The sequence below is a fragment of the Harpia harpyja genome, chromosome 6 (genome assembly GCF_026419915.1).
Source record: "Harpia harpyja isolate bHarHar1 chromosome 6, bHarHar1 primary haplotype, whole genome shotgun sequence".
NCBI classification, from domain to species: Eukaryota; Metazoa; Chordata; class Aves; order Accipitriformes; family Accipitridae; genus Harpia; species Harpia harpyja.
The window spans coordinates 34,493,228-34,637,406 of NC_068945.1; the positions used below are offsets into that span (position 1 = coordinate 34,493,228).

The window sequence follows — 144,179 nt, forward strand, 5'->3', positions numbered from 1 at the left end:
TTGTTGTTGTTCAGGTGTAATTTGTTTAAAAGAAGATCCATGTCTAGCAGCTAAAATGCATTACTGTACTTGATGGATATTTTTTCAGCATGGTCAGTATGAGTGAAAAAGGTAGGATGAGAAGAGCACAGGAAAGAGGGGAAGTAATTTAATTAGCTTCCAGGCCTATTTACTCTAAATTTTGACAAAATTCTAAGAAGAAAATCATTTAAGATGAATATTAGCTTTGACAACCTACTTTTCTTTGAGATATGCTAATTTGAAATATTGATTTGAGGTAATTTGCAAATAATACTTGGAATCTGCAACTCCAAAATTTTAAACTGAAATGAAGAAAGTACAGTTCCAGGTGTTATAAGATCCATATGTGCTAATGGACAAAAAGTGTGTTAAGTGTCCTTAAAATATCATTCTGCTTGAGTGTTTCTGGATTTTCTCCAGGTAAATCATCTTTTTTTTATATCTCGTGAGAAAAAACAGTGTAACTGTGGATTAGGTCAAGAGTTCCTTTGCACAGAAAAGACTACAAGACTGAGGTCTCATGCTAGTCAAAGAAACAACAGAATCATGTCTTTACATCTCCATTTTGAGGTGAAAACATCATTATATTATACAATAGGATCCTGCAGGACTTTTCTATGAGAAAAACAGTTGTTCAAAGGGGTGGATATATTCTAACCAAATATTTGCTACCTCATGGAATATACTTACAGTTTGGTGTCATCAGGCACTGGAAATTAGAAGTCACTTAATGAAAATTGAACTACTTATTCAACCAGTGAATGTCAATCACCAGTTATGTCTCTTGTTAATGTACTATATATATATCACTTATTTTTCTTTGGCTTACGATTCTGATTTTATATGTAAACAATAAACTTTGTATCTCTGATCTCTAGAGGATTGTCTTATCTCAATTTAAGAAGATGAACTGAAGCATAACGTGCTATGGCAAATGCATGCATACCAGGGTCTATAAAGAGGAGGCATGAGGAAAAATGAATGTTCACATACATACTATTAGGGATATAATTATATTGTATGTATTAAAGTATATGCATCTTATGGATTAGGAACTTTACTGAATGGCAATCAGTAAAGGATCAGTGGAATAAAACTGTGGAAGTGATTACTGCTGAGCTGCAGTGGTAAATGTAACCTATTAACTCAGTTTGGGATAATCAGTGGAGCTAAGAAGCCTCATTACTAGAATAAAATACCATTTGTGGGAAAAGAGTAACAGCTGACCTTAGAGACAAAATACAGATTGAGGTCTCCATCTATCTTGCCACTGAACTATCAAAATACAAAACCTCAGGAATAGGTATGATTTTTCTGAATTCAGCGGTTATTACTCAGCAATGTATTTTAGTCATGCAATCAGTTCTGTGAGGCAAAATATCTTTGGGCATGCAAGTGATATCAACAATGTCTTTGAGCAGGGTTAAATATCATACCTGGTTCATCGTGCCAAAGGTACAGCTTTACCACTACGTATTTTTAACTTTATTTTTATTTTTTGTTTGGTCGATGCCTGAAAATGGATTATTTATGAATATTACAAATACTCAAATATGGAAATATTACAAAGGGCGAGAATCTAAAGAAAATCTAAACATACTCTGGTAGGTGAATCAACACGTCCATATCAAGAAGATTATAGATAACATATAGATAACATTCTTTGAAAATAGATTTTACAGGTATTAGAAAGAGAAAAATAGAGACTATTTGCTTTCATAGACAATTTCTTTCTTATTCAATAGTTCATCTTTTACACCTTTGTTTCCTAGTAGCTTATTGTGCTTCTGTGTAAAAGGTGTGTAGACAGCATGCAAAGGACGTTAGTATCTCTAATATTAATATTATCTCTAATATCTCCTTAATATCTCTAATTTTAATTATCCAATCACGTTCTATAAATAAACACCAATTTAACCAGGGCAAGCAATCATAACCTTAAGTCAACTGACAAATACATAGGATCTGGGAATGCTTAGAAAGATGAGATGAAATAGAGTTACCTCCATCCACTATTTCAAGCCATATGGATAAATTCCTCTTCTGTATGAAAACAACTATTAGTGACAAATGAATGATATAGCATGTACATGGAATATAGATAAACATCCCAATCAGAGTAATGGGGAAAAATCCTGGGTGTCCAGATGGTATTTGAGTAACATATGAGATTAAATCATAATTATGGTAGAATTAGGAATTGCAAGGGACTGGTAGCCCGTTCTGCTGCTAGTAGTATCTTTCCTACACAGGAAATCTTCCAGTTCTGTTTCTGTATGCATGGAGAAGTGATTTTGAGATCTTACCTACATTTGAATAGTGAATCAATTAATATATCTATTAATATTTGCACACTTCAAAAGTGTAAATAGGTTATTATTAAAGAGTCTAAAAAAACCACCATTTACATCCTTTCAGAAACTTTACATGGAAATTTTATTTTCATTTTTCTTTTTTTTTTTTCAATTGCTTATCATACACATTTTTCATTGTAATTTTCCATAAATATATATGGACAAACTTGACATATTAGACACTAGTACAAGCCTGGAATAGAAGTTAATGAGCAAAATTGCATTTAAATACAATGTAATGCAGTGCATAAGCATTTTACAGGGTTAATATACATTATGAACAATGAAATTTGTCAGGCCAAAAAAAGGATTTGGCATCTAGAAAGAGAATGTTATCATTCACCCAGATCTCTTTGGAACATAAATAGCACCTCTAGCTAATAAATGATTGTCAAAAAAAAAAAAAAAATCTAGCCAATATATTCAAGTAAAAACCGTACAGTATTGCAAAATACAAAAAGGAAAAAAAAAATTGTTAGTCAACAATAATGGCTACTGCATGTTTAATTATTGCATAGCAATACCAAGTTCTGTCGGTAGACTGCAGATACGGTGAACTTTCCAGGTAGGCTATAACTGGAAAATGCACCTATGTCACACTTCAGGAAGGGTATTTATACATGTGCTTTATGTACCACTCTGAAAAATCTCTCAATAACTTTAAGGTAGAACTTTTAAAGAGTCAGAGGCAAATGTAGACTTTTCATGGGGTTGCCTACCCAAAATAAAAAAAACAAACAAACCTGGAAAAGGTATGAAAAATTGTCAGCATTTTTAGTGTCTCATGTTCTGGAGAGTTGCCCATAATAATTTAACGGGAATATTGTTTTCAGGGCCTTGAGTATTCTCATTTTCCATACTTTTTACAAGAATATCATGTCCATCAATACTTCGTATGATCTTGTCATACATACTGCAATAGATGAAAACTCAGTCTGTGTGTTGCAGTCTGTTCAGAGATCATCTAGTTAGTATTTCTCCAGCAAAAACACCCAACCAACCCCCTCAGCAACAACGTAGGTTTTACAGTCTAACAACAAGGAGAATTCTCAGTGATCTTAGGCCAATTTGAACTGAGTCATGGTTGAAATACCAGTGTTATGTAATATTGCGGTTTTCTGAATGAATTTCAGACTATAAATAAAACCAGCAGAAACTGAAAAATAATAAAATACACTCTTACAGAAAACCTTTAAATTTTTCTGTCATTTGCTGAAGTCTTTTATTTGCTTACAAATATGTTTCATTTATCAGGTACAGTATGCAACTTACTCTAAAACATTATATATATTTTATATATACATAAATATATATAATATATATAAATTAGAGCTTTTTATATAGGGGAATACATATATACACACATACACACATATGAATATATATTCCCTCATATATATATGTTTATATATACATTCCCAAAAGACATAAACCATTTTCTCTGGAAATAAGAAAAATGAAGAATATAAACTGCTGAAGGAAGGCTTGAAAGGAAATAGATAATTTCCTTTGGGGTTAAACAGATTTGTTCAGATATTTTTTTAAATATATCCTCTATATTTTATAATCTACTTTCAGAGTTTATGGTGTTTGGTTTTTTTATTTACATAGACTATAAAAATAATACATATTGTGCGTTAATTAGGAATATTATGCAGGTGTAGCTAAATTTGCCAGTTGCAACAAATCCTGCATTTGCTGTGTTATATCTGATACTCCTGAGATCTGATATGGAGAAAATAAGGCTGAAGCCTCCACTGAAGGCACATCACCTCCAATGTCTGATAAAGCTCTTTGACTCTGATAGTTTTTTTATGTTGGCTTTGGTAGACTTTGTACTAGGTCCTAGAAGGCAGGAATGGTTTGCAGACTAAAAAGAATATCTTTGAATAAACAATCATCATCTCTGGTTTTGTAAAGAGCATATGAAGAACAATCATTATACCTTGTCCCTGATCCAACATTTTGTGACCATCTCCCTCAATTGCCCCACAAAAGGGAAAGCAAGCTAGAACTCTGTGTTATTTCTAAACCAAAGAAACATTTTTTTCAGGGATGCAAATTGCAAAGTGTTCTGTAATACTTTTTAAAACTGCTTTGATATATCAACTAAGTAGTGTTTCCATTTAATTCCACTAACTCAGAAATGGAAAGAAAACAAACAAACAAACAAAAAAACCAAAAAAGGAAGGCCAGTATCTCACAGAAAGGGCAGTAGACTTTGGATATCTAAATGACACGTTGAGTTTTTATAGCAGTTCAGTGATGTAAAAACTACACCAGTATGGATTAAGTCTTTAGACTTAATAAAGCTATGGCAATTGATACAAAGAATTTGGTCATAAATATGCACTGCCTTAGAAATAGAACTGTAGGTAGCTTCAAATATTTGGGAGACTTTCTAATAGTCTGTACAGGTTTTATCATTATACTTTTTGTTAACTGTATTCTTCCAGGGTCGTGCAAGTCTCCAAACTTCAACTGAGAGGTAGATGACGAGAAAAATTTGAACTGCAAAACAACAACATGCAAATTATGTTGAAATTACATAGCAATGCTTATGCAAATTGTGATCAAAAATGTGATAATACATGCAAACACTTTCAATATATATATGCACAAATATCAGAAAAGCACCCTCCCCCCAAAAAATCCAGAGAGCCTTGTTAAAATTGATATGCCATCTCTGAAAATAATTATTTAAAAATTTCCTTTATATTCCTCTCTGTGAGTAGAAAAATAGTCATCTATAGAGAAACTAACAAAAGTCGCCTTGATTCAATTTTGTTATAGGCAAAATTGTCACTATCAGTTACAGCATGTTCACCTATAAAACTGGTCACTGGCTTTGTTTAGTGAAATCCTGATGGCTGCCCCAAATCTGGCTGTATGTGGTATCTGTAGCTTATCATCCATCTGAATAATATCTCCCCACTAACAGTCACAACCATCCAGACCTGAAAATAGCGTGTGAAAAATGTTGCTTAGGCATTTGAGGAAAGAGAATGACAAGAAAGCATTTAAGAAAAAAGTCACTACATTCCAGGTCCAAATTCTTTGTGGTACATCAAAATGGAGAATGGGGTTGGGGGTGGGGGTGGGGAACCTTCAAGAGGAACGAGAGTTCTCTGGGAGTAACAATTAGGTACACACTGCCAAATGTTTTCTAAGCACACTGGATGCTGATTTGCGAGAAGACCATTAAAATTCATGTGAATTTTGAATCATGATGTCAGTGAAACTGCTGCCATTCACTTCAGCAATAAGTTGAACTTCCTCTTATAAGGACAGCACAATTTAAAAAAAAAAAAAATCTCTTTGAAGATAAAATAAGACTTTTCCTAACTCTGTCAAAACAGTTCACAAATCACACTCCTGAAATAAAAGGATTGTAGTCTGACTACTTATGCTATAGGATTTCATATAAAAAGATGCTTTTGTGAACTTAATGGAAATACAGAACTGGCAACAGTTGCAACCACAGTTCAATAGGGAGAGGTGGGAGGGGTGGAATTTTGATATGTTCTTGAAAAAGTACTGAGAATTATCAGTGAGAAGTCTTTCACAGAATCATAGAATCATAGAATCATTTCGGTTGGAAAAGAGCTTTGAGATCATCGAGTCCAACCATTAACCATGCCCCCTAAACCATGCCCTAGAGTACCCTGTCCACTTGCTTTTTGAATACCTCCAGGGATGGTGACCCAACCACTTCCCTGGGCAGCCCATTTCAATGTTTGACAACCCTCTCAGTAAAAAAATTTTTCCTAATATCTAACCTAAATCTCCCTTGCCTCAACTTGAGGCCATTTCCTGGAGTTGGAAAGGGCAATACAGAAGAACTCTCCAGCTACTAGAGAGTATGATGTCAAAAACCCCTAAAGAGGTAAAAGTATCTGGATGTGTACTCTGAAACTACTTGAAATTTAACCTTGATGTTAAATAGGAAAAATATTATTGATGTTATCCCCTTTCCTACTAATTTTAAAATTTTGGCATTATTTTTCTTGATTGCTCAAATAAGAGCAAGATGGTAATTAGGCTCAGTGATATTGTGGCAGAGAAATGAAAAGGATGAAGTATACACGAGTATGAGATTAAGACCAATTAAGGATTTCCTTGTGCTGACTGATGGAGACTACAGACTCCATAGCGTGTAACAGATGCATGTGGCAAGTCTTGAAGTTTGAGAGTACAGTTCTTCATCATAGGGCTGGGGCATCTCCTAGTTCTGACCGTGCAGTGGTCCGGACTGGGGGTGAGGTAATTAAAAGAAACCAGGGGAATTTAGAGGGATGGTATATACCTGGGTCTTATCCTGAAAGCAGAAACGAAATGATGAAATGATTTGCAGTATAAATTACAGCTCAGTAAGAGTGATATTCAGGGGTTTGAAGGCAAGTTATATTCATTTTGCTACTTTACTGCTCAGTATAGAGGTGATTCAATGCAATTTTTTATTATTACTACTTTTAGAAATAAGAGCTACCTATACAAGGCAATTGCCCCTTTAGGACCTGTTATTTGGAAGACACAGTTTTTTAATTCCAGGCAGTTTTTGCATAGATATGGTTCCAATTTTCTTCATTCATCTCTGGATTTTAACTTCTTTAATATTCAGTAATATCAAGAGTATTCTGATGGTTTTTATTTTGCTGCTAGTAATAAGAGGAAAAGTAATGAAGGAGGTGTAAGGAAATGTTTCACTTGACTCAGTTCCTACTTTATATTGCTCCAGTTCCCTGCTACATCATTTTACCTTCTGGGATTAAAAATTGCACTTTGTGAGTGGTGATAAAGCAGCTCTTTTATTCCCATTATTTTTTAACATAATTGACCAGAGATGAAAGAGTAGTATCTCTGCAGAGGTTTGTGTTTATTCAAATTTTTATTTCTGCTGAGATAGCAACATAATTTTTGTTCCTGGTGGTCAGGTGTGTCTATGGCTCGAGGAACCTTGTTTTTCCCTTATTTCCTATGCCATGTTGCATCGTATTCTCCAATTCTGCATAAAACTGGTAAGTTGCTTTCATTTTTCCTGAAAGCCCTTTTTTATCATCTTTTTCCTGAGTCCTTTATTTACTCAACAGCAACTTTCAGCAGACTTAAGTCAAAAGTTGACACTTGTTGTCTTCTACCCTGTATTCTTAATGACGCTGTTTTTTGCAAAGAGATAATAAGCACCTAGAATTTTGCCTCAGCCTCTATATTAATCTCTTTTCAAATAACCTCTGCCTTTCTATCGCTTGCTGTCAAGAGCAGAGTGATGTTCCTGATGACTATTCTTTAGCTAAAATTTCAGTTCATCTTTTACAATCCAGTATTTATAACTGCTATTCCTCACTGTATGAAAGCTTAGTGTCTATGAAACTCCTAATCACTTTCTGGCTCTGGGCATGTAGGGCCTTCACAGATCCTGGAATTCACCCTGTATGTTTGTATAGCCAGAAACAAAGCAATGCTTTTACCTCGTGGGCTGCTGGCAGGGCTACATTTGGAAGGAGGAGCAGTGTATTTATTTCTTCTCTGAAGCTGGGGGCTAGGAGAGGAACTCTAATTTTACTGGGACAAAATCACTCTCCTTTACACAGTTCACCACTCAAATCTGAGCATTTAACCCATATTTTCTCCCAAAACTCTGAAATGCACGTATTTTGTTGCTGATGTGCCTATAAAATTACAGGACTTGTAGAAGATGTTTGATTTTCCTGCATATAATTACGTAAAAAGTAGGTATTCGTTTCTGTACCATGCTGTGAGCAGATTTGTGATGCTTCTCCCCCAAAACAGTGCTGAGATAATGAAAAAGTTCAGCATTACTGTGGAACTTCATAGTATATAAGACGATAACCCAGCAAAATAGAAGCAAGCACTACCAAAATTTTTAGAAGATTGAAAATAATAATATTGAACACTACTCTTAAGAAATGGCTTTCTTAAAATCTGCTAGATTTTATTATTTTTTTTTCTTTTGTTATTGGTGCTTCAAAGTGTATATAGCACAGCTAGCTGTCTGTCCAATATATTTGCAACTTTTTGAGATTTAAAAGAGGGCTAAAATGAATGATATTCTTTTCCTGGAACTGAGTGTATGTGTATCCTGCATAAACAGTGCATAAATGTTTTATGAATCAGACCCTTAATTTTCACAACTTCTGAGGCATTTATATGCATCTCTCCAAAACGAATAGCACCTTTCCTCACCTACAAATAGAACAGAAATATTTTCACTGAATACCTTCAGAAGCTTGCACTTTTACCTTTCAAGTGCAATGCTAAATCATTTCTGTAAAGTAAAATTGTAGATTTATGCTTTCTTTTGCCTAAAGGAAGAGGAACAATTATGTACATTTTGATTTATATGAGTGTCTGTGTGAAATTGTAGACGTAAGACCAAATATCCTGCACAAAAATGATACGTCAGTACAAAGGTTCCAGACTGGCACTGTCAATGTGCCTTGCAGCATTTTTGCTTGAACTGGCATTACAAAAAAGAAGTAGCTTTTCACTAAATACTTTGGAAAGGGAGGTGAGAACTGGTATGAAGTTACCTGTCTGCAAAGACCTGAAGTTAGACCTTAAACCTCCTCTCAGCGGACCAACTAATGACTTGCCAATAAACCCAAGCATCTACTTTGAAGTCATTGCCACGAAAATGATTCAGGCCACAAAAGCCAAGGGTAAGTATCCTTTTGACTTCGTAACAGGTTCTGAATCTAGTCCCTTTAGGAAGAAGGCTTCACAGCCCAGATCCTTCAGCCATACAGGATTACATAATCAAACAAACTACTTGCCACTCTTGTTAGCGATGTAAATCTTGGTTTAAAATCTTCTTATGTACAGGCAGATTTTAGTGTAGTTTGAATTAGTGAGGTCTGAATGTACTTTGTGTTCAAATGTATATGTTGAAGTACAATGTAGTCAGCTATCACAGGAGGAAACAACTTCTGGAATATATTGTAATTCAGCTGTTTATTGTATTTTAGAGATGGTGCCCACCAATTGTTCATCTTCTAGCCTTAACTTTTACGTCCATATTATAATTGTTTATACAGACATAATGTATCTTTTTGATCTAGTGGGCATACAAAAGAAAAAATGTTTCAGTGTGCTTCACTCAGGTACTCTGTCTCTTTTGAAACAAATGTTTGAGCTTATATTCCTTTTAATATTAGTGGTAAGTACAGTTTGGGCAGATTATTTCAACAGACTTTAACAATTTTCTAAAGATGAACACAAAGTATCTTCCCAAATAAGACTAGGAGATACTTTTGCATTAGATATACTTTTGACGCAAAACTGGTTTTCATTGGAAGGCTTTATAGTCTGGTTTACCTGACTCTTGATTGTCCAGAGTCATACTTTGATGGACTCATTTGCATGGAGTCACTACCTCTGTAATCTCAATTTTGTATCACTGAAATAAATAAACGGTAGATAGTAATTTAACTTAGAGTCTTGCCACGGGGCAAAAATCTGTTCCCATCCAATATTGTGACTGATCATTATTACCACAAAACCTGGCCTCTGTCTTGAAGACATATTTCTAATGGAAGTCATAAATGTTGCCTTCTGAGCTATATTGCAGATTAAATATTGGTTTCTCTTTCTGAAGGATCTTCAAGACCTTTATCAGCTCTGCTGGCAGCATCTTCATTCTCATTGTTTGTTAATGGTTCCGCTTCCTTTGAGTCAGCATTCTTCTGTGCTTTCTGCTTCTCATCTTCTAACTTCTTTTCTTTTGCCAAAAGCCTATAGTTAATGGCATTGCCAATGAACAGCCAGATACTGGCCACAATCACAATCACTCCGCAGACAAAATACATGTACTGGTATTCACCGGTAACATCCACTAACCAGCCTGAAATACAAAGACGAGAACAGAGAAACTGAATCTTTAGAATAGGATACCCAATACAATCTAGATCTTTCCCTCGGAGAAATAGCTATATATTGCCTGGTTTTGAAGTTGGAGCAGAAAAGCATTTTCAACGTGTTCAAATTGTCTAACACATATAAAGGAACTCTAACGAAATCTGGATTAGTCAAGGTAGCAATTGTTATTGGAATCACCGACAATGATAAAATATTGAAGAACAAAGTAAGTAAAGCTTAATGAATAATGACAGACAGTTTTTTAGTTCTTTCATTTTCATTCTTACGTAGTCTTATTATTTTATTCACCTCCTAATTTTGTTTCCTATTGTTTTGGAGTGACTGTCTGACACTCACGGAGGCTGCATACAGATAATAGGATGAAGAGGTATGTGCCTTTTTAGGCTGCTGTCACTGTGCATCAACTGCTTGCTTTTCACTTTTACTTTCCTGTGACTGGTGAAAGCGATAGAAAGGCTTGTCCCTTCAGCTCTCACGCTCAACTGCTGAGTTTTAAACTATGAAGCCTGCCCCTAAAAATTTCATCCGCACCTCTGAGATTAATTTGGTCATGACAAGGAAAATAAAATATAACTGTCCTTCCACTTTATGAGCCATTCTTTCTAAATTTTCCCAACTCCCAAATCAACATTTGTACGTATCCAAGTATTTAGCTCTGAACTCTGCTACACTGTCATTGAATTTCACAGGATAACCTGCGTGCTTCAATTTAGTATGTATTTAGATGCTTTTACTGGGTTGAAGCCATAATGCCAGCCTATTCACCTAATACACATTTACAAGCCATTAAATTGTTTTAGTCTTTTTTCTTTATTTCTCCAGCCTAGTATTAGGAAAAACTCAAATAGCACTTCAAGCGCATAATTCACCTATTAGTGTAAACAGTACAATTTACTGTTTTTTATCAGTGAGCAGTCTCATAAAACTGATGATTAAAAATGAAATTCCGCATTAGCATTACTTCAGAATAATATTTTAAAGGATATGAACTAGTCAAAACTGGAATTCAGCTTTTCCACGTGTTCATCCCCTTTGCTGTCTCTATTTAACAAGATAAATCAATTATTCATACTTTTATAGCACAAACACATGCTTTTCAAAACTTCTGCAAAGCAAATATACTGAAAAATAGAGTTGCATTTGCTATTGCTCCGTAAATATTAGATTTACTATCTTTAGAGTTAATATTAATACTCATTTCAGAACCTAACAGAACAGGCTGGACTCTGGTGGTCCCAGGCTCCCTCCCCCCACTAGATGGCATAGGAAGAGTCTGTGTGAGAAGAATAGATGCTGTTCTGCCATTACCAAATTCAATTTGTATGTTACAAGTTGAGGGAAATATGGAATATCTTGAGGACTTTTAAACATGCACTTGGACAAATATTATTGCACTGAAGTGAGTGGATTTGTTTTTGCATATTTAAAATTTCACTCGACATTGCTATTTTCATAGAAATACTGACTAGCCCTCAAAATACTTTGATATGTATAAATGGTTTTGGACACACGTAATCTTGCTGTCTTTTGTGGCACTGTTTATGTGGGTATAGTGTATGTTCACAAGGCCAGTAATCTCACTATCTTTATTTTCATACTGTTGGGCTTACACTGCAATAGACACATACACAAGTAACCAATACTTTTCAATAAGATTTGAGCATCTATTTCTTTAGTCTCTTATATCATCAGAAACCTTAAGATTATAAAACTTACTAACAGCATTACTAAGTACTGACTAAAAATCAAGCAAACAAAAAAACTTTAGACAAGAGGATTCATTGTTTTGGGTGCTGGAGGCCCAAAAGTTATGAATATAGTCCAAGCTATACCCCCAGGCTCCCTTTAAGCTCCTGTTACACTCAAAAGAGTGAAGCTGGCAACATTGCCATCTTTCAGTCAGTTCACACTCTGAATTGCCTTACATGTATGTGTTGGCTCTAGAAAGAGGCTACAGGACCGGCTGCGGTGGTGTGAACTCACACCAGGGCGCAACGCTCCACGGCACCGCGTTGGAATCCCACCGTGCGTGCGCCCTGCTGAGGCTGCTGAGTGTGCCCCTGTCCTGTCTGGCACCTCCCTGCCACTTTCTTCTCTCTAGAAATGCCAGTCCTCTCCATTTAGACAAACTAAAGTTGCTATTTTAATTTTAAGAGAGAGTGCTCCTCCTGCTGCCACTAGGTTAGAGAAACTATAAGCCGCTCCGTGAGATCTTCACAACAACTGACCGGTGGATTTGACCCATTCAAGAGAGTAAGAACGGTGTTGGCAAAGAGCAAATTGGAGCTGAATACACGTAAATCAAGGTTGCAAAGTTAGCACTACGTGCTATCAGGAAAACACACATTTATCACCTGGATTGATGGGCCAGTAGAGAATGCTCTTAATCTATCTATTGCACAAGCACACAATGTATGCCTTTAGATTCTCGTGTGGATCTGCAGATGTAAAGCCCAAAGATAACTGATGCAGAGCACTGCTGCTACAGTCACAGCGAAAACATTAAACATTAAGAACAGTGTTTATATTCATTCAATGCTAAATCGCATGATTATGCTGTAATGTCTGAAAAAATAGAATAAAAGAGATTCTTACCTCCTAGAGGAGGGCCTATGAGCACAGGGCAACATTCCACGATGGTGACAAGTCCAACCGCACTGGAAAATCTGGCAGCCCCAACGAGGTCCATCAATGTCTCAAAAAGAACGCTGCTAACCATTCCAAATGCAAACCCAAAAAATACAGCATATATCACCAAGCCAGTGTAATTTGTTGCCAGAGGGCACAAGATATGACAGACGCCATTGTACAAGACAGCAAAACTAAAAAAGTACTGAATCTTTGGCCGGATAAACTTGGAGTTTGCTACAAGTCCCATTGAAGGCCTAGCAAACATGTCTACAAAAGCTAAGATAGATAGCAAAAAAGCAGCAGAATATTCATCAATTCCCTTGTGCTTGGCATAAGGAGCCAAGAATACTATTGGAGCGAAGAAACCGATAAACATAATGACATTTCCTGACAAATAGATCAGAAACCCTCTGTGTTTGAAGAGGGACAGATCTAGATATTTATTCATAGTTTGCCAAAAAGACTTCTTGTTGTTTTTGTGCAAGGTAGAATCTCCTGTGCCTTTTTCAACATCTTTTTTCACAGGAGGGACTGTTTTCGGTCCAACAGGTCTCATAAGTGACCCAGCCACACAGCAGTTCAAAAGAAGTCCTCCCAGAATGAGAAAGCTTCCTTTCCAGCCAAACGCATTAAAGAGGAATTGATTGAGAGGTGCCAATGTGCTCAGAAACACTGGACTTCCAGCCATGGCCAATCCATTGGCAATGGGACGCTTCTTATAGAAATACTTGCCAATCATGGTCAAGGCAGGCTGTAAGTTGAAAGCTAAACCCAGACCTAAACAACACATAAAAGACAGTATTATTGCAGGTCATGCACTGAAAAACATATCACACCTCTTTCAAGTTATTTTTAAAATGACCAAGATCTAATCCAGCGGTTTCCAACGAAGACAGAAGCCAACTAGCATCAGGGAATGAAATACAGCTTCATTGCTGGCTACGTGTGTTAACACAAGACTGTGTCGTGGTGGCATTCTGCCATTTCCCCCCATAACACTGCAATAAAACCCCAAACTCCTTGTATTTCAGCAATGATAGAGACAGGGGAATCCACAGAGGAATGACAGTATCAGGGCCTTGACTCACCATTTTTATATTTACTAAGCTATAATGCAATTCTCTCTTGGCTCATTTCACAAGAGTTATTAAATGTCACCTCAGCTACAATGAATGCAGGGTGTATTTAAATGCATAAATCTCCTCATTTCTTATTTCCAGCTCTATTTAAGATCAAACTTGTATACAAAAGTGGAGCTTAAGATGGCTAATTATTTTGGAGCACATTCAGCTCCACTTCCCCAGGTATGGAAGTCATAACTAAAGGTGGAAGTGTTGTAGAGGACATGCATCGGAGCAGACCACCCACCCTTTCAGTGGGCCCCAAGTTTAGGGTGTAAAAAATAAGAGCTTTAAGAAATAATCACTGAACAAAGAAGGATTCCTTTAGTCCCAACATAAAACAAGACGAGCTTGAATGTAGGAACAAGTATTACCCCATTCATTTATTACCTACAAATATTTCATCTCACTTGCCTTCCTTATTCTGAGGAGGTAGTTTAAAAAAAACCTCACAACTTTTGATAAGCAGGTTATTTAATTTACTGGCTTTATGATCATTGTTGTTCATTGCCTTAGGATATATCCCTGCCTTTGATGATATATGAATAATTTTATTTGGGGATTGACCCTGGGGAATTTTAAACAGAAAGCTATTGAGCTGGAAGTTGTTATACTTTTCTGTGAGAGTATATGTATCTACAAACCTACAGAAAGCTGGTACTAGCTTTCGCATTTTTACTAGAGTTCTGCTAGCCTCTGCCACCCCGTTTGAAGTGCAACATGATTGAAAGCTAAAAGAATGAATATGAAATTCTACACAAATGACTGTAATAAGTGCTGTCACAAGCCAATCAATTTTTATACCATAATTACGGTGCAGTGTGGAACACAACATACATACAGCATCTATTGAATAAAATCATCAGTTGTTCCTGAATTATCCTAAGAAATAATTTAACATCATACCAGCTAATTTAAAGGATTAGATAGTTCGGGTAGCTGAAATGAACTGATCTTGCTACCTTCTTGGTTTACATTTGTACAATGCCTTGCACAGTGGGTTCTTGATCAGTAAGGCTCATTGGTAGAACAGTATTAGAAATAAGATAATATAGAATAATATAGAATAATATCATATCATATCATATCATATCATATCATATAATAATACCTTTTAAACAGGACTCTTACCTCCAACAACACCAATACATAGATAAAGTTCCAGGACACTATTGCAGAAAGAAGAAGCAATCATTCCAAATGAACACAGGATACCTCCTGCTATCATCACAGGCCGGCTACCATACTTATTCACCAAAATGCTGCTTATGGGACCTGTTGGTAGAAAGAAAACGCATTAACAGGTAACAGGTAACTCCATCACGCATGTCTTTGTATTTAGGATATGTTGGAACGCTTTCCTCTTCCATCCCAGAAATCGTTTAGCTGTTTCTATACCAATTTGTCTTACAAACACACTCTGTGAGTTTGCAGACACATGAGCCTGGATGTGGATATATTGCCTCCATGACAATATAAATATTGATTAGTCATGGAGACGGATAAAAAGATTAAAGACATCAGACAAGCAAGAGGGATTGTTACAGTTCACAAGCAATCAATACTGAGATCAGTCAATGGAAGTTTCGAAAGTGCAAGGACCGAAGAATTTCAAGTATGAGACAGATATCAAAACTCCACAGAGCAGGAGGAATCTCCAGACAAGCAAACTAATAACTGACCTTAGTACCGTAGCATGTCCTGGACTCCTACTTAAAACTACACATAGACTTAAAAATATTGTCAAATCAGAATGTAAATCGCTGGCCCCTGAGGCTCGTTTTCCCTTACCTCATGCAGAAAGGAGCGTTAATGGGCAGTAAGATGACTATAGGTTGTCTGGGAAAATCTAAGATGCGGTTTAGCAAAAAGACCTATTAAACTTTGAAAATATTGTTACAGGTCTGTTTTTCAGTTCCAACCGCAATTCAATTTATGGTGTAATTACGTCCATACTAAACAAACAGCTAGTGTGCAATTTAGCATGACATGCATTATATGGTTTTTAAACGACCGTGACTAGAATAGATGGTGTGCTACATATCAAGATTAAGAGGTTGTCAAATCTCTTTAGGTAAACCTGCATGCCATCTGACTGCACTATATTTGGCCCAAACCATTACGAATAGTCTTGTTTTTGCAATAACTAAACTTATCCAATTAAAAAATAAAATAATAAAAAAACCATAATAAAAAGCAATACATTTCAAACTCAAGATAAAGCCGGCACATGGCATAAAGTGGGATGCCAAGCTCTGCATCTGATTTCACTGCAAATCATTCACTGTACTGGTGACAGTTTTACGTCTCTTTTTATAAATATCTAAAGGAAGAAATGCCAGAAACTCCATGAAAAAGCCAAATATAACCCAATTTAAAAGTGTATTTTCATAGGTACAGTGTTATTTTAGACTCCACTGTTTGAATTACCTTGAATGTTTAAAGTATTATTAGGGATCTATTGTAAATGTTAATTACTACTTGCATATCAACAACAAAAGCCTTAAGCATATGCCAAACGATCAATTTTGAGCTTAGTTCCTTACGGAAATAAGCTTTTACAACAGTGTTGCCCTGTGCCTGCTCGTCTTTTCTAATAGCTTGTGAATGCAGAGGTCAGTTTGAAAATAACTTGACTGAAGGACAAAGATTTGAGTGATGTTTAGATCTTACGGCTTGTGCATTCATTAAACAGCTTGGGTCCCAAGGAGCCCGGGGAAGCTCCTAGAAGGCTCCTTGTCCGGGCAGCACAGACACTGACCATTACACTCAGCTTTTCACCAGTAAAAGCAATCTATCTTCTTGCGCAGGCAGCTGTACCGTTTCACGTAGGTGGGGGCACAGAGGAGAAACAGGGTGGCAATTTTACTGCGAAGGTAAAGGATGCTCAGAGTGAAGGCATTAGGGCTCGTCTTACACACACATAAGCACAGGAGGTCAGGCTCTGCTGCTCACTGAGCTGCAGCTTGAGCATAACTGGATATTGAAACCAACATCCCCAGCACGGAATGGCCCACCAAATATACAATAGCCCAGAGATTCATTAAAAGACTTTAAATCACCTATGAAGCACTAAGACATTTCACCGACAGCTTGTATTATGAGATATCTAATGCTTCTTTATTTCCATTTGGGGGGGACCACTGAGCAGAACAGTGGCGTGGTGGGCTTTGTCCTTTGAGGCCATATGGAGCAAGCAGTGAAACATGAAGGATGGACAAATTACACTCCAAGCACTTTCCAAATATATCATGCTTATTTCTCCTGTCTTAATAAACTTGTGTTCTCATAACTCTGCTGAAGCATAACTTCAATCACGATTTTTTTATTTATAGAGCTATGTTTGGACAATCAGTAGTTTGACTCATGTTTGAATTAGAAAGAAAGCCCTTTTGAAATACGTGAACAATACAAATATTTTCTCTGGGTCAAAAAGTTCCTTTTAACTGGAACTCTTTGTTTAACTCAAAGCAAAAAGTTTCATCTCAATATCAAGTAATATTTATACTTTTGAAAATAAATTAAATCTAAGGCAATTTTCTGGAAAAAAAAAAAATTGTTACCATTGCTAAACGCAATACCAGTATTTCACTTCAGAGATATCAAAATAATGATATTTAAAATTATTTTCAAGTTCTTTTTCCTGTGATGAAATGGAAGTATTTACAAAACTGTAAATGAAAAATTTGGTTAGTATTTGTCAACATTCTGACCTACCCCCAAATTACTGCTGTAATAAACGTTGCCTTGCCATAGCCTTACTGAAAATATTCCTTTGCTGATCCTTAGAAAAAAAAGTAGGAAAGAGGCATCATAGCAGGGAAATATTTGACCACACTCTTTACAGATTTATTCACTACAGGCAGCACCTTGAATTTTACCCTTAGATAAATACTTCAGTTATGATGGAGATAGACCTGTTAGCAATGTTTCTTTTCTCATTAAACAAAGACAGTGTGAAAAGCCAGAAGGATAGGTGTGAGACCAAATGAAAAAGATGAGGTAAATCCACACATAGCAGACTATCAAGTGCTGAAAAGGGAGGAATGGCATTAAAAAAGATTTTTGTGCAATATTGCTATATTGTTAGCATTTTTAATAAAATTATAGATCAAAAAGACTGCATTGCACAGCACTGACAAGGTTTTCCAACCATAATCAAGGACAAAGATGAGCTCTGCTGTAATATTCACTCCCAAAGAGTACTGACTACAATATTCTTTAATACTGTTCCATCAATCCTTCCTTCCTTCTCCTGTAGGACAGGAAAACGAGCCAGATTCTTCCTCGTTTAGGGGTGTGGGGAAGAGGTTTCTTTTTAGTGGGTGGTTGGTCACGTTTTCTGGGGGTTGTCCAGAAATGGCAAGTTTCCCTCTCCTTTGAGGGAACTCATTTTGCAGACAGTTCCTTACCAGGACCAAGAAAACTGCATCTCTGCAGGTCTTAACGGTAGCACTTAAGCCAAGTTACAGCTTTGCAGATCAAAGCATGCAGTGTTAGCCTCCCCTAAGAGACCTGTTAGCTGAGGTCAAATATGGATGTATTAATTTAGGTAGGCAGTGGATGAAGACACCAGAGGAAAGACAAAGCTGTCTCACGGGTCTGAGCTCTGTACTTTTGAATGACCTCAATCTGGAATGTATTATGAATTTAAAATTCCTTTAAACATAATTTTCTCTTTGAGATGTTTTGCTTAAGTTAATGATGTGTATTTACCACCACAGCTCCATTTAATTTGGGGTTTTCTTTTAGTATATTCCAGTATTTTGATTTAAAATTTGTGCATGTGGGAAATATTAATTGTACTATAAGCCATAAAGTTAGTTTAAGCTTACTCCCTAAGTTACCTAGGAACCCTTCCAATCTGATCAGCCGGTTAAACATTTTCTTGTGACATCTGCGTATATACTTGGTTTTGGAGTCTCATAAAATAATGCATATTCATACCTTAACATATAAGAATCTACATAAATTCCAGCTGCTTGCCTGCCATCATACATTTTTTAGCCATGCACAAATGTCTTTTCACATCTAACAGCTTCTATAATTATTTAAGTAATGCTTACATGCCAGCAGGTACCTATATTCCTTGCATATTTTTTCTTTTTAGCAGAAGGAAGATTAAGCTGTTTAAGTACTGTAACCCGGCCAAAATCATGCTATACATTAATGCACGTTAATGCACTGAAGGACTGCTGGATCCCTGAGTCTACTTTCCTGAAGTAACTATGTAACAGATGTTAAGTCAGGAAGCCCACAAGAATATTTACTCCGATCTCTCCCTTAGCACCTACAAACCATCAGCCACAAAAGACTATACATTCCCTAAACCAAATTTAAGACCACTATCATAATATGCTAACAATCTCCTGGCTGTATTTTTGGATTATATCCTTCTGTTTGAGGCAAATGACCAGAGTGTGAGCAGGAATAAGAGAGCGACTGTAACCGGTGCCACTGAAGAACCCTTTCAGGAAGGGCTGTGCAGCAGGACACAAATGCTTTAGAAGACAAGAAAAAACAGCAGCTTTTCACATTCTTTGTCATATGTCAAGGGCAAGATGGCAAAAGCCATTTCAGCTATGTGAGCAGAGACTGGTTCATGCATTTGGGAGCTGTTTATGATATTTGATACAAAGCCTATAATAATGTGACACCCACGCTCTGTTTTGAGGGCTCAGCAGAACGTTCACTTGCACATCTGTATTGTGCAAAATGTGAGGACAAAGCTGGTCTTCAGTGAATACCAAGACCTCTCGGAAGAAATATATTGCTTACAAAGGAGATTAATTATTTCGCATAATAACAAAGGTATCAATTATCCATATTTGCCTCTCACTTCCAAGTTTAACTTTTCAATCACCATTTAAATCTTCCTTCTTCTGCTAAGCCAAGCTGTTGTAAATGAAAAGCAATAAAAAAGATTACATAACTGAATAATAAGTAGATTTAAAAAGCAGATGTTTGAAGAAATAATCACTTTTTTTCCCCTTAAAAGATGCTTATTGTGCTAATACAGTTTAAACATAACTCGAACATTAAAGTTTCTTTTTAAAGAAATGTACTGCTTGGTATTTTTGTAGAAATGAATAGAGGGCTCAGACTATGCACTATACATTTAATATTCTTTCTCACATAGTTACACTTTCAGAGATACACACACTTATGTACACACATCTATCCATTTATTCGCTTTTTTCAGCTGTAAGAAAATATACACTTCAAAAAATGATCTGACTCTGGAGACAGTGCAACAACTTTATATCTAGTGTCTCTAAAAGCTTAAAGGATGCAAACCAGATGATAACAATATTTCCATTTCATAATACGTTGAGGTAATAATAGTAGAGGCAGATCAGTTTTAAGGCCATGAAATAGAATAAAGGAAGATTTATTTGACATAAAATCTGTATCTTGCTCAGCTTTCAGGTCGAATAACATTTATAAGTCCAAACGTATTAGGTACACTCCATTAATTTATAAAAGGAAGAGAATCTAGGACACTAGAATTCTTGCTGCCTTTTCTCTTTTCCATCAGTTTTTCTCTTACCAAAATGAAAAAGAATATATTTACTCTAGACAGTTCTCCCGTAAATAGACACCACTTTCTGTGAGGGATGACAAAATGTTCTGCAACTTAAATGTGTAATAACTAGCCAGAATGGTTGCAATAGTAGGGATTGGTTTGTAGCAGTATCAAGCTGCCATAATTGTCTTTTATGTCCATAAAGACATCATCTTTGGGTCTATTCCATATTTATATTCACTGTAGGAACGAAAGTTTCTTTAAAAAGTATATAATCTAGGTTTTAGTATTTAATTTATTTGTCCTGGTTTGATTTTTCACTGCTATAGTACAATGATGTAATTAAAGATCATCCACATCTGTAATTTGTTTCACATACAGCCAGTGCATTTATGCTTTTTATTTTGCTACCTGCACTATTTTTAGCATGGAACTAGAGGTGAACCTTCCTGATATAGAGGTAATTTTTTAAACATTCATTGACAATGTCACACAGTGTTCATAGTGTCATTGATACAAAGCAACCTGAAATGACTCAGTCTAAACAATATGACATTTATTTAAATAAAGGGAATTGCTGAAAAAAGTTGAAAATAAATGCAATAATAATATTTCAAGTTGCACTAATGCAATATTGTAGATTGCATCCTGTCAAGTCAAGTGATCTAAACACAAGTACATTTTTAGCCATCTGCTCTGCAGAGACAATGCAGCTATCTTTTTCCAGTCTGGCTTTATTTTTTATTTCTGTTTCCTACAAGGCTGGAAAAGCCCGAGGAGCTCCAAGAATTAACATTAGGATAAACTATTTGTTAATATCAGTCCGACTTCTTTTTTTCTTTCTTCTTTTTTTTCTTTCTTCTGTTTTTCCTTTCTTCTTTTTTCTTCTTTTTTCTTTTTCTTCTTCTTTTCTTTTTTCTTCTTTTCTTCTCTTTTTTCTTTTTTCTTTCTTTTTCTTTTTTTCTTTTTCTTTTTGTTTTCCTTTTTTCTTTTCCTTTTCCTTTTTCATTTTTTTTTACAAAATATAAAATCCACTTGCAGCAGCTGATTTGCTTTTTTTGGCAAAGAATCCCCAATATTTTGCTAAAGTAGAGCCTTATCTTTCACTTTAAAACAGCTCCTTCAACCACAAACACTTTAAGCAAGTACTTAGTACTGCTGTTGGAATGTCATCTCTGGCACCCAGAGGAAAAGCAACTCAAAATTGATTCTGATCATGTTTAAAACCTGTTCATTAAGTTGAAAAATGCTTTAAAAATATGCTGCTTTTCTCAAGCAGGTCTAAGTCAAAATACTGAGCATTCTATGACAGTCTTATCTCTAGTTCAAAAACCTTCAGCTAAATAATTTTAGTACTCTTGGATAGGCATCTAGAGAAGGCAGACAGAAAAAAATCCCAAAAAGTATCGATGAATTTGAAAGTATTAAAATGTCATGCAACTATTTTTGTGTTAGATTCTTTATCCCATTTCTGGGAATGGTAACCTGCGTTTTGGCCATATCCTATGTGTTTGTGTAACAGCGATGAAGGTAATGTAGTTCAACAGTCGTTGGAAAGCTTCCTCTGTGCATTTGGCAGTATTTTTTTTCTATTATTTCATGTAACATTTACAACTGGCTGCACTGATTCCATAAACCTAGATAATATAGTAACCTTGACAGAAAGCAAAGAAAAAAAGAAAATGCTTTTGCAATAAATATCACCAAAAAGAAACGGCTAACACTGAGTTAGGGTTGCTAAACTATGAGTTAAGATAGCTCGGCAGCTGAAAGCCCAGCATGCCGGGCAAGAAGCAGTCAGTCGTCCGACCATCCATCACACTTTGCTCACCACTTCCCCTCCTCTAACTATATTTCCTCAGTGTCATGCACACATTCTCACTTGTGTCCTGAAGGATCCTTGAATCCTATTAAGTTTCTATCTTTTGATTACTAATGAGGATTAATTTGACCTTCAGCTATTCCTTAGGACTTTTATAAGAAATACAGCCTGGCTGGTGGTAGAGTGCCTCAACACACGGGCTGCTGCTTCATGGTTTCTCCTCCCAAAAGGTTACATCTGCTAATTTTGAACTGATGTGCTCAACTCAGGAACATGTACGTCTGGCTGCAAATATGAGCTGCCTTTGTCCTGAAATGTTCAGAAGAAACAAAATAAGTGATCAGTTGTGCTGGCGCTTGCTCTAAATATATTGCTTTTCTGTAGAAATTACAGATCCTTGATCTGTTTTGGTATTTTGGTTTTTTTTCCCAGTGATACATCAGAGACAGGAACTGAGGGCATTATGTATTTTGATTAAAGCTGTTGACTGGCTTACTGGTTCTTTTCTTGTTTTCTAGGGTGCCAATGTGTATGGAGTTATGGACCATGTAATTTAGAAAACATCTTCAATTTAGAAAATTACTCTATATCTATGAATTTAAAAAAGTTGGAAAACTGCCCAGTTTTTAATCAAGGAGGAGCCATGCTCATTACTATTTACATTGATACATACCGATGCTTTATATTAATTATCTTTTGCATGCTCTGCTACAGAATTTTTTTTCATGAAAGGCTAAAACACTTGATCACAAAGCAGAAGACTTTAAGATGATTTATGACATTTCTTTTGAAATTAGCAATATGAAACTTCAGAATATTTAATAGGAAATGAATGTAATTCTATGAGCAGCTGAACACTCAGCAGTTTTCAGAAGCATTTATGGTCACTGACTACAAAAAAAATTTCTTTCCCAAAATTGCTTGCCCAGATTTTACATTGACACATTTATTGTGAAATGAAGTCAGATGCAGCAAAATATTTCAGCGTTTTTTTAAACTTTCCTTATATTTGTATTCCTGTTACCTTCAGTATCACTAAATAAAGTGAAGCCCATGCATAGACATTTGCAAAAACTAGTCTGCCAACTTGGAAAAAGGCAAGAAACAAGAAGAAAGGGGGGAACAAGCTAATGAGGAGATGGAACCAAAGCACCTATAAGAGAGATGTATATAAATAGAGACATTGTAACACCAGGCACCTATTTTTCACAAAGTAAGTGGCCTGCATGCCTCTGTAATGGGGATGGCTGGAAATAGCATCAGCACAATATGTGCATCACAAATGGTCTTCTCAGATAAATGGTCTTTACTTCTCAGAAAACCGATGCAACCATCTTGTAACTTAAGCAGTAAATGTCACATAGTGTATCAACATGAACATTAGAAAATTCAGTGGCAAATATGAGGTACCGGGAAGAATTAATGAAAGTTTCCTGCAGAAGAAAAGACAATGAATTTTTAAAGCTTAGTATTCATAGGCTTCACAGGCTTGCATGTATCTAAATTTAAAACAGCTTTTCAGACCCCAAAAATGTGTTGAGGATTTCACGTAAATAATAATACTGTTGACAAGCAGAATGAACCTGTGCCATTAAAGGTTACTTCTTCAAATGAAAAACCAAACAAGGACTTACTCATTTTTCCTCTCCAGAAACACAGGAAAGATAATAATACTGATATATATATACACACACGTAAATGTAATCCTTTATAGCAGTACTTAATATGAAGGAATTAATAATAAACTTCACTAAATTTACATGCTATTCAGGGTTTCACCAGGAACTTCAGGAGGCATAACTCTAACTATGCTCCAATGAAAATATTTAGTGATTTTCTTCCAGAGGTCTCATCCTTGAAGTATTATCCATTCATCTCAGTGGCTGTTCCTTCTTTCTCTGTGGATGGTTGCAAGTGAAAGACTGTTCCATTTGGCAATATCTGTGTTTGAGTCCTTGTACTGAAAGAAGCATCACATTTCTGAAACGATTAAAATAAATCCTATCCAATATGTCTTTTCAGGGAATGAAGGAAAATTAATACTAAACCGAAACTAGAGGTTCACTTATAGCTATACAGTATTTCCACTAGTTTTTCTATCTATATCTCAAAAGTAATCTTACTAAAAAAACTGCTATGCCCAGACACAGAGACTACATATTCACACAAACAGACACACACAAAAAGCCCCCAAACCCTACCACTTTTCCTCATCTGATTTCTGGACTCCTAATGATATAAATGAGTTGTTTGTTCCTAGGATAATAGAAAGTAGTCATCCCATTTGTAAGTATTTTTCACCTGGAAATTTCTGAACTCATTCTTCCAAGTTCAAAGAACTTGAAAATTTGTAACGGAAGAAGACTTCGTGTTTAGTACTTTGTGTCTTGCCAAAGCAGATTACAGTTTTAGCTATAAAAATTGTCTTTACAGCTTGCTAACTGTGTGCACCAGATTGCCAAACAAGTTCTGCATATTCTGCTGTTACAAAGGGAGGACGATTTTCTGTATTGTTGCAGATCATAAAACTGAAGAGAAAGACAAGAGGTTATAGCATACCATTGTCGCAACTACAATTATAGCAACTTGAAAATAAGAGATATGTTGTTAATCTCAGAGCTAATTGTTGAGAAGAAAAAAACGCCACAGAACAAACAGTGCTTGCAAACATTTGTTTTAATTCTTCACAGACATTTTCCTAAACCATGTTATTAGCTAGTTACAAATATTTCCCTTTTTATTTTCTTCCTCTTTGAGTAATAACTGTCTTTTCTACAAATCTGTGTATGCACATGTGAACACAATATTCATAAATATTCATTACTCACCACTTCCTATTTATTATTCCTTATTATCATTCATGATTTTTATACACCTTCATAAAAAACTCTGGCTACTTTTCCTGGAAGCAGAACAATATTTCGTCATTTGGAAGGCTAGCAGACATCACAGAGAGGAAAAAGTCATAGCAAACAATTTCAGAGGACCTTGCACAGGCTATTTAGTAATTCTTATGAATGTAGGGTATATTCTCTGTAACTCAAACCATTACATTTTTCAGATAATGCAATCACTGTGAAAAATTCAGCCAACTCCAGTTAAGATTAATATTGTCATTTGGATTTCTCTGTCTTCTACAAATTGCCCATCATATTAATGTTCACACAATATCCCATTTTTACGCTGCACATCATCCTACAGTTTGTTTTCTTCCAGAATAATATCATAACTAACTCAAGTTGGAAATGATTCCTTATATATTGTTACAGGCAATAATATGTAATTTCAGAAGGCACAAGATACATGCTTCTTCCTAGTTCCTCCTTTATCATACTCCTTTCTGGTCTCAATTTTGCACTGTATAATTAAACTTCAAATTGAAAATACTCAGTCTACTACCTATGATGTTTCTGTGGACCACTTACTGTGAATTATGGATCATGAGTGGATCATTAAATCTCATCTACATACTCAGAATATATGTAACACAAAGTATAAATCTGGATGTATTTATAACTTGGAAGTGTCCTGAGAAATCATCATATTTAGGTCATTGCCAATAACATTGTAAGATTATTTCCAAATCCATTTGCTATTTGACACATGTATCATTAAGCTTAAAATGTACTTTATAGAAAAATCTTTCTAAAACATTATTTTATCATTATTTTCATTATAATTGTATTTTTAATAATATCTAATAAAATGCATATGGTGACTTTAAGTGGTAACAATTAGAAGAAAAGAGTAGGAATTTCCCAAACTCCTTTACAGCCCATAAATTAGGTCCTGTCTGAAGAACTGTGTAAGGTAAATATATGTGAATATTATTTAGTTCACAACATACTGGGGGAACGGGAAGAGGGAGGGAAGGGGGAAGAGGAAATAGGGAAGGGAGGGAAAAGGGAAAAGGAAAGAGGAGGGGGAAGGAACTTATTTGTGTTTCAAAGTTATCATACAAACTGGGAACTGAGCATTGTCATTAGGTTTTGGCACCTGAAGTATTCAGAGTGTAAGTGCAGACAATGACAGTATATTAACGGGATCATACCAGGTACAGAATTGGCATTTTTCCCAGTATTTTGCAAAAGGGGGGACTGAGAAACTGGGGTGGGGGTGAGGGGAGACACAACTACATTCAGTTGTCAATTAAAAGGAGAATCTTTGGGTGGATTCATTTGTAGGGGTTTTTTTCCTGTTTTCAGACAAGCGAAAAAAAACCATGTTTGTATATTGAGAAAATCTGTTTAATTATAGAATGATATATAAATGTAACACCGAATATTTTGTCTTCCAGGTCAAAAAGACTAAAAGCAATATGAAGTGTTAAACGGCTAGAAACATGAAGAAAAAAATCCAAACTAGAATAATGAAAAGCCAAAAGTTACCAACAGATTATCCTCCTGATCAACAATAGGTACAAGATTTATGTCATGTTTTCCATCTTTCAATGCATTTCTTTATTTCAGCTGTGCCTGAATCAGTAGCCTTTATTACACCCTAGAGGAAGCAGAACCTTTGGAGACAACTTAGTGAACAGGTCCAGAATTCAGAAAGTATCCCACAGGTTCAGATCAGAACATTTTCCAATTTCCTTACACTTTAGACAACCCACATTTAACTGCTTTTTAAAAATAATAATCTTCAGGAAAATATTTACTGATTAATCAATAATTTAAGAATGAATTCTAATCTCGTCTCTCCTCGTTCTTTTTTCTGTGCTTCTCCCTAGCCTTTTACAGCAAAATATACATGCGTGAGACTAACACTCTATCCAATAAAATTGAAAGAGAAATCAGATACTTTTTTTTAATCTATATATTATCTGAGCAGATGTCAGTTTATCTTTGCATATTACCATACCCACCTCACATACTTTTTGTCATCAGAGTTGAATTTGTCATCAGGTTGACACTTTTAGATTTCCATCTACAATGGAAAGAGCTTTACCTGATTGGTCTTTCAATTTTTTAGATGTTTCCTATGTATAGTCACATGCCATTGCTTTTGTGGACTGGATCGACAAATGCACTTTCCATGGACTGTAATCAACCAAGATGTGATGATTTCTTTTAATGAGGGGGAAAGTACGCCTTCCCCTATGAAAACAGTATTTCATAAAATATGACCAAGTGCAGAGTGAAAGAATCATGAAAAAATAGTAGAGGAAGGCTGGGACTTAAGCTGTGGAAAAGGAATATATTATGAGGGAGGTGGGGAAATCCCTTTATGGCATTTGTGTTTTGCATGGACTAGAGAGGAAACAATATCTACGATGTTCTGTACGCCGTCCTTTCCCTTGTAGCAGCAGAGGATACATCTCCACAGCCAAGGTCTTCTGAAAAGGGGGGGCTGGAGGGGTAGGGGAGGTCTAGATCGGGTCTGCTTGCATGAACAAGGAATATCTGAGCTCTGCTGCACAAAGCAACATGAAGCGGTTTGGTGACCTAGTGCTATCTTATTGCACTTGAAGATAATACTTGTGTGGCTTTTGAACCAGGCGTGTTTTCTTACCCAGTGTGAAGAAATAAAACAACCCACCACTGGCAGAAACCTTGTTCTCCACCAAGTAATGTCAAGCAACTTACTTCTAATGATTGTGATGCATCATAAATTCAAAATAAATTAGTGCCCATTAAAATACAGGCTTCTCATGATTTGTATTACAGATGCTGCCTGAACATCATGCATTCCTGGAGCCGCCTTTCATCTAAGGAGTTATGTTGATATTCTTCAGCCAGAATATATTAAAATAATCCAATAAAATATACCCGCTTCTGCAAGGATTTAACATGTGTGCCTGTGAGGAGAATATTACTTAGGTTTACTAATGAAAGAATTATTTTCTTCCCACAGGAAGAACTGTGTTTCTTGAGTAAGTTTTAATACATCTTACTGAGAAGCAATTGGTTAGAAAGTTGACTGATCTAGACAATATGTATATCTGAACACCTTGTCAAGTAAATTTTTTATAACACTGGGAGAAATGATCCAGAAGAAATTCTATGACACAGATTCGTTCTTGCCTTAATCCCACATGCCACTTCAGCTCTGTTTCTCTGAGCACAGGGTCAAGTGCTTTGCACTCAGGTTACTGTTTACCTTTGAGTAAGTAAATATGAAAAGCTTCTAAATCACAATGGCAATGGTTTATATAACCTTGCATACTCTTCGCACAGGTATAAACTATGGCGCTGAGTGAAAGACAAGCGAATCACTCCCACATGTACCATCTTTGTGACACGGTATTTGATTTTTAAGGAACAATACATAAAATTAGAACTAGCATTGCATGAAACACTCTTATGCTTTAACATCCATTTTATTCCCAAGCTGAAATAAAAATTTCAAGTCTCAGAATTTTCAGTTGAATTAAAACTCTTCAAATAAGTCACTCTGAAATATCTCAAACGTCTTCTGTCATATAAATAAACAAATTTGAAATATAACTAACTATCTGGCATTCTCATGATCTATTTTTTCCACTTAGCTTTTCAAAATAATTGCAGACATTTTGTTTCAGGTCATTCGGTACTATATTGCATTTCATTACCAAACCGTCTTAAAAAGAATTGCAGCTCTACAGTTTGTTAATTTAGTATAAGCCAAATTGCTGGGCTCTGTTGCTCATTATTGTATATGCAGTCCCATAACACACACTGGACCTCACTCTGAGATGAATTGCCCCATCGCATTCTGGGAGGTGTAGTCCTTCGGCAAGTCCAGCCCATAGGAGGGAGGGGGTTGTGGGTTTTTTTGTCAAACTTTTTTTTTTTTATTTTTAGATTTTCTGTAACTTTCTATGACAATAAAAATGTGTTTTAATCAAAAATGATTATTCAGGCCATCAGCCCCTTACAAGCACCTCTAATGTTGACTACATTCTCTCCTCACATGAGGATCATACAATTTCAGGTCACTATTTGAAAGTGTTTTGTTACATAGTTTGTTGCTTCAGTGAGTAATCAGAACAATCCTTACAGTCACTGTGCCTGATTCTCCACTCCTCAGTGCACTTTGCATCACTGGAATGCTGTGGAATCCAATAAATTAAAATTGAAGGTAGGAGACTCATACTTAAGATCAAATTGTACTGTGTCCATAATAAAAAATAAATGTTTTTTTATGAAGCAGAGATAAGCTTACGGACAAACAAGTCAAAAGTTTAATCAAATGATTACTTTAATAAATGAACACTGTCAGTTTTGCTCAAATACTGTAAATCCTCAAAGCTAATCTTCTATATTTTATTTATATTTTATTTGGGGGAAAAGACATGAATCATTTATGCATAATGTATTTTTAAGGTTGACATAAATATAAATGAGATTTTAATGACTGCCTCTGGGAGCACTTAAGTCATTGAAAGTACACTGTCAAGAGATCTTGATGTTACAAACACCTATGGATAAACATATTTGCATAAATATATAAACATGTTTATATGTTGACTTTAAGCAGGTGAAAAATTTATTTTAACTTTGAACTTTATGAGATCACTAAGGTATTTAAAATTAAGCACATGTTGAAGGATTAGCACCATGGTGCCCATACTTGGAATGGAGTCTCAGGCAGTTATTTTACATGTCTCTGATAAGAGCACAACATTGTCAGTGAAAGCTGTCATTCTTTACTATGAATTTCAATGGATCCGTTGATGCACATGGGTGCATATCTCTAACAGGAACGTTCTTAGATTTCAAGGTCTCTAGGGAGCGAAATATGATGTATTAGTATAGGGCAACAATCATGTAGGGTGGCATCACCTCAGACTTGTGCAAAATGGGCATCTGAACCCTTCCTCTAGATTCCTTTAGCACTCAAAAGACAGGGAGGTCTTTCTAAAACATGATTTATTTGATGTGTTTTGGACATGTAATTTAGGAAGGGTTGAATCAGAAACTCCCATTTTTACCAAATGACAACAGAAGATGTCAAGACAACTGGATCAGATGTAGGTGCCTATGCTGAGGAAGACTAAATACATGAATCCTGTCCATATAATCTTGAGTGACTATTGTTAGAAAGTTTCCTAAAAGTCAAAGCATTTAATGATAGGTGTGTCAAAGCACTTAATGGTAAGTGTTCCAAAGCAGTACACATAGAAAACCAAACAGGCACCTGTTCCCATCATCAGTGGGAAAGTGTTGCAAGAAGTGTTTGAACTAGACGAGGAAATCAACGTCTTATTTCACAAGACAGTCTCCTATTTTAATCACATTCTTTCATTTGGTTGTCTAGTCACATTACTTATTCACCCAAACAAAAGTCAGGTAAAACTGTGTGAAAATGCTTAACTGTTTCTTGACAATTGAAAAAAACTTGCCAAAATTTCTGGAAAAGAAAGGTAAGCTTTTCTTTTGCTTGTATGCACCAATGAAACATATATTACTTACTAAAGCTGCAGTTGTTTGTGCTCTTTGACATACGTAATCTTAATAGAATGTCACTGTTGGATGAAAAGGTTCTGACTGATCAAAAACTCTTCGTATGGTATATATGTTTATCTACATGTGTCATACGTGCTCTCTGCAAAAATCTTCAAAACCACTTAATCAATTAAAAGAGTGTTTAAAGTAATCATAAAAGACAATTTAAAACCACCTCATTCTTTGATCTCTGTAGTTCCCCTGGCATCAGCATAAACCTGTCACTAAGTCCCTGGTCCACTTACCTCTGTTGATGACTATAGATCTACATCTCTTTATGAATCACAGTAAAAGTCTCAGCTATTGCTATTTGATGCTGGCTTAGAATATCTTCTAAACATATCAGTACAACTCTGTTTCCCTTCAAAATAAACAAGGGAATAGTTCTTAGACATTCCAAAACAATGGACCAGTAAAATTCTATAATAAGTTCTTTGTAAAGTGCTGCGTTTATTATTTCATTTGAAGTGCTGGTGTGACTACAATGGTATACACAGACTTTTCCTTCCCCACAGTTCTTCTCTGGTATCTGCTTAAATATCTCATGATACCCAGTTGTGCTAGACCATTGTTTCATTACCTTTGAATTACCCGACACACATCACAAATACAACCATTGTATGATCCAGTGATATGAAAAACTATATGGGAACTAATCCAACGTTATTAGTACACACAAAATAAGCATTCTTTTGTCAAAGTTTTACAAGCTCAGTGAACATATCAAAGGCCGAAGTTTGTCCCTTGATATCTTTCTTAAACAAACCCAAAGTTTTAGCCCCTTAGAAAATGTATTTTATGATGCATGTTATTTATTATTGTTTGACTTTGACCCATTACTTGAAACTAAGTGGGAGAGAAAAAAGAATCTTCTTTGCAGATAAAAAAGCTGTCAATATTCATTACTTTACTTATAGAAATCCCTGGCTATTAAACCAAATGGAGATCAAGACAAATACAAAGCCTTAAACAGGAAAAGAGTGCTTAACTAACGTTCATTAGGTAATCCATGTTGCCTACTTGTATGTAAATGAAAACTGTTTTAGTAAAGGGCTTGAGTTAATTAAATTTATTTCTCTATATTTCTATATTGCTTTGATATGCATCAAATCATTACTAATAACCTATGGTTTGGATACAGAAAGAGCTTGGCAGAGGCACAGTGGTAATACTTCATCATGTAATGTCTTTCTGACAATTATTCAAAATTAATGTAAGCGTACAATAACAGACAAAACCCCCTTATTTCTCTCAGTGGCAGCATGTCCTTAAGTTTGAGACTGGCTTCCTGAGGGTGTCTCAGTAAATCCCAGTAAAAACTATGTTTCATGAAAACTTGACAAAATTAGATCCCCAAATGGCACTGAATATTTAACAATTAGATCTTATCTGTTCAGCCAAACATAACAAGTTGCAGAGTCAAAAACCAGCTTGCTCCTGTAGATAGGACAACAAACCTGTTTGAAAACAATGTACAAAACCGTCTACAACAGATCTGCTTTTTTTCATCTCTCTTCCCATGACCACTTTAAAGAGTGTTTTGTAAACATTAGGGAAGGTCTCTGTTTAAAACAGCCATTGCTACTGCAGAACACTGCCCTAGAAAGTACAGTTTAACTAAAACTCAGAGCCTTCCAAGAAACGAAAGAAGTGGCTGTATTATCCTTCAGAGGCTTTACCAGGCTCCCTTAGCATTCAGGTCTTCTTTTTTAAAAACTGAACTACTGTAAATTTATAATATTTTTGTTATTCTTGATACCTCTTTTTTGTGCTTATCTCCACTTGCTAGTAAGAGACAAAATGGTCTGTTCTTGTGTCACGCCATTATGACTTCTTTTCCTTTATCTGCGAGTCTCAAATTAACTTGACATAGATGTTTTACATATATTTTAGGCTAAATGTGAAGTATTCCCTCATGCCCATGAGGCATTTGGAAAGTTGATAAGTTCTGCTTTCAAGGACACTCTAAATGAGGTTATTAAAATTCAACACTTTGCATATTCTGATGGAGAAAAACGCTTGTCCCTGACAACAAAGGACATAGGTCAATTTAAGAAAGCTTTTCCATCTCCTTATACATGGCCACTGAATTCCTTGTGCCAGTATTTGTAAAACCAACATAAGAAAATGTTACCAGGGAGGAAGAGAAGTGTAGGAGCCCAGGTCCTGTCCAAAAGTAAAAATCCATAACCATCTGTTGTTTGTTACATGGATTTTGCAACTGTCATCTCCACTGTGCACGCCATTTCATCTTCACAGCAATATCACCAAAACACCCACTGAGATAAAATCACAAATATTTTGAACATACCATATGATATGTTATTTTCCAAATTAGTATTTGACAAAGTCAAAATGAGGATTTGTCTATAGGTTACCTTTGTGTTGTCACCTGAAAAATCCTTTAAGGCTTTGCTACTGTTTGGAAATATTTAACCTCAAACTTGAATAACTTAAGAAATACAGAAAAAGAGAGAGGAAGCTATTTAATGCTGCATTTTTTAATTACAAGCATGTTCTGAAAAATGGTAATGGCCACTACTTACACTTATATAGCATTTTTCTTCAAAGGGGGTCCAAAGGTGCTTTTTAAATTATTTACTTAGAAATATCGTCTAGAATTTAAATGGACCTTTCTTTTTTGAACTTCAGACCAGCAAAACTACCCCACATTTCACAGCTGAGTATGGCTTGAAGGATTTAGCAGCTCTCAGGCTAATCTCTACAACCCAGTGTCACACCCAAAAAGTTATTTTAAAAAAAAAAACAAACCACAAACAAAACAAAGAAACGAAAACCCCAAACTGAAATTGTCCTTGGAAAAATGACAGAAAACGAGTTAAAGACGAGTAAACCAACTGCTTTTTCCCTAAGGAAATCTAAAACTCAAGGTCAGATGTGTCTGAAATCACTGGACCTGTCACATGGCTTTTTCATAGCTGCCACTAAGGCTCCTATCAAACCTACACTGAAAGCAATGAAAACATTTTTATTGGAAACAGATCGAGCTCCGATAAGAAGCTCTCTAATCACCTTTGGCTGTTACCGCTGCGCAATGTGAGAGGTAAAGTTTTGAAAAAGAGAAGAATGAACTGACAGAACTTGAGGTCAAATGTATTTGATCTTTTTCTTGAATTCCTTAATGCTTGTGGGTGTTAGAGCATAAATACGGCTCTATAAATGTATTAATACATATATAGCTTATGTATATAAGAATACATACATGTACACATATTTTATATACATATGTGTTCATGCACATACAGAAACACAGGTTGCCCTGTCAGGATAACTCAATTAATTCCATTTTATCCCAGCTTCTGTCCTCCAGTAACACAAGTTTGGTGGGCTCAGCCATAGTCCCTTGGGTGTAGCAGCCCATCACAAAACCATCACCCTTAATTTAATACAATTGACAGTCTCTGCTCAGGAGAGGCAGAAGAAGGAGTTGCCATGGAGACTGAACTATTGCTCTTCTCCAGAGGATGCTTTTTTCAAGCACAGGCTGAACAGTAGAGGCTGTGCAATACCTGTAACCTTGATCACATCACAGGATCTTGCTTTTTGGGATGGCTTTTTAGTAAACACTAACAAACATCCAGGAGATTGGGGGGAGGGGGAGATTAAGAAAACAAACCAAACAAAAAAAAAACCCCAAATCCAACAAAAACCGGTATGAAAATGCATATTATGCCAGATTGAGAGGGGAAAAGAGTTTCATATTGATTTATCAGATTTGTCACCTCTGCTTAGTGCTTTCCTAACGGGGTGAATGCTGTGCTTGACCTATTTGCTGGAATTAACCAGGACTGCAGGAGACCATATGGATTGCCAGATGGTCTGCTATAATTTAATGCCATTTATTCTAAGTATGAAGTAAGTGATAAACATAATTAACATTTTTTAGCTCCTTACTGGATGCCTTTTATTAGTTTCCTTTTTTTTTTTTCTCAGGCATTGAAAGGTAAGTTAATACCTTGTTACTGAAACGCAGATGCCAGCTAATTACTGCAAGAGGCTGCAGCCTCCAAAGCAAAGAGTGTCTGCACAGACTCTAACTTACTCACTGACCCCACTGTGATGATTAATAAGTTGAATGCTAAGCTCTAATGAGGATGACAGATCTTAGATGTTTTCAGGTTACCTTAATTAGTAGTATGATGAACAGAGTGTTCATCGCAGACGTACGTATCGCACTTCATAGTAAACAATACACCTTGTACTCATGGTCTGAACGTGTATTTCATATTATAGCACATCAAATGCTGAGGAATCAAACCACCTTCAGACAGTAAAAACAAAGGAGTGATTTCCTTCAGAAACATTTTTCCTGATTGCTATTTCATATTCTGCCAGTGATTGTCTAAATGGCCTATTTTTTAGGAAGTGCTTCTAGAGAAGCTATGGCTTCAAAGAGTGTTTATATCAAGCAGGGTCGTTATTCTCAGCATTTTAAAACCACGAGTCTCTAACAAGATATCCAAACAACTTTGCCTGCTATTCCTGTGCCGATAATCTTCATAGTGACTGGGGTAGGTGTTAGCAGAACGAATAGTAAACAATTTTGTAATTTTTAATGTCAATGTACAGGTGAAGTTAGTATGCTGGGACTCAGAACAGTAAAAGAGGTATTAGAGAAAAGGCAGAAGTACTGAATGCTTTGCATTTTACATGAAAAGTTGTGCACATTAAACCTTGGAGATAAAAATGACCACAGCTAAACATCCTGTGGTTTGCATCTGTACTGTTAATAAAACTTGGGTGAACTTCGAGACGACAAAAATGGCATAAGTTAAACGTTATTCAAAGATTAAAACAGAAGAAGAGCACCTGCACTATAAAGCAAATCCGCCCTTAGAAAATCGAGCTCCCATCAGAAAAAGTGGTGAGAAAGAGTCCAGGTCAAAAGTCACAGCACAGGGAAAGCAGAAACAAACTCCAGCTTTTCAACATCTGTGCTCTTCCCTTTTTCCAGGTGGGTCCAGCACTTGTCCAGGGGCCTCCACAGTTACATGTACACATGTACACATGTACACATGTACACTCCCGAGTGCAAGTGCTGATGCATCCTTAAGAAGCAACTACATTAGAGGGGACCTGAATGTGATGAGACATACCTGCTCTTTTACTCCACTCTGGATTGCATTAGTTCAAGTTACTTCTTCACCTGGTGAATTTTGGTGAATCACTTGGTTATTGCTGCTGGTCCTATAAAATCCTTTATGATTCTCCACTAGTGTATGAATAATTTATGATTCTTTATTAGCATATGAATAAAAATGGGATCAAAATATCTGAACAGCAAGCTTTTGTTGATATTGACCCCACTGGTCAAGATGTCTTTATAAGGTCTCTGTCTCTGCCAGCATTTGAAAAAAGGATCCACTTTTCCACCCCATTAACTGAAAAATATTTACCTGAGGTACTTAAGCTAATGCTATGCTGGCTGCAGGTTCATTTTTATAGTCAGAGGGGAAAAACAGGTACTTAGAGAGAACAACTCAGGTAGCCTGAATTTCTCTCTACAGGCACCTAACTCTTTTCCCTGACTGCTAAAGGAGCTAGGGTCATTCAGGTGTCAAAACTTAGGTAGGTTGAAATCAGAGATAAAAAACTACCATGCTAAAAATGAGACTTTATGCTTCCTTCAATAGGTTGTTTACTGGACCTGATAATACCGTACTTTATTATTACACAGATACCACTTCTGAAAAACATTGGAGTGATGCTCTTCAGTGATTAAAGATATTGAATCTCAATGTGCTATTGGCACAATGTTTTCTGTTTCTATCTATATATGTTTATACATATGTACATACACATACACACACATAAATATAAAGGTATGCATTTAATTGCTCCATCATTGCAAACAGTCTGAGATGTTCCAAGTGGTTACCTCATGACATCCAAAGAAAGGGCAATGCCAGTTCTATTGCCTGAAATAACCTCTTATTCAGACCTCTGTACTGCCTAAAAAAGTGTTTTGCCTAAGTAGCAGCTAGCTCCCACCAATACTTAAAAAAAAATTCTGAAAGAATGAAGAAATCAAGCTGAATTTAACAGTTAGTCTTTGAGGCTGATAGACACAAAACCTGCCAAAGCAGGTTTGACACTTAGTACTTAAACATGGCTTTATATTTTAAAATTCTTTACTTGTTCTTTACTTCCTTGCTCACAAGAAAAAAGATATTAGAGAGTTTATGTTCACTGTTTATTTCAGTCCCAAGAATAAGATTGTCTGTATCTTAGCTGTTATACAGATGGCATGTATGAAATATGGCTCTTGGCCTAAATGGAAAGTAGGATTTTATTTTAGGACAAACAAGGATGAGATATAAACCCCCTGTCTACAGAGGAATACCTGTGCCTGACTAATGAACCCTCGTTGCCACAATAATTTTCTGTGTTTAAGCCCCATCATCTGATCTACTGAGAGATCTCACCAAGGCAGTGGAAACCAGGCAACTGTACTCCCAGTCCCAGAAGTTACTTGGACACTGCTTTGTTGGAAAATGTGGCTTTCAGAAACTGTGAATTTAGGGCAAAATTGCAAAACAGAATTAGGTAAAAGAACAAACAAAAGGCCCTAAGGGGAAAACAAAAAGGAAGAGAATTTAAAATGTTTTAAAAGTGAAAGTAAACAGTACTTTAATGAAGATGAGGCTACCAGGACTCTGATAAAGTATGATACAAAAAGAAGCATGTATTTTGCTAAATTCTTTAGGTAATAATGACAAAATCAGGTAGGAATTGACTTTAAATGCTTTAAGACCATAGGAAAAAAAACAAACCCAAACTATGGTATTTGCAAATTTCACAAGTATCTTACCTCCTGCATACATGACAGCCAACATTATCGACGATATCCAAGCTATCTCACTATATGATGTGTGGAAGATTTCTTGTATTTCTTTGAAGAATACCGTGATGGCTTTGGGGAATGCATAGGAAAATCCAATGGAGATAAAAGCCCCAAAGACCACAACCCATCCCCAACCTCCATCTGGAGGTGGGTACTGTGGCGCTGCTGCTGCTGGTGGCATTTTTGGTCTTTGTCTCTTCTCCAACTAGGCTGAAAAAGAAGAGAAGAAACAAGGTTTCAAACAGTTTTCCTTTTTTCTTTATCAAGCTGCAGTATTCAATCATCATCTGCAGGGATTATAAAGAAACCTCAGAGCAGAGACCAATTTCCAGCTTTCATGGGACCACAGAACGCGAGCACCTGTTTTCAGAAGCAAAATCTGTTCTGCAAAAAAAATTTGTGGCAAGAATATTCGCGATATCCTATTCACTATGTGGCAACTGTTACAAATCACTGATCTCAGTCACTGAACTTGTATTTGCAATTAGTCACTTGTTGGAAAGCGACGTGTTTGTGGGGGTTAATTTACATAGCTCTACTATCTACAGTGTGGATTCAGGACAGGAATGAAACAGAAAAAAAACCTGGAAATTGGATTTACAGGAAACAATGGGAAAAAGTTACAGTAAATTATCACTAAAAGCCATTGTGTTAGCAAGATTTAGCAGTACCTGAGCAAAATCATCAGCAATGACAGCAAGGAATAAATTCATTACACAGTTTTTTACCATATGCTGTCATTATCCAGTTTTTGACGATTGTTGGTATCTCTTGCTTATCTCATGAGAACACCTAAAAAGCGGGTTCTAAGCAGAGATATAAAATTCCCCGTGTATCCATAAAATAAATACAAAATATTACAATTCCATGTTGTACTCTTATTTTTAACATTTTCATCTTCATATTAGTTGATGTCGATATGACTTTGTAGGAACAAAGTAGGTGGAGCTTGATAGTACTATTTTTGCTCTGCTTCCACATGTCAGAAGACATCAGGAAGTCTTTCACTAATAACCTCACAAACTTTCCACAGCTATTCTCTAATTCAGAATTTAACATAAAAGATGCCACCAGAGTGATATCTTACAGAGGTTCTGAGAGGTGCAACCAACACATTCAGGCAGCTCAAGAAATCATAGGTAATCCACTTAAAACTCCTAGGCCTGAAATAAATTTCATACTGTTATTATCATCCTGATACCTAAAAACTTAAGCTTTCTACATTCTGCACAACCCTTTTAGGAAATATGCAATAGTGAGAATCCATTTGGTAATTCTGAGATTTTTGCACTATCAAATCCCTTTATTATTAAACACAGAGCTGGAGTCCTGTGTTTTCTTCTGTGTAATCCAGCCTACACAAACAGCAAGAACTGAAAATTCCTCCTTCCTCTCTGTTTCTTTCTTGGGCATTTAGGCAACTTATTACTCTCGACTGGTCTCCTGCCATACCAGTATCGAAAGCTGTGGATGATAACAGTGTGTAGGTTGCTGTTATGCTTATGATTACCAGCAAGTCTCTATGTGATTTCTTCCATGCCGCTTAACGGCATATTCCAATTTCTGGCAGTAAACTGCATTAACAGTGGGAGTGATATGATTACCTTAACAAAATCTAAAAACCAAACTGTGTCAGCTTATATTAATCTCTCGGGATAGTGCCTGGAGTACTTTCTGGGTAAACGCCATGTAGCACTGCGTGCAATATATGCCACAAAATGAGCAAAAAGTTGCTTTTAAGTTTATCTATCACTAGGCTAGCCCTGGGATAGAAACCCACTGGACTTCTGAATCTCCACTTTCTTGAAGCTGATTGTGGCCATCACCCTGATATTGGCAGACCTCTGGGGGGAAGCTAAATCAACCATTAAAACATCTGACGTATATGCAAGGTTGCAAAAGCCCAGGTAGTTTGGTTTCTGCATCATATCACACAGATTTGCCGCTGGCAGCAATAGATATCTATTGCTCTGTACACAGAGCATATAAACCATTTTATATGCATGTCCAGAAAGAACCTCTGGCACGTACTTTGTTTCTGCTTATCCTAGTCTCAGCTTAACATTAGTCCACTGACGTACATCAGTGAGGAAAACCTGGGCCTGCCACTAGAAGAAGTTGGACGAGCAGAGACAATTCTGGTGGCTGAGACTTAACTTTGGCAAAGCAGTTAAATACCAGTTTGTTTTGCTGCATCAGGACCCATTAGAACAAAGAGTATCTCATAAAGCCCGTTGTAACTTAGAACACACATAGTGATGATCGATTGCCTTCAAAAGCACAAAACCTCAAATCTGTATGAAAGGCAGAACTCTATTTTGGCGAACTGAGTGACACTAAACAACGAAGTTTGCTATCTGTCCCAGAAAGCTGTTGTTCTGCTCATCTGAGAAAACTTTTGGTTATTTCCTAAAAAAAGGTTAACTATTGTTTTCTTACACTTCAAAGGTTTGAGCATATTTGTTTTCCTATTTCATATTCATATGACAACACTTCTAGCTCTATTATAAATTTTAGTAATGCCACACAACATCAAGGCATCTCTCTCCATAAAAATGGAAAGGGATTATCAATTTATTGAGGAAGCACTCCGTTTCCTAAAAATAATACACAACCACTTTGAAAAATCACTGACACCACATTAGTCAGAAGAATGCTGAAGGTTCCCGAATGTCACTAAGGCATCGGCGCTTTGGAAAGATCCCATTATATCCAGCTCAGTGCTTTCCTTCCTTCAAAAGCTTCACAGTAAACTAAGGGGGCATTAAGGAGAGGAGCAAAGGGGCATTGGCTGCTCCTAAGCCTCAGCCTAGAGGCAAACTCCTGCAAAGTCCATTGCATGGCCAGCTTGTAACGCTGCAGCAGTAAAAGGCTGGCTGTTAACCTATACGAGACATTACACTGTCACAAAGAAGAGCCTGGATCATTGTGTCTCACACCTCCTGTTTATTCCACAGACTAGAGTTAATAATAGCTTCCCTGATGTTCCTTTATGATGGTGATACCTAATTTTAGCTCCAGTTAATAAAAGGTGAAAAGGAAAAAAAAAAAAAAAAAACCACATGTTTGCAGCAAGAGGAAAAAAGTATTCATTTTGTCAGGAACATTAAATCCAACATCTCAAACATCCCATACCTGCTCAGGAGCTAAAGCAACTTTCTTCTGTAAAATCTGCACTTAATATCCCTGAAACTGAAATCCTCCTAAACAGTCTAGCACATTAACATACCTAGCTCTAATCTAAGCCTAACTCGTAAGATTTGGGTAGTACAGGTAATATACGGACAAGTGCAAAATCCATTAGCAACCAAAACAAAACAGCATTTTAGATCAGTGGGTATAAATGTTGACATGGGAAGAGGCAGAAGAAGGAGGAATGAAGCAGTGACTAGCAAAATGCCTTTTCAGACCTCTCACAGTTTATTATGAGCTGTGAAAAATCAAAAGAAACACGGTAGAAAGCATAAAAACAGGCATGTGTGATGATGTTCATGTGAAGGACATGGTACCAGGAAAAAAAAAAAAAAAAAAAAAGCAGCACTTGAGTAAATAAAGGTCACCACCAGTGTTTTTAGTCAGTCATATGAATTTCATCATGTGCTTAAAGCCAGCGAGCGAGCACTGCTCATACCTTTGCTTTTATAGGCAAGCAGTGGGTGAGGAACTCTGCCTGCCCTCCGCCCAGGGAAGCAGCAGGCGAACAGCGACTGAAGCGCGTCCTGAGCGAAGCCATCCATCTCCCTCCTCTCTCTCAGACACAGAGAGGCTGCTCAGCCTTTCCGTACCCTGAGTCAGACTGTGCACAAGGATTTTCTCCTAAGCTCCTTCTAGCTCCCCTGTATAAGTCCCATTTATGTAAGCAGTGAACAAGAACATAGCTTACTGTAGTAAGAGCTGCGTGTGTCTACTAACAAATAATAGGAGAGAAACAGGGCGAGAGGACACTTCTAAAACATCTGTTATGCAACATTATTATATAGGTCTCAGCGCATTTGAACTTACTTAGGCAAATGAGAACTAGTGAATGAAAGGGAGAGAAGGAGGAAGGGATGGAGGAAGGAAGGGAAAGGAAATTTTAAAAGGGAAAAAAAGGAAGAGAGAAGGCAGCAAGCAAGCAACAAGGTCAAACTAAGAGCAAATGCTACAGACAAATAATGTATCTTGATACCATGCACCCTAGACTTCAGCCAGTGATGATCAACCCGTTCAGACTGTTCTTGTATCAATGCTTCATTAATATTCTGCAGTTGCCAGCTGCCAGAATCAGCTATCAATACAACAGCTTGTCAAAGACTCTTCTGAGAAGGGGTTATGTTGTTCTCTTGTTTACAGAGACTATGATTTTACTGGGAGTTTTAGTTTTGTTTTCCTGCAACATTAGAGTAACTATTTGCTTTTCTACTTGCATTTTGTCTGTTTTGTCCTCAACGTGCCCCATCACCACTTGACTCAGCAGCCATTTGTCCCAGAGTAAAAGAGCTGGTATGGGAAAAATCTGTCCCCAGTTGCCGTAGGATAGTAGGAATATTTGGCACATGTGTACTGCATTCCAGTTCCACACAGTAAGCCAAGGACCTGAAAACCCTTTGCAAACTTGAGCAAATTCCGTCTTAGAACATCCCTGTGGGGTGACTGAGAAGTATCATCCACTTTCAGGCACGGGAAACAAATACACTAACAGGCTAAATAACCTAAGTCTTGTCCCAAATCAGTGGCAGAGCTGGGATGTGGACTAATGTCCAAATAAGCTGTGAGTTATGACTGAGATTTTTAAGTACATCTGCATTTTAGAAACTCATTAAGTAGCAAATGCAGATTAATTGCACCGCTTAATACTTGAGTTAGGAGCACAGGTGGGGTACAATGTTTGCTTTATAGCTTTGAATAGTCTGCTGCTCTAACTTACCCCTAACAAATGTCAATTACATTGTGGTATTTGAAATAAATGACTTTGTGGTAGCATTAGTAAAATAATGAGCTATAGAGGAGTTATACTCTTACAAAAGATCCTTGCTTAAAAGCTGCAAAACTTTCAATTTTCTTATTTTTATTAACAGCTCTTTCACAAGTTCCAAGCAGGATGGCAGGATAGGTATCATGTCATCAGATGGTATTGCCTCACTAACCTCTACAAGCTATTGTCATTATCTTGTGAGCAATATTCAGTATCGGAAGAAAAAAATATCTTCTTAGTTTTGCGACAAGGTTTTGCTCTGACTTGGGATTTTCTTTTGTGGAGAACAGGAAGATGCGGAAAGGCTCTGACTGAAGGGATCAAGAGAGCTTGTTCTTTGCTTTTAGCTCTAACCACTCAGTTCTGGGGGCAAGGTAGCTCCTAATGAGCTCTGGTACCTAAAAGAACTGGCTAATCATCCTGAAAGAGGAAAACACTCTCCATTTTGCCTGAATGTCTGTATTCAGTGACTGCGGGGTATGCGAGAAGTGAAGCCCAGGTAGATGAAAGATACACTTGGAATCTGACTTTACTGCCTTTTTTCCACTAGGGTCGAACCTGCAGGACAAATACACCCTACGTGAGACCAAAACTGCCAAAATGGGCCCAGGCTATTTAGCGTTTCGGAGAGCTGCTTGTTTTTTTAAAGTTTCTCCAACAGGCTTGAATCAAAGGGCCACGTCTGTGAATGCTTTCCAGACTTCTATGTGACAATAAAATTTATTATATATACAGTTTGTTAGATTAAATTGTATTTATGGGCATATGTTAGGATTTACTAACATTTACTAAGGATTTTTGCTAGAAGTCTAAGCAAATCTTAAAAATAAAAACCCCAAATCACTAGCCTTACTTAATTTTAAAGTCCATTTCACTTCAGTCTTTAATAGCACAATATCCGACAATATTAAAATATATTACTACAGGTATTTTAAGTATAAAGCTATAGCTTATTGAGAAAAAAACAAACTTTTTTTCTTGAAGAGGAGATGAAGGAACTAGTTCTAAATATTCACATCTATGAAACCAACATGGAGGTGTTCAACCCATCCATAATTTACAGTTAAGAAGCAATATTGTAGTATGCTTGTCATCCCACTGAGGCAGTAACAAGATGGTGTGGGAAACTAATAGCCCCTCACACATCCAAAGCGGGTATATTAATATCATTCTTCCAAATACCTAGGAGGCTGGCAGAGGCAGGGTCTGTGGAGGCAAGCAGAAAGGACGCAAAGGCACGTGTTGCAAGACAAAAATAAATTAACAATCCCAATAACTTTCTTTCTTCTTAGGGTCTGGCATTGTAATGGGCTGATCCGTAGTAACAGCATCAGCTGAGCACATAATTGGATGTAAAAGCAAAACCTGTTTGCGGAGTTAAACAAGGATGATTAGAGATGTGAGTTCCTGATGGCTGTGGGAATAATGAAAGTTTTAATTCACTTTTACCAAGAAGACTGGAATAAAGGCACATGTCTTGTAATTCCTTCTTCCTGTTTGAGGACTCAAATAGGATTACTGAGACAGAAGTGAGCCCTGTAAGATATTGCCCTATAAAAAGCAAAAATGTATAAATTATGCTGTGAGAGTGTAATTAAAATCCCATTTGCACTAAGGCCCTATTTCATCACCGTTTAAACAGAGGCTGAGGCCAAAAGCTATTACTAAGCCAGTCACTGAAGTCAGGTTTTTACAGAACTGCAACCCCCATCTGAAAAAATTACATTGAAACTATACTGGAATTGTTACATCATTGAAATCAGATTCTGAGTGCTGCTGAGTCACTAGTGAGATGGCTAACATTATTTGTCAAAACTAATATCAATGCAGCATTTATAATTCACTGGAGGGGTTTTTTTGGGGGGGGGGGGGGTTAACCTCCCATGTTGTGCTGCCACATTCTCCTGGGAAACCATAATGTGTATTCACGACAGTCATGGATTGGACTTCCATTCGTCATGTCTTCTGTTATTACTTTTTTCCATTGATTTTAAGGGAAACCTAAATGACTGGCTTACTCTGGATGACTAAATGCCTAGACGTGAAGTGAAATGAATTCCAACCAAAGTGACTGCAATTCTGTTTTAATTACTTCAAAATAGCAGTCAATAGAAAATCTAGCCTGAAGAGGCTGGCACTCCACCCAAATTGAAGTTCACTGAAATGAAATGTTGATGGCTAAATTGAAAATGCCAGTGATCCAGTCTGAAGAATTAACCAGTTTTAACAATAAGTTGATTGAGGTTGATGAAAAATTCTGCATACCTGGAAAAAAATAAACCATCATACTAATCAACCTTTCAAAAAAACCCAAACCAAAACTTTGTTGTGCCATTAAAGAACTAGTTTTAATAAGCTCAGCTAAACCTGTCCTTTATAACTCAAAGCGTTGGCTCCCCACACTGCAAGAATATTGATCTACTTATTCATTTTTAACCACTCGTACCACCCTTTAAATTCTAGAACTGCTCCCTCGTATTTAACTATGGTAGTTACCAGCTTTACAACCTGTTGTATAAGCTTATTGTTTTAACTCTGTGTAGACCAATTTTGAACCATATTTGTTAATGTAAGCCTTTTCAGTACATTAGCACACTCATCTTTAAAATTCACATTGAGTGAATATTATAGAAAAGAAGAATACCCGGAATAACAAAAGTCATGTAAATTTGGAGCTGTATGCTTGATACATATTTTTAAGAGTTCTGATGTTTGGAAGATGGGGAGTTATATTTTCACTTATTTGTAGTATTTTATAAATGGAAGAACTAAGGTTTCAAGTCAGTGTTAATGGAGTTGTCTGCACAGCTGCTGCACATTGCTTGAAAAATAAATAGCATAATCTTTGCAAAGCAGCAGATTTTCCATTATCAATAATAACAGATATTCATTTTAATATCATTCTCTCAATACTAAGCTGCAGAAAAAAAAATCAATGATGGGAAAAGCTAGTCTATTCTTAGGCTGTGCTATTAGTTAAAGTTCTCAAAATCAAAATTAATGTCTTTTTACATAAACATAATTTGGAAGTGGCAATGTTTAATTCATTTATTGCTGAAGATAATATTCGCATCCATTTACCAGCTTAATATTTGACGTTATGAAGATGCAATAGATTCCAATTCAAATTCTGCTGACATTAATTTCTGTAAACTTTATCAGTTACTCTGTGCTCTTGAGATTAGAATCCAGCCCCTGGCTGTCTTCTCTACTTCACTATTATGGCCCAGTGTACTTTCTGTTTATGTCCCACCACTTGCCTAAATCCTGGCCTGGAAGCACCATCTCACACATACTGGGAAAATATTTTTCTTCTATTTTCGTGAAGCACATGACTCCCATGGGTGGAAATAGTTACGAATGCTTAAGTCTCAGTGACAACTACTTAGATTATGTAATAGGAAGTAAACTGATCTGGATTCTGTTCCTAAGAGCATATGACTGGAAACACATAACAAGCCAAGGCTGGAAAATAACTCCAGACAGCAAAAGCTCATACGGGGTTCACATTTCATCTATTCCTGCCAGTCTGGAAATTGTTCCTAGTTTAAGAAATATTTTCTGTATTGTTAGTAAAATGGAAAAAGTTAGGAACACTTCTGATGACATAGAGACTTTTAGAAGTTTGAACTGGGAAATCTAATGAATTATGAATTATCTATTAGCAAAGCTACAGTTAACTTATGTATTATATAGAAAATTACATAAATAAGGCAAAAAGGAAATGGGCAGAACCACCAAAACTTTCAGTGAGGAAAATAGCTTTTAAAAGAAATTACTTGGGAGCCATTGTATCTTAGAAAAGCCAGAAGAGTTTCTGCAGTTGTAGGTATCCAGTCTAAAAAACTCCCCAGGATTTAGGTCATAAGTAAGAAGCTCTTTGGTTAATGTAGATTTTGAAAGCTGTGTGAGAGTAGAGCAAGTAAGCCATCTACTTGTATGAAATAAAATTAAAAACATACAGATAATTCAAACTGCAAAATCCAGTCAATACAGCTGTGCCTGTAAAGGCTTGATGTGTGAGCTCTTTCTGCCAGTGAAAGTTAAAATGTGAGCCACTGATTCCAAGCACAATATAGCCAAAAGATAATTAATCCAGGGGTCCTTCCATAATTACTAAAACATATTAGGTCAGTAGAAAGAACGAAAGAAGAAAGAATGAACAAATGAACTTCATCTGCCTTAACAGAATTTAGTAGAGGTGAAAGCTTTTTATCCATTTACAAAAAATGTTTTTAGAACTGAATCAGTGTGGCTTCATAAAACAAAGTGGAAGAATTCTAAAAATGTCAACATTTTTCTCGCAGACATAGTCTACCTGAGAGTTTTCTCAAGCCAGAGACATTAATTTTCATTTTATTAATCTTATGACCAGTGATACCCATGGGTCTGAAAAAGCCAAACATGACAGCAAGGTATGTTCCTCACTCCAACCGTCTCCAGTTCCAGGCAGATAGATCGTCACGCAGATATGCTAACACAGTGCTCGTGTTTGGGGCCATGCAGGGGCCATCCTTGAAGATGCACTTGCCATTTCTTAAGTACAGAAATCAGATTTTAATAGCACCTTGAGGACTGTGCAGGGGAAGGTAGCATCTCTAATCACTTAGCATTGAAGTAGACAGTATGTCCAGCACACTCAACTTTCAGCCTTTCTTATGCTGATATTTATGCTGGTAAAAGATTGTAAACAAAGTTCTATTCTTGTTTGATAGCCTGTAAATTTGAGCAGACAGCTAAACAAATGGGGAGGTATATATTTACACAGGACAGTGTCGTACTATGCAGATACTCATGCTATGATGGCTAAACGTGGCTAGTAGGAGCTGAATAGCTGTGTTAGCTCAGTATCCCATCGAGGCAACTTAGATCTACTCAGGTATCATGGCATCGTGCTACATAAAATAAGTACATGTATGATGATTATTTGTCCAGTCTGGAACATGATGATAAAAGATTCATTTGAAGTATGTACCAAAACTAATATAATTTAGGCAATGGCAATGTTTTAGCATAAACAAATACAGGGAAGGAAGAAGTTATGATTGTATTTGATTTCCATGGGAAGGAAGAGGATGTTTAATTACAAACTTACTATGTACTTTGTCCAAGTGTTAATAAGGTGACCTGCCGATATGTATACAAAACAACTTTAAAGACCAAGATGGTTTAATCAAATTCTGATGTGTACTCCTCCACCCATTGTGAGAAATTGGACATGGGGAGATCAAAAAAACCTCTCTTGCCTATTATGCAGGACACTTTTTCCTAACACAGTACATAACACCCAAAGAGTACAACATACTGCTGTACCTCTCAGAGACTAGTTCTACAATGCTACGGCTAAAACAATCTTCAACTAATTTGCAACAGGCTTTAGAATTCATCAAGAGTTTAATATAAATCATATTGTTTATACATGTATCATTTGCAACGTTTTTATTCTGCCTTTTATTAAATCCCCATTGAACGTCTACAATACATGCATGAAGCCTGTGGTTCTGCTCTGGCACAGCGGCACTGAAAAGTTGTTTAGTGCTTGTCAATACACTCAAAGAGATGAAGAGATGACCAACCACTGAAGGATGCAAGAGAAGTGCTACATCATTCTGAAACTCCTCCCCTCTCATGTTGACATCAGGAATTTCTGAAGAATCTAGAAATCCAATTTTTTTTTCCATATTTTTTTCATATTTACCATATTTGAATCTCCCATTATAGACTTTCCATTTAATCCCAGCGCTATGCATTTACCTTATACAACATCCATTTCCCCAATTTACAGTGTGGAACACAAGCCTTCTGGAACACAAGCCTTTTGACCAGAACTTACCAGCTATCTTAGCCTGTTACGAAAGTGCTCCTTTCAAACATTAAGACAAGAGGAATTCCTTTTCTTACTACAAATGGATGATCCAAATAGGCCACTTTCTGCGTTGCAGACCCAAAAAGTAAACCTGAAAACCGAAGTCCTGAACTGCAGCAGCCTGCTAATTATGCAATATGAGCTTGCTATTGCAATAGTTCTGGTTTAGCTGGTAAACTACTCATTTTTGACAGAGAACATGGGGTAGCATTGCTTCATTGCTCAAAAGTAACCTGCTAAATTCACAACAAGTTGCACTTCTGATATATGCTGGACTAACTGTAAAACTTCTCCCATGTACCAAAGTGCTTTGCTCTACATAACCCTTCTTTGCCAAAACTACACCAAAGTAAACAGAATCACAAGCATTAGCTTTTACATTTCTGTATCATCACAAGAAAAGTTTTACACTTCAGATTGTTCTCCTGTGAACTGAGATAACATAACACTCATTATTCTCATTATTGAGAATCTAGATCAAAATATTTCAAATCCTCAAAATTTCACTATAATAGCTGCAATAGAAACTGCAGTACAGTTTACATAAATATATAGCAAATGAGACAAGAAATATAAAGACCTCTGTGGTATTTGCATGCTTCCAATTAGCAAAAGGGCACAGTAAAAATATTCACAGAAGAGACTAGTTAAATCATATTTACCTGGAAGCTTAATAAATCAAGAGCAAGCTATATTGAATGTAGGGCAATGAGCGCATCAATCTAAGCAATGACTCTGTTGTCCCTTTCAGGACAGAAGTTTAATCAGCTCAGAGGCAAAAAATTGAGTTGTATTTTTCCTTGTGAAAAGCAGATACATACATTTGCTTGTTTTCTTATGATTTACACTGAAGGCCCACTTACACATAAAACCAGTTTAGCCAAACTTTCTACATGTAAAATTGTTCATAATGTGTAAAAACATGCACAGCACACTCCACATATCTATTCATTTTGTCTTGGTAACAAGACAAGGAAGCAGCAGCGGAGTTTTGTAAATCTCAAGGTTTTTCCTTGAGAAAGCAATACAATGCTGGGATTCATGGCCTAAGAGCGTTGTAGTCCACTGAAGATTACTCTTTCAGTCTTCAAGACAATAATACTTTTCTTTGTGTAAAAAACACCCAACTCTGGAGTTTATATGTTTTTCTAAAACCTTTAAAGACATGTCTTTTAGTCATTTCTACTGAAGTCTGTTATCCTACCTATGCATAGGTATGCATAGGCCAGGCATAGACTTCCTATACATAGACTTTTACTTTCACACACAGCCCAACTGACTTCAAAGGGGCTCAGACGGATTTGAACTACAAATCCGTATTTCTAATTGTCATTTAGCTAGATCCTTTCTCAGTCAATAGTTGCAGATGAAACAACAACCACCTTCTGGGATGACTGGATTTAAGTAGGCTTTTTTTTCTCTTTACAGTTTCTCCAAACACACTTTTCAATATTCCACGTATGGCTCAAAATATTACTGGATGTACTGCCAGGTGATCCCAATGGGACGTTGTATTTGTTTTAATCTGTTTTATTCAAGCACAAAATCTGTGTTCTGTTCAACCTTAGTATTAATATTCCCTTTTCATGATATTTTTCATCTTGTATATTAAACATGGAATTTGGGGTTTGTTTTGGTTTTTTTCCTCTGTAAGTTATGTAGGGTGAGATTCATCTCTTCAGTCAACAAAATGTTTATACTAAGAAAGAGACAAAAGGTTGAGTAAAATGAACTCTGCCCTAACTCCAAAAAAATCTGTATGGCTTTCATGTATAGAAAAAGCATGGGTTGTTTCTTTCTCTTCTCCCTCATATAATTTACTGATTCAAAAACTATGTCTGTAAAATGCTGCATACATTTATTGCACTGTTTACATGATAAAAGAAGCATATGATGGAAAAACATACCTAAGTTGCATTTTTGTGCCTGTGCATCTCGGATGATGGTACAATGCATGTAGGTGGTCGTACCTATGAAATGAAATTTGAATGCACAGAATTTGTCATTTGCCCTTTGTGGGGAAATGTGTGATTGGCCCCTGCAGAATAAAGCTGACTTTTAAAAGAGCACTGATAAACCTTGAATGTTTAGAAAGTGAAAAAGGACAGTAACAGAATGTACCTGTTCAGGTTTCCTGAGCAGATATCAGTGTGCAAAAGGATGAAGCAAATAGTGTTGTTTTCATCCCTAAAATGTGAATAAAGCTATGACTCATCTTTGCAAAACAAAATAGGACTTTGAGGAGGAGTGCATGAGATGTCATCTAGCTCTGGCTATTTATGAGTTTTTCAATTGGCTCTCGCACCTATCTGTTATGCATCAGACCTAAACCCACCTCGTAGGGTTAGCTGCAATCTATAAAGTCATGCATACATTTGCAGTACATATACATTACAAAATAGCTATTATTATGATAGCTGTGCATATTTCAAATGGCAAATTAACACAAAGTACTGCTTAATTTTCCATCAATCAAAGGAGAATCTTAATCTTTTCTAGCACCTTCCCTAAATAAGACTATTGTAGGATTTTTTCATATGCTAGTTCATAGATTTTTTACAATTATTTAAATGAAAACAACATAGCAATGCAATGATGATGTACAAATTCTGTACATAACTAAATAAAATATTTTCTACTGTACACTCCTTCAGTCATATTTCTGGAAGAGACAGAGTGGGGATTCTGTACATTACAATCTGCCAATTCAGTAAACCAGCAGAAATGCAATAGAACAGAATGCAAAAGTCTGGTTTTGAATGATAGCAAACTTTTATGTACTTCTGACACTTCTCACACCCCACATTTGCACATGCAGGTGGTGGTTTCTAACAAGTGGATTTTTATGAATCTATCTATCTCCCACAAAAAAAGCTCCCTCAAACTTCATTTGGTTTTGACAATTAATTCTGAACTGGAAAGCTGGCACAAAAAATCAGTCCCACAAAAAGGAAAGATTAAACCTCTTTTAAATAGAACAGGTACTGTAATTCTTGAATTGTCCTTAGGTATAAAAGAAACAGATTGAAGCTCTGCACTCAGAATACTTATTTGGTTACACTGAATTTGTACTATTAGAGCAGCCAGAGAGGTACAATATAGTTCTTAATAAGGCAATTTGACCAAAATTGTGACCAGAAGCACTGTAAGAAAAGAAAGCGTAAATAAATAAACAAAACAAACCGGCACTCCTGTCCTATAAAGTTGCATGCCTTCTATGACCCATAAGAAAACATACAAAACAAAGCACTCAACTCCTTTGAGGCACATAGGATAAAATTACATGTAAAACAGACACTAAAGCAATAGTTTGGTAGACTCAAGGGTAAGACTGAGTGATTAGTCATTACTTAATGCATAGCTCATCTATTTCAGACCAGTGGCTGGATCACCTAATATAAATTGTGCTTTTATAAACGCTCCTGTTTATCCTGATTTCTTAAAAGATCAAGAAAAAAACCTCTTGAAGAATATGTTTTATCTATCTGCATATTTCATTGCTATGGGCTGCTCCTAAGTAAGTGTTGTAAAAGGCTACTCTGACCATTACCTGAGCCTTGAATCACCTACGTTCACCCTCTTCAAAGCTTTTATGTCACTCACTGAAATTCACTTATTTTGGCTTCTGCATGAGGAACACCTCCAAGGTTCATTAGACAAATACTTCAATACAACTACTCTAGAATCATTTAGGTTTTTCAAAAAAAATATAATAAAAGCATAATTATTTACAAGTTAACACAGTTTGAAAGATAAACTTTACAAAGAGTATCTTTCTCTAAAGACTTAAGAAAGTAAAATAGGACAATATCCTTTGTGAATAATGATTATATAATGCCAAAAAATCATTCAAAATTGTGAAAATGGCTTAGAAATAGTAATAATGTTCACATGAGCTAGACAATAAGGTTGTACTTCTGCCTCCTCCATAATTACATAAGGAAAAAATAACTTACAGCTACGTATTTCACATACACTATATATCTGCAAGTCTTTATGATGAAGATATGCATAGCTACACCTTACTTGAAGAAAATTATTACTGTTGTCTGTTAACAGAGCAAAGCGCTGGTTTATTTGCTCTAATATATCATACATACATGCTCTGATGTGAAATAATGTAATATTACTCTACCGTTTGCTGCCAAGTAACTACAAAATCATTGTTAATTGCCAAAAAAGCACTTGAAATAAAGTGCGTATTTAAGCAAAGCAAAGATGGCTCTAGGGCATATTTGCACCATGGGACTGGCATAAAATGGCTACTATACAATCCGAAATGGAGTCTTTATCCTTATCAATTACAAAGAAAGATGTATTTTATCAACAAACCGCGATCCAAAATAGTATTATTATGTGCATTCCAGGATATTACAGTTCACAGAAGAATGCAACATACAGATAAATTTGAATATAATAACTGGTTGTAGATTTTTGTTTCTTCTGGATATCAGTGCTGAGTAGATGAATGTGAAAAATACACAGCCTTTCTGAAGTATGATGTTTATTTTACAAATAGGATGATGTACGCAGGACAGGAAACATGAAACAGAGAGATGTATTAAGTCTTTCAAGGTGTACATGAGCTCTTTCACCCTGGAGCATACTTCCACCCCTGTATGGGTTGATTGGTATGTGTCAGGTTGAATGATACATTTAATCCCTCCTTTTTTGCAATTTCTTGTTTTTAGTGGATTGCACGGTATTTATTCTTTCCTCTTAATGATGAATTTTTCATGATGTATATTTATTGTATGAGTGCACCAATAATTTTAAGTATACACCTGACTATTTTTAAGTCCATGCCTGACATGGAATCATAGTCTTCCAGTCAAGGCAATGACTTAGGTTTCAGGTGACATGGACCCATTCTCTCATTCTGCATAAAACTTTTCTTGTAATTTTAGGCAAGCCTTTCATGTCTCAGTTCAACAAAGAGCTTAAGAACACGCATACATCCATTTTTATTTCAAACAAAACATTTAGGCTCAAGAACTTTGCAAACTGGTTGTTGGTTACAGCTGTCTAATGTGTCTGTAGTGGAAAGACAATCAATTCAGGAAAACCTAATGTCTACATATCCACCTCCAAAGCAGCAATTTCTCCTGCTCAGGCTAAATTTTGTTAGCCAAATCTTCAGCAGCCAAGGAATACGAGATTATTGCCTCCCAAATAGAACAGTTTTATCAAGACTGACAATGTCCTCCTGAATAGTCTCACAACTGAAGTACTCCCCTGAAATGGAAAATACGTTGGCTAGAATTTTCTTGGATAGAAAACTAACTTGAACGTTAGGTAATGTTCTGTTTATTGAGCAAGTGCCTGAAAAGGAAGTGCCAGTGTCACCTAACACAACCAACAGCGTGACACCCTATTGACCAGGTAAACCTCTAAAACTGTAGAACAGTCCAGACCTATCAAATGACCTCGTGTTGTTTACTTAACAGACCCTGATGGGAGTAAGGCATCCCGCACAAACAAGCTGAGGCACTTCTGACCATGCCAAGAAACAGAATGTTAACACTCTGATTCAACTAGGAAAAGAAGTTTAAGGGTCTTCACTACCATGCAGCAGCTCTTTGAGGTTTTGATTACTGAAGTTTATATATAAGCTTGTATTTATTATCATGGATATATGAAGCTTCTATATCAAACTTACATATGAAGCTTATACTCCTTTCCGTATCAAACTTTATTGTAGTGAATTGAGGGATGATGAGAACTGGCCAAATACACGTCTCTGATGAAAATAGCAATCAAGACCATTTTCTACAGCCATGAAAAGCTCTCCATTTAAGTGCCTATATACGATCAGTTTTATCACGTTTATTTTGTCCATTAAGGGAATTCAGCAATCAGTGGGACTGTTGTAGAATATATTGTCTATCGGTTTCTTCTTTCCTCTTTCAGTCTTCAGTGTGAGAGAATATATATGCTTCTCAATGGCAAGGTCTTAAACGCTGTATTATTTTTGCCCTTTAGAACTGCCTTTTGCACAAGCCCATGTCAAAACCTATTTAACCTACCTGCATTGTTAAAGCATTTATCGCTGTGGCACTGCCCCCAGAGTGCCGTACAAAGATTAAAAAACAACAGGCAGGCTACCTGCAGGAAGGCAGTGGAATCTATGTGTTCTGAGTGCTGTGATACCATTAAGTTTCTCTGGAACAATCAAGGGAGACAGAAAAAAATTAGGCTCTGCACAAAACTTTCCAAAATGAGAGTGGTAGTGGGGCACCCCAAATTTCAAAACAATTTTTTTACATTTTTATTTATTTATTTATTTTCCCATATTCATGGAAAAGCATCGAAGGTTTATTTATGCAAATAACCTGAATTCAATGGGAAAGGGGTATTTCAGAAACATTCATTCTCACTCTCTCTTTCAAAAAGAAAAAAAAACATACCAAAAAAAGATTTTTAAATGCAACTTTCTTATTTGGTCTAACACACTCATTCAAGATTTATAGATGTATATATTTTGCAGGGCAAACAATAGCAAGTCATTTTTTAGCTGAAAAAGAGACAAAAAGCATTAAAGTCAACATTTCAGATGAGGAGAATTTTTAGTGATATGAGAAACCATAAAAGATTAAAGCTAATGTTTCAGACTTTGCAAAAATATTCCCCTTTGTCTTCACTATAAACTTGGCAATTTCAATGCCAATCACATTTTTAATTGAGAGTGAGTGAAGCCCAGTAACAGTGTTAATTTGCTGATTGTATGATAGAAACAGCCTCTCTACAGTTCATCTCAGATTATTTCTCTCTCGTAGGCAAAGAAATGTATCTTTTTGATTATTCTGAATTCAACAGATTCCAATGTCCAAGTTCTTCTACTGGAAAAATATGACATCTTGATTTTGAAAATCTGAAATCATAATGTAGCAACAACCTCTTCCTTTTATTTGTTGCAAATGAAAGAAGCAATCCATAAGAAACCCAGTAGTCATCCTGAAATGTAAGGATTTAGTGGAAAAATTAAAATCAGTGCTGGCTTTGCTGTTACATGCCACTAAGCTGAAATCATATATGCAAAGTCCACACATTCAGCACTAGCCAACCTATTGTCTGTTTGTATTTTGCAGCATGAGCAAGTGCTTGTTAAAAGACATGGAAAGAGGAGCAGATTAGCATACTTTCTGTGCCAAAGTAGAATTTACTCATAAAAAAGAAAAAGTTGCCATAAACAAACCAGGAAAGCATTCTGGGGGATTAGCATGGCATGCATAGTATTTTTTGAAGCCTCGATTGTATTTGTCATCCATTCTGCCTTCTGTATCATCACATTTATCTTATTTAAACTGTCTTTTATTTCTCCAATATTTTAATATCTGTGCTCACACTGAAGGATATTGCAGGAGGACTCAGCTGAAATTTCAGATGAAATATTTGGCATCACAGCAGAACAAGGTCACCTTTTAGCCTCATGACAGGAGGTTTTGGTTCACCCTCACTGACCCTGCCTGTACTATATTCTGAGTTAAGTCATGCAAGGAGGTGGGAAGGATTACGCAAGAAAATGTGGGCAGGCTCGGTAACGTGTATAACCATATGCACCTCTTAGAAAAGAAGGACTCGGCTCTCCCCTCTCAGTAGGGTTTGCTTCTCTCTGTGGTCTTTCAGTTGCCTCTTTCTTTCTGTTCTTTTCTAGTCAAGCCAGAGAAAAATTCTGTGCTTTCACACAAATAAATAAGGTATCTTTCTTTTGTGCAGTATAGCACAGTCACAGGTATTTTAGAAAACTATTTGTGGCTTGCTATCACCCTGCAGCACTTTTTCCGATAGCTGTTCTCGCCTCAGCTGACCAGCACAGAATGCCACAGCATTTCTGGAGAAAAACTGCCACACCCAACAGCTTTCAACTGTGAAATCATTCAACAGATTTCGGAAAAAATGTAGATCTGGGCCAAACTGCTGGGTTTTATTTGATAGAAAGTATCAACACAGAATTTCATGGAAATTCAACAGTTTATACTTTCTTCATCAAGTGGTCTGATTAAACACTAGATTTAGGAGCAAATATAAAAAAATTTCTATTCTCTGTAACTGTTTTCTTACTCTTTAGCTCGTTCCCTGGCATCCAGCATACCCCCAGTTGTTTCTTTGCAATGATCAGATTCATTATTTCCTGCAAAAAATACAGGTGCATGGGCTTGATCCTCTTTTCCAAAGTACTGCTGGCCGACAGAGTAGTATGAGCACAGCAAAGATCAACTACAATGAAGAAAACATAGCAACAAAATTGTTTTTTATCTTAGAACAATCAGATCCTGAATCAAATCAGAGAGGAAGGACAGAGGAGTTTATAACTAGTCTCAGAGGATAGGAATATCTACCATAAAAGTTTTTTCTTCCCTCAATTTCAGAGGTCTTATACACTAGAGGGGGAAAAAAGGGGGGAGGAGGGGGAAACCAACCCTACCAGTCTTTATTATTGGAACAAAATTATGTAAAACTTTTCACAGATTCCTTTAATAGCAGTTTCTAAGAATTAAATCTGTATGAAACTGGGGCTTTGGATTCGTTTTTCCCCCAACGTTTCTCTGAGACAAAAGTCATACGAAATGTTAATACTGATGCCAAAGTAGTTGAAGAAAAAGATATTGATTTAAATCAGTAAACAAACAAAATCAATATGATTCTAAAACCCTAGGAATAAATTCTCCAGACTCATGCTCTATTTGAAGCATGTCTGTCTCACCCGTGCATGCAAATAAAAAAAAGCTGCTCTAGAAAAAAGAACTGCTCTCAACAGTTAAGCTTTAAATGAGGACTCAGGATGATTTTTAAAATTGACCAGTTATTTAATGAATCTCAATTTCTAAGTAATCAACTCATACCATGACAAAAAAAAGACTCATTATCAGAAACTGCAGAAAACTTACACTGTGCAAAGTAACGCAGTACAGTTAGGGCGTAAGGCAATAGGAACCTGGTTCTGTGTATGCAAAGCACTAACCAAGTTTCTCATACAGAAAGTAATAAAATTCAATGTATTTTGAAAGCAAACACATCTGCATCTGTATAGCTCCCACCATCCTCTGATCTCAAACATTATAGGAGCTTTAGGCTTAAAGAAGACTTTTGACTGTTCATGGGTTGAATATCCAGATTTCAGATTAATGCTGCCTAGGCCTGGCTTATTTCTGCCTGAGATTTTCTGGGCAGAAATACGAGCATCTGCTTTGTATGACAAAGAAGCCGTGAGTCTCAGGTACCGAGCTGCAGGAGACCACTGTGCATCCACAACAGACATATCTGAGATTTCTGCATAATTGCCAAAAGTCCTAAAATTCTGACTTGGAAAGCTTTCCAGATGAGAAACAAGGATCTGCACATCAGGGTACAAATATCTTCTAGATGTACTGAGCTAAGCCATAACCCAATTGCAATGAAATACATAGATGAACACTGCCTCTATCTATTCTAATAGTTTGGATAATATTTATACGCTTCATGTTATCATCTGTGTTTTAATTTGCTTCTGGCAATGTCATTTCCCATCATTCATCCTTTCTTCATCACTTTGTCATATAAGAAATAAATAGCATTTAGAAAGAATTATTTTTGCACTTTTTTCTGTTTAAATTCCTTATGGTTTCCTTTTGTGAAGAGGCAAAAGAATCTTATTTAGAAATTATCTATTAATTCAGAATTCATCAAGCAGCAATGCTGTCCACTTCACTTTCCAATTTCAAAGCTAAAATTTTCTTTCTAAGGAAATATATGAAACGTCACCTTGATAATGCAAATGAACAGGATCAGAGTATTTCATATCCAAGACATCGATTTATATGTAGCAAACCCAATTTAAGCTTGTCGCATATGATAGGTAGTATTTTATGAAACGTGAGCAACAGGGCAACTAAAACACAGTGACAAACATTGGAAATGTTGCCAAAAGGAATAAAACCAAACCAAAACCAGCCTTATTTTAGTTTTATTCCACACACCACACCTCAGAAATAACCCTACATTTTACAAAACTTGTTGCAGGACTTAAACCACAAAACCCTTTGTTACTACCTGACAGGCGTAATTAATGATCCATCAAAAATGACAAGGAAGTACATTTTATACTAACAGAGTAACAAGCTGAACCACCCTCAGCTGGCTGAATCCAGATAAATGAACCAAGTCATGCCATACTATGTCAAGGCTTAAATACAATTTTCCTACTTGCATGGCATGCCTGAGACAAATACAGCCTGAGGTTTCCAACAACAGACATGCTGTTATTATGGCAACTGCACAGGGTAATAAAAGAAACCTTGTGAAAATCACACATGACAAAAGTTGAAAGGAAAGTCACAGTAAATAATTGCTTCCCTGAAGCTGGGCCTACTGCTATTCTTTCAAGTATTTCCAGGACTGTTTGTTAGTCTGCACCTTACATTAATTCCGCAATAAAATAATTTTTATTAGTATTACAGGTATGCACATGACATCAGACGCTGAAATGAGAATTTTGTAAAGCAGGCTTTAGGCTAGAAGAATGTATTGATATTTGATTATTATATCATGATATCATCAATCTATTATCTTTAATGGACTTCATCCTCACTTACAGGGTATAGGAGAGAAAGAAAGTTGGTTCTTTATTCATAAAGATGTTAGGATGATCAAAACCAGGAAAAGGTGGATGCGTCTTTGGGACTTCCATGAAACAAAATTGCATTTTATCCCCATATCTGTTTAAATAGGTAAGGCCCTTCTGGGCCATAGATGTGTGAATTTGATGGAAGAAAGAGAAATCAAGACAAAATTGAAAAAAAAAGAAAAAAAAAAGTACAGGAGTTTAGAAGATGAAATTCAGCATAAAAGATTTAGAGGAAATATGCTGATACAACAACAGGTTACTTTGGGGCAATATTAAAGTAATGCAAAGTAATTTTTGTAACTTGTAATGCTGTCAGATTTTTTCCTGACATCTCCTTCCAGGAATACTGTCTATGAAGATAGGAGAATCTTCTGGCAATCTAGCACTTCTATGTTGGATAAACCTTTTCAGTTCTGAGCAGGCAGAATCATGTTTGTACTGTTCATACTGTTCAACAAAAGAAAAGATTATGAAGTGACTAAATGTCAGTAGCTAGGCACTTCTGACTCATGCTACAGGCTCAGAAAAACCCTCTTTCCAGTGCATTACAGAGTCAACATATTTCAGAAATTGTAATACTCACCATGAATAAATGAACAAGCAATGCTCTGAAAGCAAGTTCAGATGCCGTCCTCATAAGCAATGAGGACACAGTGGAAGTAAGCCTTCGTGTGAAAGTATGCCTCTGTCTTACCTGCCATTTTAAGATACCACGCTGAGATACCTCAGAGGCCAAGATCTAGCTCACCAGTTTAAAATCAGCCCCAGACTCATCAGCAATGTTTTTTTGTCTGATGTTCCGTACACGTGGCCATCAGGATACAGACATCAGGATAGTCTGCACTTTATGTGGACCGTTCATGTCTCATATAAAAAGCCAATAAATACATCCATCTCTTCGTGACACTGGCTTCTATTACCAGGCACCCACACACTGGGCTGTGTGGCATCTGGAAAAACAGCTTTAGGAGTATCTTGGTTGGATGAGTACAAAATGAATGTGTGTATTCAGATGAAGAGAGGGGAGAGAGAAACAGAACGTGCAAGAAGGAGTGAGGGAGAGAAAGAAAGATGGATGAAGTGATAACTGAGAGAGAAGAAAATTAATTGTTCTTCATTGAGTATTGGCAGACAAGGAAAAACAGTTTCAACTTCTTCCTTATTATGGTTAGCAGGGAAGGAGAGATGAGGAATTTGTATTTAGCCAAAGAACTACATTTCCCTAGTGGCATAGGGAAATTAACGCGTACCTACTTTTCTATTAACTTAAGGTTAAATTGCCCTTCAGACACCTTTCTGGTAGAAATGAAATGCTCCTCAAGAATAGATATCAAATGTTACCCCAGTCTTTAGAAGCAACTTGGCGACTCAGCTGATAGGACAGTTGCAGTAACCAACAAAGCTGCGTTTCTGTCATTGATATATATCATTGTGATATGTATAATACTTCTATTTGTGAAGGATTTGCTTCTGTAATTTCTCTTCATGTCTTCTGTTTCCACTCTATAATACTCATCAAATCATCAGCCTTACAGTATGATTTGATTGCACACAGGGCTAGCACTATTTTCCTCAGTTTGTATCTACTGCTTGAATTACAGTAACTTTTATTTTGGAACTAATTACATTTTCCCATATTAACACATCTCAAACTGTCTCTGCTTTGTCGGTCTGTTTAACCAGCATTGCACAAGAATACTGGGCCCTTGAGCCTAAAATTATGTATATTTGCATGTCATTTTCTTCTCTTACTGCTATCGCACGAGTGATTCAGCTGCACTGTGCAGCCAGATGTTAGTACAAACTGTTGATCTATATCATTCTTGCCAAGTCAGAAATTAATATCATGGGATCATTTTGAACAAATAAAGTACTTACTGAGGGACAGAAAACAATGTGTCTTATGTGAATGATGCAATGCATCCCACAAGGCTTTTTTTATAGACTGTAATTAACTCTTTAATATTTTCATACATTATAGAAAGTCTTCCTCATAAGTCAGAGATGAATTACTAAGCAAAAAATGCTGAAGTTTGTTCCAATGGTGTATTTCTTACTGATTGATACAAATTAGTTTCCTAATAATATGTGAATAGAGTTCATTACTAAAGCAAAAATTCCTACTCTACAGAGTTATATTCCTGTTCACCTCTTTTCTTATTTCCAAGTTAAAAATTACTCATTTGGTATTAAAAATTGAGGACATCTCAGTAATTTGATGTATCACAGTGATACTAAAACTCAATTCATACTCTCCGAAAAGTCTCACAAAAAATAATTAATTAATTCAAGGCAGTTAAGATACAGAAAGACACCCAAAAGCACTTAAATGGTTGTTTCATTATACCAGTATTTTAGTACAGTGATGGTCTACTTATGACTAGTGATTTAAAGTGTCTGTAATGCCAGATTTGGTTAAAATACTTTTTAAAGATCCCTGATTTGTCATTAGGTGGGATTTCTTCTCCTTTTTCCATTTTTCTTTATTTCACTATTAAATATCTTTCTTTTAAGTGCCTTTTTTGTGGGGATGAAGGTGCACAAAATGAAAAATCACTTCCTCCTCACACTATGCTTAGTCTTCTGATTTGCAGGTGTAATTTCACCCTCATTCAAACAGACCTTTTCAAACGTTGACTTCTACTCTTAAGACGAGTGGTTGTTATAAAAATATGTGAGGGGAGAAGGGGGATGGCTTTCCCTCTCACAGCTTGAGTAGCTCAGCTCAGATAACCGTGCCCCAAAAGAGCTGATTCTCCTTCTTGTAGCCCCATCTCAATTGTCCTAATCCAGAGAACACCAGAAAGAAGGGGGTTTTGGCCGCCTCTCATGGAGCCTTCTTCATGTTGTATGGTCACGTACATCATACTCTCTTCATCCCACATACCTCCTCAGTCCTTTTGCCTTTCTACTGCATGTTTCAAGGTCTCACCTCACTTCACGCCTGCCATCGTCCCCTTTGTGCAAAGGGACAAAACCTAAGGGGCTTAAAGAGACACACTTTCCCACAGATCAGCTGTTGTAGTTTTGCTTTCCTACCTCCTTCTCTCGACCTAGCGCACTACCAGCGCAGATCGCTGGAGTTGCACACCACCATCAGCCCGTCAGCTGAAGTTATAATGACCTCAGGCTGAAGTTACATCAACCTGCCATTTACAACGTAGATTAAGTTTTTCTTCTCCTGGGGCCCTAATTCCGATGTCTTCAGGCAAGGGCTAGCCAGCAGCGTAGGCGTGTGCGCGAGTTACCTCCTAACTTCTTCTGGGAGCGCTGGCTGCTGCGTACAGCCTGCCAGGGGCTGCCCTTCCGCCAGCAACCTGGGCACCCAGGCTGCACCGGCATGTCTCCATGTCTGCATTCCCAAGGAAGTGCAGGCTGCAAAACAAACACAAAGACCAAGCCAAAAATGTTCACACTATGTCATCTAATGAGTATCCCTTTTTTGCAATAGCCATTTCTATCACACTCTTCTTTCACAAATACCTGGGGTTTATTGTCAACCAGGGCAAGCGCTTAAGCTTTAATGAATCTGATAGCAGGGAGGGAGAATGGAAAAATGAATTAACGCTTCATACAGCCACCACAGATAGCCACCCAGAATAAAGTGAAATAGGCTCTTCCCAGTCAATCTAAAGATGATGTAATGACATCAATCACATATTCTTGCTGCTCTACGTCTGTGACACTGTAAAAACTCAATGATGTAGAGAAGGTTAGTAGGTAACGACTACTTGCTATTTCTCACAATACAAGGATGAGGAGCTACTCAAAGAAATGATCAAGTAGGTTCTTTAATGATGCATATTTTTAAGGCAAATCCACAAAGAGTGAATGGTATACCATTCTACTTCCCTAAATAAAGTTTGAACCATGCCTGAAACCTGGGGGAACAAACAAAAAACCACTACCCTTCCCTTAGAAATCCTACTCCTCAAATAATCCTAACAGCCATGTCACCATCCCTTTCTCTCAGAACAAACATTAAAGAGGTGTTTTCTTGGTATTTTATCCTTCTCTCACAGGTCTAGATTTCAGAAGACACTGTGTGGACTGCCACATTTTGGTGTCACTGTCAGAGTATTTCCTGAACATATTGCAAAATTAACCATTTTGAAAAAGGGAGAGTAATTACTATTCCCAAGTGTGGGAGTTAGACCTTAAAGACAGTGATGAGAGGTCTCTTGACACAAGGCAATGGTAAATTTAATGAAATATAAAATAGTTTGTGAACTACTAAGCATTGTAAACCAATAGTTACCAGGAAAGCACTCAATTCTTCCAACGATATTGCCTATAACAAACCTCAGTAAACAATCTCACTATCTCTCCTGTATGCTTCTCTCTAGGAAAAGACTCCTCAGCGATTCAGTGGCACAAACACATGCTAAGTATTTTTTCTGGATCAGAGCTAGACACCCCAACACACCTAGGGACTGAATTCTAGACAGGCAAACGACTGTGAAGACGTGCACCTTCCCCTTTTGTTTCACGTTTGCGGCTCTGCTGCACGATGGCTCGAGACCGTAACTACTGCTGTCAGGCTGATCTCCTGAAAAGGAGGGGGATGTACAGGACAGCTGGCCAGCAACAGATGGGGATATGCTGTTCCATCTCGCAGGTTGGTAGAGCTCCTGTTGTAGCACATGCTGTCCAGAAGGAATTCTAACTCTAATGCAGCACCGGTCTTCCAAAGGAGGCCTGGCTTTAAGCCACAGTCAAGTCCTAGAATTCAAAGAACTTCTTAAATTGTCTATCTACTCCTTAAACAGCCCAGTCATTTATAGCTCAGATCAGCTGTTTGCACTGGAAATTAATTAGTCAGTTCTTTAAATTCTTTTTTGTTTAAGATAAGGTGAAAGCATGCTGTAACCTTTGCCGGTTTTGTGAACAGAACTTGATATACCTGATTTCTTGTCCTTGGAAGGAGAAAATTCTTTGTTTTTCTAATCACATGATAAATGCAGAAAGGTCATCATCAGTCCCAGTCACCACAAGGATGATTGCTTTCACTCATTCTGCTTTACAGTAACATTGGCTTTGACCATCAACTGACTTCTAAAATAGTTAAGCTGCATTAAAATTAAGACTGTTGTTATGGAAATTTACAATGAACTGAATTTATCTTTTATTCATTCTCTTAACTTTGTATAGACACTTAGAGTTTAATTTTGTTCCTTTGATACTTCAAATTAAATATTACTTGAAAACGAAAAAGTAAAACTCATTTGAAAACTTATAGAAACAGAAATGAAGATACCAGTTCATTTTGACCTTCTGAGTGGAAAGAAATGAATGAATTAAACATTTATGCCATTTCTCATTATGAAGGTGACCGGACGCAATTGTAGGGAGCTCATTCCACTATGCAAACTCACCCTGACCCAGCTAGTCATTGTGTGTCAATATAAAGAATTATCATCTGGTCTTATCTCCTTAAAATAGAGATACTGTCTATTATGGATAAAGTTACCTGTACCATGTCATACACAGAAAAACAGAGGACAGTATTCATTTGTAGTGCTAGCTTCACATCAGGGTTTACATCACAAGGCACTAATATAAACTAATGGAAAAGCTGAACTAATACCTGAATATACAAAATGTAACAAGCAAGTTAAAGGGGATTACAAAATTGGATTTGGCTGAGAAATACTGCTTCTTTGCATTACCGTCCGCGGCACTGCGTACAAAAAGTGTTTTAACTTCACAGGGTATGACAAGACACCTTGAGCTCATACTTGGCAGTTTATTAGAAATTTTATGCCAAAGATGTCTGTACAATCCCACACAGAGCTGTAAGTGTTCAATAGGACATTTTTTTTCTTCATGCCTTTTTTCTCTTTTAAAATGGCTTTCAAGTAAAAAAGATATATATTAACAGTGATGTATAAACACAAGTCTGTAGTAAATCCTTTTTGAACACGTTCTAAATTACTAATTAGAAAAATGGATATGGTCTAATATTCATTAAATGCTATTTCGGTATTACGTATTTCCTTTTTTTTTTTTTTTAAACTGAAGGATCAGTTTACAGAAATACATATACAGTCTGACCCTTTTGAAATGCCTACTGACTTCAAGGAAAATCTGTCTAAGAACATGAATGGATGTTTTACAGCTTCTTCCTCATTATCAACAAATATTTCAGTATCTGAACTAAAGGAGCTATTCTTATGAATGCTTACACACAGCATTTTAGTACTTGTGCATATTTTTACTAGACCCTACAGCATTATGTTTCACTCTGATAAGCCTCTTAAAGGGAGCCTTGATGAAAAACCCAACAACTTTGCACAATGTGGTCTATAAAAAACAACAGGATACTCAGAGTACTCATGCAAATAAAATTAATATTCAGACTAAATGTTTACAGATGTGAGCCTTTAAACAAACGCAGAGAGCTAGTATTGAGTTTACCTTACTCTCTTAGCTACCAGTTCACCCTCACCACAAACCAGAATGTAAACCAGATACAGTTCTACCCAGAAAAAGGAGTTGAACTCGCTGAATAAAATATTGCCATTTTTATGTCTTCTCTTTCTCTGCAAAGTCACAGCCTACCCTTTTCCTTTTTCATGGTCTTTCTGTTCTTAAATTTGAGGCCTCCAGTTAAAGGCACATCATCAGCTTATCAACTATCAAATATTTTGTTTAACCTATTATGAAAATAGTTAGAATTATTATTCTAACCTATTATTGTTTCTCTAGTTTCTTCATACAAGAGACATTATTGTTACTGTACAATATGTGCCATATAATATCCATGTAAATCACAATCCCTATATCAGAGTTCAAAATCTAATGTAAAAGGACAAATATAAGTGTACATTTATAATTTTCATAGTTTAGATAATTGGCATATATGGTATATAGCTTTTGTATGAGCACACATATACACTGACATTTTTGTGATTACAGAAATGCATGAATTATGCTGCTAAACATACAATATTCATTTGCTGCAGTATCATGAAAGAATAAAATTTTAAGTAGAAATCTGATAATGGAGACAGTTGAGTGTTTTGTCAGTTTTCAGGATCTTCAGGACCAAACATCACATATGGCAATTTTATTTGAGGTTGATGACCAGTTCCATTTGTCATCTACAAGAAGTTGATTCCATCAGTTTTGTACTGTTTTGAATCACCAGATGGCACTTTTCCCTGCTCTAAAGACTTCCCATCTGAGCGTGTAGGAGTTAGATCTGGGAGAAACGTTGCCAGCTGAACTGAGATGCTGTATAGATGTTGAGAGCTTTACCAGTAAAGAAGCACTTGTCTTGTTTCGATCTTTCTCTTTAGCTGAAAATATTCTTTCTCAAATTAGTTGCTATAGACAAGCTATGTCTACAGAAGTGGAAAAAAAAGAATTAAAAAAAACTCACTTCTGTCAACACATATGCGCTGCCCAGGCATTCTTTCACATTCCCCACAAGACTATATTTAAAGCTGCATTTCTAACTTGAATAAAATAATATTGACAAAATGAAATAAAACTGTGTTGAAAAGTTTGTCCACTTCCAAGTACCAGTATAATTTTGCTGCTTTTATTCTGGCTATGTTCTTCAAGTATTTTCTCTCCCTTGTTTCCATGTGCAATCCACAGGAAGGAAAAAAATCAGAAAAGTATGCAGTCATGGCAAGAGCTCTCAGTGAAGCATAATCATGATTCATTATCATCACATACTAATGGAATATCTCAGTGGAAACACCATAAAGCAATGTTTAAACATCATGCAGTGATTGTTTTATGTCTGTAACTACATTGCACACACACCTTTCACTCTCCTGCTTTCTTCTTTTATGTGGGTCAAGCACAGTGCTTCCTTTTGCTGTGACTTTGTGGAGAAGAGACAGGCTGATTTGGGTTTTTTTCCCCTCAATTTCTTTCCATCTTACAACTGTTTAAGGGAATAGGGAGTTCTACTGGTAAATCAATTTTGTGTGACAATCTGAAAAACAGTTCTTTAGGAGGTAAATTAAAGCAAAAGGAATTTTCCTCATATTGAAACTTCACTACGGTTGCATGCAGCATCACGAAAAATCACTTGTTCAAACGTGACTCCTTTATGCAACGATTTGGGGACCTCTACCATCATGCCATAGGAATACCTTTCTGTTATCTCCTATTTTTACTAACAGGCAAGTGACTCTTTTTACTGTTGGAGAGTTACAATACATCAGTTCTACATGAGGATGGGACTATGTGAATATATGCTGGGGTCCTGGCCACTGGTGAAAAACAAAATATTACTTATTTTTTGATCACTCCAATATTTTCTTTTTTCATAAATAATTTATGACTAATATTTCATGTAGATTTATCATATAATGAGCAAATACAAATGAAAAAAAATATAAAGAAAGGCATAAAAATGCCCATCAGAAGTAAGCGTGAAAACTGCCACCATTGACGAGTTTTGTCAGGTTTTGTTTTGCAGTTTGACCCATTTAAGTCCACAGCCTTACTACGTGGTAAGCCATTACAGTGCTTCTGATGTCAGAAGAGTTGTGAAGATGACAACCAAAATTCTGGCCCCTAAGCCATCAGCCTGCTCTAGTGAAATTAAAGACAACTTTGCGCTCCGTTTTGAGCTCAGTGAGCAAAGAATTAGACCTTGAGGCTTTAAACTTTGATAACAGGGATGACAAAAACAGCGCCAAAAATCACCAGGTTATCCCCATGAAATAAACTCAGTAAACTTTTCTCCAAAATACTATTGGCAAAACTGTTTAGGTTGGTTGGAGATTTTAGAGGGGTTGTTATATATGAAAAACAGAATTGGAAACTACTTTTGCTCTTGCTTCAGTCAAAGGAATCCAGTAATTTTTAAGTGCCTACGCTAAAACGAGGCATAGGACACTGAGTTCTGAGGTTGTAAAAGACTGAGAGTTACTTGTGTCAGTGAAATATACACCCACATTGCTTGCTTTAAAGCAACCCCTCATTCTTCAACACAAAAATCTCTGGCACTGCAGAAGAACCAACTGTGCAAGTGCCCAGTGAGGCTGAACAGCCTTCATTCCATTGCTGGGTTTCATGCAGGGGGATTATGTTACGGCTGCCCTCCCAAATCCTTATGAAAACAAGATGTTTATCGTGAAGACTTGTCTTGTAAGTAAAATTGATATTGCATTTATGAGTTGCTTCAGAACACATGGGATTAATTCTCCCTGTCAGCCCAGGCTCTAGTCTTCACTCCCACACGTGCTGCCACAGCAATCATCTACCTTGCCTGTTGCCTCAGCTATGTCCAACTTGTCTTCAAATCTTCTCCTGCCCTCATTCATCTTTTTTTTCCATATTAGCTGGGAGCTTCTTGAGCTTCTTCAAAGCTGTGTTTCTGCCAAACACTTTGCTTGCACTCTTTATCACTGTCCTGTCATTCCTCTAATTCAATCCAAGCCACATAGTCAGAGAACCACTTCCAGCACACCCTTCACTCTAACTCTGATTTACATTTCATGTCGATCAGCCCTGAAATCCAACCTGAACTACACTGATGCTTCCCTTTCTTTAAAGTTTCTCTTTAGAAGACTCATCTTTGAACTCTTTATTTGCTCAGAAATGTTGGCAAAATATATGAACAATAAGTGTCAATCAAATCTACAAAGCCTGACAAGACTGGGGAGTGTCACCATTCAGTCATTAATACTTATTATAACTTCTTAGGAGTAGACAGAGTGTAAGAATATTTCTCCTTTGAAGTTCTTCACACTCTTTCGTCAATATATGCTAGATAATCATTAAAAAGCCAATAGCAAATATTGTGCAACGTGAGCTGGCGCATTGACTTGTCTTGCATTTAATTAGTCAATTAGTTTTGCATGGATTACCACAGGAATCTGAAACTACCTTTTGCTACTAAGTAAAGCTAAAAGGGAATAGAAAAACAGCACATTACCTGGCAGAGAGCTGCTGTCCAAGACAATAATCTGAACTTGATAGGTACAGAGCCTTTGTTCAGTTTGAACATTTAAAGACTCTTTGGAGACCTGATTGGCTGATTATCACACATGATGTTTGGACAGTTTATTTTGTGTGACCAATTGCCAAACCAACAAGCATCTCAAATTACTGAGGTGGAAGGGGTAATTGTGAAGTTCAACATTCAGAACACGATCCCACAGAAGGGCATCCTTGGTTTATTAACTTTACATCGTCTGCTTAGGGTTTCTTTCACAGTTTCTTTGTCTGACATGCAGGATTTTTCCTTATCATCCTCTGTGTACATTCAAAAGTCTATTTAGAAGCTATAGCCTTTAAAATGAGTGCTAACATCTGGGGACACCTGAACATAAATTGTGGCTAATGCTACAGGAGTATGTACTGAGATGCTGGGTGTGAACCTGCCTTTTAAAACGTATAGTAAGTTAAGATCAGCATTAATATGACTTTGTTCAACAAATTAAAAATGTAATAAAAACGCTCTAAAGATCATCAGCAGAAGCTTAAAAGCAAAATTGGAGGCACTCAGTGTTGCAAAAGTCTAATTTTTTTCTCATTTGAACAAAATCGTCCAGCAATTAACAGTAAATATGCAATTAACTTAGACTTTTTTAGACTGCTCCATTAACAGGCATAGTAAAATACCACATTAGGCTTTATAGAGTAATGAGAAACTTCTTTGTATTAATAAGCAATGCTAGCCACTACATTATTTAAAAAGCTGTATTTTGCTGGAGATAATGCAGAATTTGCTTCAGAGCTCCAAAACCTATTTTCCATTATACCTTAAATTTTACAAAAACTCACCATTTTTTTATAGAAAAAAATCGAATCATCTGCAATACTGATGATAAAATAAATGCACACATAAAAGGCAAGTTGTACCTTAGACCAGATCATAACTTCACTCAAGAATTCTGAGCAAAACGCTTTTACAAGTTCACATCAAAAGCCTTTCCTTTTTAATTGCAAAAATGACCTTAACTATTTTGTTGGAGAAGCAAACAAAAAGGTGTACGTGTCCTTGCAATTGTTATTTTTCACCAGTCTCACACACCATACTTGCCTTGACCAAATAAATGCTGGAAGGGATGAAACTGCATGGCCAAATGAAATGGAAAAACATTCTGCCGACTCAGGTCAAAAAAAATAAAAGAAACTTTTTCTCATCCTAGATATTCACTGTGCAACTGATATTAAAGCCTCAGAGCTCTCAGAAGTGCTTTGTTTGGGAATTCTAGAGAGTCTCTGGGACAGATTTTATGAGCAAACTGCTGTTACTTTCACTGCCTACCACTCTGAATATTCACGGGGAAAGAAGCAATTCTCTCAATGAACTTCTTAATTTATCTGAAAATAACGATGCTAACAACGATCTGCATTTCTAATACCTGTGGCAATTTCGCATGAAAAGCGAGACGAGTTCTAAAACTACTGGATGCACACCCAATATGAGGGTTGCTTAAAGAAAAAGACCGGCCTAATCGTGAGAAAATATTATCATTTAATTGATCTCTGTACTGTCTAAAACTTTAATTTGAATCTGAAACGGTTCCTTCGGGAAGGATGAAATCTATGGGAGATAAGACGTGGCAGCGATAGGCAAGCCTCTAACGCCAAACCGTGGGGAGGACTGTTTGCGAGAGGTCTCCGCCTCGGCACCGAGGACAACGGCAGGAAGGGAACGTGTTTGCTGACACAAGCACATGAGGAGAGGACAAAAAAGGAGGTGAACAGGGGTTGCTGAACTCTGACAGACACCCTGTGGTGCCAACACCACCGCGTTTCCTATTCTTGGAGAGAAATAGGAAGCGAGGCATTGTTCGCGCTGGACGCCCTCTGCTCCATTTTGACCGCTTGCGTTTCGGCCCGCGTACGGCCTCTCGCTTGTGTCAGCCAAGACGCTCCCCCCGCCATGCCCCAGGGTGGCAGGCCCTCCCTTCCACAGGATCCCTGTCCCGCCCCAGGCCGGGGAAGAGAAAACCACCTCTGCCTTTCAGATTTCTGCACCTGCGGAAAGCAGCCGCAGAAAGAGGGGTTAAGAGCGGGTACCACCGCGGTGTCCCCGAAGGCCAGCCCTCAAGCGCGCTCCGGCGCGACGGAGCCGGCCGGCGCAGGGCAGTCGGCCTGCCGCTCGCCGTCAGCTTCAACTTGACAAAAAGAAAAGTTAATACTGTCTTGGACCGTTGTCTATAAAAACGTATAGGTACCGTGAGGGCTATTAGTCAACTCACCATATGAGACTAATCTGGCAGTGTATTTTGTGAATAATAATGGCAGCGGGGTTTTAAATATAACAGGAAGACAGCTACTCGAGAGCTCCTCCGAGGTGGGTGCCTAGATGCCGTTGCTTTACTGCACCTTGCTGCCCACTCACACGGAGCCACACGCGTATTAAATTCAACCATTCCTTCCTGGAAGAGAGCCAGGCACCAGGAAGAGGCTGAGGTTTTCTTCCAGGATCGTGAGCTTCAACTGTTAAAACGGAAGTATGTTCACCATAACCATTCAGTCTGGATGCCAATCTGAACTTCAGCTCAGGTTTGCTACTCACTAACATCTGTTTCAGTACAACGTCTGTTTATTAATAGACACTTAAAAAAAAAAAAAATAATCTCTTTTGCACACAGCCAAGTGATATCATTAATATTACAGCACAATTTTTCCTTCAGTCACAATCCAAGGATGTTGGTTTTCTTGAAAGAATGCTTTACATTAGCACTGGCAATAGTACTTAAAGCTATATAGCGGTTTGTTCTAATAATGGAGGTTTGGTCACAAACTGTTTTCTGTTGGTGTGAATTTTATTTTTCTTTTTCTTCTAATCCCCTGCAAGACCTCAGATAGGGGGTGACAATCTCCACTTCTCCTGTTTCTCCTACTAGTATATACTTTTATCTTTTCACATTTTAGGGAAGATTTAAGCTTTTAATAAAGCTCTGCAAGATATCTTTTGGCTTACACATGATTTGTGACTTTTTCTGATTTAAGGGAGGGAGTCATCACAGCCATATTTAGACACTGACAGTGCCAACATCTGCATGTGAACTGGATACCTAGGTTCCACTTACAGTTGATGGGCAGAAATGAACTTCTGGGACATATCTCACTGACCTGTTTTAGACATCTAAGCTGTAATGAAATGATACGTGGCCTACAAGTGCCTGTATCTCTCCATTATATAAAGTGAGTCTAGATAAGTTGTTCAAGTATAGATACCTATGCTACTGAACTCTGCATTTGGATGGATGCAGCCCTCTGTGTTCATAATACCAATAATCACCCAGTTCCTTCTTCCAGTCCAATGTTTTTAAATCTTAGGTGTTTTGGGGTAGGTAGGAGGAGGGTTTTCTTGTTTGTTTATTTATTTAACTCTTATAAAATAAGAAAGTGAAAAATATATGTTCTGGATTCTAAAAATGTTCTTTCTATCTTCTTTGAAATAGATCCACAGCTTAAGAGTAAAGTGTTGAAATCTGAAATTTTGCAATCTTTTCTGTATTGCTGAGAAAAATACATTCAGTTTGGCCGAGTAATGAGTCTCTGAAAAGCATGTGCTGCAATACCCATATTTCGTTGCTGTGTTTGTAAAATGTGCAACTCAGGAATGTTGCATTACGAACTTTTTCGTGGCTGTCATGGCTGCACAGAAGAAAATTTATGGAAGGTACAGATAAACTATCTCATGCTTTATGTACATACCATAGACAACTGATGGTATCCTTTTTGAAAGTAAATCGTCAAGTCTTATATAGCAAAAGCAAACCTCTGCCTTGTTAGACAAAAAACAGTGACAAATTTTGTATGTGTAATTTTAATTCACAATTTACTCAACTAAGTCACTGCATAAACCATCCAATTAAAACTTGAAACAATGTTCAATGCTTTACAGAACAACGTAGAGGCCAGCTTACCTTATGTAAAGACTGGACAGTTGCCCAGAGCTGCAGAGTTGGAGAGGCAGCATTTTTAGAGCCAATTTGTGACTGCACTGATTAAATTGCTAATAAGACATTAATTTTTATAATGCATAAATACTTTGTCTCATATCATTCTGGAACTTTGTGAGACTGTATTTCATAATAGCTGAATACTTGGCATTCTGAAATTCTATAAAAATGCTGGTATTAAATATAATTTCTTGCAAATGTTGGAGTAGAGGCAGCCGAATATATTTTACTCAAGGAACAAAATAGCTAGGGCTGTCTCTGATGATGCAGATGATAGCATGTGGGACTGCTCACAACTGACCAGAAAAACAGTACCAGTTTGCCAGAGATACTGCCAAGTCTTTTTGAATAAGCTCAAGAATTCCATAGTAGCTCCGTTTGCAGAAAAAAGGGGCGATATTAATTTAAAATTATTCCCTGTGAATTATTTATAAAGTATTGTGGTTCAGGCCTGAAGTAGTTTTGTTGGCTTAGATAACTGCAGATACACAAGAGCTTGAGTAATAAGATATGCCATAGGGTGTGACACTGCACAAGTCTGAGTGTGTTAGGTATGAAGAAAATGCAAATCTGAAAGGTATGTTGCACGTCACATTGCCCAGCACACAGCCTTTTGGGGTGGTTCTTGCCTGATTCTCCTGTAAGCACTCTTCTGCTGTGGTTAGCCTCAAGGCACAGTAAGGAGTGAATGGAGAAGACCACAAAGAGCCAGGAATGGACAACAGCAGGACCAGACTTGCTGTACCCGGTCAATGTGAAACACAGAGATTTTCTCACCTGTCTCCAAAATGGCAGTAACTCTACCCTCTTGTACACCACCTTTCAGAACGAGCCAGAAACACCGGTGTGTTAAAAACTGCCTGTGCACGAGTCGCTAAATGGACATATCGGTAGTTTCCTTCTCACCACCTGTACTTCAGTGCTCACTGCAATGGCACTGTGGCGAAAACACATGCTTCCCCCACCAGCCCCTTAGTCTGCCAGCCCTCCCCAACGGCAACCGCTGCTTCAGCCTGCTCCGTGGGACACTCACCGCCCTCCCTCCGCTCTGCCTCCCTGATCCCCCAAAGGCTGCTTGTCTCACCCCCCTTGCTCTAACAGCTCTAGTAACAGAAAAAACATACCGGCATACAAAGTCCAAGGTAAGGAAGAACCACCCCGTAACTGACTTAAGGCTTGTTCACCACAAGACTGATATTTCACGTTTCCCCTGGTGCCTCGATATCCCCTCAGTCGTCCTCACTATCTTGTATTTAAATGTATCTATATGAATGTACAGATAATTGTACACAAAATAAAAGAACATGATACCTTCAAAATAATTTTTAAGGCTACCCCATCAGGGAAGAGTTAACCCATAATTATTTGAGTATCACCTAATGACTTAAATAAAGAAGTATAAAATTGGCCACTAACACTCTTACTTTTTTAAAACACTGCAGTAGCACATGAAGACAAAATATGTTCAACTCACTAATATACATTTGCAATTTTTCTGTTGTACTCAGATCACTTTAGATTATCATGCCAAATGCCTTCCTTTGTCTTTCATAAATTATTTGTGGGCAAGTGTATTTTTTAGAGTAGAAAAATATCTTTTTCTAGTCAAATCAGATAATGTATGTGAGCCTAATTCAGTGGAACTGAGTGTGTACATGAGACTTACTGAGTACTATAAAATGTGTTCTTCACAGGGGAGAGGACGCTATGAGGACATTGCAAAATATAAGTGAAAAGGAAAATGAGCTTGAATGGAGTGGTACTACTGCCTTTACTGGCATCTCAATTTTTAATGGTATACGTCTTGTGAAAGCCTATAACTCTTAGCTTTAACTTAGCAAATCTTTGTAGCTGCATAATTATTATGTTAAGCAAAAAATATTTGTTTCCAGCCTGTAAGAAAATGCAAGATGGTCTCCAGCTTGAAAGTTTATGATTTATGTACAGATATATAAATTGCTAAATATATGTTATATTTGTAACTCAGCTTTTCAGCCAGATTTGGGCCATGATTAAAGGAGGCATTTAAAACAAGTAAGCAATAAATGGTGTCGGTGTACACTATAGTGGGAACATGACGGTTGTACTTGGGTATATATTACTTTAACATATAAGCATAGTGATAAAAGTATTCAGAACTGATGAAGTAATTTTGTTTAAAGACAAGAAGGAGATATAACCCACAGTGATTAAAGGGTGCAGTATAATGTCTTTCTACTTTGCCTAGAGGGGCAGCTGTGCTGGCAGAAGCTTTCACCCCTGAGGGATCAACTCTTGGCTGTAGCTTCTACCAGGGTAAAGCAGGTTTATTTTTATGGGCAGAAATCCACACAAATCCTGCCAACTGAGGCTCCTCAGGAGACAGATAAATTTTTATGCAACTCCCAGCTGGCCTGAATACCGCAACAGCAGCACCTTTCCCTTACAGCTCACTTTTCTTTTTCGCTCTCTGGACTAATCAACTTCTTTCAAGCCACCCTGAGTATGTCTATTTGAGATAAAGACAACACTTTCAGCTACCACAGGTAAAAGATTCAGATCAATGTACAGGTTCACTGTAGCTATGCAGCAGCTATTTTGTACATGTGTGGTGTTTTTACAGACGGTAACCCTAGCAGTAACACAAACCACCTCCCAAAAGTCAGCCCATGGTCCACAACAGAACTGCTCAATCTGCTCTAATACTTAGGCTGCTCCATTTTAGGATTGAAATCAAAGCCAGCACTCTGACAGCATTGCGCATTCCCTCCACTTGGAGGCACAGAGGTTTTTTTAGGTAGCTCATGCTACCACGGTTTTCCTCAAAAGCAGGGCAGAAAATGAGTCGGTGCATTGCTGGACTGCCTGAGAATTAAAGCCCAGCAACCTGACAGCTTATATCATGTACCTTCCCTTCTTTCTCTACCTTCAAGACCTTGCATCTTCTCACTGCTGTCACCAGCCTTCCCACTCCTGCTTGAAGAATCACTGCAACACCCTCCAAGTCAAGAAATTACCAATTCTCCGAAGGAAAAAAAAAGAAATCAAAAACCGTCTTACATAAGCTCTTCTGTCTTTACAACAAGCAATAGTCTCTCATGGTTCCCGTTTGCAGCAGAAAGTAGGCAGCCCATTTCTATCCTCAGCAGGGCCCAGATAAACAGTTCTACCAAATGAAGAAATAAACAGGGATTCCCTCTGGCAAGGTCAGAGAAGCAGATGAAAATGACCCTGGGAGCACGAGTTCAACCAAATACAAAAGGTTCCGTGCTCAGTGGGGTTTGGTTAAATAATTCAGGTCCAATCTTTTAGGAACACAAATACAAACCATTCCCTTCTCAATGGGGTAACAGAAACAAACACACAAAGTTAATGAACCCAGCAGGGATTGACCAAACAGTTCAAACTCCCCTTTGGAGCAGCGAGAACAGCTATGAAGCAGACAAGCTTAGCCACTTGGCACTGGAAAACAGAACCTGCTCTGCTTTGGTTGGATGAGTAAAACCTTCCTTGATTACAGGAGTCCTTCATTCTTCAGAGGGCTAAATTTACTATTAAATGCTGACTGAAGAGTCATCCGTTCAGTTCGGACAGTTCCTGTGCCAAGTCAAAGCAATGGCAGCGAAATGCCTCCTCCAAGCACTCGATCCCTTTGTTTTCTTACTGGGTCCAGATTCTACAACTCTTCACACTCCTGTACTGCCAACATGCAGGTTCCCCTCCTTCCATCCCATGCTTGCTTTCACACTGTTCCCCTTGTACGAAACAATCTCCTTTTTTTATCCATCAGTATCCACTACTCCTTCTATGCACCTCGTCATAGAAGTGTTCCAAAGGAGTCAAAAGAATCGTATGGAAAATACATCTACATGTACCGATGGTAGCCGTGGCAGATCAATATGGGCTGTAAATACCAAACTGCAGCACTAGAACTCCCTGAAACACCAAACCAATTTACCCACACTTCTTTTTCCAGTGCTTTCTTCTTTTCCCCCCTTCAGCTCCTAGTATGCAGCATTTTGTGTATTTCTTCCTATTTTTTGTGTCACTTTCTGTGTTTGTATATATACATACAATTATTTCTGTTAGAAAAACTATCTATCTCCTCACTTACCTATATTTAGTTGCCATAATGAGAAGCAAGTAGATGCTTCTTTGAGACTATACCAGAATGCAAGATTCTCTGCTTATAAAACAACTATATCTGCTGTTCAAAGTACTTATAAAATAAGCTGTTCAGCCTATACAGTTATAACTTCTGATTTCATCCTGTACGAGTGTTAGTTAGAAGATTGATTTAAAAGTAGGATTTAAGCTTCAGTTATTAAGAGATAACAACCTACTTACCCAGGATCCAGTAGCACTGAAATTAAAGATCTTAATTTAGGTGGCTAATTTAGGTTTCACAAGATTGTTGTGCTGCATACAAAAACTGTTGTATTTATACACCTGGGATAAAACTGGTAAATGGAGGAAAAGAACAAAAAGGAAAAAAAAAAAAAGAAAAAAAATCGTAACTACCTTATTAAGGTTAAAAACATATTCTGAATCCTCAGTAAAACATATCATTCAGTATTCTGTAAGAATCCTATTCTATTAGACTAGCAATTTAAGTATAATAATTTAAAAGTAAGCTTGGACATGGCAACTACAATAGCTTTGCTAATTTTTCAGGAAATAGCTACAAGAAAAAAAAAATATCATGGCCTCATAGCTGCAATATATTTGCATTGAGAACAATATGATTTAAGTCACCATTTTAGGTGTATAATGTTTCAGCAATGCTAAAGTATATCCAGAAGTGCAAGCTGATTACCTAGTTAAGCAAGAACATCTTGTTTCATTAACACCTTTCTATGCTATCACATTCAGAAGAACTTATTTTCATCGTGGGAAGGACAGGCTTTTGTATCCTATTACATTATGAACACAATATGACTGTATTTTCCAGGTTGCATAAAACAATCGGCTTTAGTATTAAGCATAACGGTGGAAGCCACTATTATTTTTTTAATCGCAAAAATAATTCTGAGCTAGAAACCGTCAACTGGCTCAACACTCCCTTATGCAGGTGGGTGCTAGTGGACGCAGCCACGTACACGTGGCATATTCGCGTTTCGTATGTCAGAGCTCCTTTTTCACGGCACACGTGAGAGGGAGTCGCCGGCGCCCGTGCAGCTCAACTTCACGAACGCGCCCGGTGGGATGCGCTAGCAGACTGCAGCCTGGCATGGGGCTTCCCGGTGTTCTACAAGCCGTAAGTCAGGAACAATCCCCTTTTTGCCCACCCACCACCAAAGCACCTGAACAAATCCATACTGCGGAGTCCACGTCAGCTCCCACTGAGGTTACAGGCCACCATTACTCAAATAAATCTAAATGATATTGCTACCCTTTATTTAATTTTACAGTGTTACGTGTAATGGTTTTGAATGTGTTTTACAGTACTTACAAAGTACTTCTGGAAGTCAAGATATTCTCAACCACCAGGCTAAAACTCAACACTCGCCTTTTATTTTCAAGGCTGCAGTATTAATATTTGAGAACTGTGTTGCTCAATAGTTTGTTAATTTTTCCTCTTATCATATTTCATATTCATTCCTTTATTAACATATTCATTTCTTTATTGTTTGATGAATATACTGGTATACACAACAGCACTGCCAAGAGTGCACACCCATTTGGTGATCACACAACACAACTATTCATCAACAACAAAAAGCTTGCTATGGCCTACAATTAGGACACAGAAATAATAAAAGCAAAGGTCAACATTATCTCTACTCCTTTCTCAAAAACAAACAAACAAAAATCTGAAGACAACTAAAAACCACTCTGACTGAAAACATGACACATTACATCACTTCTGCTAGCTTGATGATATTTGCCTCTGCGAAATTCCTCAAGATAATAGTATTTCCTCAGGTTAATGACTCTTTCCCTTCTACTCTGTTTTCACCTTCTACATTTGTAATTTTTCTAAAGCTACATTTTTTCTTTACCCTAATCATAACACCTGAAAGGCAGAATTAAAAAACAGAAGGGTAAAGAATGTAAACATTCATAACTCTGAAGGTAAAAATAGCATTATAGAAACCATAAATACTGGTTACTATGGAGGACCATCATCTGTGCCATATAAAAGCTGTCCTAAAAGTAAGCATGTCTCTGACAATTTCAAGTTTTAGTGTGGAAAACCCAGTATGCCGGTAGGACGAGCGGAGCAGAATAGTAACTTGATCTTCTACCTTGAGGTTTTTTATTCTAATAAAAGGTGAGAAGGAAACTGCTCCCACAGAAGGAAGGAGGGGAAGAGAAGGACTGAGAAGATGGACACATGAAAGTATTTGTTTGGAAACAGAGAAATCATTTTGATAATCATTATGAGAAATAATTTCCATTTAAACTAATTGGCCAAGTCAAAGCAAGTGATCCAAAAGACTAACTAACCGAGTCTTGAGAAGCTGTCGAAAGAGTCTCTTCACCCATTACTGGATGTAAACCACGAGTAACCCCTTTTAACCCAGTGGCACTGCACAAGAGGAAGGGAGATCAAGTTCGGACCTGGAGTCACAGGAACAGAGGAAATGCCAATCAAGCAATGCTGACGTATTCTTTGACTGAGAGAAAATATCACAACGGGTTTAGGTCTGCTTTAAATGCCCTTGCTGGATTTCTATGCCTCCTGAGTTTGGCCCTTGCATTCATTAGCTTTGCTTATAAACCTCGTTCACTATTATATTATAGCTAAAACTGAGGCAGGCCATGCACGGCTCTTATAATGCTCTAGTGCTGTTATGTAGGAATGAGGAAATAAGCTAAATTGAAATAAAGCACCCTCATATCCAGCATAACTACATCAAAACATCTCTTTTTTGAGAACTACATCAGAAAAACATGAGGAAAAAAAACTACCTTATGCCTCTAGCCAACATAATTATATCGGCACAAGAACAAGAAAACAGGATCTCCTTTTTTCCTATTCTTCACAAATACAATGCAGACTTCATGCTTTGTAAGTACACGTTATTACGGCATATTCTTTTCTACCTATTTTCCTTAAATATACAACCCATAGGTCTCAAAATACACAAGTTTTTTTCACTCCTTGCTAAAATCTGGTGTTGTGGCTTCTAATCATGGGCTATTGAGTCTCCTGATGTGCCTTTTGTAGTGTTGGCGAGGAGAAGGGAAGAGGCTGCCTAATGGATGACAGGGAGTGAGGACCCCCGCGTGATAGAATGAGCAGAGATCTTACAAATTCCTCGGGGCAGAAGGGAAGCCTTTAGTTTAACACTACATACAAATCATTATAAAGATGTATGTCTTAAAAAGGGTTTGGTAATGGGATGATAGGCCCGTTGCCTTCTTCAGCTTCCAGCACCAATTTCCCTCCACAGTCTATTCTGTTCTCGCCACCTCCTCCCAGATGCAACCCCCTTGGTCAGCCAGCTTGAGTCTCTGTCCTAAGCACATTTTTTGCTGCTTCTGAAACCAGTCGTCAGTTCCAGTTTGCAGTTTATAGCTCACCAATTCCCATTTGTAACATCAGCAGGAGGCATTGCTGAGACCACAGGGTCCGGTACCCCAGTTCAGACCCAAATCCATCCCTGGCATAGCATGCAAAACCAGTTAACTTCTAGAAAAGATTTGTTCAGTGGAGAGCGTACTAAGCAAAGGCACAATTCTCAAGGAATTTAACACGTAAAATTCCAATTGTTAAGAAATCAGACACCTACATTCCCATGGGGAGCTTATTTGCATCATTAAGTTGTTCTTTTTCCTTTCTTTTTTGAACCTTCTCTGAGGGCCATATTAAAAATGCAAACTATAGGAGCTCAATATAGTAATCCCAACTCCTATGGCATTTTAATTCAATAGCATGGCAAACTGTTGAGACGTCCTACATTTTAAGGTTTCCAATTTCCATCTCTCACAAAGGTCAACAAAGCAGCTATGTCTCTCAGAAGCCAAGCTGTTATAGACGGTATTTTGAACATAGTCCTGCATCACTTCAAAAATTCTAGCCTTCACTGACAATTATTTATATCATTATCCCAGAGATTTGAAAAAAATGCCACAAAGCACTTGATTTCTAAGGTTAAAAAACCCACTCTAATACAATTGATTTCAAAAGCACATGCTGAAAATGAGTGCATTTCTCTATCTGCAATACTGATCAAATATATTACAGTAGGAACTGATTTTGTTTAAAAAAATCAAATATGCGTTTTTCATGTATGCTTTTGCCATTTTTGTCAGCACAGAAATGCTGTTCTTTTTGGTTTGTTTCTTCACATGTTCTTAGTACTGTAAAATTCATATCTGTTCTCAGTATTTCTTGAATTCAGAAAACAAGCCCTGAGAAGTACAAGGCTGAAGTTGACACTATGAGTTTGAAAGTAATACAAGAGAAACTGAGATTTCATCCTTTTTTTGTCTCCTTTTTGCTTCTACCATAGACTGCAAGAGTGTCTAAGTGATGAGTGGCAAGCATGAATACTAAAATCTTAATTAATCTATTTCTGTGAAAAAAAATCATTTCTATCTTTTGGGATGATGTAGTATTGATTTGTGACTGATTTTACTAATTTCTATTGCACGGAACACATGCAAAAGGCAACGTACACCATTGCTCTGTCGTTACCACCACTGTAGTGACAGCAAATGGCTAAAGTTCTTTGATGCCGACCACATTTTTAACACCATTACAACGCTTTGTCATATGTGCTGTCCTGAAGTGCCCAACTTGGGAGTGCTGCCAACAGTTTGCTGTCACTGAGGCCATATGATTGGAGAGCACTACACAATGGTCGTGCCTGAAGCTGCAGCAGGAGTTTGCTAGCAGGTGTGGGAAGATGAGCTACTCTAAAGGACCAGAACTTTTAAAAATATATAAAGATAAGAAAAGCCATGAAATATAGGAGGTGTTCTGAGCTGTCTTCTGTGCAACGTGCTTTCTGAAAGTTCCCACAGCACCTTGATCATCACCTACAGCTGAGTCCTCCATTGGAAAATCTTAAAGAGAGATAAAAGTGAAATAACTACCAAGCTTGCTGTCAAAACACCTGGAAAATATTCTTTTGGGGGGTACAAATGTTCAGGCATGAAGAAAGCAAACACTGTTTAAACAATCCTGCACGTTTGGGCAACTCCAGTCTGCAGAGTTTTATGCTTCGACCATTAAAATCGGATGCTGTCATTATCCTTCAGAGTAACCATATGAAAAGAATGTCAAATCCACCTATTCTGAAATATTCCAACTTCTGCAATGTTTGGGCTTTCAGCAGTTTTTCAATAGCTGACTTAAAAGTACAAGTTTCCTACAGTCTAAAGTGATTAGCCACTTCTATACGATTTACACTATTATTCAGAGCACTGCTTTTTTGTTGGGTGGAACGGAAATACATTCAATACCTCACATTCAATAACCATGACACCAAGTTAAAAGAAAATCCATCAACAGCTAAATTAAAAAAAAAAAAAAAGAAAAAGCAGGCTTAAGTTTGTTCTCTAGTGCTTCCTGATTTTGTGAATTAACATTAATTCTATTTCTTAAGATCTTAAGTCTTACAACCACAAAGGAAAAGACTCCATTCTTTTCCATTAATTTTCCTCCTTCCTTTTGGGGAACTTTTCTGATTGCCCTAGTTACGTTAATATCCTTTTGGAAATGCCTACTCAATTTTTGTCAGCAAATGCTCTTAATGCACACCTCTGATTACATAATACTGCAAGTGTCATGAGACAGGAAAGCACCAGGTCCTGAAAATAAAATATGTAAGCATGTAACTGGGGGCCTGACCTTGAAGATAACAAATAAAGGAACTACTTAAAGACACTGCATAAACTAAAATTAAAAATATAATCAACAAAAGAACAAGCTGATGATGATGATTCTTCCCCCCCAGACACAAATATTATGAAATAAAAAACTTGAGACTGCAAGGAAAAAAAAAAACAAACTGGGACTGTTTCTAGTTTGTCAGCCACCATGACGGGGCTAGACATTTTCTCTTCAATAAAAGCTTAACATTATTTTGATTGCTTGACTATAAGACCAAGAACTATAAGAAATATCGGAAATATGTGATAGATTGTAAAGCCAAATACAGTTCCCCAGTCAGTTTGTCCAATATCCTTATTCCTCAAGTCATGGAATATTATCTCCTTACTCCTATATCCCAATTATTTTTGTCTGAATACCACAAACTTTTCTTCAAATGTTCCAAGATTCACAATAAAATTATGAAAGTTGGCACCACAGCTCACAAACACATGAAAGCCAAGGAATGCAGGATTGGACTGAGATGCCTATGTGGGGGACAGCCTGTTTCCCACTTTCATTTGACCCATAAACCAGTTGGTCAATGAGGTCCTATTTTCCTATCCAACCTCCTCCTTGGTGCTAGGCAAACATTAGGCCATATGTATTACACGAACAGACACAGTAACTGGTAATGTTCTCTAACAATGATTAACAGCTACGACCTAACTCTTTTTTAATAAAAATCAAAAGAGAATTACATTTTCATAATCATACCGACCTTGAAACATAAAATTCATTTAACAGCGCAAATTATTAGCATAGCCCAAGAACATTCTTCTTTTCTTGATCCTCGCATAAGAAAACAGACAGCTTTAACTCTGGCAAATGGCGTAAGGGATACAATTCATTGAGAATTATATCCGGACACCATCTTTGCTAAAGCAAACACCTCCTCAAGAAAAATGCAACTCTTCAAGAGCATCCTGTGATGTTGCAATAGGAGAAAAAAAATCAGGTGGGCTGTAGTCTCTTTTCTTGAACTGGAAGGGGTCCAGTAATAACCTGAGTTACTGGAAGCAAAACCACCTGCTCATCATAAAAAGAGGACAAGATAATTTACTTAAGAAACAAAGGATACCAGAGAGGACTTTTTCCTAAAAAAAAAAAAAAGAAAAAAAAAAACAATGGGTGCCAGAAATATATATATATATATATATATGTAAAGAAATAGACAAGAAGTACGACATAGTGAACTAAATCCAAGAAAGAAGAGTAATGAAAGAAAAACATTTTAGAAAAGATCAGCTTCTAATTCAAGGAGAATTGCCCTTTTCTCTCCCTTATCTTGCCTATCTGCAAATAACAGCATCCTCTTTAAGGCTGCCCAAAGGATCGCCTTCGTCCATAAAACTCAGATTCTAGAATGAGGATTTTGCCATAGCAAGAGCTGAGTGAGCTTAAATCCAGTATATACTCCAGAAGAGTGACAGATGGAATTAGGTTAAAGAGCTGGAAGGAGACTTTTTTAATAATACTATTAATGATGCATTCATTTACACTGAAAATTGCTGAAACAGAATTCCACCTCTCCACTGCAGCTGCAAAGCCGCAATGTTTAACTACATTGATTCTTTGATATTTCCCTTTGTAATACTTCAAAGTCTCCTCCTTTACATGCAAAATACCTGCTCAGATCAGTGGTATCACTACACAGTCCAAAGAGTTTTCCTATCCATAAAGCATGTGAATTTCATTTTCTGCCATCCATTAAGACCTTCCCTGAAGACCACACTTGATATTTAGGCTATTCTACGTCTCCATCGTATAAATAAAATAAGGCTGACTTCATTAACCAAAATGACTTACTGCTGCCGTAGAAAGAAAATCCGTAACCTCCAGCCACCCTTTGCCTATTCAAAATGATCAGCTGCTTTGCTCTGAAGCCACTTACATTGCAAACACTATGTTGCAAACTAAGCTAGCCGGGCCCTTACTGATACGTGGAGTTACAGTTTTAGAATAAATTGCACAAATAATAGAAACATCCGGAGGACGACTTCCTCTCTGAATTGATTCCACCATGTGGAAGGAGTAGATATTCAGCACTCACTCTCAAGTATGATATTCAAAGCTAGCTAGACAATAATGGAAGGAGAGAGGAGAGAGTTGTCTAAAAATAAGAAGGGAATCGCTTACACATTATTCCCAGATTTAATACTTGTACATAAAAGCATTTACCACTTTTATTGAACTATTTGTCAGTTTTCTGCTTCCTTTAAATATCAGTCTACATCCCTCTGTCTTGAAGACTAACTTTCGTATCATGATTCATCTAGACAGAGCTGAGGCAGTATTGTGTTGGCTCGATTGGTGTGCTGTTAAGTTTATGGCCCCATTCCTGCAACGGAAGCTGCAAGCACCTATTTCGTTACTATTTGATAAGTAACTTGAGAGCCACAGATGGATGTCACTATGGAAACAGGAATTATTATTATACAGACCAATGAAACAAGAATGGACGTCCACAAGGCATCGGCTTCCTTCAGTTTCTTTCTTTTTCCCAAAACAGCTTTCAGCAATATTTTCGGTAAGACTCCTTTACTGAAAGCTCAGGCTGGCATCTGAAAGGCCGGCTCTCTCTAAATGTTATTCCTTTTTGTTTTCCTATCCACCTGGCTGGGAAAGCAGTGGAGAGCCCGTGTCAGTTCTGCATCCCGGCAGGACTGCGAGGTAACGCGCCCTCCCGGGAGTAGCGGGGGACACTCCAGTCTCTGAAACATGAACGGGGCGACTTCTCGCCCTCTTCTAAGGTTGCTGCAGTGTCTCGCAGGGGCCACCTCAGCACCCACGAGCCCCAGACACGGAGGTCTCCGTGGGCACCGGGAACTCCTTTTCCCTTGGGACGATAGCCCCTCGCCAGGGAGACTCTTCAGACTGGTGGCTGTGTGCCACCAGAGGTCAAGTAAAGAGAATGATGGAGAAGGAGCGTTCCCCTGGCTCTGGTACTGGTTACGCCGGGAGCCCAGTATGCGGCCACCACCTAAAGCCAGCAATATTTGGAGACGACGACGCCAGCGCTGCTGGGCTCGGAAGAGCCCGGAGCAGGGCAACCCACGGTGCAGCAGAGCCTCCATCCAGACCCACCTTCCCCAAGGTCATCCCCGACCCCAGCGCCATGACATCAGCGCTTCTCTCGGGCCCCTTTCCGATGACGCCACCGCGCTTTTTCTTCCCTCGGCAGCCCCCTCGCCTCCGCGGCTCCCCCGCCCACCTCTCCCGCCGCCGGCGCCCGGGGAGGCGGCCCGGCCCAGCCCCGCGCGGATGCGCGCAAACCGCGCGGAGGCAGGATCGTGCCCCCAGCCCCGAAACGGCGGCCTCGGCCCGGCCCCGCCGCCCTGTCAGAGCCGGGGAAGGACCGGGGGGGCACGGCGGGGGCGTGCGGCTGGCGGGGGTGTGTGTGACTGACAGCGCGGCGGGCACAGCCGCCCTCCCGCGGGCGGGCGTGCAGGCAGGCAGGAGGGCGGGGGGGGGCACGGCCGCGGCAGCCCCGTCTCCGTCCCCCGGAGCCCTCCCCGGCGGGGGCGACCTCAGCGGCCTCGCTGCTCCTCCTCCTCCTCCCTCCTGGCGGGTAGGTTACGTTACCTGGTCTCTAGCTCGGGCCGGATCTAATCCCGCGGCCGCCGGCGGCGGCGGCTCCCGGTCCCTGCCGCGGGGGGGGGGGGGATGAGTGTGGTAATTAATTTATTTATTTCCCCATGAGGTGTCCTCAGCGGCGGCGGGAGAGCCCGGGCCGGGCGGCGGGGGACGGAAGGGAAAAGGGGAAGCCCGCGGGCTGGTGCGGCGGGGCCGACGAGGCTCCGCTCTCCCGGGGGGAGTGCTGCCGGGGAAGCTGCCGGGGAAGCGGCCGAGGCGTCTTCGGCACCGGCGCGGGGGGGCGGGGGCTGCGGCGGAGCCGCCTCCCGGGGCTGCCCAACCCGGCGCGGCGGGGGCGCGGCGCCCGGCCCGGCCCGGCGAGAGGGAGAGGGAGCCGGCGCGGGAGGTGGGACGCGCCGCGCCGGGGGGGGAGGGCAGCACCGGGGGCGTCCCGGCCCCTCTCGCCCTCCCCCGGCCCCGGCTTCGGCTCCCCACCCCGGGGCGACGCGTCAGCCCTCCCCGCCTGCCGCCTACCTGCCGCCGAGCCCCCCCCCCTTCCTCGTCCTCCTCCTCGTCAGGACCGAGGGCGCCAAGTATTTCACGTTATAAGGCTGTTTGCGCTCGCTGTTCTCAAGGAAAGGTTACGGAAAGGCGCGGCGGTTTGCTGGTGTCAGGGGGAAAAAAAAAAAAAAAAAAAAAAAAAAAAAGAAAAGAATTAACAGAGATCTTTTTTGTGCTAAACGCGGGAACTTCGTCCTCTGAAGCAGGAACTGAAATTTGGCCAGTCAGCGATGAGTTGTTAGTTAAAACCTTGGTCACCTCTTTCTTTGCCCCCTTTTTTCTCTCCCTTAAAAAAAAAAGTCCCCCTTTTTTCTCTCCCTTTAAAAAAAAAAAAAGTCCCCCTTTTTCCTCTCCCTTAAAAAAGTCCCCCTTTTTTCTCTCCCTTAAAAAAAAAAAAAGTCCCCCTTTTTCCTCTCCCTTAAAAAAGTCCCCCTTTTTTCTCTCCCTTTAAAAAAAAAAAAGTCCCCCTTTTTCCTCTCCCTTAAAAAAGTCCCCCTTTTTTCTCTCCCTTAAAAAAAAAAAAAAGTCACAAGAACTGTTTCATATATATCATGAACATATTTATGAAAGTGGCCACTAAATTATCCACAAATTCTGTCCTTAAGGCTAAAATCCTGTAGGGAAACAGATAGGACATAATCATACAATTGCCTAATTAAAGCCTTTACCACAATGACTATTCTCATGGGTAAAGGTTGCACATTATGTGCAACATTTAAAGTAGTGGGAGGAGGCCGGAGTAATTACAGTTTTGACATTATGTTGCAAAACATGTACAAAAGTAAATGTGGTTATCCTGATCTTTTTTTTTTTTTTTTAACTTTATTGCATGTACTTTGTTTAGTGAGAGCTTTATGAATCGGATCTTTACAGACGTGTTAGGAACTGGGACTGCCTGCGTGTGGACAGGAGGAGAGAGAACTTGGGTTGTGGTTGGGGACATTCCAGTTTCCTGAGCTGCTAGCGAAGGAGGGGAGGACTCGATAGGGTTGTCTGTTTATTTTCCATCAATGACATTTGAAACCCTTAGCTAGCATCAGCCACAATGAACAAAGATTTTTGAAAAATAATCTGGAAAGGAGCATGGCACCCCTCAAAAAAGCTGCAGCACGAGTGGCAATACCTATTACACATCAAAGAATCCACCCACAGAGGACTGCCATCTTGAAGCACAAATTCATAGACTTCAGATTTTCTTTGGCTCCATTGCTTATGAATCTGTTTGCTTTTATGTGAGGAATTCTTCTGTGTTTTAAACTGCAATCATTAAAGGGGAAGATGCAGACCCAGAAATCTCAGTAATGTAACATTTTATCATTCCTTCTTTCTTGAGGATATTATTGTTACAATTTATGTATCATCTGCTTCCACTGCAAGTTCTTCAGATTCGCTTTGTCACGTGTTTGTAAAGCAGACAGGTTGCTAGAGTCTCTGGGCCGATTCTGGGACAGTAGTCGTAAGGAGCAGTGAGTAGTTCACTGGCAGAGACAGCAAATGCTTCTATTCCTGGAACAGGAAGGAACAGTTTGGAGTCATTTTCATGACATCCCATAACCCAAGTAACACTTGAGTTAGGTACCTGAGTCCAGGGACATTTTTAGGAGCAGACGTCCATGGCGACTGCCAGGGCGGCTCGTGGAAGTCGCAGTTGCATTAATTCAGGTAGCGGTGCCAGTCCTCTCTTGTGCAAGCACGTGAAAGGAGCCTGTGCCCAGCATCCCCGCGGTGACGGTGTCTGTCCCGGCAGCGGGTTGCACCACGGGCTTTGGGAGACCAAGGAGCACCGAGGAGGAGCCCAACGAGCCAAGCGGAGGGACGAGCAAACACTAAGCAGCGACTCTTGGGCGTACAAGCACAGGAGCCTTGGGTACAGACGCCCATGGGCAAACTCACTGTCACTTCCAGGCAGGCCCACACACAATTACGGGATTAAAAATGTGTCAATTAGGATGAAATCTGATGTAAGTTCTTTCATAGAGAAGCTGCTAGTGCTGAAATCAAAGTTGTAGACTTGGCATTACAGCGGTGTTAAGCTCTCTTCCACATTCAAACGCTTTGCATGCCCTGAAGAAAATCATAGGCTTTATAGGAACTCATACGGTTCCTGTAAAATGCCGAGCATGGCTACATTGTCTTTTACAGTGAAATACTACGGTTTACCTACTGGTTTGTAGAATGTTAGGAAAGTGATTTTCAAAGGGAGCTGAAAAATAAATACATGAAGATAGAAATGGTAACTGTTTTTCATTGCATAGTTCTGTTTCCTCTACTGATGTACTTTAACAAGAATAAATATGTATTTATATAGATACAAATATAGACACTTCTTATTTATAAATGTATGCTGTATACTATAGACAATAAATTTTACACAGTGATAGATGTGATAAGGTACATCACATACACAGTATTTGCTGTACTGCATGGTACATACTGCATGCTATGTATAGCACAGTGCTACATACAGTACAAATGGATGTATTCTGTGTTTATATATAATAAATTTGTATTTATATTACTGCTGCATACATTAACATATCTATCTAGAAATAGTAGATTACATTAACATATGTTAACCATTACATAGACATATACATTTTCTGTATATACATATGTGCCTCATGCAGTTTCTTTCTCTACCTCTTTTCAGAACACCCTCTCTAGGAAAGCTGTATGCATCTTAATTGACTTACTGTTGCTGTGTGCTTCATCGCATTTTGCGTTTTCTACTCTGAAGGCAGAGTCTAAACATGAGCTAGCTGCAGTTATAACAGTGTGTGATTCTGGCCTATAGTCTGCACAATTTCAGATACAGCTTAATGTCTGCATCCTGCTTAAAGTCACAAAAATTACGATGTGCCCTCAGAGTAAAAGTCGATGTATGATTTTATTTTTTTATGCTGACCTCAACTGCAGTGACATCAGGTTTGTGAAGTGAATGCACTCCCTTGCGAGTGCTGCAGAACGAAGGCTCTGAAGTGATTCAGTTTCCTGTTGCAGATTAAAAAAAAAACCAAAAACTGTTGTCACTCTACATCTTTCCAGTCTCGGAGCACCTTCAATGTAGGAAGCCCATTATTAGGAGTAAAAATTTTCATAGCTACCCTCTAAGGGTAAGAATTAAAAATGTATTAGTGGTAGCAATTAATAATTTCCATGTGAATTTCAAGAAGCTAGCAAAGGTTCAGAGCTGTGTGTGCATGTGTGTATATGTGTCTGTATATGGGGTTGTGGCATTCTGTATTATTCAGTGATCTAATTGTAAAGAAGAAGTTAAACAAACTTATCTAGCATGTGTGTGAAAAGAAGTCACACATCAGGTTGTTCATTCTGTGTCCATTCAATAGTGAGATAGACTTCTGGGAGGTTGCATGTTACATACTCTCCCGTTTCAGTTGGTAACAGCTTGAGGTCTTTTTAGTGATATTAACGGGAAAAGGTTTTAAGTATACTTTTTCACCAGAGACAAAGAAAATGCTGCAAATGTTGAATACCTGATGGTATTTTCTGTGAGCCTATCCACTAACTGTTTGGGTAAGTCTCCTGCTGGAATAGGAGTCCTTTTCCCCCATGTGCCACTTGTCACAGAGTTTCATTTGAACCCAAAATTTTACAAGTCCTCTGCTAAGCTTAGATTCTTGTGCTACATCACAGGTTATGTCTTCCAGTCGCAGAGCCTGGATCTAAAGGGTGCATCTTTATGTTTGTGTGTCATTCTGGCCTACATAAGATTGCATTCTGATTATGTTTTTTTCTTCTGGATTGATTTCTGTTCCACAAATACGCAACTCAAACTTCTCTCATGTCCATATGCAGGCCGGTGTGGTGTGCATGCTCCTCACCTCCAGCAAATACACAGGGTATTATCATTAAAATTATATTGGTATATCACCTAAGCTACCTTCTGTAAGCTTTATATCAACAACTAATCATTGTCAGCCTGTGTCTCACTCCACCCTCAGTCATACACACAGATAGCTCTGTCGCTAGCATAAAACTTTAATCCTAGTTCTGTATAGTGAGATACGTATACTTCAATTTTTGTGATAAAATTCATATTAATATGATGAGACTGTAGAATTCTAATGATAAAATATAGCCAAAGCATGTCTTTCTACTGAGGTGAGTTTTCTCTATAAGCGTTGACCATGTCTATTCCAGACCCAATAAAATCCTTTTCTTTTACAGCTGCTGGGGACACAGAACACAGCACATTGTAACTACAGGGATAGACTTGACTGCGAAAGATCTCTATCAGGCATCACAGAGAATTTGAGGCAGTTGGCAGTTATCAGCTGAAGCAGGCAGTCAGTAGAAGTGTAGAAGATAAATAGATAATAGAAAAGCAATCTGGAAACCTGGGAGAGATAATAAACCTCTTTTCTAGAGGGGAGGTAACAACTCAGGTAGGTCACTGATGAACTCAACTCCCAGATCAGTGCTGTGTCTAATACTGCTGAAAATACCATAGCAGTTCATGCCTGTCAGCTCTGAAGTAGTATTCAAGATGTTGTTGGAAACGCAGTTTGACATATTCAGTCATAGAAACCACTACTGCAGTAGAGTGAGGAAGGATCACACTGATGAAAGACAGGTGACCAAAATACCAGGAACACCATGACCCTCTATTAAATTACAGTTGCCAGAATAGAAAACTAGTTACGCCCCCTTCTTACCCTGCATGCTGCTGTGTCTATACTGCCAGCACAACCGTTACGTAGAACTCCTGCCATACTGATCGTGGTCCTCTGTGGGGCACGTGATTTCTTTTTTGTGTAAGTTCTGCTTGCCTTAAAATAACCATTCTGTTTTCCCTACCATGAGCACAGAGAAGAGAGGGCAAGGCCCATGTCTATGAGTAAAAAATGTGTTGTTCTTAGTAGCTGTATATTAAAACAGTCCTACAAAACATCTTTCTCTTCAAGTCACTCTTATAATTCTCAAATTCCTGTCTATGGAAAGTGTGAAATCTTGCATGAACGTGCAAGGAAACTGATACCATTTGATAACTCTTCTTGCTGGCTTCTGAGATCTTGTAGGACTGTACTGGTGGTAGGGAGATAGCAACAGGAGATATTTTTGTGAGTGTGCGCACAGAAAAGAAGTCTGTCAGTGGCATCTTTCCACCAAAGAAGTGCTCAAATTACCTCACTGACATCTGTCTTTATTTTGTTAAACCACTCAGGTGGACCACAGGAAGTAGCTGATGTCAGTGTAATGTGAATTCTTGTGGAGCTGAACAAAAAATAAAAAAAAGAAAAAAGAAAAGAAAAGGAAAGGAAAGAAAGACTTCTGCTGCTCAATTTACTTTGAAAGATGCCTTAAAAAAATTTGTCTGTACCACAAGAGTTATAAATCATTCTGTGCATTATACTGAAAGCGCATAAACCAAGACATATGCATCAAATATTTTTAGAGTATTGGTCAACACTGTTAAAGAAAGTCCTAAACAGGAAAGCAACATATTATATTCACAAAACCCCTTAACAAAATTTAGATATGTCCATGTTGCTGGTTGCATAAATAATTGTGTCCTTTGAACAGTCTCTGTAATTCTTAAAAAGTAACTGATGTACATGTTTTTATTTTTTATGTATTGTTTTAATATTTGTTTTATTATGCCACTGGACATGAATCACTTGTGTGCCTCTGTAAATTTTGCCTCTAAGTAGTGATTGCTGTGGGTGTTTTTCCTTTCATATCTCATTCTATGACTGCTGAAATAAGAAAAGGTCAAAGTTTTAAAGCTTACATACATCGAAAGTTTAAAATGACGATTTGCTATTTTGAGGCCTGATTTGTTTTTCCATTGTGCCAGTATAATCCTAGTGATGATAGACTCTGGGCCAGTCTAGATCCATTTTTTATATCAATTTCTCAGTTTAGATGTTATACAACTGTAAAATACTAGCATTGTGTTATAAGATATGCCTAACTTCATTAGATTACAAAACTTTTTAGGTAGCAGGAGGATTTTCTTTCTGACTTGCGTATTTTTATTTGTTTTTAAAAGAAGATAAAAGAGAAATAGCTAAAAAATTGCTTATTAAATAAAATTCTAGAATGTGCCTACATATTCATTATATAAGAGTCCAGTATGTTGGTAATTATCAGCTAAGAAGATGTTGACAACATGTTGTCCTAAACAGTGCAAATAATACTTAGGGTAATATAAGGGGCAAGATGTAAGAAACCATCACTCCCAGGGAAGCATCCTTATAATTAGGATAGAAACGGGTCTTTTTACTTCTCTCTCATGAATGCTTTGAATATTGCAGACTTTTTCTATGCTGTGATCCAGATTCAACAGGAAAAATGGAGAATAAATAGTTCAGCTCAGTCTCAGGCTCCCTAACTCTCTGAGATTCAGGTATTGCTATAGGAGGTCTAAACAGAAGGAAATCTTATCTGGTCAAGTTCCCTAATTGTGCATAAAAGGAGGCATCCTTCATTATCTGGTTGTGCTCAAAAATTAATTCAGTGCTCTGAGTCTCAGGGGATGAAGATGTCTGTTCTATGTAAGTACATGAGTCAGATGATAACTGTTCAGACAAACATCATGGTTGAGTGTTCCCAAAGACAGTTGCTGTACCATCAGTGAAAAGGAAAAGGCTTCCTCCTTAAGGGTTTTTAACTTCCTCATGGAGGCACTTAACCCACTCACTGATTGTATGAGACTTGGGATGCCTAAAGAACTACATCTGAATCATCCTGCAGCTATAATAGTCTGAATAAGGCCCTTAAGAGTAGATCGGTTTGCAGAAACATTAAGCATCAATGAGCACACTCTGATGGGATCACGTTCTGCACTCAAAGTAACGTGAAAATGCAACTCCTGACTTGGTTTACAGAATATCATGAACATCTTGAATACCGTGAGTATATTGAATATGCAATTAATATTCAGTACTTTCATTTGTTATTCATTGTGTTGAAAGCACTGGACTACATGATCAAAATCATACATGAAGAGCTTTTACTTCATGCCTTTATGACTTATTAAAATCATGGTTTACACTGCAACTCTCCTCTGGGATAGTTACATTTTTCCAAAGTGGGTAAAACCTAAGAAATGGAAGTGTGTTTGGATTACTAGTGCTTTGCATGCCTCAAAACTGTAAAAATCCTCAGTATATCATATATTTACTTTCTTTACTGATCAGGTCAAAAATGTAGTTTTGCAAGATAAAGGTACTACAGAAGATTTCAGATGTAGCGATACGTTTAAGTTTTGGGGGCTACATACCCAACAGGTCCTTCTCCCAACACACAAATCGACACCAGGAGACTTTTAAAGAAGAAACCACACGATACTTATGTATGTGGTTCTACAGCAGAGTACGAGGAAGCAGAAGTCAATACTCTTTTGGGGAAGGCTTCAGACTGCTAAACCAAACCCTGTTTTCCCCAACAGATACGTGGCATGGCAGCCACGTGTTTGTAGGTGTTCACATATGTGCTCTTACTTCTTTTTGGTGACTCTCTTATTCTGTAACAATTAGGCCTGCTGGAGCTTCTGCTGGTGCCTTGGGATCACGCTATTCTGTTTTGGTTATTCCACAAAATAAAAATTTCTTTCTTCGTTTCTCTTTTATTGGCAGTCATTGTCTCATTGCCAGTAACATCTTTGGATACACAAGTATGATGTTTGTATTGAAATATCCACTTCTAAACAAATGGCTTGAATTCTGAAGCACTTTATTGTGGTCTAGGGTGAGACTTTAGTGGAGATTAAGACACCTTAGGCATCTATATGGAAATGCTCAAGTGTAAGCTGTATGTGTAAACTCCTGTTCTAGGCAACAGAGTCAATGCAATCTGTGAAGCCTACTCAGTGCCTTAGCTGATGAACTGCTTTGGATATGTTTCAGTATGAGCTGGGTTGTTCTCTCACCTCCATCTGAACACACAGAAAAAATATGGCATCTTGCAAAATGTACTGTCAGTTTCTGTGTCTTGCAGTTCTCTAAAGGACGCAACTTCCAGAAACTGGAAAAATATTCTACTGTAATCATTAGGTTTCTGACAAAAATGGTAAAAAGAACTTTCTTGAGTTTCTCCCAAAGATAAATTAGGATTCCGTGTGTCATGGTTTAAGCCCAGCTGGCAAGAAAGCACCATGAGGCTGCTTGCTTACTCCTCCCTCCCCAGCCCCGGTGGGATGGGGAGGAGAAAATACAAAGAAAAGCTCGTGGGTCAAGACAAGGGCAGGGAGGGATCACTCACCACTTATGGTCATGGGCAAAAGACATGACTCACTTGGGGAAAAACACAAAATAAATTTAATTTGTTAACAATCAAATCAAAACAAGGATAATGAGAAGTAAAACCAAACCTTAGAACAACTTCCCCCGACCCCTCCCTCCTTCCTGGCTCAACTCCACTCCCGATTTTCTCCCCCTCCTCCCCCCAGCAGCGCAGGGGAACGGGGGACGGGGGTTGGGGTCAGTCCATCATACCTTGTCTCTGCCGCTCCTTCCTTCTCAGGGGGAAGACTCCTCACTCGTCCCCTGCTCCACTGTGGGGTCCCTCCCACGGGAGACAGTCCTCCACAAACTTCTCCAGCATGAGTCCTTCCCGCAGGCTGCAGTTCTTCACAAACTTCTCCAACGCGAGTCCCTTCCACAGGCTGCAGTCCTTCAGGCACAGGCTGCTCCAGTGTGGGCTTTCCCACAGAGTCCCGGCCATCTTGGGGGGCATACCCCTGCTCCAGCGTGGGGTCCTCTCTCCCCGGGCTGCAGGTGGGCCTCTGCTCCCCCGCTCCCCTCCATAGGCTGAGGGGGGACAGCCTGCCACCTCACCACAGGCTGCGGGGGCATCTCCATCTCCATCTCCATCTCCATCTCCATCTCCATCTCCATCTCCATCTCCATCTCCATCTCCATCTCCATCTCCATCTCCATCTCCATCTCCATCTCCTCCATCACTGACCTCAGTATCCACAGAGGGGTTCCCCCACATTCCAATCCCCCTACTCACTGCAGGTTCCCCTTCTTAAATCTGTTCTCCCACAGGTGTTACCACTGTCACTGATGGGCTCAGCCTGGGCCAGTGGCAGGTCCAGCTTGGAGCCAGGGGAGCTTCAAGCAGCTTCTCACAGGAGCCGGCCCTGTGGCCCCTCCCCTGCTACCAAAACCCCCCACACAAACCCAAAACACTGTGAAATTGTCAAATCATCTCTTGTCATTTGCTGTGACTTGTGCACATCTATACTCTAAACCGGTAACGTATTTGGCCAAGTAAAAGCAATCTTGGGTAATCTTTGTGTGCCTTTATCCTGAAAATGTGTATTGGTGTAATGATGTCAGTTCTTGAATCTCTCAGGCTTATTCAATACATTTAAAATATTAAGAGGATTATTTGAGTTGGTAGCTTGTAATAATGGAAGACCGCAGAAGGTTACTCTGAATTTGGTGTCTGAGTGTCTTGCTTACCTGTTCCATGTGAATAAAATACTTTCCTGTAAAGACAGTTTTTTGTTTCCTTTGTAGTGATTGTACATAGCGGGGGAAATGAAGTCATTTGTCCCTTAGCCCAAAGATTTTTCCTTCTCATAGCACCAAACCCCTGTTTTCTTTTAGCACATTGGATTAACCTGAAGATCAGCAGCCAATATACCAGAGAGCAGGTTTGAATCCAAGCGTCAAATGAAAATGGAAAGCAATAGCAAAGGACACAATCCAAGTTAGAGTTGGACTAAGGTTACACAGGGTGGCTACTGACCCAGGACAGCTACAGAGACAGCGCCTAGACAGCTGCAGAGCAGTGGCAGCCAGCCAGTGTTCCTGAACAGATGAAGACGAGGCCAAAAGGAGGAGGACTTAAATCTCAGATATTAGCTGCTCTAATATAGAACAAACAAGCTATATAAGAACCTTACATACTGCGGCAAGAATTACAACAGCTAGTTGGAAACAAAGTCCATGAAGCTTCTTGTGCAACTTTGCAAATAGAAATTCTCATGACCGAGGTATTTAAAAAATACTAGCTTTTGAGACATAATTAGTTCTAAAAATTGTGTACACCAGGTATATCATAAACAATCTGCCCTCAAATATGTCATCTACTGAGTCATTAAAGAAAGGCCATGACTTCACAGGCACATTTCAGTTTATGCAAAGATAGTCCTAGTTACCCTTCTTAGGTTGGGAATCAGGATCTGTAAGCCCAGGTGTGTTGTTTTTAGTATCCCAACTAGCCCACTCTTCATGATGGTATACCGTGTCTTGTGTACTTTAATTGTTCTTTGAACAAACAAAAGCTACCTATGAAAGCCCTGTTTCTCTCTGAAAGTACATTTTTCAGACATAATCTATAAATTGTGAGCATCTCCACTGGCTGAAAAGGTTACTGTTCCTATCCTATTTATAAAGCATATTAATGCTTTACAAAATAGTTGCAGACCCTGACACAAAAGCCTGGCAATTGAAAACCGGGCAATTAAACAGCTCAAAAAGGAGAAGAAATGCAGTACAAAAAGATCTCTGCAGAGAACCTGTAGCTGTCTGTGACCCTCCCCATAATTCTGTGTAGGACGTACGCAGGTAGTTTGGATTAGCCATGGCTACAGATGATGTCAGAACCAGTCCTCAAAATCTTTTTCATTTTCCATTATGAAAATATGCTACAGAGCTGTGGTACCAGATATTAAGCAACCTCTTACATATTCTTTTTAATGTCAATAGAATTACTTTTCATTAAGTTTTAAGTTATGTGTGCTGTATATTATGTCTATTTTTTTTCTTATTAAATCCAAAACTCTTTCCTGATAAGGACATCCTTTCTCAAAGTACTTCTTAAAATAGAATAGCTTGATGCTGTGAATAGCACATTGACATTGACGAAAACCAGGGAGATGCAAACAAATTGTAGCAAGTCTCCAGACTTGCTGTATACTTCAGAAATGGTTTGACTCATTAGTAGATTAATAGGCTGCACAGAGAGCTGGATCTTTGAAAGAAGTCAGTGAATTAAGGGCAGACTATTACCCTGTAACTCCCATTAGCCCGCACATTAACCAGATAAATCTACAGATATTTCTGTCCCATTCAAATCACTGGAACAATGGATAGAGGTTTTATATAAAATCAGCATGGCCATAAAATGCAATGTAGGAACATTTTACAATTACTGTAGAATGGCCAAAGCCTTTGAATATCGCTTTGTCAGGATTTTTATTCTTTCTCAAGAGCCTACCTATTCACAAATCTGAGGTAGCTGAACATCACAATCAGGTTTCCTAGTATGGTTATTTTTTGCTCAGTAATAATTCATAAAACCATTTAACAACTTTCACGTAAAAATATATTTTGATATATCTGATAGAAACTATACCTGATCTTGGCTGAGGGCAAAAGAAAGGGTAAGATGACCTGTCATCTATGATTGCAAGCCACTGTTCTCATCCTTTATCTTTCAAACAGGGATCAGTTGTGATGACAGATACAGTGAAATACAACAGTCCCTTCCAAAGGGCTTGTAGTGTTCTGTGTGTGCAGCAAGGTCGTAGGAAAGGTCAGCAAGGTCCCAAATACTGCACATTAAAGAGTTCAGTTGTGGGGGGGGAGCCTCTGCCAGGTACATTTTGAATTTCAGTTACTTTATGTGAGATTTATATGACCAAATGGAACTTTTGCAATGTAACAGCTACATCAGAGCTAAGCATCTAGGCTACCCTTATGCTCAGTGGTTAGAAGTAGGAACCTGAAGGACACAGTTAATTTCATCAAAAAGGTCTAAAATGAGGCTGTGGAATTGTGTTTCTGGAACTGCCCATTTGTCTCTATTGACTACAAGACAACCCAGGGTGTCAGTACAGGTATAAACATCCGCAGCTTAAAAATCTAAAGTGAAGTGAAATGACTTCCATCCTAACTTTTCCCTTGTTTGCGTATTGCCATCCTTCTTCAGGGAAAAATTGATCAGTGGGCTCAAAACAGATTTATCATACTGCCTTTAGCTGATTTTTGACTGCTCAATAGTTCATTATATCCACTCTGTTTGTGTCCTGTAGTACAATGACTTATCACAGGCTTCCAATTTTGCCTGATAGTTCTGCATTAGATAAGCACATTATCAGCTAAGCTGAAGAAAATAAAAACAAAAAGCCATTAAGTTATGCATGAGAACTTAAGAATTTCCAGAGTAATGGACTTTCTCCTATAGTTTCCAGCACTGAACAATGACAAGGACAGAGAAGACATGGATTGTGTTGCTTTTCCTGATTTTACTTTAGATGTAGTAAGAGAAATTTCATCCTGATTCTGCCTGCCAGTCAATGTATGCCCCTAAACATAAACACTTAAAACTTTGTTGGTCAGTTCACTACACTTTAACTGAATGTTACTACTTTTATGTACTCCATACAGACTATTACTTGAAAAACGTGCTTTGAATAGATCCTGTAGTGTGGATGTAATATCCAACAGAAGCAAAAAAACGGCACAATTTTGCTGCACTCGTATTTTGTGTAAGGTATAAAGAATTGCCTTACAGATGGCTTGAACCCCCATAAAGCTGTGCAGGAGCAGGAGGGTTTTATGCATTGACAAGCCCAAAGCTACGGCTAATGAGCCCAGGCTAGCAATGCACCTACCAGAGACCTGCCCGTAGCTGGCAGCTGATCTGTGATATTCACGGAGAAGATATTTTTCTCCTGCATGCAACATCTCTTTGCCAAGTGTATTCAGACTTGGCACAGGTAGAAATATTTGACGCTCAGCTGTTTTCTGCTTTGATAGGAAATATTGGTGTTTGGTGAGTTTTTTCTCCCGCATATGAAAACTGTATTGTCTGTTTCTTATAGCCTTCATCAAATACTTAGCTAACCATCGTTACAAAAATACAGTAAAAGAAGCAATATTAATTAAAAACCCCTAGCTGCCAGTCTTCTTGTAGTGCTACTGATCATTCAGAATTATCAAATAAAATAAGGCATGATTTTCAAAGCAGACCAAATTGGGTGTATATATAAAGAATTCAATTTCCACTTATTACTCAGTGAGAATTTTTGAAGGAGAGAAAGATGGAAAAATTATAGACATTTGTTTTCAGCAAGCACAATGAGACTGATTTGTTGTTTATAAACCAACGCTCATGTTTTGTTATGCATATATTACTATACAATTAATTTTGCATCTTAGAGAACTGTGTTTGTTTAGTTCTTTGTCATACATTCCTCTCAATAACCTGAACGAAAGGGGTGAAGATAGAGTGGCTTAAAATAGTAGAAAAAAATCCCCAACAGCCCTCCCCCCCAAAAAAACCCACCAAAAGTTCCAATGGGGAAAAGTTCTTTCTATATTGGGGTAATATTTGGGGTAATTTATTGATGTTTGTCTGAGTGTTTCATTTTAGTGGTGGTATGGTAATGTTTTTATTGTGAATGATGTCAGAAGTGGCCAGATTAGCAAATGAGTGCTTTTCTGAATCTTAATAATGAAAGATCAATAAGCGATTCTAAAATTACTTGTGACAGATCTCAGCAATAATAGAGGAATATAGTTTTCAATTCACTTGTGTACTTCAGCACATTAATGTCAATGAGACTGATTATGTTTTAAAGCTGTGCAAAGAACTGATTTTTCAATTTAGCTTGTGAATTAAGCAATAGAAATAATTTTTATTCTGAGAAGCCAGTGTTTTGTGTTTCCTTTTTTTTTTTTTTTTTTACTTTAGGTCCCAGACTGATAAGAAAAAAAATCAATTAGTTTGAGATCGAAGTATGGTGTGGCCTTGTACAAACAATTTTCTTGGGCCACAGGTAAGAAAAAGTAAAGGAGAAGATGGACCAGATGCAGACAAAGCTGCTGGAGAAAGCCAAATATTTCTTACTGTTGGAGTGTTAGAACGTCCACCTGCGTTGGGCAGTCTAGGTTTAGTTTTCAGTTCACCTTAGGGGAATTAAATCCTAAGCTCCTCTAATCCTAACTGCCAAGCTGCGAATGGTTTTGTAAAGAGAAGAAAAATTCTAGCAGAAGTAACAGAAGTCTTAACTTCTCTCTTCTCTGCATTACTCTCAGAATATCTATTGCCTTGGGAGAAGGTATTAATTTAACCTATGAAATAAAGTGTTTCAGATTCCTAACCTCAATCAGAAAGAGAACAGATCTGAGTTCAGACAAGCACCATAACAGGTGGGATGTGGAGCATGTGAAAGCTGGGAAATTTGTGGATAACATATCTGTATACTGGAAGTCCTTCATTTGGTATAAGACACCATCACTGAGTCAGAGAGAGCTTGATAGTATCGGGTTCAGAAAACCTTTCAAGAGCCACTGGATTTAAAAGCAGTAATACAAAACAGCACAGTAAAAGGTAAATATGATCTTCTATTTCTGCTTTGTCCTCTGAAGTTAGTATGCTAACCTAGGGTCTGGGAAAAAGCCTGGAATTTAAGCAGGGACTGCCAAATTTTGTATGAATGTCAGGAGCAGTAGATTAAGCAGGCGTAATGATAGTTCTACATTTGTGTGTAATGAAATTTTCAAAATTCTGGTAATGAGCACATTTGGCTTGCACTCACATCATTTTGAAGTGACTGAAAATGCATTTTTTGAGGAATTTATACTTTGTCAAATCATCATCAACATCATCGTCATCTCTACTCATCTCTGCTCATCTCACAACAGCCTTAGCCACAGTCCTTCAATGGATTAGGATGGAGCAGAATTAAAGGATACCATTGGGAACACTTGGCACAATAAGGGTGTTTTATAAGGGGTAGATTTCCTTTCGCATCATGTTACTAAATTACTGCAGTGACAGAAAAGGGGAGAAGAACTATTTCTAGTTTCTCAAATGCACCAAATGTTGGTGTTACAGAACTGAATTTTTTGACGTAAAGAATTGAAATGCATAAATGCAGATTCAGCAAACTGTTAAGATGCTGATGCATTGCAAATTTGGAACATGACTGTATGAACAAGGGCAATTTGGCAACACGGCAGTCACTCCCTCTAGTCCTCTGCTTACGGGGTTTAGTGACTTCGCTGATTGTTTTTAACAGACTTTGTTTTCTTTGTCACGTCTCTCAGTGTATTTCATAGACTGAGCAAAGGGACATAAGAATTACAACAGATCCTATTTCCTGCCACATTAGTACCTACTTAATACAAAACTTTTCCTTCTCTCTGTCCCACATGTATACATACACACAGAAAATTAAGAATAGGTGGTTTTGCATAACCCAATGGTTTAAAACTTTGTAGATGGAATTAGAGCCTGGATTAAATCAAAATGAGTAAGAGGAAGCAAGAGGTCATTTTAACCTATAATGTTATATAAACTTGTTTTTGAAAGAAGGAACATGAATGGTGGACATTATATTTGTTTAAACTAAAGGAACTCTTTATTATGCTGTTTCAAGGTTTCTAGGGAAGTCATGAAAGTGTCTTACTGAGAACCTAAAATTTTGTTGAGAGGAAGCGTGCATATAGAGTACCATCAGAGGTTTGGGTTTTGTAGACCTCAGAAACAGGATTTCAAAGGATATCTTTGGCAATCAAGTTCAATCTCCTGCTATTGTTGACTATGTTGTTACAATAATTTTTAAGATTTAGACATCTATATTAAAAGAGACTTTTCTTCCCAGAGTCCCTCAATATCTTCTTCCCACAGTTCCTCACTTCAGAAGGATGTATTTCAGAACTTCTCTGATAAGTGTCATGTTCTCTTTATGCTCAGCTGGGGTACAATATCAACCACATCCAAGGTTCACTTTCTCCTTATTGCCGTATTTATCTTTACCTTATTTTGACAATGTTCTTTTTAAATTAAGCTCTGACTTACTTTTTTGAAGATATGTCTTCTTTTTCTTTTTTTCAAGCTGCAAGTTGCTGCCTATAATTAATGGCCTATTAGCTACTTATTGACTCAAGAAAGGATAAAACTTATTCATTCAAAGAAGTCAGGATGTAAATTTGGGAGTGAAATGTTTTCCTTCACTGCACTATGTAATTAGATCAACCTGTCCACTAAGAAGTGTAGTAATACAAGCACCTTCATTAATTTATGGAGTTCATACTGGTTCTTGATTGAGGTCATTCACAACAGTAGTCAATCATTTATTTAATAGTAGCCTTGGGGTGACTCATGCACAAAACTATTTTTGAAGCACACCATAAAAATTATGCCAAAACCCAAGTAGCTATTCCCTAAGTTTATAATCCTTTGCTGCATTTGCAGAGGCCAGACAGATTCCCTCCCAGCACTTTTTTCCTTTCAACTTCCTATGCAAACCAAGAATATAATTCTGATCTCCTTCAGCACTGAGTTCCCCATTCCCTGCAGCTATCCTAATTCAGATAGTGGCCTTTATATTATTTTGATGGAGCAATGTCTTTTGCTAAGACTTTTAGAAGTGATTTTCCATGATGATTTTAGATTGAATTTTGGGTTCCCTGCTTTCCATACCTGAAACAGATCAAGATATCTAAATCTCAGAAGGCACATACTCTTCTGTTACTTCTGGCTCTGGAGATGCCTGTATTCAGTTAGCACCTCTCTTTCGGTCTAAAGCTTTGTGCATACATATATATGATTGCAGAATTAGTTTGTCTTGAGCAACATTGCCTTCTCTACATCCAAGCTCCATTACGATTTAGAAATCTAAAGTCTGTTTCCCAAAGGATCCAATCTAGTAACTGTACGTTGGACAGTCTCATGAACTGGCAACAGAGAGTTCAACCTAAGCCAAGCCACAACTACTTGCTTCAGAAACCATGGCCGGGAAAAGAGATGTGCTTACTGTGGTGCGTGCACTTGGCACGTTGTTTAGAGGTTGGAGCATTCTGGTGGAAGGCAATATGCATGGGTTTTAATCATTGCTCCCCAGATAATTTATGCACATTAAATTTGGTTTGGGATTAAAACAAAATAATAATAATAATCATCATCATCATCGTCATCATCAATAATAATAACATGATAAATTATTCATCCAGTATGGAGTAGATGCAAAACTAACCTTTCTAGCTGGGTGCTTTGGGTATCACTGTCAGCCCCAAGCCAAGCCATAGTCTTGTTGTGAGGGCCTTTGCCTGAGATATGGAAGCTATGGATTTAAGTTCGTTGGAGTTGAAGGGAAATAAATAATTCTCTGCAATATATTTATAAAATGGGCTACATTCAAAGAGTAGGTAGCATCAGGTATGTTTTAAAAAAGGTGAGCCCTTGTTTGTGAGCTTGATTGTTTATGTGTTTAGCCTAAGGAAAGGACTTAGCAATGAATCCAAAATGCTTAGAGAAGCCTCTTCAGATTAAAAAAAAAAGAAAAAAAGTGATGGGTCAAACATACCTATTAACCTTCCTCTAGTCTCTCCGTACTCCTCCAGACCTCCATACTGAGAATGTGTGTCCCATGAGTAGCTAAACCTTGCCAAGTTCAGTGACTTTCTGCATCACCAGTAGTGCTGACCTGCATGCCCACCCTGGCAATGACTGGTGACACCTGCACCTGTAAAGAGCCAGGGAGCACTCTTCAGCTCCAAGGCGGACTGACACAGACTGGCCACATCCACGCAATAGTCTTGACCTTGGGCCCGTGCCTGGGATGCTACCCTTGGATCCACAGATAAAATAATGACTTTTCATTTTCTTTATTTTTCAGTTAATATGTTTGAAATAATGAAAGAATGTTGCAGCCCAGAATGTTTTCAGAGCATGTTAGTTGAGGGCATCTGTCACAGGTTCTGAGGTGGCATCGACAGGGCTTGGGGGTGTATTCAAGGTACGAGACTTGCTGAAAGTGGAAGGGATGGGTGGATGGTTAGTAGGGGATAGCAGGGTGGAGAAAGCTCTGGGTGCAGGAGTGGCTCTTGGCTCATACAATCCCAAGTATTTTCTAGGAGAGTGCTAGATGGTACAGGTGAAAACCACGCCAGAGAGTATGTTAATAATTAAGGAGTATGAGTGGTTTGTTTCAGGGTTTGAGCTTGCTCTCTAGTCCTATTTTATTCAGCACTGTAGACATAGCCAATTGAGATAAGGTTTTACTGCTGGGCTCATTTTCTCCTAATCCAAAAAAATGTTCAAACATAACTAGATAAGGAGACAGGGGCAGATAACATCAGGCTGGTTTCAATAACAAGGACTGAACAAGGGTAAGCAGAAAATACTTGCTTTTCCTAGTCACAGTTGAAGTAAATTATGATTTTACCCTCTGCTACATATACATGTTTAGTGGATTTTATTAGAATAGGAATGCTGCAGGGATCCCAGAACAGAAGTAGAAAGTAAAAGAGAAGAAGTGCAAAGAAAGAACAATGAATGTGTTATAAATCCAGAACTACAGAAATGGGTGAAGAGGAGTCTTAAATAGGACTTTCATAAATACAACAAAGACTGCAATGACACCTTCATCCTAGTCCCACCATAGGTCTTTAAGAAAGACTATTGACGTTAATACTGTGATACTGCATTTTATTCAGGTGTTTTAAATAGAAGATCAAAGTAATAAATGAGTCTAGAGATATGACAGTAAACCAGAAAAACGTCTTGATTTTTAAAAACTAACTGATACATCTTTGGCCAACCCTGGTGTCCAAATCTATTTGCCTTAAAAATTATGAAAATAATGTTCATGCTGTTTCTTTGAAAGGTCTTAAGACAATGTGTCCATAAAGTAAAATAAAATAATAACTATCCAGATCCATTCAGAATATAAACAAAGAAATATGACAGTTTAGTTACTTCATATTCTTACTATTACTACTATTTGTGTATCTTTGGTTGAAAATGGTTGTAGACGATTCACTAATGGCAACAGAAATGACAAGAGACTTTGCAGTTGGCAGCTTTACAAAACAAAGTAACGATACATATTGTACGATGTGATACCAAAAGAAAAGTAAAATAATTGTAATTATATTAAAATTCAGTTTTAATAGTGTTTTAAAAATGCAGAACATCCTTGTTGCTCCTTGAAAAAAATCTCTTTTCATGTAATTTTCCTCACAATACTCCACGTTGTTTGGTTTGTGCTGTATTTATTTAAATGAACATTAAATCACTTTTAAAAACATTACAGGTGATTATCAATTCCATGCTTATACTATTTATTTCAATAAGACAAATTGAGTGCTGAGACTACACCCTCAACCAGGTACATTGACTACAGTAGAAATGTAGATCTGTAAAGGACTGAACAGGGAGATCATTCTCCATGCAGTGCTTTTACCTTTCAGTTCCATTATGAATTTTGAGAGTTAGCATGAGCGGTACTTCACAGAATAATGGCCTGAAGTGAAGAAGTGCTGATCAAGCCTTTTGTCATTGCAAAGTAAATCATTAGCCCGCTGTTTTTAAAATCGCATGGACATGACTATAGTGTGACTCTCAGAAATATTCCTTCTAATTTTTCAAGGGGATGAGCAAATCTGTGAGAAATGTTTGCTGAGAAATCAAAAGCCCAAGTTGGGAAGGTAAAGACATCGATGGATGTCTCTCAGTAAACAAAGGAGTGGCCCTCTTGATTTCAGAAATGTACAGTGAAGCTTTTGTTTGCTTCCTGTGTAAGATAACTACATTCTACATTTAATTCCTTTGATTATCCCTGCACTAGAACTCTATCTACTTCTGGCAGGGCACTAGCTTGCTATTTTTTAGTGCACTGACAGCCATATAAAGCTGCAAAGGTACTGAATCAAGTACATTATTTACTAGCAAAGATGACAGCGGGAAAATGTTGAATGGCACCTCTATGTTCTGCATTTAACATCTAAAGACGAAGATCTGAGAACAAATCTATCGTAAGGGCTTTGTACCATAAGGACCTCTCTTTCAAAACGTAGCCCAAAGGACTGCAATCACGTACTGATGAACCTGAGAAATCCAGGTCTCCTTTGTAGGTAGGAGAAATGGTGCTGCACTGTTTCTTCCGATGGCAGGTTAGTAGCACAAAACTCAATAAACTTGGCTTAAGTGCAGTGCGTGTATACTGTATTAAAAGGCTTTTACGCTGTCTTGCTTAAAAAGATCTCTGATCTGCAGAGATGAGGTGATGATGATCAGCGTTAGCCACCCAGTCAAGTAACTCATTAAGAGCATGGCTTGCATCCAGATTCTGCTTGCTACTGCTTTGTGAGTTGCTGGCCTTGGAGACCTTAAAACGTGAGGAAACATAATTTGAATTAATTTCCTCACCTATGCTCGGTTCTCCACCTCAATCAACAGAGACAAGTATTGGCCCTACATGATTATAAAAGCATCTTTTTTGTTCTTATATAAAAGAAAATCCATCTTGGAACTGAACAACTTGCTGCCAAATCTCTTTTTTGCTGGGCTGATGTGATATTTTCAGATAGCGAGAGATACTGGTTTGTACTGTAATCAGGCTCTCTCCGCAGGTGGTGGTATTTGACAGTGAAACTGGGAAAACCTTTCTGTCCTTGCACCTTAAAAGGCAGGGAACATGCTCAGATGAAGTGTACAGATCTCACTGTGGGTGAAGGGAGAAGGCGAAAATGCACTGACAAGGACTGGGAGGGATTGCTCTGAGACTTGGTGATGAAATGTCCTTTGTATTAATCCTCTTCATCAAGGAAAGACTACACTTCGCACAACAGATGTCTTGACTCAAGGTGTTTGGGAGACTGTGAATCCCTTGTCAGGACAAGTGTGAATCATTTTTGGGAGGAGAGAGAAAAAGCAGATTAATAAATAGGAAAGGGAAAGCTCAACAGCAGAGTTGTTTATCTGAGAGGTAGAGAGCCACATTCAGCCTCCAGCTCCATGCGATTCAGAGCAGAAATTAAAATGTTGGTCTCATTCTGCCTTTAAGAGCTGAAATCCCATTTTGAGTAACTGCGACGAGGAGAAATTTTTATGTGTAATTGTGTAAATAAGCCTGGTTATGCTGCAGCTGAATTTGGCCCAGAATTTTATTTGAATAACTGCCATATTTCCAAGTAACTGGGAATGAATATTTGACTGCAGATATTTTCCTTGATGGCGTAAATGTCTCATACCTTATTTGCAAGTAGTTGTGGTAAACTTATTGGCTTTTTTCCCGCTTATGTGGCTGTATGCCCACAGCATTCTTTTGCTAGGTAATAAATCAGCTGAAGTATCACACATCACAGGTTTTTTTACATGTTATGGCTATACCCGAAAGCATTTCAGTGGATGTCTCTCAGTAAACAAAGGAGTGGCCCTTTTGACTTCAGAAATGTAAAGCAAAGCTTTTGTTTGCTTCCTCTGTAAGATAACTACATTCAACAAGTAGCTTTGACCCTTCTCCTCATGGATAATAAATCTACCATTATTTTCTAGAATCTCCTTATTTTGTAATTTGAATTTGAATTCCATCTTTAAGGAAAAAATCTACAGGATCAGTAACAGTTGAACCCACATTTATTTAATAAATTGAGAAAACTACAGAAACAGTAATTTATACCCAAGAAAGGGCTGATTTTTCTGATTAACAAGCTAACAATTCCTATTGTTAAGGATTTAATTTCTATCACTATAAGCTATATTAACACAATATTAGTATATTGTAAAAGCTGTGAAGGGAAGCTTCATATTAAACATCAGCATAATTTATCATAGAATCATAGAATCATAGAATGGTTTGGCTGGAAGGGTCCTTAAAAATCATCTAGTTCCAAACCCCCCTGCAATGGGCAGGGACACAGCTTTTTATCAGTAAATTTTCTGATATGATAATGGAGTCTGGTAATAGTAAAAATAGCATTATGCCAGATGGGTAATAAAAGCAATTAAAAAAACCAAAGGTTGGGTATTTGGATAGAAAAATCTATGAAATAATTGCTTATGTAATACTGAATTTAAACAAACAGTTCTGTAACCATTTTTTATTTTCTGTTTGTGATTTATTTCCACACATTAAGAACTCAGAAGAACATCATATAAAGAAAAGGACAAAGATGTGGATGTACTTGCAAGCATTGTACCAAAATGTTTCTGAAGCTGACTCTGAGCAGCTGCAGAATGATCTAGGTGACTGATTGTTAAAAAAAACAGACAAAATTCAACTCCAATATTTGCACAGAAATGCACATGGAAAGAAAAACAATCCTAGATATACATACAATGACATGTATCAGTGAAACTCTTTCCACACAGAAAGAGATTTTGGGAGCTTTTTGGTATAGTTCTCTTAGTCTGAGCTTGATGCTCAGTAATGGTCAGAAACCAATCACAGTAATATGATTTATTAGCAAAGGAATGTAAAGCAAAGCAGGAATCATAATTATACCAATGTGTAGAAGTGGTATTTGCAAATTGTAAATATTTCATCAGTTTCTGGAAATGCAAACACATAAAAACCTCCAAACCTGTAAAAAGCACAGACAAGGGTGTGTGGCATGACAAGAGGTAAGAAATTGCTTAGGACAAGTGAAAAATGAAATAAAGACATAGGGGTTTACAAATTCTGATTGCTTTCCCTTCAGATCTATAATTTCTAGATTACATGTTTGGTGTGTTTCCTTATCAAAAGGACAAATAATTTAGTATCCATGATGTTCTTTAGGATTGTATGTATTTGCTCTAAATTAAGTGTTTGAAAATTAGACACCTAAGTCTTAGCTATTCACCTTAGCTATGCTATCTAATCAATAGGGGAAAACAGACACTACAGAAGAGTTTCATCTCACCTTAACATAGCAATCCAAAATTGCTCCAATTAATTGCCTTTGAGATGTCTATTTCCATCCATTCATTTTAAAGACAGCTTAGAGTGACTACCTCAGCTACAGTAATGTGCTACTGGTGTTTCTGCCATATATATGTGCTCCTTCCTATTTACTATATATACAGCATCCATATCCATATAGCATCTACATGACATCTATATATACAAATATACATATAACAGTTCAAGGATGTTTTTGGTTTTGGTGTGTGCTTAGAGATGATAGCTCTTTGGTCTCTGTCGTGGTTTAACCCCAGTTGCCAGCTCAGCCCCACGCAGCCACTCACTCACTTCCCCCCCAGTGGGATGGGGGAGAGAATCGGAAGGGTAAAAGTGAGAAAACTAGTGGGTTGAGACAAAGACAGTTTAATTGGGAAAGCAAAAGCTGCACACACAAGCAAAGCAAACCAAGGAATCCATTCCCCACTCCCCATGGGCAGGCAGGAGTTCAGCCATCCCCAGGACAGCAGGGCTCCATCACGCCTAATGGGGACTGGGGAAGACAAACGCCATCGCTCCCAACGTCCCCCCTTCCTTCTTCTTCCCCCAGCTTTCTATGCTGAGCATAACGTCCTCTGGTCTGGGATCTCCCTTGGGTCAGTTGGGGTCAGCTGTCCCAGCTGTGTCCCCCCCCAACCCCTTGTGCCCCCCCAGCCTCCTCGCTGGTGGGGTGGGGGGAGAAGCAGAAAAGCCCTTGGCTCTGGGTGAGCACCGCTCAGCAGTGACGGAAACATCCCTGGGTTATCAACACTGTTTCCAGCACAAATCCAAAACACAGCCCCATACCAGCTACTGTGGAGAAAATTAACTCTATCCTAGCCAAACCCAGCACAGTCTCCAACATTGTCCAGAAGAAATCCTCTGTAAAGATGAAAGGTTGATCAGTTTTCACTTTAATTCTGTGACGGCTAACTTGTCATCGACTGTTGGCCATTATTTTACTATGCAAACCTCTAATGAAGGAGAAATCAATTAGACAGCAGTTTATACAAGAAAAGCCTGGAAAAAAGTATCCATTGGGGATGCAAAACTATTTCTAGCACACATTTGCAATAGCAAATGAGAGAGGAGAGTCTGCATATTGTATCTACTGCTCACCTCTGTACGATGTCTGCTTATTTCAAAGAAGCTTCTACTGTTTCAAGAGATGTTACTAATTCCAGAGGAAAACATGTTTTCAGTGAAATGTGATGATTTGAATGGAATGTGAAGACATGAAGTAGTAATGGCTAACAGGTCATGGGTTAATGAAATAGTTTTTCAGTTCCCTTGCAAACTGTGGTGGTTTTTCCTACTTTTGAAAAAAACCAGAGTGTTAAAGTCTGAGTGCAAAGACTTACTTGCAAAGATTTAATTAAAGTTCAAAGCCAGTTGTAGTAGGAGCCAGTTATAGCCAAAATATCACATTGTATATGTGGGTAGGATTTTGCTGCGTGGTTTTATCTATTTAAGTCCATAGTATTTCCATTTTTATTGTTACCTGAGAAATCTGTTTCCAGCATAGTTTGTTCATGATGCTACTAACCCATTGTAAATACATAAGATTCGTTCTTCAGACACTGCATAGCCTTCCTGTCAGATTTTGAAATGATTTAATAAAATTATTGTTGACTTTAGCATGCTTAATGATCTGGAACCTTTTTGTATCAACCATTTGCATATTCCTAATGGAAATATTGTGAGGTATTTCTCTCTCAGCTGTTTGCTAGCCATGAATATCACCTTACAAGATTTGGATAGAAAGGCATTTTTTTCCCCATATTCCCGTATCACATGTTTTTGCTTCTTGCCCTTCTTAGCTTAGCATTAACATGTATCTTAAACTGAATTTGCAAAGCTGATATGAAATGAGGTGCATAAATATGCATTCTGTTGTATATTTGTATATTTATGCACAACACGGTAAGGTTGCGAACCTGAACCTTTTACATTCAGTAGAAAAAGTCCAATTTAAAAATGCAGGAGTGAGATCAGGTCCAGTGAAAGCACAGTGTTATGTTAAAGGAGGAAAATAAAAGTATCAGGAGTGAGTACAGATTTAGATATGGAAGAATATTCAGTAGAATTAATTGACATTATCCTTTTTATTCCTAAGCAGTGAATACAAAAGTTATTTTATTCCCAGCCATTATTATTCTTTATATCCAGTAAGAACTGGGGAAAATGTGTAGTGATTTGTAGTATAAAGAAGACAAGTTTTGTTTGTTCTAGAATCAGAAATATGAAATACATGGTAATTTCATTCTTGGAGTGTCCCTTTTGTTATGACAACTATTATATTTGGTTTTTATTAAGTAAGAAAGATTATCTTTCATCTTAACAAATGCCTTGCTCTTTTACTTGCTAATGAGAAAAAACACCTTCCACAGCAAATTTAGTTGTAAATTTTGTCAGTAGAAGTCTGCCCTATTTAACATAGTTCTTTTCTAGTCTTCTGTGTGTTCAGGTTATTAAAGAATGCTATTGGTATTTTTGTAATTTTTTGTGATATTGTTAGTATGGTGTCAGTATATACATGGGACATCAACACTGGAGTTAGAGAGGGGAAAAAAAAAAAAAAAGGCAAAAATGCTTTTGTGTTCCAAGGAGTTAGTAAACTTTCATGAATTCAGAACTAAACTTCTGGACAGTAAATGGAACAGGAGAGGATCCTTCTGAGGAAACAGTTTATTACAAAGTTCAAATCAACCATATTCAAAACAATATAAATTCCAGGTTTTTCCTCATTAAAATTTTTTTCCTTTCCAAAGTGAGACCTGTCCCTGTCCATCCTCCATTAACTAATATTTTTTGAACCTCACTGCCTCTTCTCTCAAATTAATACCCAAAACATGAGACTAGTGTGCATCAGAAAACGTCTGTCTCCATGTCTCCTGTTGCATTTCATTTTCCACATATATACATATTAACTGAAGAGTCATTTCAGCCTTATCATGGTCCTTCAAAGGAGTAAATTCTAGTTTCAGAATAGTTTCTCAGTTTCCCTGTCTCAACCAAGAATATTTAATCATTTATATGAAAAGAAGAAACTGCATAGATCTGTTAATGTTTAAAACAATCACCTGGCCTGTACAAAGGGCAGGTGAGTTCAGGAAACTCTCTAAATTTGAAATAAATTTTAGACTCATTCTTAAATCTATCTGATCCCTTTCAGACTGATTATCTATGATCTCCTGAAGTTCAATACTTTGTCAAGAGGCCATAACATGGCTGGGTATAGCCAAAGTTATGCTGAAAGCATGGAAAGGTAACCTATATAGCAATGTACAATATGTTATTGGATACTAAAAAATGTAGGAAATGGTTGAGGAGAAGGTAGTAGTTTAGTTCTGTTTGAGGAGGAGGTAGTAGTTTAGCTCTGTTTAAAAGTGCAAATTAACTGAGAGTTGGCACACAACTTATAAAGACAGTTTTAGAAGATTTCATAAGATTTGGTCAGCCAAGATTGAACAAGAGACCCTGTTGTACTGACCATAAAATGAAGGGTGGCGTAGCTTATGTTGTGTTTCCTTACCTTTTATGTTCAGGGTGCTTAAACCTTATCTGGAATCTTTACAGGTTTATTTTTCTAAACTTTTTTTTTTAATAACAGGAGTTTTCTCTGAACACGTGACATTCCCACATATTTTCCAAGCATTTCCTTTCATACTCGTGTGACCTACGTACAGTCTCCATTCTTCCACTTCCTATCATGCAAATGGGCCTAATATCCCTGTTAAAAAAAACCAGTTTTCTTCCAAGTCCTGTCTTAAACAGACAATTAGCCTTACAAATTGAACTCTAAGAATTTCTTTCCCTCCTTGACAGATTGCTCCATCTCTGCAACATAGCAAAATACATGTTCTTCACAAGCATGGCTGTGAACAAAAGCTGGCTCATAGACATTCTCTTCCCCTTCCAACAGAAAGGACAAGGGAGAAGGATTATTTGTAATGACCCTCTTCAGAAGGGAGTTTACAGCTTTAGTCTCGAAGAAACCATTTATGCTGAGGGACATGAAGTCCAGAGCTCTGCCTGTCATCTTTTTGTGTGTGTGTCTATTCCAAAAGAAGAGCATCTGTTTTGAAAACCTTTGCTTCTGTTACATATTTCCTAAATTGGACACACAGGTAGTCTCAATAAGAAATAATAGCTGTCTTACAGATATTCAGTTCTCTAGCTTTTGATAAGCTACAATATCAATTCAACAATTTTTCTTCTGTTTTTCTGAAAAACTATGATTAGCAAAATTGAAAACGAAAAATAAGTCCATGACAAATAAGGTCGGCCTTGCTCCTGAATTTAATTTGCTCTTAGCATGCTGGTATTACTGTTATGGCTATTATGACATTTCTATGAATAAATAGTTCATATTATAAAGAGATCTATTTCCATTTCAAGTAATGCTTTGTCATTTTTCACTAGAAATATTCAATCAGAATGTGATTTACAAGTATTACCTAGTTTTTTTGTTACAATGTTTTTTTCTGTTAGATACTCACCTACACATTCATACATATATAGACATACATATGTTCATGTATATTTTTATACAGTTTTGAATCTGCCAGTTTGAATTATGAAATCATATAACTACTGCAAACAGAGCAAGCAATTCTTGTTGTATCAAAAAAGACTTCATATACAAACTATGACGATTATAATAAAATTTCATGACAGTGAAAACATTAACATTTCAAATATGATGTTAGAGTGACAAAATCATCTTTGCAATGTGTCTTTATATACTTCTTCAATCTTCCAGAATCTCACTTTTATGTGAAAATGCTGTCAAAGAAATGAATGCAGTACATTTTTAGGTAACCCTGGAATCACTACGTTTAGAGCTCAGAAGCAGATCAAAGGAGAGCTATAGAAGTTAAAGAGAGAGGAATCCTTATGTTGTTTCTAGATATGAGACTCTAGGGAGCATATGTTTGAATGAATAAGCAAATAGAGCTGCAATGATTAGACAATTTCATGTTATTTCAGAACAGTTACTGTAGATGAGCAGAATTTCTGTAAAATGAGAAGACAGTCAACCAGTTTAAACTCGCAGGTATAATCTCAGAGGATCAACTATGCCTCATAGAATATTTAGTCTTCTGCCATCATGAAAGTACCTTCTTCCGTTTTCTGGTTCTAGATGCTGAATGCCATACTCTCATAGAGATCACATGTAATTGCAAAATTTTAAAGCAACTGGGGTTTGTGTCTATAATGCTGTTATGAAGGAATATGTACACTGGGTGCCAAAGCTCAAAAGGTTTGTTGGGGTTTTTTTTGTCTTTTTTTCCACAGAAAAACATCATATTTAACAGGATAAACATTACAAGTTTACACAGTTGAATAAATATTTCACAGGGAAAACGTTAATCATTTTTCCATTGAGATATTCTGGGATAGTTGGAAGACATGTTTACTGAAATTAATCTTATGTCTGCAGTTTTTTAGCTTGCTCTAGTACATAAAATGAAACCAAGTTTTGGTCTGAGAAAGCAATTAATGCCTGCCTGCAACTATGCCTAAAATATATAATCTGGGAACATCCAGTCTGGGTCTTTGGACACAAATGCATGTTTGTGTCCAAAAAAACCAGGCGTGCATTATCTCCTTTCCATTTGTGACCTAGTTAACATAAAAGGAAATCTGGAAGTGTGGCCAAGCCAGGAGCCATGGGATGTTTCCCAACTCGCTAGATCAGAGAAACAAGTCTGTGGAGCATAATGGTTGCCTAAAAGAAGTCAAACTATACTAAGTTCAAGTAGAAAAACATATTTTGACTAAACACTACATTCCCATGTAGAAATTGCAGAAAAAGTCATTAATAAAAGAGATACTCTTTTGGCAGTAGAGAACATCTCTGAAGTTTGAATACCTACAAAATAAAAGTACATCATACAAAATTGCAGCTGGATTGGAAGGCAGTCCCTTTTTGTTGTGATTGCTAATTATCTCACATCTCTTCTTGAAGTGCTTTCTATAGAAAATGAAAGCTATTATGGGCATTTTCCATATTCTTTTAAAGGACAGATAATTTCATAATATTTTGGATTACTGGCTAGTATTGTACTATTCAAGCTGCTACCTTAGTGTACGATAACTCCTTGGTATTATCTTCTCTGTTCCCAGGCAAAGCTTTCAAGCTCCATGTCTGATTAGAAATAGTTTGTATGAAAGTATGACAATTTGGAGAACAGACAGTCCATCTTACCACAAAAAAAAAAATCCAACTAAGCAAGAATCACTCAAAATTTCTTGAATCTTTGTATGCAAGAGACCCCTAATAACAGATTAAAAATATATTTGGGGCCATAGCTTATGTGGGCTTCTACAGGTATGTCAGCCAGAAAAGGAAGCTCAAAGAAAGCGTAACCCCCGATGAACACGACTGGCAAACTGGTAACAATGGACAAAGAGAAGGCTGAGGTACTCAACAACTTTTTTGCCTCAGTCTTCACTGGCAACCTCTCTTCCCACACCTCTCTAGTGGATGGACCATAAGATATGGACTGGGGGAGCAAAGTCCCTCCCACTGTAAGAGAAGATCAGGTTCGTGACCACCTGAGGAACCTGAGCTAACATAAGTCTGTGGGACCTGATGAGATGCATCCCAGAGTCCTGAGGGAATTAGCTGATGTGGTTGCCGAGCCACTCTTCATGATATTCGAAAAGTCCTGGCAGTCAGGTGAAGTCCCTGGTGACTGGAAAAAGGAAAATATTGCCCCATTTTTAAGAAGGGTAGAGAGGAGGACCCTGGGAACTACTGACCTGTCAGCCTCACCTCTGTCCCTGGGAAGATCATAGAACAGATCCTCCTAGAAGCTATGCTAAGGCACATGGAGGACAGGGAGGTGATTCAAGACAACGAGCATGGCTTCACCAAGGGCAAGTCCTGCCTGACCAACCTAGTGGCCTTCTATGATGGAGTGACTACATCAGTGGGCAAGGGAAGAGCTATGGATGTCATCTATGTGGACTTCTGTAAGGCCTTTGACATGGTCCCTCACAACATCCATCTCTCAAATTAGAGAGAGATGGGTTTGGTGGATGGACAGTTTGGTGGATGAGGAATTGGTTGGATAGTCACATCCAGAGGGTAGTTATCAATGGCTCAATGTCCAGATGCAGATCGGTGACAAGTGGTGTCCCTCAGGCGTCTGTATTGAGACCAGTACTGTTCAATATCTTCATCAATAACAGACAGTAAGGTCCAGGGCACCCTCAGCAAGTTTGCAGATGACACCAAGCTGAGGGATGGGATGCCATCCAGAAGGACCTAGACAATCTCAAGAATTGGGCCCATGTGAACCTCATGAGGTTCAACAAGGCCAAGTGCAAGGTCCTGCACCTGGGTCAGGGCAACCCCTGCTATCAATACAGGCTGGGGGATAAAGGGATTGAGAAGAGCCCTGCAGAGAAGGACTTGGGGTTACTGGTGGATGAAAAGCTGGACATGAGCCAGCAATGTGTGCTTGCAGCCCAGAAAGCCAACTGTATCCTGGGCTGCATCAAAATAAGTGTGACCAGCAGGTCGAGGGAGGGCATTTACCCCTCTACTCTGCTCTCAAGAGACCCCACCTGCAGTACTGCGTCCAGCTCTGGAGTCCTCAGCACAGGGAAGACATGGACCTGTTGGAGCGGGTCCAGAGGAGGGCCACGAAGATGATCAGAGGGCTGGAGCACCTCTCCTGTGAAGACAGGCTGAGAGAGTTGGGGTTGTTCAGCCGGGAGGAGAGAAGGCTCCGGGGAGACCTTATTGCGGCCTTCCAGTACTTAAAGGGGGCTACAGGAAAGATGGGGAGGGACTCTTTAACAGGAAGTGTAGTGGTGGGATGAGGGGTAATGGTTTTAAACTGAAAGAGGGTAGATTTAGATGAGATATGAGGAAGAACTTTTTTACAATGAGGGTGGTGAAACACTGGCACAGGTTGCCCAGAGAGGTGGTAGATGCCCCATCCCTGGAAACATTCAAGGTCATGTTGGACAGGGCTCTGAGCAACCTGATCTAGTTGAAGATGTCCCTGCTCATTGCAGGGGGATTGGACTAGATGACCTTTAAAGGTCTCTTCCAACTCAAACTATTCTATGATTCTAAGATGACTGTGTGACCACTAGAACAGATGTAAGTGGAGCATGCAGAGTATTTGTCATGACTGTTCACCTGGTGAAATTGGAGTTTCAAAGAGAAACACTTGCAGCAAATAATGTGTGGGGAACATCATTCCATATTTTGTCATTATTCAGTGGACTTTGAGAATTGAACACAAACTTGCACTATTTTGTTTCAAGTTTCTCTAACTAGTTTTAAATTCATCTTACATTAAGGTAATATGCACTGTAGACAATGAAGGAGTGTGCCTGGTGAATGAACAGTAATAACAAACACAAGTTACGTAGAAATCTCAAAAACTCTGGAATTCCAGGATTTCTAGAATTTGTATGGTTTTGTTCAAATTTTTCTCAGCCTCTCTTTCTGTAAGTAGGTGTATAACACAATAATTTTAATATAATATGGTGATTCTAGTTGTTGAACTATTTTACCCGTCTTGTTTTCCACCCTACTTTTCTCCCTGTCTTTAAGGAATTGGTCCCTGGCTAAATGCTCCTGCCTACATGAGGAATCTGCAAATCTACAAAGAATCAACATTTGCCATCTTATTTCCCCATGAATCTTGCTTTAATGAATATTTTGGACCAGATCTAGTTCTCAGCACCCATGTAAGGAATTATCATACTCAGTCTCAAGTGAGATAGATAGCCAGTCCTTCAAATCAAATATATCCTGAAGAATCCTAGATGAGAGCCATTCCAAAATGCATTTCTGAAAAAAAGGATAGAAATGTTTGTGTTAGTTACCTACATATTGTTGTGCTTGACTGTAGATGTCCAAGGCTGTCCTGCTGTTCTTTTGGAACCACTAGTGATTTAGATTAGTGGAGTGTACATGATGAAGAAGAAAACCACAAAGCTTAATATATGTTTTAACATTTCAACTGTCTTGAAAATCTTTACAAATGTATGTTATTTCTTATAGAGCAATCGCACTATGACTATGCCACTGAAATTCCTCATTACCTCAGCAGTCAAAACATTTGAGGGACAATAATCTCTTTTAAGAACATTTTCTTGGGTAATAAAAGAAAGTTTTTATTTCCTCTTCTAGCCAAGATAACTACTAAGGTAACATGGACAAAAAGAGTTTTATTCATCATTAACTTCACTGGCACTAAGGGTGGAAGATCTTTTAACTGGTTGCTTGGAATGTGGTTTTAGAAACTTCTTTGCACTGTTGGTAGACTGGGGAGAGCTGTTGTTTGGCGGTGAAGGTTAGGATATTTATTCCTGGATTGGAATTTTAATTTGAGTGAGTAAAGCTGAGAAGTTTTCGGAAGAGCAGAAGGAGATTCAAAGCAAAATGATAAATAATGGAATACTAAAGGGAAGCAAGAGTCAGTGAGACTTTGCTTTGCTTTTTGGAGCCACAGGTAAGGACATAGTAGAACTATATTTTCCCCCTCTAGGAAATGATACTGCAAGATGCCATTAATGTCAAACTCTATTGAAATGGAATTTCCTGACAAAAAGTGGGAACACAGCAGAGCATCGTCAGAGCTGGGAAGTTTTGAGAAATATAAATCCAAAGGCTGGATTTTCTCATACATTTGTTGCATTCTCTTTCTCTGCTGAGTAGAAGGGGTTGTAATAGTGTCAGTTTATTGCTGATAAAGCTGTATTCTCTGACAGAACTCCATATACCGTACTAAGAGCGTAAGTACAGAGAAAAAAGTGGCTCCAGAGAGGCATGTTTTAAAATATGAAGAAAGAGCCATTGTTTTGTAGATTTGTTTTTGCTTTGTTTTGGTTTGGTTTGTTTTTTTCTCACAAAAATACCTTAGCAGTAAAAAGGGAAACTTTAATGTTAATCAGGATTTGTACACAGGCAACAGATGATAAAGAGGTATCAGAGTGTGTGTTTCCATCATGAGTTTCCTAAGGGCCCAGTAGGAAATGAACCTACACAGCAGTCACAGCCAGTACATATCAGACTCCACCAAAATTCTCTTTGCAATAAAAGCAACCTCAGCTGTTGGAGATATCACTGGGCTGCATAGAAGAGATGGAGGACAAACACATTGGGAATTTTGTTGTTGAAATAATTTCTGTTAATTTTTTATTATTATTATTATTCTCTCATAACTTAAGACTGGGGCATCTTTGAAGTAGCTAAGCATTCTATGCCATCATGTATTCTATGCATTTTTTATGATAATAATTTAAAATTAAGAATTAAATCAAGGGTTTGACATAGAATGAATCTTTTCTTTCTTTCTTTCTTTTTTTCTTTCTTTCTTTCTTTCCTTTCTTTCTTTCTTTTTAATTTCTGTCCTCAGGCAAAAGTATATAATACAGTTCAACACTGAGTTTCCTTCTTGGATTACTGCAGTATCCTTTTAAAGTATAAGAAAGATCTTAGGGCTCAGACAGGCTCTGCAAAACCTTTCCATGTAAATACCATAATGTAATATATTTTGATATCTTATTTATGTTCCAGACCGGGTAACCAGACTCAGCCACACACTTCTCTGTGTTTCAGCTGAGAATTTCAAGGCTGGCTGTGAGGTGAAGTGAGGGTCTCCTGTTGACAGTACGGAAGACTACAGGGACTTCATTAGATACAGTACGTGTAGAAAACCAGGCATGTTTATAGGTGGTATCTAGAGGAATGGCACAATAGGGAAACATCTGATTTATGCAATGATCCTTTAGTAGGCCGTCAAGATTATCAGGATAACAAGGTACATAGAGGAATGGTTTTATGTAACATTTTCCCTAAATTTTGGGGGTTTTAATTGACAAATTCCCTCAAGAAACTCAAGGTGTGGTTGTAAGTCATTCATGAACCAACATTTACAGTCAACCACCTTACCGGAGGCAAGCGAACAAATCAGTAAACAAGACTATATGCCTAAAATTTGGGGAATCATAGGAGTTGCAGGAGGTGACCAACTTTTTGATCTTTTGAACTCAGTACTTCCAACTGGAATAAGTAAGTGAACTGCTTACATTCCTTGCCCTTGGGTGGTAGAACTTAGCTTAATAATAATGAGGTTTTGATGGCATCTCTGCTGAATCATCCAACATTATAAATCGGGGGGGAACCTTATTAAAGTTTATGACTTCACAGTTTCTAATTCACAGTTAATTATTTCACTTAAAAAAACCATCTGTGTGTCCTGGTTTTGGCTTGGATAGAGTTAATTTTCTTTCCAGCAGCTGTATAGTGTTATCTTTTGAATTCAGTATGAGAAGAATGTTGATAACACACTGATGTTTTCAGTTGTTGCTAAGTAGTCTTTATACCAAGTCAAGGATTTTTCAGCTTCTCGTGCCCAGCCAGCAAGAAGGCTGGAGGAGCACAGGGAGTTGGGAGGGGACACAGCCAGGGCAGCTGACCCAAACTGGCCAATGGGGTATTCCATACCATGTGACATCATGCCCAGTATATAAACTGGGGGGAGTGGGGGTGGGGGGATCTCCGCTTGGGAGCTGACTGGGCATCGGTCGGTGAGTGGTAAGCAATTGCATTGTGCATCACTTGTATATTAGTCAGGGACCTGTTACGCCATCTGGACACTCACAAATCTATGGGACCTGATGGGATCCATCCAAGAGTACTGAGGGAACTGGCTGAGGTCCTTGCCAAGCCACTCTCTATCATCTATCAGCGTTCCTGGTCAACAGGGGAGGTCCCAGAGGACTGGAGGCTTGCCAATGTGACTCCCATTTATAAGAAGGGTCAGAGGGAGGATCCGGGGAACTACAGGCCTGTCAGCCTGACCTCGGTACCGGGTAAGATTATGGAACGATTTGTCTTGAGAGCACTCACACGGCAGCTCCAGGATAAGAGGGGGATCAGGCCCAGTCAGCATGGGTTTACGAAAGGCAGGTCCTGCTTGACCAACCTGATCTCCTTCTATGACCAGGTGACCCGCCTAGTGGATGAGGGAAAGGCTGTCGATGTTATTTTCCTAGACTTCAGGAAGGCCTTTGACACTCTCTCTCATGGCATACTCCTTGAGAAGCTGGCATCTTGTGGCCTAGATAAGTGCACTATTCACTGGGTGAAAAACTGGCTGGATGGCCGAGCCCAGAGGGTCGTGGTGAATGGGGTGAAATCCAGTTGGCGGCGGGTCACAAGTGGTGTTCCCCAGGGCTCGGAGTTGGGCCCTGTTCTGTTTAATATCTTTATTGATGATTTGGATGAGGGGATTGAGTGCACCCTCAGCAAGTTTGCAGACCACACCAAGTTGGGAGGCAGGGTCGATCTGCTTGAGGGTAGGGAGGCTCCACAGAGAGATCTGGACAGGCTGGATCGATGGGCTGAGGCCAATCGTATGAAGTTTAACACGGCCAAGTGCCGGGTCCTGCACTTCGGTCACGGCAACCCCACGCAGCACTACGGGCTTGGGGAAGAGCGGCTGGAAAGCTGCCTGGCAGAGAAAGACCTGGGCGTGCTGGTTGACAGCCGGCTGGATATGAGCCAGCAGTGTGCCCAGGTGGCCAAGAAGGCCAACGGCATCCTGGCCTGTGTCAGGAACAGTGTGGCCAGCAGGAACAGGGAGGTGGTTGTTCCCCTGTACTCGGCACTGGTGAGGCCGCACCTCGAGTCCTGTGTTCAGTTTTGGGCCCCTCACTACAGGAAAGACCTTGAGGTGCTGGAGCGTGTCCAGAGAAGGGCAACCAAGTTGGTGAGGGGCCTTGAGCACAAGTCTTACGAGGAGCGGCTGAGGGATCTGGGGTTGTTCAGTCTAGAAAAGAGGAGGCTGAGGGGAGACCTTATTGCTCTCTACAACTACCTGAAAGGGGGTTGTAGTGAGGTGGGTGTTGGTCTCTTCTGTCAGGTGTCTGGAGATAGGACAAGAGGAAATGGCCTCAAGTTGAGGCAAGGGAGATTTAGGTTAGATATTAGGAAAAATTTTTTTACTGAGAGGGTTGTCAAACATTGGAATGGGCTGCCCAGGGAAGTGGTTGAGTCACCATCCCTGGAGGTATTCAAAAAGCGAGTGGACAGGGTACTCCAGGGCATGGTTTAGTGGGCATGGTTAATGGTTGGACTTGATGATCTTGAAGCTCTTTTCCAACTGAAATGATTCTATGATTCTATGATTCTATTCCAATCCTATTATTGTATTATTATATTATTCTTATTATTATTTTCTTCCTTTCTGTCCTATTAAATTGTTCCTGTCTCAGCCCACGAGTTTTACTTTTTTTTTTCCTGATTCTGTCCCACTGGGTGGGAGAGAAGTAAGTGAGTGGCTGTGTGGTGCTTAGTTGCTGGATGGGGTTAAACCATGACACTGGGAAAAAAAAACCACTAAATTTGCAAGCTTTTGAAATCCATTTAAAAGCATTACATCATGTTGCAGGATGCTTGGTGCTACTCCTATATAGACAGTTTTCTACATTAAACAGGGAAAAGTGTGGTTTATTATCAAGAGAGTGTGAAAATTGTTGCAATGGTCAGGTTGGGTGAGTGCAGTTTGCAGTATTCTCCGACTATGGCTTGGTCTGAGTTGAATTTTGGAATTATGAATTTTGGATTACTTTTGGCCCAAGGTTTTGGAAACAAAATCCTTGTTTACTTGATAATACAGTTGTCATTAGAAAGGTTGAAAGCATCCCCATGGAGTGATGAACCATTCAGGAATGTTATGCATCCCAGACGGAAAGGTGGGATTGACCAACCACAGGCGTCCTCTCTACACCCCCTTCTTGTGGCATTTGTATCTAACTGACAGTCGTGTGGAATTTACTCTGCAAATACCAGATGATGCATCTGGAGTCATACAATGCAAATTCTGTTCTATGATGAGGCACATAGTAAAAGGAAGGACTATGAGCACATTAGTCATCAAGTCAACAAAATGATATTTTGGAATAAAAAATAACTAATAGGAGAAATCAGAGATGTATTCTGTAGAGGTAGAGAGTATTAAAGATACTGGTGAAGTATTGTCTTAAGCACTAAGTTGTTGCCTTTGATGATCAAGACAGCTGAGCTGCATAAATGTGTAAACTGGAATGAGTGGAGAACAAGGGTCAGTATCACCAGCAGATATTGCAAGAGCAAAAGGATAGCTGTGAAAGAATATTTTTGTTATTTATAAATATATCAAAAGTATAAAAGCTACAGGGGGAAAAAAAAAGTATTAACCTTAAAGGATAGTTTTGGCATATGATCAAATTATTATAAATTTACCATATACCTATATAGGCTGGAAATTTAGAAGCTGTCTTCATAAAGAAAAATTGGACTTCCATAGACTGGTAAGTTGACTGTAATCAAAGGTTTTTGTGGATCTTTCCTTAGTTTTCAGTGATGCTTCCATCAAATGCCCTCTCTATAAGAAGACTTTTGGTATTTATTGCAGAGATAGGGTTTTGAAAAATAAAAAAGGAAATGTAATGATATTGCCCCTTTAATGGGCAATGAAATGTTGCCTCCTAGAGCATGTACACATTGCAAAATGGTAGACATACTGGAATAATTTTAGAAAGTGTAGTCTGTAATAATTTACTTCAGTAGTGATCAAACTAGACCAATATAGGACAAGACACTGGGCTGACGAGATAGGAATGAAAGAGAGACAGGCTATAGATTGCTTATGAATTTGGGTGGCAAGACTAATAGAAGTTTTGGGGTTTTGTCAGGTCAGAAATCTTGACAGCATGAAAGTTACTTATTGCTTCAGTCTTGCATTACCTGCAGCTTGTTAAGCACTTGCAGTTCCTGTACATCAATGTTCTCCAGACGGGGAATAAATAGGAGCATTCTGAATAAAGCAAGGATATTTAACAAGCCTATTGTTATATTTTTTCCTGGGTCCTTTGCATTGGGCAATGTTCGGCATTGAGAGTTTACATTTTGAACAGGTAGATGAGAGAAAGTAAATTAATTTCACTATTAGTATGCTTTTCACTTACAGGTAAAATATAGCAAACTCAGTGATCAGTACAGAAGGTAAGGCATTTTAGACCTCTTTATTTGGCTTGAGAAGTGACTAACATGATAAGAATAGGTAGGAAATTTTAGGTTGCATTCTTATTCTGCTAGAGGATTTACAGATTATGACAGTCCTGTATGGTGAAAACAATACTTCAAGGTTGGTCTTTCACAATGGCTTTGTACTGAAGTTGAACTGAAAGTAGTGACTTATCTATCTAGTGTCCAGTGAGGGTGATAATGTAGAAAAGACGGACCATGACACTTGCAGAAGAGTGATGTTAATTGAAACAATTTTTGCTGCAGTTCTGTGTTTCTCAGATATGTTTACACAGCGTCTCCAACAACATAAACACAGAAAATGTTGCTTAAATTGTAGAGTTAAATATTTCAGTACTCCAGAAAAATCAATTAATGAGGAGAGACATAATTCAGCTGATATTTTAGGGTAAACTGACTTTAATATTTTTATTTTTTTCCTCTTTTTACATCTAGATGTGGTCAGACATGACTGACCAGCTATTTTCTAGCTCCACTGGAAATATGCCATAAAGCCTCCATAAAGATGTTTTCTCTCCTGAAGACCCTCTAATAGATTTATACACATGACTGTATCGTGCAGGGATATCCAAGTGTGTTGTGAATAATCTAGCTTGGTTACTTGGTTATCTGAGCATTGCTCAGCCCATACTAATAGATCTTGTTTCTTAGACCATTGTACTTCTGCTTCTTTACACGGCAGTGCATTTGCCATCAAAGTACAAGGTTTGTCATGTTGTATTTCTACTGAAACATCCAGACGGAGACACTGTAGCACCGAGGTCCACAATTTAGGAAAATACTGTTTACCAGGGTCTCAGGTAATATCTTTTGACTATTTTTGCAGTTTTTGACTTATGCAAAAGATGCTTTTGGAATACCTTTAAAGTTAAAAGCTGACTCCTGAAACATACATAAGAGCTGATTCTGGGACAGATGATCTAGATGATGAGATTGTGAAATATTTCAAAGTGTTCTGTCTTAATGTCTGTATCGGAGACCTCTTGACTTCAAAAAAAAGAACATTCTACAGGTGTTGTCTTCTCTTTTGGACAAAATGTGGAGCCCCATGCTTTTTCCATTTGATCTTCTTAATGTAAAAGATAGGCTAGGACAATCTGGGAACTTGGATAGAGGTTATACATTGTAGGTTTATCCTGTTGCATATTTTTCCTGAAGCCATTAAGTAATGTCTATACCATCTATGCCACAGGAATATAGGTGATTTCTGTCACACACCCCTTCAGGTGCTACTCTCCAAAAATTCCATTACTGTACACCAGTATCTTGTAAGTATTCAGTTGTAATAGAAAGATGAGCATAAATTATTATGAAATTTTCCAATAGTAATATTGGGCAATGACTAGAGCTCTGGAATCTACTCACAGTTCTGCTGGTAGCTTTTCACAGCTCTCTGCCCCATCTGCCTTTCTTCGTAAAGTTGAAATAACAATCTACTTCCATTGTAAAGTTGCAGCGAGTTTTCCTGATGGAAAGTTTTGTCTGAATGATGGAAAGAATGCCAACAGTTACCTAACCACATTTCTGTTGCAGACGTATTTATATGCAAGTACAACTTCACAGGTATGGCAGTTATTATGTACTAGCTGCCACATTTGTCTTTTAAAAAGACATTGCTCTTTCAATTCAATACAGACATTCTCTGACAAAAGAAAGTGTTTCATTAATGCTGCGTTAAGGTTGCCTGTGGGTTTGTGCCCTACCTAAGGAGTAGGGTCAGTGAAATTTAACCTTTTAAAACTAGAAAATTCTGAATTATGGGACGTGAAGTTGTTAATCTGCCATCTTTGAGCAATGACCTTAAAAGTCCACAATATACAGATTCAAACTTAGTCTTTGCCAACAAGGTCATATTTCAGAGGAAATAGAGCCCTTGATAACTTTAGGACAATACATAACACCTTTTTTTTTTAACCTTTTTAAAGGTAAAAGGTGTGGCAAAGTGAACCACAATGAGTTGAAGCTATCCCCACGTGGGTCAGAGTTAGGAAGTAACCTCAAATATGCTATGTTTTACAATCCCTTTATATACTTTCATAAATTTTCTTTTTCGGCAGGGTATTCACTCTCACAACACTGAAAAATCTATGACAAGAAAAGGCTTGAATTTCTTTGCACTGATATTGGATTAAGACACACATACACCTCTCTCTCCTTGAATACACCCAGTACTGGCTCAGACCCAGATCTCCTCATACTGCCAAGCTGCTCCAACTAATCCCTTCACCATCCAATATCACTGCACTTAGTACAGTGAATCCAGCTGAAATGCATGTGGATTTTTGCCAGCTGGGGAGCAATAACAGAGCCAATGCTTCACTGACATGTATTTTAGTATTATTTTTCATGATATTCACAGGTTTCAGTTACACACACAACTCTTTGCTTCCTGATTTTTAGCTGGATTAAACATCTGGAAAGGAACATGACTGTACTGATATTTTAAATCCTGGTAAAAGACATTTTGGTCAGGCATTTATTATGTACCACACGCTTCAGATCCAGACAAACACGATTTTGCTGCATGCCAAGGTAAGTTGCCAAGAAACATTTTACACAGAGCGTGGAGAAATGGGAAGGGGGATTATGTGGCTGCTTGTAGCTTCTGTATGTACTTGGGGACATGCAAAAAGTTTGTGGAATAGAACAGAGTGAGAAGAATGCTTGGGATTCAGTAAGAAAAATAAGGTAAGGTCAGAGGATGCTTTCGTGATTTAAAGCTCTGGGGTTGGGATCTGAAGTAGATGACAGCCACAAAGGGTTTCTCTGTAATGCTGCTGGCAGAAAGATTATAGCTGTCCTGGGACTAAGCAGTAGGAAACAGAAACATCATGAATACCCGAGGGAATGAGATCAAGAACAGAATCTGCAAGAATTTCAGCAGACAGTTTAGCCCCAAAATAAAATACAGTTTTACGGATTTCTTTTGAACTTGGGGATATCTGTGGCATTGTTTTGTATGGGAAAAGTGAATAGTTTTGTTCTCTGTTTGTCCTAAGAGGGACGTTTAGGACTCAAGAGAGAAACATATTGCCGAACCACCAGTCACCCAGCAAAACACGAAAAGAGACTATGATAACTGATCAAGGATTTGGTAGGGCCTGTGGAAGCAAAAATGGAATAAACGTTAGAGAAAATGCATCATTCATCTCTGGTGTGGCTACTCTTATGCAATGACATTGTACAAGCGATGATTACTGTTAAGGTGATAAAAGGCAGTAGGGAGCCATGAATAAAGATATCTAAGGAAGGTCATAAACACATGATTCATCAAAAAATGAAAATCCTTAGAAACATTTCCGTTTTCAAAATGTTGTGCAAGGCTCCCTTCAGGAAAAAGACTTTCTGAGCATGGAATCAAATAAGTTCCTAGCTCCCTTCTGTTAACAAAATAAATACTCTAATTTTCACCTTGGAAAGAGACTACATTGTGAAAAGAAAAAGTCTTTTCAAAAAATCCATCAATGACTTTGCTAAAGTTTTCAAACTTTATAACATTATGAAAATGAAATGCCAGATTGCCACACAGTCTGGATCATAACATACAAGGTAGGTGTTTTCATGTTGCAGAATAATTATAAATACATCTCCAGTTTCCACCTGCAGGAACAGCTACTGAAATTGCACAACTGTAATTAACAGAATAACTCTATCTGATAAAACTTTTGGCTGTAAGGAGAAGGAAAAGGGGAAGAAGGCAAAGGAAAAAACAAAAAATACAGATGTCTTTCGGACAGTAATTTGACTGTGCACAAAACCTTTTGAGTTCTAGATTTTACCCAACAACCCTCTAAATAACATTTTGTCTCATTACAGTTTTAGAAATGCATAGTAGATAATAGTGTGAATCTGAAAAAGTAATAAAAATACCCCAGTATAGGATTTTTTAATATTGCCTTTATTACTGTAACACAGAGGCTGCATGTGAATACAATACTTCTACAGCTGTTGTTAGGAAGATGACCGTAAAGCTCAATTGGTGTTATCAGCATTTAACTGTGGGATTGGAATAGCGGTGCTACACAGGAAAAGTATTACCAACTCCCAGTGTCTGGGGATATTCAGGATTTCTATTTCAGATCTGGATAATACCGCATATGCACCATAATGCGTAGTCTACCGTCCCAGATGAGCTCATGAAGTTTGGATCCTCAACAACTTATGTCTTTGGAATGCAGTTTTCATAATGTGGTCTATGTGTTTGTTCTTTCTCATGTAAAATATCCTTCCCATGATATAATTCATTATTTAGTAGGACATTATCAACATCAACATTTAAATAACACCTTCCTCACCTGCAATAAAAGGAGGCCAGATTAACCCTAATATTGAGATGGTTTTTGTCTTCAAGTGTGGCTGCTCATCGAATGTATCTCACTCAAAATGTCAATGTATTTTATTCATTTTTTATTTGTAACATCTTATTTCCTTTAAATTCTGAGTGAAGCAAAGAACACGCACAACTTAAAATTGAACCCCTGAATTCACAGTATCCATTTACTAGCGTGGATACTTTGTGCTGATACTTTGTGTTGCATGTTGAAATTGCAGTTTTATTTGTTCTCTGCCTTCTTTTAATCTGACATAACTCCTTAACGGGTGTTTTTCAGTGTTGTTATCAAAGAAAAATGTGTTCTGTTTATTTTTAGATAACATGGACAAGTTCAAAGTTTCATATAGGAATAAAGAGTCCTTGAGTTCATATTGCTTATATTATCTTTGGTTACTGTTCCATTTAGAAATTTCAGCCAGTGCTTAAGCTTCATTAAAGTATATAGCAGATAGGACTTACTGTAAAGTCATTAATAAATAAGAGCATTTTTAGTTTTTCTAACCATTAACAAGTATGAGCAGAAGGAAGTGATTTTGACTTCCTGCGTTTCATTAAGTATTTCTGTCTTAGGTTCTAAATTATGTAAAAATACGCAGTTATTTCCATTCACATCTTTGTTTACATTTCATATATATTATGACAGCATCTAAGGAATAAGAACTTCATGATAAAACTAGTGACTATTCTTAAACTCTGAAATAGCACATTTCATTATGTTTTGTAAAGAAAACTTAGCAGAAGGGAATGTTTATTGGTTGGTATTAAAGAATCTTTTAATGATGACGAGTATTATTTATGATTCATGCCAAAGAAAGAAATAATCCCAAAGATCCTAAATCATGGAATAAGAAAGAGAAACCAAAATCCAGGCACCCACTGAACTCAGATGACTTTTCATAGTGATCTACAGACTAGCAGTCTTCGGAATTGATTGTATCATCACAGACAATAGGGTGATAACAGCTGCTAAAATAAAATGGATCGTGGTTGTGTAGGGATTTGTAAATAATCAAGAGTACTTTAAAGAGAGTCAATCTCACCTAACTGAGACTCATTGCTGGCACTTCCAGGGAAAGAGCGAATGCTGAGAGACTGTGCAAGCTGCTCTTTTGAATTAGGTTTTGTGTGTGTAGTGTAGGAGTTATTTCTAGTGGTAATCAACCCTCAGGTGATCCATTTGGTCTGGTCGTGCAGATCATGTGTGATCTGAATCAAGTAATTAAAATAAAATGTAACCAGCAGTACATTAAAGAGGTGGATAGAAAGAGATCCATGGCCCAGCCTACCTGGCAAATCTCATGTATCCATTTTGAACAATGAAGGCTTTATACCGAAAAGCCCTTTCGGGAAATGAAGGATTTGACAGTGTTAGGGATCTATGTTTTAGCACTTATCTACCTTAGTGCAAACTCTTAATCCAGATATGCTACATCATGATGAAACTGAGCTTGCGTACACAGACTGTAGCTCAGTCAACCTCTGCATATTCACAAACTCAGCCTGCTAGGGAGACAGATCTGTAAGAGGGAAAAATGTTTGGGAAAGATCATCTTGTCAGTGATCACTCATTTTCAAGAGATTAACTATAACGAATATGAATTGGCCAGACTCTAAAGGAATACCCAAGTTTATAGGAGACATATCTCTCAGGACCCCCTCCCGTCTTTTCTTCTGATCTATGCATGTTGCATTGCACTTTGAATTCTCACATATGACTGTACCTATTTCTCCTCTGGGCAAACAGCAGTGAGGGAAAGAGAGGAACATGGGCGTCTTCTCCCACACTGCTTTTTATGCCCCTGAAAGAAAAAAAAAAGTGTTCCTGATTCTAATTCCTTATCTAGATAGCTGTTTGTGTGTGTATATACTAATTTAGGCAAATTTCCTGGCTATTTCCAATTATTCTAGGCTGGTGAGGGGTGGTATTGATCACTCATTAGCAGTATCCAATCCTCCTTGACATGGATGATTATGCCTACAATGTAGATTAATCTTCAGGGTACTGCTGATGCAACTGTAGCACCCCAAAAGTGGAGAAGCAAGAGATGTCAGAAACAGAAGCGGTAGTGGAGCAAAAACCAAGACTTCACTGTGAGAACGAAAAGAAAAAGACAAATTGGTTTTAGCCAAAATGAGAGAATGATCTATTAACATGTAAAGCTTTTAGATTCAATATCTCTGTCCACTCAGGGCAGTATACTAAAAGAGGTTTCTTTTCTCTGCAGTACTCTTAAAGATAACTTTACTTCTATTTTAACTAAATCAAATAAGTAACAGACCTTTTAAACATCCACTATTAATTTAAGACAACCCGCAAGCATTTTATTAATTTTATCTTTTATTATTTGAATGATCTCTTTCCAATTTCCTTGAGAGATTTCAGCCATGCATTGTCTACCTCATTTATTACCAATTGAAAATTACTGAAGAGAACTTTTTGCAGATTGTAAAGCTGGTCACTCAGAAATTGATGAATGTCAGATCTGTTTGTCTGTATAACCTTATTTAGGTTGTATATGGATTTTGAGATAGTCTTTAATGATAAAATTGTTATCCAATTCTCTGCCTTCCCACTGAAAACAGCAGGCTGTGTAAAAGCTCCAGTATATACTGACATAGTGATAAAGTAATGATTTAACTTCCATATTAAGAAAAGGGAGAACCACATCTGCAAAAAAAGTCTAGTTTACTCAGGGTGGGGTCTAACGTTGTAGATAAGCTGATCTAACTCCTGCTTCCTGATCTTGGATTGCATGTCCCATCTCCATCATGGTCCTGGCTTATTAGGGTTTTTGTCTGTTTGCTTGGTTGTTTTTTTACCCCAATAGTTAATGAAATTAAAGTGGAAGAAAGCTTTTTATGTTTTTGTGGGTTACTTTTTTCTGCTATTTTTCTCATTGAATAGGCGTATTATAGGGCCTCAAAAACTGCAGAGCTGGCAGAAGGCATGCAGCAGAATTGGGAATTCCATGCTGGAAGTTATGAGATCAGTTTATCTTTAGCCACACTTTGAATTCTCATTTCATTTTATTTTTTCTCTGTCAAATACAGAAAATTTAACCTTCCCAGAGGAGGGTCCAGTCTTAAACTAGACACCTCCCTCCTCTTTTAAGGAGGGAAGAAAAATAAGAAATAATAGTAGGAAATAATAGGAAATGTCCAGTGCTGCTATTCCCTTGGGATTTAGTCCATCTAAGGAAATAATTATTGATGGTCATATGGACTGAAACACAGGGTGTATCACCTTAATAGCAGATTCTAAGATCTTCTGGGTGAAAAGGCTCTTCATCCCTTCTCTTAAAATTGAGCCATTCACATTATGCCTGTGGACATAAAGGAGAAAAGAGAAGATGAAGTCTGACTGTAGTGGGTTATTAGGGCACTCAGCTGCGTGTGAGGGAGATGGTTCTAGTTCTGCCTAGCTGGCATGACAGACAACTGGAGTGCCAGCTGAGAGGAACCAAAGTTTTAGTGGAATACACCAGGCGTCTACACAGTAATGAAACACACCTTTTCTGCACAGAAAGAGCAGCAGCAGGAGAAAACATAGCAAATTTATTGATGGAGACTGTTCGAGAGAGCTACATGTCCGAAACTGAACATTACATTGAGCATACGTGGACACTGGAAAGCAACCTATTGCTCTGTCTGGAGACACAGCAAGAAACGTAGTGAGTAATCCTGGTCTTGTGCAACTCACAAAGATTCAGACTGGGAAGCCGGGGAATCGTTCCTACTTCGGGTGATTCTAACTAGATGCAAAGATAGATCAGATCTTGTTAAGATAGATTTCATAATTGTTGGGAAAAAAAGAAATACCAAAGCCAACAGAACAGAAGTTTTTGTTTGGTTTTTTAAAAAGACTGTATACTGTAGGGCAAAAATCCTTACAGATGTAAAATATCTTTCCAAGCCTTCTTTAACAGAAGAGGTAATACATCAGCAGAATATGAAACAGGTCAGAGAACCCAATTATCCTCGAATAAACATAATAAAAATAGTCCTACCACACTCAGAAGAAACCTCTCAATCTTAATGATTATTTAGTTAGATTGGTTACGTTTGGTATTCTAGGGGGGTCAAGAGCGTGCTGAATGGATTCTTTTTTCAGTAGCTAGATTTGAATGGGAGGAGAGGATCACAAAGGATTTGAATAACTATGGTAAAAAAATATCAACACCTAGCTGTTAAAGAATAAATTTTGTGGCAACCAATATGTGTTCAATAGTCTGCATTGATTGTGATAATTAATATTTTTTTCTTTAAAAATAGGTTTGTAAGCTTTTAATACTTTGTTTGGGTAACTGTGGGTCTGCTGGCTTACGTTTGGAGTTATGCTTTGTATCTGAAGTACAGTCCCAAGAGAATAGTTGAAGCTATTCAGATTATTAAGGTATGAAACAGAGGATAGTCTAATGTAAGATGAAACAACGCAGGAACATAGCCAGATGTTCAGATAAGCTCTGAAAATGGTTCATATTGCAGATTTAAAACACAACAACAAATATAAGGTAAAGAAACCATAGAATTAGGAGAGGTGTCTTGTTATGGGATATGCATAAGTCTTAATAGGATAGAGGTGATTCCTTGACCTATAGAATAAAACTATGTACAAAAATTTGTGGGTACAGTATGTTTTGGTGAAAGGTTTTACCTAGTCCAGCTGCTTTCTGAAGGGCCTTTCTCAATTAGTAAAAGTGCAGAACAAGGAAGAGATACCAATCAAAACATGGAGTTTGAAATTCCTACACAATTCAAACAGAAGCCAACTGTCCTGACATTTGAGTACAAAAAGCGCCAGACAAAGCTGTCACCTGATGCTTGTAAGCAGGGCCTTGGGGACATGCTTGTACGAAGGCAGGGTGATCGCTTGAAACTCGTAGCATATGCTTCCAAAGCTTGGACTGAATCTGAGCGTTGGTGTGCAGAAGCAGAATAAGGATCTCTAGCTGTACTGTATGCAAGGAAGGAAATATGTCGGTTTCTTTTTCCCAAGGGAGACCAGGTTTCATAGAAAAAGGTCATGAGTTTTGAAAGACAACTACAAAAAAAAAGTTAGAAAGGGCTTCTGGATTTCAGAAACTTTTCCTTTTCAGTTTCAATTGTATGATTTACAAACAGAGATGAAAGAGGAAAAGACTCTGCAGTAACAGAAAACTTGTTCTCAGCTTGGGAGAGAAAAGAAGTAGGAAGACATAGGAGTCTGATACTGGAACTAGATGAGCCTGCTCAGAAAAACTGCTTCAGGTGTGACAGTCCTCTCTCAGAAGATATGGTTTGTCGCTGCAGAAGCCACACCATGAAATCAAACTGCCAAAGATGGTGATGGCTATTAATATCTTCCCCTTATAACAACTTCAATCTTTGTGACACAGATGATGCTGTATTTAAGAACAATAGGCTTTATTCTGTGTTGATTTCAGATGGTTGGTTGCTATTTTCTACATGTGGTAGTACCAGAAATAGAAATATTAAACATAAAATTAGGTCGGCTAAGTTTGTAGTTAAGTTGCAGAGTAGTGTCCTTGAATCTGATCCTTTCAACTGTTCCAGTGTTGTTCAAGTGAAATCAGCCCATTAAAATATTTAGCCAAAAATAATGGTATTGTATACTGTTGTAAATACTATAAGAGATTATGGGGGTGGCACACATATATATATATATATACACGGAGGGGAGATAAAGATGGACAGAGACAGATAAGCACAATGGATAAAATCTGTTGACACCCAGAACTGGGTTTATGTGTATATTGGCTATATAAATAAATAAAACATAAGAAAAGAAAGGCAAAGAAAATAGTGGTCTTTGAGGAATTTTGCCTTATTCTGGGGAGGTGGTAGCTAAGCAAAAGCAACTGTATAAAGAATATAAAACATATTGTCAGAGCCTTCATGAAGAGGAGATAGGAAAGAGCCGGACTCTGTGTGTCTGTCGTCTAAAAAAGAACAAACTGTAGAGTGCAAAAGGATCAGAGGAAGTGTTGAGCAACGAAACACAGAGCAAATATGTAGTAGTGTGCATCGTCTCTTTGGAAAGGGCTGTTGAAGGACAAGTAATGTGTAACTTTGTGTTGCAAGGCAACACCTCTGGAACTTTCTCGTAAAACTGGTTTGACTGTCTGTACGCAAGGACAGCCAGTTTGGATACAAGGACAGGTGCAGACCTTTTCTCCTCCTTTTCAGGTCTTAGAAAAATATTTATACCTTGCTTGATAAATAACAAAGGTTTGCCTTTGAAATGAGTCTAGGGACAGAAATGTCATTACCTGCAGGATAGCTGCAAGTGCAGGGCTGGTTCCTGGATGGCGAAGGCCATGGGAAGCTGTTGTGCCCTCTGCAGCTCCTGCCCTGCCAAGGAGTGTCTGGTGAGCGTCTAGGTCTTGTCTTGGATCTGTCCTGGGGGAAATGGGAACTTGGAGTGAGCAATGGGACACACCAGCCCTTCAGCATCAGTGTTTAGTTCTCAGTCATTAATAGCCATCTAACAACGTTAATTTACTCTGCAGACTACCCCGTTTTGGTCTGCTTAGCTGGATCCTTGATTTTTAGTCTAGTTCTAGTGAACCTAAACTGACTGCACCTGTATTTTTTCTCCTGTTTGATTATGAAATATAGAATCATAGAATCATAGAATCAATATATATGGAAATATGCTCTTCTCAGCTCAGCAGCTCCATTCCCTGAAGTCCTGCTAATTGCCAGTCCTTTTCTCCTTTCTCACCTGGGAGATTCTTCAGTCCTGTTTTCTTCTCTACAAGATCTGTACCACAATCTGCTTCACCATCCATTCATTTGCTCCCATTTTTCCATGCTGAGTCTTAGATATAGATCTTATCTCCTCTTTATGTCAATGCTTAGGCTTCCTCCTCCATATTTCTTGCAGCCTGGAGAAGCCGGGTGTACCACAGACAGCCAAGAAGAGACAGATCCCCTTTTCTTTTTTCCAGTCCTAGCATCTGTGCAGTCCCACTCCTACTTTCCTGACTGTGAAAACTGTTAAGTGAAAAGTCTGACTTTTCACAGAGTCGCTCCATAGCTTTGGTTTACATTGGGGTTATACGAGCCTGTTGCCTAGCCCGTGATTTACTGCAGAAGCTATAGAATAACGTACAGTCTAGAAGCACTTAGAAGATACAAAGGGACTGAGCACAACGAGCTGCCCTGAAGATGTGGTGCCTGGGCTGACTGGTCTGGAGCTGCGAGAAGCTCGAACGCACTAGGAATCTCTGTTTCTCTGGCAAGTTTTTATTAAGTTTGTATTGGTGCTAACCGTCAGGGTATTAACAAGACTCAGCTGCCCTGGCCAGCCTCACCTGGGGCCCTCCACCCTACCCATTGCTCCTGGAGCCTCATTTAAGCTCAGGCTGGGGCTAGCAGGCTTGGTTTAAGCTATGATGTAGCTTAAAAAAAAAAAAACTTAACCTGTGTTAAGACCAGCTTCTGGCCCTGTCTCCTGGCTGGATGCCCTGAATGGGCCCCAGGCCTGGTTCATCGCTCGCTCTGCCTGGGGCTGCCTGTAGACCCCATCAGCACCCCGGCCCCACACCGTTAGCCCCAGGGAGACAGCATCCACCGCAGCCAAAGTCACCGCTGGCTCCCCAGCCCTGAGGGAGCAGCCAGCCCTTGCTGTGCCCTGACACCAGCTTGGCTCTCACATATGCAGTTTGGCCAGTCTGAAGGCTGGGAAAAAAAAAAAAAAAAAAAAAGAGGTCTATATCAAATACCCGTGTTAAAACAGAGCGATGATACCAAAAGAGTACAGAATTATCGTCAGTTATCATTTCTCCCCACAGAGCTTCACAGTGTGCAGCTCCACGGCAGCTTTAACATCATGAGGAAGTTATTTACAGAAGGCGCTGTAGGTGGGGAAAGGAAAATTCCATCCCTTGGAAGAGTTGGCTGCTTATGTGGTTCCTCCGTGTGCTAGATATCTCTGGTAGGTGTTTGCCTTCATGGCAGATTTCTGTCTAATGTTGTACTACTTCCTGCAGTGCACTGGCTCTTCCAGCACTTTACTTGGGTCCTGACCTTGATTATACACTCCTTTTTATGGATAATAAGTGCAAGCTTCAAAAAACCCCCTATCGTTGTACTTCTTAATTCCCCAGTCAGTTCAAGATCCTTTCTCTCGCAGAAAATGTTTGAGATTAGTACGTGACTTGTGGGTTTGCCTGAAAAAGTAATGAAGCATTTGGACCTTTGGCTTGTGGGCCTTTTATTTAATTTTATTCCTCCCTCACAGCTTGGATCATGGAGCTGGAGCCAAGGGAGCAGGCGGGCATGCCTTCAAATTGTAATTTGCCTTCAGCTGTAGCTTTTCTTGGAGTATGAACGCAGTCCCTGAGTGTCACTGCTGAAGCGCTCCCATTCATGCTGTTTCTGTAACTGAGCACTTACGGCATACTGATATGGGAGCCTCTCTTTGTTTAAGAATGTGTGCAGTATAGTTTTGTATAAAAGCTATTACACTGGGTAACCATGGATTGTCTGAGGGGCTGGATGAGTTAATATCTAAAGACACTTTTCTTCTTTCTGGTTGCAAAATTTTCTTTCTTCACGCTTCTTACTCTTTCTGATTTTTGTGATCTTTCTCTGTTACTTGATCGTTGTTTTGCCTGTTTATTTTGGGAGGGAGGCTATTAGTGTATTGTTTGTAAATGATGAGTTTTCAAAGAAGGAATGTGTTGGGTTTGGTTTTTTTTTTTTTCATTGCTTCTATTTTAGGTATCTGGTTTATCTCATTTGCTAATTGTATCAGCTAATCTTTCCAACTATATGACTGCACTGCATGTCTGATCATATGACTGGATGAGTTTCTAATGAATCTGTGATCAGTTCCTCCTTAAACACAAAAAGGGCAGTGTGCAACTTCTAGTTATCATCTAGTGAATAAGAATTTTGCTTAAAAACAGAGATTTTTTTTTTCCCCTTTGGCTTGATATATTCTTCTTTCACCATTTTAAAAATGAGGCTTTTTTTTTTCCCAAGCTTTCAAAGTGAAATAGCAACAGCTGTTGAAGGATAACTTCTCTTTCCACATTTTTTCTCTTTATATTTAAAGTTGGTTTGAGCCTGCAGTATTTATATCTGAATTTCACTCTATAGTGTGGGTTGCCATCTCAGTAGGGAATGGTGTCGAGTGAAAGACAACATCAATGGAGACCTCACGCAGTATAACACCTACCTTATATGTGTTAGGAGGGAGCGGTGTTAGCAGATCTCAGTGAAATACTTCCAGACAACATGATGCGCCTTTGCTAATGACTGCTTATGAATGATTACCTTGGGTTCTGGGGGAGCAGAAGCGTTACAAATTTGGGAGGGGAAAAAAGAAAAAAGCTACAGATATTATTGAATGTCTTTGTTTTGTTTACTTTACATTTTATTTTATTTACAACCAGTTTTACTTACGAGAATGATAGGAGAGCCATTAAGCCATTACACTTAGAAATCCCAGTGATTCCCAAAGGTTTCTTCCCACTGTGAGTTTAAGCCCTACTCCACATACATCCTGCCCATAAATTTGGCTGCAAAGGAATACCTGACTTTTGGGACAGGAAAGTTGAATGTGTCTCAGTGCAATGATAGTTACATCAGTCTTTGCAATCTGTTGGGTATGAAACTCAAATGTGCTTTCATCACGCTGGGCTGTTGCAGCATCATTAGTATGGCAGGTAGCATGTTATACAGCATGTTACTCCCTCTCCCTCCCTGTTAATTCCATGTGGATGTATCACCCCAGTGCAGCAAATCACACAGCCTAGGAAAAGATGTGATAACAGCACCTCAGTGAAGGATCTCAGAGGATCCTAGTGATGCTAGCTTTTAGAGAGATTGGGAACTTCAAACTTCATCAGATTACTGAGGGAAAGTCAGTCACTAGCGTTCTTGCATTGGCATCTGACCTGCCAAAAAATGTAAATCCCAAAGTATTTAATTTCACATGTTTGCTCTCTGAATCGACTGTTTTTTCACGGTGCCTTTTCAGTGGCAGCTGTATCGAGTGGCTGGGAAGGTTTAAGCTATGTACATTAGAGACAGGCGACTTCAAGCTTCTATGTTTGCAGAGGAGAAAAGACTTAAAATTAGTTGCCCCCATCGCGTTTCCTGGTTGCATTTCCAATATTTATTCTCATAGCATTACCTCCTCCTGCTATTTCTATTTACACTGCCAGTTCTGGCAATTTCTTTTTCTGTGTAAAACTCCTGTAAGCCTGGCCCATGTCTTCACCAAACCTGCCATGTAAATAGAGTGTTTATGAAGCTGCGTGGCTACTGTGGCAATAGCAGTTTATATTTGATTTTGTCTGAATATCAGGCAGTCATACAGAAGAGTCACACTCAGCAAGGTGGGAGGGTGAATCAACCCTGTGTATTTGTAATGGTTCCCAAATACAGCCATATATTCTCTTTCATTTATTGAGCTGGTTTTTGGTATGGAATGCAGAAGTGAAGCTGCTGTTCCCATAACACAGGAACAGCAACACAAACTTGAAGAACTGATTTATGCCCTATTTCCACTAAGTTATGCAAGTTGGAAAGCTTCAAAAGCCTCAGCAATCTGACGCAATTGGTACGATCATTGTTGGAACCTGATTTCCATGTGTGTGTGTTGTATGCATGCCTTCAGACAATATACAGCCATCTTCTATTAGCAAAAGGAAGTAATATGCATTCATTTAATGATTAAGGGCAATGTTGTTTTCAGTGTGAAAGTAAAGAAATAATTTTGTCACGAACAGACACGGCTGGGGGTAAAAAGAAGAAAAGATGAATTGACTGTTTACTGTTTGATGTATTCATGGATTTTCAGAAAGGAATCAAAAGAACGTATCTAACAAACCCTGCATACAAAACAGGATTAAAACTGACCTAGAAACTAATATTCAAAATGCATATTATGCAGCTGAGAGAACTGGGGTTGTTTAGCCTGGAGAAAAGGAGGCTGAGGGGAGACCTTATAGCTCTCTACAACTACCTGAAAGGAGGTTGTGGTGAGGTGGGGGTCGGTCTCTTCTTCTAAGTAACAAGTGATAGGATGAGAGGAAATGGCCTCAGGTTACACCAGGGGAGGTTTAGATTCGCTATTAGGAAAAATGTCTTCAGTGAAAGGGTTGCCAAGCATTGGAACAGGCTGCCCAGGGAAGTGGTTGAGTCACCCACCATCCCTGGAGGGATTTAAAAGACGTGTAGATGTGGTGCTTAGGGACACGGTGTAGTGGTGGACTTGGCAGTGCTAGTTGGACTCGATGATCTTAAAGCTCTTTTCCAACCTGAATGATTTTGTGATTCTATATTCAGTCACAGAGGCAGAAAGGGGCAATTTACATTAATGTTATCTGTATAATCTGTTAAGTGTAAAACAATTGTTACATGCATGTTGAGGTAGAGGGGTGGGTGCAAAATACTACAAAAAATTACAAGATTACAAAATTGATAATTTGTCAAAGATGGGATGGGGGAGGTGGGAAGAGGGGAAGAGCTTTAATTTTTCCTCTTAGCACCAGAGCTCCAGTGCTGCATATGATAGTCCCTTCCTATTAATCAGCCTCCCCCCTTCCCCTTACCTTTCTCGCCTTCTTTAGTTCCTATGTTTGATCCTGATCTTGTTTTCTTGCTCCAGCAATCCCCATGCAATTATTCTTTCCCTTGCACCATGTATTATCTTACATAAAACTGTTTTAAAGGTCAGCCATTCACATACACTACACACAGCGCAATCCCTACTGTAGCATAAGAATATAGTAAAATTAGCATAAAAGCATTGCAGCTCTACTTATACCACAATTTAATTATGTTTTTGTCCTGGGTTTATAGTCAAGACTTAAGTACACTAGAAAAAAGACTGCTTTCTAAGCAGGGTCATCTGTGATCCTGTAGAATCAAGGAAAGAGGAGAAGCCTCTTTTGGAAAGCTGGTCACTGATTCCCAAAGAAAGGGTGAAAAGCCCTTGGGATGGATATGGAGATGCAAACCAAAAAAGGTAAGTAGTCAGACTTCAAGAGGGCATCTTCCTTGTGTTTAGAGGCTTTGCTCATACTAGTAAATAATACAGAATTACTTTGTGGCATCAAGCACTGGTGTGTGAATGTATGTATAATTTAATTGTTAGCACAATGACTAACTGTCAAGATTTTGAATCAAATAGAAATATTTCAGAAATTCAGCAGTTTTGTTTCTTTCTCCTTTTGTAGGGAGAGTGTTTAAGCAGATGAATATGAACTAGGGCATTGCCTGGCCTCAGGGTTAGAAAATGGCCCCAGCCTCCTTTATTTACTTTTCTAGACATAATCACAGGCCTCAGAAAGGGGACAGAGCATAGATAATGCTGTGACAGGTTCATTGTACTGAGAAATGGGTAATAAAAAGTGTAGTCAGTCAAGGTAAAGTGTTGATTAAAGATCTGATCCCAAGCTTATTCTGCATTTTCAGCACTCCTATGAAATTCCCAGGGGACATTAGAGGTGCCTTTCTATGGAGTCCCTAAGGGGAACAAGCAGCTGCTTTCCCTTTTAGTGCATCTCTTCTAAAGACTAATGGGATTTGCTGACAGGAGAGAAATAATTTGCACCTGTCTGTGCCATCTTCAGAGCATCTGGTCAATTTAAACCAATTTACATCAATATTCAAAAAGTGTGAATATTGATGTAATATTACGCTTTGAAATTGGTCCATTCATTATTTATGATGGATGTTACTATGTGCAAGTTTCTTTTTGGACCGGCTAGAAGGCAGATTGCTTGTTTCTATTGACCAACAGTAGTGTGGAAATTCTGGATTCTGCTACAAATGTGCATGAAGAACACATTCCCCCACTGAAAAAAAAGCTGTTGATACATGGATCAAATAAAAATTCCGGTTCTAAATTACTTTTGTGCCTACAAGTTTTTATTAGGACACAAAATATTCTGGAAGCATTTTATAAGGTTAAGTTTCACAAGCATTTCAAGAGCTTGCCTTCAATTTCTCATAACTTTACAAGGTTCTAAACGTTTGGGGTGAAACCTTCCATCTGACAGATTTGCCTTAGCCTGAATTTCTCTGGAAACCATCAGTAAACAGTGTATGGCCATTTCCTAGGATAAGACTGAAGAAAGTTACATTGTCCTTTCACGTTAAAAAAAGTAAAAGCATTGCAGTGGTGTTACTCTGAAGCTCTAGTAACTCAATACGGAAAGGTGACTTGACATTTAGCACTGGAGCACGTCTCCACATTAAGAGTGTGCCATTTGCCAGCAAGTATCTGTGAAACCTATTGGCATAACTTGAATCTGTAGAGTAGATCAACATGCTGGATGAAAAATCAGCGATACTTTATATGAGGTGTGTTATTATGTCTAAGAGCAGCAGGCTGTGCCATGGATGAATTTCCAGTCTTTTCTTTGAAGCTTTTGAACATCAGGAGTATGTCTAATGGTTCCTTGATTTTTGTTTTGTTTTTAAATCAGAAAACACGTTCCTCACTAAAACAGCAAAGTCAAGTGCTGGAAAGTTAGGAGATTATAGGATTTAGGTTGGTTTTGCAGCCTTAACCAAATTTGTATATATTAGGTTGCAATTTTGTTTTCTGTGTTTACCGTGTTTTGTTTTGTGGGATATTTCTTTCAGTTGGTGCTCCTGGTAAGCCGTGTGAATCATCAGGGTGATTCAGAACTATAACATACAGGAGGCTGTTCTTGCCTTATTTATTACTGAACTTAGAAGATATGTAGTGACAAGACAGGTAACAGGAAAACTATTTAATGCTGCTAGCCTTAGAACTATAGTGTGATTTTAGGCAAGTCAATGAAACCATGTTTTTTTTAGCTGTGATCACTGGGAGTATCTAGACTCTTAATCAAGAGCAAGTCTGAGCTTGCATTGAAACACACAGAGATCTATGAGATCTTCTTCAAGGCACCCTTATCACTTCCTAGAAGTTTCACAGACAGAGCTGCTGAGAATGAACTTGAGATCAAGTTTTGACTCACTCGTTATCTGGCTGCCCAGTTGCTTGTCTACTTTGAAACAAGAGTAGAAAACGATATGCTGAAGAATGCAGCACTGCACCCTCAGAGGATTCTTGTCTTAAGTGGGGTCATTTACATGGAAGCATCTGTATCATAATGAGCTTGGCTCAGTGAAGTACTGCAGTCTTAGTCAGGACCCTCATTTCCCGAATGATTGTTGACTGTTTGTGTAAAAACAAAGACTTAGCTCAAGGTGCACTGGCCTTGCTGCCTGCTGACCTTGTCTCCCTTTGTGTGAACAACTGATTTGTTGCTTGTTATTTATCTGCATTTCAGCTGATTCCCAAATTGCTTTGAATTTTTCCCATCACTAATTAGAAAGTGGATGCACTGAAGGATAAGGTGAAATCTCATCTTTGGCAGTTACTTGGTGACTCTCGATAGTTCTCCTTAAAAGTTCTCTTATTAGCATGATCATCCCATCATAAAGAGCCCTGGCAGGTTACAATAGCTACTGTCGCTAATTCATGCCTGCCAAGCCTGTTCACTTAGCAGCAGGCCACATTTCAATGAGAGTTTTAACAAGTCTCCCCATTAGACAGCATCTTATTGGTTTCCTCATTATAGCAAGATCTGATTTCCTTCATTAGCTAGAAGACTTCTACTTGTGGTACAAATATCCAAGAACTGGCAATGACTTCAGACTTTCTAAACTAGCATCCAAGTCCAATTAGAGTTAGATTACTTAAGGGGGCAGGGGGAATTAAAAAAAAATTAAAACAAACAAACAACCCCCCCCTCCAACTAATTTAAATCCAGGACTTGTTTTTTCATTTACTGTCATGGTTTCTACTTGTTATCCCATTAGTGTAGCAAATGTGAAGAAAGTTTATGCTGAGAGTCCTTTTATCCTGACAGAGCTTTGTACAAAAAGCTTACCTGTAAGTGGAGAAAAATACCATAACCTTTCTACTTATATATGACAAATTGATTCCTAATCTTTTGATCCAAAGTAAATATGACCAGGTTGCTGTCCCACCTTGAGTTTTCTTGTGGTGTTTTTTACAGGTATGACAAGACAAGCATTACAGATCCTGAGTTCTGATCCCTGGTTTATAGTTTCATATTCTGCTGCTTTATACCAACATGAACATGGAGTAGACCAGAAATAACATGTTCAATAGGAGATGACTTTTAGAGGACAATCTATTTTGGACCCAGCTCTGGGCTTAGAACTTCTTTACAAAGAAAGAAACAATT

General features: G+C 38.2%; 1 protein-coding gene and 1 long non-coding RNA gene across 4 annotated transcripts; one reads left to right on the top strand and one right to left on the bottom strand.

The window, feature by feature from the left end:
• Positions 1 to 9,320: 9,320 nt before the first annotated feature.
• SLC16A7 (solute carrier family 16 member 7) lies at positions 9,321 to 86,561 on the bottom strand. 3 transcript variants are annotated; one of them, XM_052789896.1, is made up of 5 exons: positions 86,377 to 86,561; positions 37,633 to 37,875; positions 15,155 to 15,298; positions 12,867 to 13,679; positions 9,321 to 10,236 (listed from the first exon to the last, which is right to left on the bottom strand). In XM_052789896.1, exons 2-5 carry the CDS (start codon positions 37,844 to 37,846, stop codon positions 9,965 to 9,967), a joined length of 1,443 nt encoding a protein of 480 aa, XP_052645856.1. In that variant the 5' UTR covers positions 37,847 to 37,875; positions 86,377 to 86,561; the 3' UTR covers positions 9,321 to 9,964. The 3 variants fall into 3 exon arrangements, with proteins under 3 accessions (XP_052645856.1, XP_052645857.1, XP_052645858.1); XM_052789897.1 differs by lacking the exon at positions 86,377 to 86,561 and adding an exon at positions 41,834 to 42,093; XM_052789898.1 differs by lacking the exon at positions 86,377 to 86,561 and adding an exon at positions 41,297 to 41,407.
• On the top strand, positions 86,266 to 94,516 carry LOC128143053 (uncharacterized). Its single transcript, XR_008235596.1, has 2 exons — positions 86,266 to 86,362; positions 87,773 to 94,516. It is a non-coding gene; the product is annotated as an uncharacterized LOC128143053 (long non-coding RNA).
• The last annotated feature ends 49,663 nt before the right edge of the window (positions 94,517 to 144,179 follow it).

Excerpts from the sequence above, each read along its gene's own strand:
- SLC16A7 (XM_052789896.1), bottom strand. The coding sequence starts at position 37,846 with ATGCCACCAGCAGCAGCAGCGCCACAGTACCCACCTCCAGATGGAGGT. Across the intron at positions 15,299-37,632 it reads GGCTGTCATGTATGCAGGAG|GTCCCATAAGCAGCATTTTG; the intron begins GTAAGATACTTG and ends TTCTACCAACAG. Across the intron at positions 10,237-12,866 it reads CATAGGCCCTCCTCTAGGAG|GCTGGTTAGTGGATGTTACC; the intron begins GTAAGAATCTCT and ends TTTGTATTTCAG.